This window comes from Lepidochelys kempii, chromosome 7 (assembly GCF_965140285.1).
Source record: "Lepidochelys kempii isolate rLepKem1 chromosome 7, rLepKem1.hap1, whole genome shotgun sequence".
NCBI classification, from domain to species: Eukaryota; Metazoa; Chordata; order Testudines; family Cheloniidae; genus Lepidochelys; species Lepidochelys kempii.
This window is the reverse complement of record NC_136386.1, coordinates 116,260,744-116,404,922: the sequence shown is the minus strand read 5'-3', so window position 1 is coordinate 116,404,922 and position 144,179 is coordinate 116,260,744. Positions and strand designations below refer to the sequence as shown.

At 41.8% G+C, this 144,179-nt stretch overlaps 1 protein-coding gene across 5 annotated transcripts; it reads left to right on the top strand.

Moving 5' to 3' along the window:
- Nucleotides 1-23,412: 23,412 nt before the first annotated feature.
- SHOC2 (SHOC2 leucine rich repeat scaffold protein) lies at nucleotides 23,413-130,415 on the top strand. 5 transcript variants are annotated; one of them, XM_073354386.2, is made up of 10 exons: nucleotides 23,413-23,517; nucleotides 73,356-74,298; nucleotides 89,304-89,441; nucleotides 103,546-103,676; nucleotides 109,394-109,582; nucleotides 111,773-111,895; nucleotides 116,872-117,009; nucleotides 123,200-123,317; nucleotides 124,481-124,502; nucleotides 125,349-125,409. In XM_073354386.2, exons 2-9 carry the CDS (start codon nucleotides 73,596-73,598, stop codon nucleotides 124,486-124,488), a joined length of 1,548 nt encoding a protein of 515 aa, XP_073210487.1. In that variant the 5' UTR covers nucleotides 23,413-23,517; nucleotides 73,356-73,595; the 3' UTR covers nucleotides 124,489-124,502; nucleotides 125,349-125,409. The 5 variants fall into 5 exon arrangements, with proteins under 5 accessions (XP_073210487.1, XP_073210483.1, XP_073210485.1 ...); XM_073354383.2 differs by lacking the exon at nucleotides 124,481-124,502 and adding an exon at nucleotides 24,392-24,573 and having other exon boundaries at nucleotides 23,419-23,517; nucleotides 125,349-130,415; XM_073354382.2 differs by lacking the exon at nucleotides 124,481-124,502 and having other exon boundaries at nucleotides 125,349-130,415.
- The last annotated feature ends 13,764 nt before the right edge of the window (nucleotides 130,416-144,179 follow it).

Genomic DNA, 144,179 nt, shown 5'->3' with positions numbered 1-144,179 from the left:
ATGGCAACCTTTCCCATTCGACATGTTTCTAGGATGTTCTGGAAAAACACTCGGGGACTGGAGGAGATGGAAAGCCCTTTGCCTTTAGATCTCTAGTTTCAGCCCAGCCTAGGTTGGAGGCTATAAGAAGTTATCACTTGGCAGCTTGCTTAATGACATCTACATGAAAGGAGGTGGTAAGCCCCTGCCCAATTTCTAAGGGACAGGGCTGTACAGTACAGAAGCTACCTACCGTGGTTATCCTGAATTGTCCCCTCGTTGTCAGCCTGAGAAACTAAATGAGCCAGAGAACTTGAACTTGACAGCCCAGCTGGTTTCTCCCTGTCAGCACTGACGGTCTTTGGTAGGGCAATGTAGAGAAGTCTATATTACCACTGCCCAATCCTGAGATGTGCTCAGCTTCTGCAACTCCTACTGACAACAACATGAGGTGAGGGTATTCAAGTATCTTGCAAGAGCAGGATTTCCTTCTCCAGGGCCATTAAACCAGCCCCTTTCACTGACATCAAGTTCACTCTATACTTGTTTGAAAATATCAACAGATAGTGCCCAGCAGTGGGGGTTTCCCCAGGATTTCAAATTCTGATCAAAGTTTTAATCTGATGTCCTAGAGCTTGTAGTAAGAGTGGTGGCACTGTTTAAAATGCAGTCGAAGGCTGGGGTACGTCTAAATGCTAAAAGCACAAGTGCGGCAAAACCAGATTTGCCAGTATTCCTCTCACCACTCGGATACATGCAGGGCCTGTCTGCCGCCTGAATCACCTGGATCGAATGGTCTTCAGCTGTCGCTAAGACTGACCCGATCACAACACGTCCGCCATGCTTCTCGCACGCGTACCTTTCTTCTCCACGTTCGTCCGAAACGTTTAACAATGTCATCTTCCCATCTTCTTGGAGGCTGACCGGGTTGCCTTTTCTGTTCTGTCTGTGTTTTGGAGAATTCTTTACCATTTATTAGCAACTTTCATTGAAGAGCACTTAGAAGTATATGTGCTAACACACAAGTCAGTAGATGCAATTTCAGCTTCCTGGCTCTGCATGTATATGGTATTCAGGTACTAATTAAATTCCAAGATGTACTGTAATTTTAGATTTTGCTAATGATATTGTTTGTATGGCCTGTCCACCCTGTCCTTAACTTCAGTAATTTGAAGAGGGAAAAGCTCACGTGTAGGAACAGTTAACATTTGTAAACCTGCTAACCACAATCTCAGCTGGTATTAGTGATCCTTATAGATGTAGTAAGAAACAGCAGATTCTGCTGACATTTTTCATGGTGATGTATATTAGCTATGGACAAAGGCTTGTGGAAATTATAAACAATGGCACTGTTCAGTGATCAAAAGAGAATGAGGAAAATAATTTTTTCTATAATAAGTTTTCTTTCTGGTTTTGATTTCACTTGGTCATGTTTCCCTCTGCTGACTTGGATGCTGTGCAGTTGGCCCATGGGATAATCCTTCGCTGCTATATCTAATGCATTTTTGGGGTTACAGTGAAACCTGTACTAAGAATCCAACTTTCAGTAAGCAACACCCAGTTAGAATTAACTAGAATATCTTTGTAATCAGATCCTTATACTATGTAAATATTAAATTGTAAAGTATAGCTCAGTTTTTCCAAGATGTCAATTATGAATGAAAATTCTGCCGTGCTGGAGCAATGAATATTTCTGTGCTAGCGAAAAAGAGCCTTAAAGTGACAGGAAATTTAATTAGATACAAGGCAGCATTAACTTGAATTCCTTGGCTAGGTCTTTCTAGCTGCTTGTTCATTGCAGATGGTTGTTTGGAGTCCAGCATTATCTAAGTATTGGTATTTTCAGCAACTAAACCTCATCTCAGTCATGTAGGGAGTTACTTTCCAAAATGACAGGTTTCAGAGTAGCAGCCGTGTTAGTCTGTATTCGCAAAAAGAAAAGGAGTACTTGTGGCACCTTAGAGACTAACCAATTTATTTGAGCATAAGCTTTCGTGACCTACTGGTCACTTCATCGGATGCATCCGATGAAGTGAGCTGTAGCTCACGAAAGCTTATGCTCAAATAAATTGGTTAGTCTCTAAGGTGCCACAAGTACTCCTTTTCTTTTTACTTTCCAAAATGGTTTTCTTGCCAGTGTTTTTCCTCGATGATATGAAACAATGGTCACCTCGATTTGTTACATGAGAGCATTTTACTGATTGAGATCTGGGATCTCGCAATGTGCTAAATCCATTTTCTCAGCTAGCCAAATGCCAACTTGGCATTCTTCTAAAAATGCTGATCCTTAGGGTTGTGGTAATGTATGGGTGGTTACTGGTGATTATTTTCAGAAGTTGCCAGTAGATTTATTTTTAAAACATCTTGTGACACTTGGAGAAAGATGGTATTAAACGATTAGGAATTGGAAGGGTAGAAAGTGAGCAAGAGGTACAGGTACAAACTAATATATTGATTGTTTGCACCTTCTGTCTGAAGATTTCAAAGTGCTTAACAAATGTTGGGTTTCAGAGTAGCAGCCGTGTTAGTCTGTATTCGCAAATAGAAAAGGAGAACTTGTGGCACCTTAGAGACTAACCAATTTATTTGAGCATAAGCTTCCGATGAAGTGAGCTGTAGCTTACGAAAGCTTATGCGCAAATAAATTTGTTAGTCTCTAAGGTGCCACAAGTCCTCCTTTTCTTTTAACAAATGTTAGTAGATTTAGTTTTGAACTTGGCAAGTATTATTTACCACATTTCACAGATGAGGAAAATGAGGCTTGGAGAACCTAATCCTGCTCATGCTGAAAGCAGCGATTAAATGACAGAAGTTGTGACATGTCAAATTATACATCAAGGACCCAACTCATTGGTTCTGCTAAGAAAAGGTGGCTTTATGATCCCTGCTTCTGGGGCTGGGTGAAGGCTTCTTTGACTTATGCTCAGTTGCACAAGTGGCCAATTAAGCTGCCAGAAATAGCCGGAGAGCAGAGGTACTTTGCTCACATCTTCTATTCCCTGCGAATGCCCCTTGTGCTGGGAATAGAATAAGCAGAGCCACTATGCTGTCTCTATTCCACCTTGGGATTACCCTTATGAAAGTGTAAGATGGCTGGTTAAATTGGAACAAAGTATCTGGAATGGAGGCCAGGATCTGGCCCCAGGTTTGTGGCAGATGCAGGAACAGAACTCCAGTATCCTGACACCAAGTCCTGTGCTCTAACCACATGTTTCTCAAAGGACATGAGACAGACCTTAACATAAAACCTAGTATTGTTCCTTAAAGTATCCAAGCATGAGGATAATATATTCTGGATGCAGAAGTGTTATGTCACAAATGAGTTATTCTTGTACTTTGCAGAAAGCCTCACAACCACAAAACCAGCAATAGCGTTATAAATGATAAGCTTGTTTTCCGCCTCTTCCCAGAGATAGTCTCAGCACACAAGACAGCACATAGACATGCATTGCTGGAATCCAGTGAGTTTCATAACATTGCAGCCATTTGCTGAAAGCCCCACAATACTGCAAATACAAAACGAACATTTATTTTAAGTCTTGAATGAAAAATATCTGCCTTCACCAAGGATAGGTCACATGTACCATAGGTGAAGGCTGGGCTCAGCAGTAGCAATGTTGCCAGTTCCAAGTGTTCAAAAATCACGGGGCAGGCCCCCAAAATCATGTAATAGTTGTTGGGTTCTTTCTATTTCTCTTCTGTTTTCTGAGCCGTTAGAGTTCATGCTTTCCAGCTTTTTCCTGCAACCAGAAGGGCGAGAAACATCACTGTATTTTAAAATGAAAGCTGAGGTTCTTGCATGATCACATAACCTGGGGTTTCAAAAAAAATGTTAAAGAGCCAATATCGCATGTATTGGCAATGCTCCGGGTGACCATCTGTCTTGGGTTTTAAGGGATATCTTTTGCTTGGTTGATAGTGTCCATCCCAGATTCAGTAAGGAGCTACTAATACAATCTGGTCAGATTTAAAAATGTCTGTTTCCCAAATGTCTATCTTTGGTTTTTATATAACTCTGACCTTTTAAGCACTGATGATAACCGTGTGAAGATGCATGACTCTGTGCCATTTATAAAACGTTGTGTGTGTCATCCCTCACAAGTAAGCTTTGGTCCCGTGTTTTTCATACATTTATTTGTCCTTTATTTCCTTGAAACATGGGCAGGCACTCTAGGGTACAGACCATCCTCACCCAGGAACAAAGCAAGAGATTTACTCATACAGGTATACAGGGTGAGACCACAAGGTAACTCTGAGGGCAGAAAGTCCAGTTTGGCTCTCAGAAAGAATACAATATGCTATAACAGCTGGAAGGTGATCAGACAGAGTGTGGTGGCTGCCTCTGTGAATGAGTTGGTAGGGGCATGGGTTTATTTCTCATTGATTTGATCATTATATTTGAGGTTTTTGATGGTTGCAACCTATGGACATGGAGGCCAGAATAAAAGCCTGGAGGAAAACCCCATGCTTGGTAGAAGGGCTTGTCTTTTGTTGCTGAATGAGGTGATCCGCTTCACAGCGAGAGAAACTGTTCCTTCCTTCGTTCGTTGTGAGCTACACTCATGCTAAACGTCTGAAAACATACGGTACAGGTGACCCAGAAGTAGCTTTCTGACTGGCTGCGCCTTCTATTCCATCTCAGTCGCTATTGTCCAGTAAATGCTGAGATCTCACTGCCTGCCTTATTGTTATATAGAATTCCATTCTGTGCTGTCACGCCAGATGCTCCAGACAGGAGTTTCTATGCAATCAGTGCATCACTTGTGTGGTTAAAATCATTTAAACTTTGGCCTGGGGCCTTACAGAGCTAGAAAAGTGCTAGAATTTCCCATAAATGCACTGTCACTTTATTGTTTATTATTCCACTTCTCCCCCAGCTGCTTAGTGTCTCTCTTGGAATATTTCTTTAATTGGTTGGGAAAAGTCTGAGACTCATCCTTTACTTACTGGGTAAAAATTAAGTGATGAGTCAGGGGACCCTATACAAAAGTACAACTTTCATACACAAAAGTCAATCATTGACATAACAGAGTAATGTCAATACCTAAACATGTCCTAGAAATTAAATGAATAGTTTAACATACAGACCATAAAACTCCCAATGCAGTCAAATAAGAAAGTTGTATTGTCCTGTGAAATATACCTCCAGATAAGCTGGAGAGGTTGAAGAGACCTATCAAATTATCCAGTCCATCTTCCTGGTGGTGCAGGATCATTCCTAAGGAATATTGCCTAGTGCTCAGTCTAGTCTGGTTTTAGAATTTCCTGGCGATGGGAGTTTGAACACATCCCTTTAGGAGACTATTGCACAGCTCGATAGATCTCCCTTTTCGGGCTGTTTTCCCAGATATTCAGCATAAACATCCCCTTTTTATTATTCCCCTCCCAAGTACCTCTCCCGCCAAAAGTCTTATTTTTAGGGCAAATTTCTATTGTCATGTTCTCTCTGAAGAGAAACTTAAGTGAGGTTTCTTTTGGGGCTATACGTGCAAGTGTTTTTCCTGTTAGATTCTCCCATGCTGACTGTGATAGATATAGCAACCTCATGTAATATCTCTGGGGACCATATTGTGTTCAGTATATGAATAGTCTATGTATCACTGTGGGTCTGAGCTTGTATGCAACTCCTCCACACTTCCCCCAGGAACTAAGAACAGTAGGGAGTGATTAAGGTGATTCACTCAGTTTGTAAACACCTCCAGAGAAATACCATCCCTTGGGAGGCTTGCATATACTGGTTCAAACTGGGTTTTCCAGAGACCAACAGACAAAGAAATGGCTTTTGCATAAAAAGCTGTATTTAAAGTGACTCGGGGTTATTAGAGGGCTTTCCCTTCACCCTCTTCTCTGGTTCTTGTCATGTAGACAGAAAGCAGAAGACCAGAAGTCCAAAGTGCAAACAACGCAATGTTTATTGGGGTTAATTTCCAAGCAAGCATATTCAAAGCCCTTCACACCAGTCGGGCTTATCTCTATATGCCAAGAGAGTCAGTTTCCCAGGGTTCCGTTCCCAGCTCTGACGCAGCAGAGCCTTGCCTGTGTCCCTGTTCCCTGTTCCCTGTTCCCATCCCCCCGCTTAACAAAAATGATTCCAGTTTCCCCTCCCACACACACTTCCTGCTTGACCCCAGTTTATATAGTAATATTCTCAACTATACCTTAACCAATCATTTTACTGAAATTTAACTAACCAATCTTAACATATTGTAACATACTTCTCTAACCAATTATGTCCCGCTACCCTAATTAACTTACACCTAGAAAAATTAATTATACAGCAGACAGAAACAATTAGAGAACCAGACAGATTAACAATAGAGAAGTGGGGCCATAAAGATAAAACAGTACCAAAATGACGGTTTCACAACCGCAACCACTGATAAGTGATTTCTTGCCAGACAGGATGCTATCAAACTAAGTTTTCTTTAACCATCTTAAGATCTGTTTCTTTATCTGGTGGTGATGGGCACTACCAGGACAGGACCGTCTTCCTAACAGCCCAATACCACTTTATTTCAATGTAACTGGTTTGGGATGTGAGGATGTGACCATATGCTTCCCAGCTTATGGCTGCCCCTTCTGCTTAGCCAAAGGCCTTAGCCTAAGAACAAGGCCTCAGACTATTTTAGTCAGAAAAGGCCATACACAGGCAGACTTGTGATTTTGATTCTTTGTTTTATACCTCTGTAACTAGCTAAATGATAAAAATACACCTAAGTTCTTAAAGTATAGGCCTTTACAGGCAGGCTTGAATATCTATATTCTAACAGGGGTCTTCTTTCTGCTCCAGCAAATGGACAGGATGTTCTGTCCAGGACAGTCCACTCCCAACCCTTGCGGAAGGGTTGGAAAGACTTAGCCTGCTAGGGCCCTATAAGACCGATGGGAGAGTCCTGGTATGTTTAGTGTAGGTTTAAATCTGTGTAGTGTTTTATGTATTTTCTCTTGAATGCTTTTACCTGAAGAATAAGTGTGCTTGCTTAGAGAGCGTTGCATGGGCATTCGTAACTGCTGGTGCTACACCGTTCAGAGCCCTTGGAGGGAAAGCAAAGTACCGCCACTGGCTTTAGGCAGACTGGCTTCAGGGAGGGTGTCACCATACTGCGCTGCTCACCGCTGAGTGGTGCCTCCTTCTGGTGATTAGCTCTGTCCAGTTCAGTGCCTCCTTTCTGGGCTTCTGACATGCAGTTCTTCTCCCTCTCATGGAGCCACAGTATGGCTACTTTGTGACTCAACCCTCAAGGCAGCTCACACTGTAATTTTCCCTTCTGGGGCAGTCTTTCAAAGTCCTACTGCACCAGCAGCATCAGGCAGTCCTCATGCCTGCTGCCCTGAACATGTCACTCCAGCTGGCTTCCTATTCGCTGCCCTTAGCGATGCCATGCAGAAGTGGATGGTAGGGGTACCCAGGTTCACCCTCTACTCCTGGTTCTAATCCAGGGCCCTACAATGAGCAGTTAAGGTATGTGGCTATTACCTTACTGCTCTCTTCCCTGGACTACTTCCTATCATGCTTCCCCACGCTTTTCATTCTCTAGTCTTTGTAATCAGACCCCTCTTAGGCCTGCTTGGTAAACTCTTTCTCAGGGAGTAATTTCCACCACTTCCTTACTTTTTCCTTACCTCAGGGAGCCACTCTGCTAGCTTCCTCCCTGTAGCCTCCCCTATATTTTTGCCAACCTCCAGACTTTATGTTCTCTCACACGTAAGCCTCCTTCTTATCAGTGCACTCCACACAGCCTAAATCTCCCCTGTTTGCAGCTTAATTGGCTGATTGGGCTCACCTGGCCTAATTCAATTCTCTCAGAACTGGTTGGGGAGTGCACCCTATCACAGGGGGGATATCACAGTGTAACACTGGGAACTGTGAAGCCTTAAAACCCCAGTCAGAAAGGAGTGGGAAAATGGTCCCTGCTGAGACAGGTGATGGCTAAAGACCTGAGACCTGACTGGGCATTCCTGGACTGGACCATGGAGGTGCAGTTACCCTGAAATGGTGACACGGCCAAACACACTTAGTTCCTGATCTGTACATATACCACAGCTCAGATGGTGGAGCTTCCGAAAGTGGTGATTTCTAGTCCTGGCACTGATACTGTTTCCATCTGTGGCCTTGAGTAAGTAATTTAACTCTCTCCATTCTGACTGCAGAGAAGTTGCTCTGAACCCCTCCTGCACCTGTTTGAAGATTGGAGGACCAGTAAGATCAGTATGATGTCCTGCTTTGTGGGAGTATGAGGGCCACACCCTACTTACTCCTGTATATGGCAGGGGGCAGAATTGAATCCTTTATTAATCTGGTTTATGAAGAGGAACATATGCTACTTTTATACCAGCACTGCCAAGTGTCATGCTATACCAGCATGCGTGGGGCTAATAAATCTTCAAAGACAAAAAACACCGCCTAGCAGAAGCAAATCTGAGCCACATCAGAAGAATTCAGGAATTAGTCCATAGTTTTGGCCCTGTCAGACATAAGGGATGAGCAAAATGGGCACTGTAGTAACAGATGCTGAATACTCCTTGTGCATGAAAAAAACAAAATAGAAAATGCACACGCAATGTCAGAGAGGACTGTGGCACATTGCATTGTAGTGTAGAAATGAAAGAGCTATAAAGCAAGAGTGTTGACGTAATGCACCTTGGCGCATGCAAGTACTGCAGTCCAGACCACTTTCTTTAGGATCCCAACCATCATTAAGCATGACTTGCAGTATAATTTAGCAGAGGAGTTACATAATCTTTGATATACGTGCAATACTGTGTTTTGTATTATGCATTTGAAAGAGAGAAGGAGGCACATTGAACAAACAAGATTCTCTTAAGACAATAGAAATGGACATCAGTGCCTAATTTGTATAGTGAAAGTGGACTGATGCCAGCAGTTGCACAGGACAGAAAAGCAGCTGCACCATTCCTTTCACACCCACCCCAGCACGTACGTCACACATTCTGGCTCCCACAACTTCTGATTTTCAACACTTTTGTTCCTGCACTTTTCCTTTTGACAGGTGATAGCCCTTCTCTGTGTCCCTGCATTCCTGGCCATCGCTGCACCTTGCAGGCACGTACAGTTTGGCACTTGGGAACATTTAGCCCAGAAATTTGCTGGCTTCTCTCCCATGCATTCAGATGCTGAGCAGAATTTCCTGTGTCTCACGCATCATTTTCCAGTGTCATCCAGATTCAAGATGGCAGCTTATTCTTTTAATTAATTATTTTCTCTATGTTATAATAGATATGTATAAAATATAGAGGTGTTTTTAGAGTGATTTACTCTTTTTTTGTAACAAGAGTAGTGAATAGATTATCTCTTATGTTGCAGTCTCCCTTTCAGGGAATAACATAATTCTTTTGTAAATAATGCACTAACTGTACTGAGCATTTCATGCATTGGTCTAAACAAATTAGATGTATAGGGCAATAATTTGTACAGTAATTGGCCCTCCTATTCATACAATTCATCTGGTGGCAAGACACAACTAAACTGAAAGATCAGGTCTAGCTTTGAACAGCTTGAAGCAAATTCTCCATTTCTAATACTACATCAAGCATAATTATCTAGTCTTGTTTCAGGTATTTAGAACTCTAAAGTCCTGAAAAAGATCAAATCAGCAGCTGTGTCCTCCTAAGTTTTTGTGGCTCCATTATACACCCTCAGTCCACTTTTGATTTAGAGGAAAGGAAAATTGCAAATTCAATAGGCTATCAAGCAAGTTAAACTTCTATCATGCAAGTTGAGAGTCAGCCAGTTCAAACAGTTTATATTTCCAAGTCAGCCTTACCAAACATGTAAATGAGCAAGCGATTACTTCGTCTCACCAACAGTACATCTTTTGCTGAAAATACTTTAGACAGGTTTATATGTTACTGAGGAAAATAGAATCATAAAGGAACATAACAGGGGGGATTTCTTTATTTCTATTTACTTCTATTTTTTTATTAAAAGTCTTCTTGTAAAACACTGAATGCTTTTTCATTGTTCTCAGATCCAAGGGTTTGGGTCTGTGGTCACCTATGCAAATTGGTGAGGCTTTTTATCCAACATTTCCCAGGAAATGGGGGGTGCAAGTGTTGGGAGGATTGTTCATTGTTCTTAAGATCCAAGGGTCTGGGTCTGTAGTCACCTAGGCAAATTGGTGAGGCTTTTTACCAAACCTTGTCCAGGAAGTGGGGTGCAAGGTTTTGGGAAGTATTTTGGGGGGAAGGACGCGTCCAAACAGCTCTTCCCCAGTAACCAGTATTAGTTTGGTGGTGGTAGCGGCCAGTCCAAGGATAACGGGTGTAATATTTTGTACCTTGGGGAAGTTTTGACCTAAGCTGGTAAAGATAAGCTTAGGAGGTTTTTCATGCAGGTCCCCACATCTGTACCCTAGAGTTCAGAGTGGGGGAGGAACCTTGACATGGTGGCAGCGGTGGGATTAACCTGAAATCATTTTGAGATCCAGTTGAGATTTTTTGAACTAGAAATACAGATTTTAAAAAGGAATTTTTAGGAAGTCCAGAAAGCAGCTTTGAAACTGAAAGCAGCTTGGTTTCTCTCTGCTTTGTGGCCAAGCAGAGACAAAAGGGGATTATCTTGTGAATTGCAGGTTTTCTTTGCCTGGAGGCAGGGTACTTAACTCCTGCAGGGAAATTCACAGTCTTCCAACCCAGAGGTTTTTTTTTTTCTTTTCTTCCTAAAAGTAAATAGGGGGTGTGTGCTCTACCCATTTGCCTGGAGACAAAAGTGGCAGGGTTTTTTTTAGGATTTTGATTTTTTTTTGTTTTACAAGGAGCACAGGTTTGAAAATAATTTTTTTTTTCTTTGGGCTGGGTAAGCAGGTTTCCAAGTAGTTGGAGGTTTTTTGCTTTAATTTGGGCCCAGAGCAGAGACAAGGGAATTGTCTTTTTCTGTAGGCTGACAATCACTATCAGAGAATAGGTATTCTATTCCAGCACAGCAAAATTTTACAGCCAAGTTTTGTTTGTTTATTTCTAAACCTCGGGTGTAAAGTTAGTTAAAAACAGAGAGGTTAGAATGGCCAAATCCTCGGCTCGACTACAGCTGGAATTAGCCAAATTTCAGGCTGAGGAAAAACAAAGGGAACATGAAAGACAGATAGAACTCAAGCGGCTGGAGAAGGAGGTACAGGAGGCTGCCCACAAGAGGGAAATGGAGGCAAGGAAGCATGTGGAGGAGATGGAGAGGATAAAGGCCCAGCAGAATATACCAACAAACCCTAGCAATCCTTCTCCAGGTACCACTTCCCATCCCAGAAAGTTCCCCACCTACAAGGCAGGTGATGATACTGAGGCCTTCTTAGAAAACTTCGAAAGGGCCTGCCTTGGGTACAACATCTCTACTGACCAATACATGGTAGAGCTGAGGCCGCAGCTCAGTGGACCCTTAGCTGAGGTGGCAGCTGAAATGCCTAAAGAACATATGAACAAGTATGAACTGTTTAAATCCAAGGCGAGAGTCAGAATGGGGATAACACCCGAGCAGTCTCGTCAGAGGTTCCGAGCCCTAAGGTGGAAACCAGACATGTCATTTACCCGACATGCCTACCACATTGTGAAACATTGGGATGCCTGGATATCAGGAGCAAGTGTTGAATCTCCAGTAAATTTGCCCTTCCTAATGCAAATGGAACAATTCTTAGAGGGCGTTCCTGAGGAAATAGAAAGATACATCCTAGATGGGAAACCCAAAACTGTAATCGAGGCAGGAGAGATTGGAGCCAGATGGGTGGAGGTGGCAGAGAAGAAGAAAACTGGTCGCAGTTGGAGCGGAGACCAGAAGGGACCACCCCAGACCACACCCTATTACCGGGGGCCGCCCAAAGCCCCACCTACCTCCCAAAGAACCCTCCAGACCCCTTATCGTCCCACCACCCCGTTCTCCAGCAACCCACCTCGCCCCGGTGACCCGTCAACTGGACGATGTTTTAAATGTAACGAGCTGGGGCATGTAAAGGCCAACTGCCCCAAGAACCCCAACAGATTACAGTTCATTGCACCGGAATCACACCAGAGGTCCACAGGCCCAGATACCTCCCAGATACCCTTGGAGCGGAGGGAAACTGTGAGTGTGGGCGGGAAGAAGGTCACCGCGTGGAGGGACACCGGAGCACAAGTGTCAGCTATCCATGCTTCCTTAGTGGACCCCAATTTAATCAACCCAGAGATCCAAGTGACGATTCAACCCTTCAAGTCCAACTCTTTCAATTTGCCTACAGCCAAGTTGCCTGTCCAGTACAAGGGCTGGTCAGGAATGTGGACTTTTGCAGTCTATGATGATTATCCCATCCCCATGCTGTTGGGGGAAGACTTGGCCAATCACGTGAAGCAGGCCAAGAGGGTGGGAATGGTCACCCGCAGCCAGGCTAAACAAGCCGTGAGGCCTAGCTCTGTTCCGGAAACTTCTATCAGGACCCGGTCAGAGGTGATGGACCTGGACCCCAGGCCAATGTCTGCAACAGCAGTAGTGGATCCAGTCCCAGAGACCCAGACGGAACCAGTCCCAGAACCGGAACCAGCCGAACAACCAACACCAGACCCCGTGTCAGCACTGAATCCAGTACTTGCAACCTCAACACCAGAGGGCCCCACCGAACCTGAACTGGCAGCAGCCGATAACCCTACACAAGAGGCTCAGCCGGAGCCAGAATCCCAACATAGTGCACCAGCGGAGAGCGGTTCACAGTCAACAGAAACAGCTCCATCCCCTATATCGCTTCCAGAGGGACCAAGCCTAGGTCCACAATCCCATGAGGAACTGATGTCTCCAGCATCAAGGGAACAGTTCCAGACCGAACAGGAAGCAGATGAAAGCCTCCAGAGAGCTTGGACGGCGGCACGGAGCAACCCACCGCCTCTCAGCTCTTCTAATCGATCCAGGTTTGTTGTAGAAAGAGGACTTTTATACAAGGAAACTCTTTCTGGTGGACACCAGGAAGACTGGCATCCTCAGAGACAGTTGGTAGTTCCAACTAAATACCGGGCCAAGCTCTTGAGCTTAGCCCATGATCACCCTAGTGGCCATGCTGGGGTGAACAGGACCAAAGACCGTTTGGGGGGATCATTCCACTGGGAGGGAATGGGCAAGGATGTTTCTACCTATGTCCAGTCTTGTGAGGTGTGCCAAAGAGTGGGAAAACCCCAAGACCAGGTCAAAGCCCCTCTCCAGCCACTCCCCATCATTGAAGTTCCATTTCAGCGAGTAGCTGTGGATATTCTGGGTCCTTTTCCGAAAAAGACACCCAGAGGAAAGCAGTACATACTGACTTTCATGGATTTTGCCACCCGATGGCCGGAAGCAGTAGCTCTAAGCAACACCAGGGCTAAAAGTGTGTGTCAGGCACTAGCAGACATTTTTGCCAGGGTAGGTTGGTCCTCCGACATCCTCACAGATGCAGGGACTAATTTCCTGGCAGGAACTATGAAAAACCTTTGGGAAGCTCATGGGGTAAATCACTTGGTTGCCACTCCTTACCATCATCAAACAAATGGCATGGTGGAGAAGTTTAATGGAACTTTGGGGGCCATGATACGTAAATTCGTAAATGAGCACTCCAATGATTGGGACCTAGTATTGCAGCAGTTGCTCTTTGCCTACAGAGCTGTACCACATCCCAGTTTAGGGTTTTCCCCATTTGAACTTGTATATGGCCGTGAGGTTAAGGGGCCATTGCAGTTGGTGAAGCAGCAATGGGAGGGATTTACACCTTCTCCAGGAACTAACATTCTGGACTTTGTAACCAACCTACAAAACACCCTCCGAACCTCTTTAGCCCTTGCTAGAGAAAACTTACAGGATGCTCAAAAAGAGCAAAAAGCCTGGTATGATAAACATGCCAGAGAGCATTCCTTCAAAGTAGGAGACCAGGTCATGGTCTTAAAGGCGCTCCAGGCCCATAAAATGGAAGCATCGTGGGAAGGGCCATTCGTGGTCCAGGAGCGCCTGGGAGCTGTTAATTATCTCATAGCATTCCCCACCTCCAACCGAAAGCCTAAGATGTATCATATTAATTCTCTAAAGCCCTTTTATTCCAGAGAATTAAAGGTTTGTCAGTTTACAGCCCAGGGAGGAGACGACGCTGAGTGGCCTGAAGGTGTCTATTACGAAGGGAAATGTGCTGGTGGTGTGGAAGAGGTGAACCTCTCCATGACCCTTGGGCGTATGCAGCGACAGCAGATCCAGGAGCTGTGCACTAGCTACGCGCCAACGTTCTCAGCCACCCCAGGACTGACTGAACGGGCATACCACTCCATTGACACAGGTAATGCTCACCCAATTAGGGTCCACCGGGTGTCTCCTCAAGCTAAAACTGCTATAGAACGGGAGATCCAGGATATGTTACAGATGGGTGTAATCCGCCCCTCTGAAAGTGCATGGGCATCTCCAGTGGTTCTAGTTCCCAAACCAGATGGGGAAATACGTTTTTGCGTGGACTACCGTAAGCTAAATGCTGTAACTCGCCCAGACAACTATCCAATGCCACGCACTGATGAACTATTAGAGAAACTGGGACGGGCCCAGTTCATCTCTACCTTGGACTTAACCAAGGGGTACTGGCAGGTACCGCTAGATGAATCTGCCAAGGAAAGGTCAGCCTTCATCACACATCTCGGGCTGTATGAATTTAATGTACTCCCTTTCGGGCTGCGAAATGCACCCGCCACTTTCCAAAGACTTGTAGATGGTCTCCTAGCGGGATTAGGAGAATATGCAGTCGCCTACCTTGACGATGTGGCCATATTTTCGGATTCCTGGGCAGACCACCTGGAACATCTACAAAAAGTCCTTGAGCGCATAAGGGAGGCAGGACTAACTGTTAAGGCTAAGAAGTGTCAAATAGGCCTAAACAGAGTGACTTACCTTGGACACCAGGTGGGTCAAGGAACTATCAGCCCCCTACAGGCCAAAGTGGATGCTATCCAAAAGTGGCCTGTCCCAAAGTCAAAGAAACAGGTTCAATCCTTCTTAGGCTTGGCCGGTTATTACAGACGATTTGTACCGCACTACAGCCAAATCGCTGCCCCACTGACAGACCTAACCAAAAAGAAACAGCCAAATGCTGTTCAGTGGACCGGAAAGTGTCAGAAGGCCTTTAACAAGCTTAAAGCGACACTCATGTCTGACCCTGTACTAAGGGCCCCAGACTTTGACAAACCGTTCCTAGTAACCACAGATGCATCCGAGCGTGGTGTGGGAGCAGTTTTAATGCAGAAAGGACCTGATCAAGAATTCCACCCTGTAGTGTTTCTCAGCAAAAAACTGTCTGAGAGGGAAAGCAACTGGTCAGTCACTGAAAAAGAATGTTATGCCATTGTCTACGCTCTGGAAAAGCTACGCCCATATGTTTGGGGACGGCGTTTCCACCTGCAAACCGACCATGCTGCACTAAAGTGGCTTCACACCGTCAAAGAAACTAACAAAAAACTTCTTCGGTGGAGTTTAGCTCTCCAAGATTTTGATTTCGACATCCAACACATCTCAGGAGCTTCTAACAAAGTGGCTGATGCACTCTCCCGTGAAAGTTTCCCAGAATCAACTGGTTAAAATCGTCCTTGAGATGTGGAAAATATTGTTGGTCTTTATGTACTTGGTAGTATATTTAGAGATGCATGTGTCTTATTAACTCTGTTTTCCTAGAGCTCCAGGAAGAAATCCCAGCCAGTGTTTCACCCTAGCTGAGATTTGGGGGGCGTGTCATAAAAATAAAGGGAAGGGTAAACCCCTTTGAAATCCCTCCTGGCCAGGGGAAAGCTCCTCTCACCTGTAAAGGGTTAAGAAGCTAAAGGTAACCTCGCTGGCACCTGACCAAAATGACCAATGAGGAGACAAGATACTTTCAAAAGCTGGGAGGAGGGAGAGAAACAAAGGGTCTGTGTCTGTCTGTAGTCGTCTTGGCCGGGGACAGAACAGGAATGGAGTCTTAGAACTTTTAGTAAGTAATCTAGCTAGGTATGTGTTAGATTATGATTTCTTTAAATGGCTGAGAAAAGAATTGTGCTGAATAGAATAACTATTTCTGTCTGTGTATCTTTTTTGTAACTTAAGGTTTTGCCTAGAGGGGTTCTCTATGTTTTTGAATCTAATTACCCTGTAAGATATCTACCATCCTGACTTTACAGGGGGGATTTCTTTATTTCTATTTACTTCTATTTTTTATTAAAAGTCTTCTTGTAAAACACTGAATGCTTTTTCATTGTTCTCAGATCCAAGGGTTTGGGTCTGTGGTCACCTATGCAAATTGGTGAGGCTTTTTATCCAACATTTCCCAGGAAAGGGGGGGTGCAAGTGTTGGGAGGATTGTTCATTGTTCTTAAGATCCAAGGGTCTGGGTCTGTAGTCACCTAGGCAAATTGGTGAGGCTTTTTACCAAACCTTGTCCAGGAAGTGGGGTGCAAGGTTTTGGGAAGTATTTTGGGGGGAAGGACGCGTCCAAACAGCTCTTCCCCAGTAACCAGTATTAGTTTGGTGGTGGTAGCGGCCAGTCCAAGGATAACGGGTGTAATATTTTGTACCTTGGGGAAGTTTTGACCTAAGCTGGTAAAGATAAGCTTAGGAGGTTTTTCATGCAGGTCCCCACATCTGTACCCTAGAGTTCAGAGTGGGGGAGGAACCTTGACAGTATTGATAACTGGAGGATAGCTAATGTATGATGATTTTTTTTTTTTAAAGAGATCAGAGGCGATCCTCATCCCACTGCGGGTTACCAAAAAAACCTACAACATCTGCTCAAGAAACTTCCTGAAAAAGCACAAGAACAAATCTGCACAGACACCCCTAGGACCCCAACCAGGGATATTCTATCTGGTACCCAAGATTCATAAACCTGGAAATCCTGGATGCCCCATCATCTCAGGCATTGGCACCCTGACAGCAGGATTGTCTGGCTATGTAGACTCCCTCCTCAGGCCCTACGCTACAAGCACTCCCAGCTATCTTCGAGACACCACTGACTTCCTGAGGGAACTACAATCCATCGGTGATCTTCCAAAAAACACCATCCTGGTCACTATGGATGTAGAAGCCCTCTACACCAACATTCCACACAAAGATGGACTACAAGCCGTCAAGAACACTATACCCGATAATGTCACGGCTAACCTGGTGGCTGAACTTTGTGACTTTGTCTTCACCCATAACTATTTTACATTTGGGGACAATGTATACCTTCAAGTCAGCGGCACTGCTGTGGGTACCCGCATGGCCCCACAGTATGCCAACATTTTTATGGCTAACTTAGAACAACACTTCCTCAGCTCTCGTCCCCTAACGCCCCTACTCGCACTACATTGTTGACAACTTCATCATCTGGACCCATGGAAAAGAAGCCCTTGAGGAATTCCACCATGATTTCAACAATTTCCATCCCACCATCAACCTCAGCCTGGACCAGTCCACACAAGAGATCCACTTCCTGGACACTACGGTGCTAATAAGCGACGGTCACATAAACACCACCCTATACCGGAAACCTACTGACCACTATTCCTACCTATATGCCTCCAGCTTTCATCCAGACCACACCACACCACATGATCCATTGTCTACAGCCAAGCTCTAAGATACAACTGCATTTGCTCCAACCCCTCAGACAGAGACAAACACCTACAAGATCTCTATCAAGCATTCTTACAACTACAATACCAACCTGCTGAAGTGAAGAAACAGATTGACAGAGCCAGAAGAGTACCCAGAAGTTACCTACTACAGGACAGGCCCAACAAAGAAAATAACAGAACGCCACTAGCCGTCACCTTCAGCCCCCAACTAAAACCTCTCCAACGCATCATCAAGGATCTATAACCTATCTTGAAGGATGACCCATCACTCTCACAGATCTTGGGAGACAGGCCAGTCCTTGTTTACAGACAGCCCCCCAACCTGAAGCAAATACTCACCAGCAACCACACACCGCACAACAAAACCACTAACCCAGGAACCTATCCTTACGACAAAGCCCATTGCCAACCGTGTCCACATATCTATTCAGGGGACACCATCATAGGGCCTAATCACTATCAGAGGCTCGTTCACCTGCACATCTACCAATGTGATATATGCCATCATGTGCCAGCAATGCCCCTCTGCCATGTACATTGGTCAAACTGGAGAGTCTCTACGTAAAAGAATAAATGGACACAAATCAGACATCAAGAATTATAACATTCATAAACCAGTCGGAGAGCGCTTCAATCTCTCTGGTCACTCGATTACAGACCTAAAGGTTGCAATATTACAACAAAAAGACTTCAAAAACAGACTTCAACGAGAGACTGCTGAATTGGAATTAATTTTCAAACTAGATACAATTAACTTAGGCTTGAATAGAGACTGGGAGTAGTTGTGTCATTACACAAAGTAAAACTATTTCCCCATGTTTATTTCCTCCCTCCACCCCGCACTGTTCCTCAGATGTTCTTGTCAACTGCTGGAAATGGCCCACCTTGATTATCACTACAAAAGGTTCCCTCTCCCTCCCTCCTCCCCCTCCTGCTGGTAATAGCTCACCTTAAGTGATCACTCTGGTTACAGTGTGTATGGTAACACCCATTGTTTCATGTTCTCTTTGTATATAAATCTCCCCATTGTATTTTCCACTGAATGCATCTGATGAAGTGAGCTGTAGCTCACGAAAGCTTATGCTCAAATAAATTGGTTAGTCTCTAAGGTGCCACAAGTACTCCTTTTCTTTTTGCCATAGACTTGTCATCCCCCCTTTAGACCACTGACATGGCGGTGGGTGAACCATAGTATCGGGCAGGCTAGTTCCCAGCCCAGCCCACCCCTTCCACCTGAGGCCCTGCCCCTCCTGTCCCCCTTCCCCCACGGAATCCTAGAGTGCCCCCCACAGACGCCAGCCCTGCCAAGCCCCGGGCAGCCTAAGCACCTCCAGCCCCAGAGTGCCCGGTGGGCAGCGCGTGTCTGCCCCAGCCCCAGAGCGCTGAATGGGGCGTAAACGCTCCCCTAGCCCCGGAGCATCTGCCATGCGGCACGCGGCCCCCCCCCCCACAAACCCGAAGCCCCAGCCACCCAGGTCGCAGCTGCCCTAGCCCCAGCAGGCTTCCCAGAAGATGCCAACTAGCGGGAAGCAGGAGGGGACCTAGGGGCAGAGCGTGGGACTGTTTGAGGAGGCACAGCCTTCCCCGCCTATGCTACCCACTGCCCATGACCACTGAGCCAGAATCCAAAGGCCAGAGTGAGTCTGGATGTTCAGTGACACAAAAGTCGTAGCTTCTGCTGGAGAGCAACCTAGATAGAGCCGCTACCTGCCTTTCGCTTCAGCGCTTTTTTCTCTTGGGGTGAGACCCCTTAGCCTTTCTTCAGCCAGGAAGTATTCACAAGGCAGTTTAACATCATGCCCAGGACGGCTACACGCTGAGGCTAAAGCCCTGCTCTTGGCAAAAATGCCACAGGCTGTGTCATAATGAGCGTCGGGAGCTTGCTTTTTCATGCCATGCAAAAGAAGATAGCTCCAGCAGCAGAGGAGAGTGCTCATCACCAGGCTGCAGAATATACATTCATTATTGACTCAGAAGGAAGGCTGTCATCCTGCTGCACAGCCAGAACCACTTCCTGCAGTACCCACATGTTCCTTTCAGTGGTAGCCTGACCCTGCATAGTTTGTAAGATCTGATGTAAGCATAATGCAAAGTACCTTGCTGTAAGGTCATAATGAATGGCAGCCAGGGACAGTGCCCATTCTGTAGCAAAATATTTAAAATTTTTCCACTCTGTTCCTGCAATATGTCAGAATGGTAGTTAACCGTGACCGGCAATGGGGAAAATTTGATTTGAGTCTTCTAATATGATGATATGTATAAGGACTGAAAGGGTTTGTTTTGTTTAATTACATTAGTATTTCAGGTCAGTATGGGGACAGTATGGGGACTGGAGTAGCAGATACATTATTGCAGCTGGTGCGAAAATGGGAGAAATGTTCCCATTTTTCATAATAGTGTAATAGCTTGTTATTAGGAGTCATTGATGCAATTATTGGATTTAGAGACTAATTATGGATTCTCCTAATCATGCAGGGAAACCTTAGTTAAGTTCCTTTTGTGTTGCAAAGCAGCTAAGCAAAAAGGAAGATTGGCACCCAGATGCATGACTTTCAGACTTTGTAGTCTTAGAGGTGGGGCTAGAGGCTAGATCAAGGGCCATGTGTTGAGCTACCAGTTGTTACAGAAAGCCTGTGTGTTCAACTGCAGTTGGTTTTGGCTATGAGTCTTTATGGGTCTGTGGAGTGAGGCAGAGGAAGAAAGCTGCTTCTTTGGGACAGAGCAGTGGTGCCTGTGTTCCTGAATGGGGTTTGTTACCACACCTGTTTCAGAAAACAGGACCTGTGTATATCTTGTACATAAACAAATAGAAGGATGTATTTGCTTACTGCAGTGTCACCAATTTTTGCTCCAAACAGGAAACTGGTTCACAAAGACCTGTTACCGCTTGGAGAGGCAACATTAACATTATTTTGACAGCAATTTTCTGAACAGGTCTAAAAATTGTGACATGCTAACTGAGAGACTGAAGTCTCAGCAACTGACGGGATTTGCATCAGACTGTTTAAAACTGTGCGAGTTCAAAAATCAAGAGTCAGGCCCCAAAGAAATCATGAGATTGGCTTAAAAATCATGAGATATTTTACCTGTGGAACTCATTGTCCAGGGACCAGAGACAGATTAAAATTTACTGGGGCCCTGGACGCATAGAACATTTGGGCCCCTATTAAAAACACGAATATATCAGAACGCATTAATACAAAGACTCCATTCACTGTTTACACACTGCATTAATAATGAAGCAAATCATATCCCAGTTCATAATACCTAAATTAACTGCTCAATGTTTCCTCATAGACAATGAATATGGTTAGATATTATCCATACCATAACACAAAGATGTTCACTGCTAATCTAGACAACACTGGTATTGTAAGAATCAGTAATTCAGAGGTCAACAAGTGGTTCTTGCATCTCCCCCAATTTTCTTAAACCTGACCCTTATGCAGGGGGAGACCCTCATCAGCAGCTGCGATTCTTGCTGGTAGCCGTTTTGACAGTTTTCGCTAAAATACTTAATTAACTTTTGGAAAAATAAATAAATATACACATATACATGTCCAAATCATTGCAATTTATTTAAGTACGGTTTTTCTTTTTGCAGACTCAGTAATAAAAATGTACAGTTGTCTCTATTCTTTACTATACCTAAACAGAATAGAAACACAATTAAGGTGCTTTGCATGTTTTTTTCTTTTTTGTTGTTACTACTTTTGCTTTTTTGGTTGTTGTTGTTTTTTTTTTTTTTAAGACTTCCTACCTGGTAAGTCAGCTGCTGTGAAAAGTGATACTTGTATGTTAATATCACTTTTCACAGCATCCCAGCTAGCTACTAAGTCTGCTGTGAAAAGTGACATTAACAAACATACAAATATCACTTTTCACAGCAGACTTACTAAGCCCTGGCAAGCCCAGGGACAAATTAAGCCCTGGATGGGGAGGTGGGCAGGGAGGCAGCAGGAGCCAGGCGTGATGCGGGTAGGGTAACCAGATGGCAAATGTGAAAAAGCGGGACAGTGGGTGGGGGGTAATTGGTGCCTATATAAGAAAAAGCCCCAAATATCGAGATTGTCCCTATAAAATCAGGACATCTGGTCTCCCTAGATGCAGCGAATGGATAGGGGCCAGAGGCCATGGGCAGGAGTGGGAGGAGACAGGGCGGCAGTGAGGGCCAGGGTCGATTGGGGGTTTGAGCCCAGGGCCAGCACCCACCGCCAAATGGCCGGGGGCTAGAGCTTGGGGCTGGAGCCGGAAGCACCGCGACCAGATCGTGGGGCCCAAGCCAAAGTCCTGCAGCGGGGGAAGGAGCATGCCGCCTAAGCTCAGTGTTGGAGGAGGCAGTAGGGGCCAGGGGTGATGGGGGTGGGGTGGGGAGGGGATGGGGGTGGCAGTTGGGGCCAGGAGCAGCGGGTGGGGGGTTGAACCCAGGGCCAGCACCCACTGCTGCATGGCTGGGTGTTGGAGCTGGAGAAGGCAGCGAGGGTCAGGGACAATGGGGGTAGTGGGGTACTGAGCCTGGCGCCAGACCCCACTGCCGCATGGACAGGAGCTGGAGAAGGCAGTGGGGACAAGGGGCGATGGGGGAGGGGTGATGAGCCTGGGGCTGGAACCCAGGCCCCTGTGGCTGGGGAACAGAGCCTGCCACTGCACAGCCAAAGCCTGGGGCAGGAAGGCAGAGGAAGGCAGAGGGAGCCAGAGGCGACGGCGGGAAGGTGGGGAGGTTAAAGCCCAGGGCCAGAGCCTGCTGCAATGTGGCCGGATCCCAAAGCCTGCAGTCGGGATCCCAGGATCCGAGCCTGAAGCCTCACTGCTGAAGTCTGGGCCCCACAGCCAGACCTGGGGGCCCCCAAACTGGCCAGGGCCCCTGGGCACGGGCCCCATGGGCCAGTGCGTTAATCCACTGCTGCAGGGGATGTTGGGAAGTCCAAAAGTATAAGCTGGGACTGGACAATGGGATGGATCACTCGATAATTGCTATGTTTTGTTAATTTGCTCTGAAGTATCTGGCACTGGCCACTGTTGGAAGACAGGATACTGGACTATTGGTCTGACCCAGTGTGGCCATTCTTATGTTATTAAAAATAACAAATTTTTGGTTCTTTTTTTTCCAGTTTCTGAGCCTTGAGGGGGCACTTGAGTCATGTTTTCTAGCTTTTCTATGCAACCACTTGCTATTTTTTAAAATGAAACCTGAGATTCACACTCAGTCTGCTGATTCCAGCAGATGGGGCTTCCAGCCAACACTGTGAAGCCCTGGGATAGAGTGGCGAGAGTTGGCGTTCGTTAACGTCTCTTTAACGAGGGAGTGCTTGCACGGAGGGATGGTTTTGTGGGATGAGCACCTGCCCCCTGCATGCTTAGGAAAGGGGAGAAAGCTCTGAATCCGCGCATTAGATTAGACCCCAGGGCAGGGTCAGGGAGGCTGGACTTGATTGTTCTGAGCTCCTTAAGGCGATAGACCAAGTACTGTCAGAACACTAGTAAAAGAAGGGGCTGTTCGCGGCCGAACATGCTGGGTGTTGGCCTCTACAGCTTCTGGTGATATTGGGAAGGGGTCAGTGGGTGTCACATCATGAGGCCCCTCATCAACCCAGGCCAGGGCACCTGAGTGTCTGTGGTGGGACCCCTCATGGTGGGGGAGTGGGTACATGGCTATTTTTGTCTTTTTCCCCCCACCCCCTTATTTTTTACTCGCTGTCTTGTAGAAGGTACCAGTTTCCTTTATTTTAACCCCCCTTTAAAAAAAAAAAATCACGGTCATTGCCCAACCGTTGCCCATGGCAACAAGGGCACTTCCGCCCTAATCCAAGATGGCGGCGCCGCGCGGCGCTCTACCTGCGGCGGTGGCGCTCTCGATGGTGTGGCGGAGGCCTGTGGGTGGGGAGTCCCGTGACGGGTCGGTGCGCGGTGACGGCGGCCGGCAGGGGGCCGGCAGGGCCGGGCTTGAGAGTGGCTGAGGAGGATGGCGGATCCCTCACGGTAAGTGGGGCTGGGGCGGTGAGCCGAGGGGCTGGGCAGTCGCGGGTGGGGGCAGGGCGGGAGGCAGGGGTCACCGAGGGAAGGTTGTGCGGAGAGGCGGGGGGCTGGGCTGGGGAGTAGGAGGGGGCTGGGCGGTTGGCACGGCGAAGCGAGCTGGGGTGTGAGATGGGAGCTTGGGGTGCGGAGAGGAACTCGGTGGGGTTGCAGCAGGGGGCGCGAATAGGGGGCTGCGGAGTGGAGGGATTCGGGAGTGGGGGTGGGGTTAGGGAAGAGGGGGTGGAGGGAGGTGGGGGTTAGGGAAGAGGGGGCGAGGGAAGAGGGGGCGGGGGATGGGGATGGGGTTAGGGAAGAGGGGGCGGGGGTGGAGGGGGCTGGGGGGGTTAGGAAGAGGGGGGCTGAGGAGGTGGAGGGAAGAGGGGGCGGGGTGGAGGGGGCTGGGGGGGTTAGGAAGAGGGGGGCTGAGGAGGTGGAGGGAAGAGGGGGTTGAGGGTGGAGGGGGCTGGGGGGGTTAGGAAGAGGGGGGCTGAGGAGGTGGAGGGAAGAGGGGGTTGAGGGTGGGAGGTGGAGGGAAGAGGGGGCTGAGGGTGGGGGGTGGAGGGAGTTGGGGGTTAGGAGGCTGGTGAATGGAGGGGATCGGATATGGGGGCTGGGGAATGGAGGGGTTTGAAGATGGGGAATAGGGGCTGGAGGGGGTGCGCTAGTAGGGCTGTGGGGGGACAGCTGAGGGATGGGGTGCGGGGGGCTGCGTTTGGAGGGGAAGTCAGTGGCAGTGGCGAGAGAAGGGACGGGAGAGGCTGCTGTGGTGGTGACAGGGTTGTGGAGTATGTTCTGTAGCACTAGCCACAGAAACTCTCACATCTCTTGCTGCTGCCAGGGAGAGCCTGTAGGTGGAGGAGTCTCGGCTCCGGGCTGTGCTGAGGCTGCCGTTGCTGACAGCAGGCAGGGGTTGGGCCTAAAAGGCAGCAAGACAGAAGAAGCAGGAACAACAGCCGAGATGGTAGAGAGCAGAAGCAGGAAGCCCCAAACACAAAGGCACTAAGGCCCCTTTATGAGCAGGTAAAACAGGCTTATTGGGAGAAGGGGGGTGTGTGGAGGTGGTGGATATTGGTTCTGAAATAAAATGCCATGGTGTCATGCTTTAAAAATATATCTTTTATTTGCTCCCTCCCCACCCCCGCTATAAACAAAGTGAGGGGTGTTGTCAGCTTTATAATTATTAGGGGAAACCCTTTCTAGAGACTGGTTATGGACAGGTTCAAACACTTGCAGGAGACAAACATAGCAGTCATCAGTAAAAAAATATATTGTGTGTTGCCCCCTGGTTTGCAGGGAACAATGTTAATAAATCTTTGCCTGGAATTTGTTTGCTAGCTATGGTACAGATCAGCTGTGTAGCCTCTAGGTTTATGAGCAGGTGGGATAAACTCAAATTACTGCATATTGTGTGCCCGGGTGTGAATTTTTTTAGTGTATAGTTAGCACTTAATTGGTGGTGTCTGCCCTCCCTGCATTTTGGGATACTATTTTATGATACATCTTCTTCATATAGTAAAATGGTGAAAAATATTAAAAAAAATAAGGAAGCACAGTTTTTACAATACTGTCTTTCCTCTAACCAAAACATTGTGAGCAGGCTGAAGAGAAATTAAAGATGCTTTATGTATGTGCTTAGTAACAACTGACATACAGAGTAATGATTACCTGACGTTAGGGTAATCATTACATCTACAGTACTATGTGGTTGTGCTAGCTATCCCTCTCCCCCCATCTTTTCATATAGGTGTGACATTTCCCTGTTTCACGGCATTTATTTTGTGGCAATTCTGTTGGAGCCATACAAACAGCCTCTCTTTAAAAACATGTATTCTGCAATCAAATAATTTTTGTATCTGAACTGTAGATGTGTTGTGAAGAACATTTAGTGACAGCTTCTTATACACATGTGGTTGTAAAAAGTGTGTTCATTGTCTATGTAAATTACACAAATATATCTTTAAGTCACTAGAGAGTTATAGTAATCATAATTGTATTGCATTGTTGCACATACTTGACTATGGTTGTGTTTGTATGTGGACTACGTAGCAGTTCAGCATGACAAGTTTAATGGAGAAATACTGCGTTCAGACTGCACATGGATTTATAAGAGTAGATATGGAAATTTTTAAAAAAGTCTTTATATATAAAATTAAAAAGTAGTAAAAGATTATGCTAATTGTAATTTTAGTTAATGTATTTGAAATTGATATAGACTGTGAAAGCATGCATTTTATGTAATTATGCATGCGTGTGCACAAAGACCTTTTCACGGCAGAATATTAACGATTGAGTTTTAATTGCATGTATTGTAATTGCTGCAGTAGTGACACAGTCTCAGCCTTCTGGAACCAAAAATTACTGAAACAAAAATTAGCCAATGATTTTTTGACAAATTACTTTGGTGTCTTTATATATAAACTATTTACTTGTTTCTAATAAAGAAAAAATCACACCCTTAAAAATCATACACTCTTCATGGAACTATTGATCTAACTATCTTCGGGTATTATTGGGTGCATCTATTTATAAAATTAAGGGCCTGAAGAAGGTGGTGGTCATATTAAGTAATACAACATGTACAGCCATATTTTAAGCATAGCTTGTATAATGATCTCAATATAACCCTAGGCTGATTTATGAAAAGGATTTCTGCATCTTGAAAGTTTAATATTGCATTGTAAATACATTCCAATTTTAAAAAATACCCTAATTGTCAATTCTTGTTAAAAAGATTTGAGCTTGAATATTTTGATTTCCTGTTTGGTTAATCTTGAGCTCTGAGCAAGTAAAATGAAAGATTTAGGAGGTTGCAGCTGGATCCTTTCAGTTCATGTTAAACATATATATATATATATATATATATACTTGTTTTGCTGAGGTGCTGGATTTCTGTAGATGTAACAAGTGAAATGATCAGGAAACAATCACCTCCGTATAATCTGATGATAAAGCAAGATGATTTTGAACAAAAAACATCATTGATGTGTCTTGGATTCCTCATTTGAAAAGGGAAAGCTTTTTCCATGTTTTGTCAGAATCAGAGCAACATAACATTCCCTATTCTACTTTTTATAGAAATGTAAAGCAGAATCCCCTACATCACATAACAGCAGAGGTAGGATTGGTAAATAGTACTGGTTGTGGCTAGCTGCTGATCCTGGTATAATTCTGTCTTCCCAACATGACTGATCAGTAAGGCAAGAGATATGGGGAGGGGCATTCCTTTGTTATCTTGACAATTAAATCACACTAATGGAAGTACTCTACTTTAAGAACACTAGATTATTGAAAGGCTTCCATCTGACCAGTGAATAATTTTTGTAGCTTTCTGCATGTGGTTTTCTTTTAACATTTTCATTGTGTGCGCTCCAATTAGGAAATTCTTGGATTTATTGTTACATGATCATGGCTTTCTATGAAATGAGCGTTTCTGCTGAAAGAATGTGTGATGGTCCTTATTTCAGTATTGTCATCATGAAGTAACTGTTCACTAGTGTGTGTGTGTGTGTGTAATATATGTACACCATGTCTAGGACTGTTTAGTAAAGAACGTTAGGTATGTACATGTACATATTTTAACGGGATTAAGAATGTAAAACTAGACAGGGATCAAATTTTACATTGGTATCAGGCTTGTCTAATAGATATCTAAAGATTGGGGGGGAAGATGTGCTCAGGGTCCAAGGATAGTATATTTTTGGAAAGATTGCATTTTACAATAAGGGAATAAAATTTTCACTGGGAGAGTATTTGAACATTTCAGATGTGGCTAAAATATCAGCCTTTATAATTTAAATTTGAATGATAATTAAATACAGAAAATTCTCCCTTGCTACTGGCTTTTCCGAACTTCTGAGGAATGATGAAGAATTGCTCTCCACGCTAATTGTGCTTGGTAGGTGAGGTGCTGGGGATTGTCTCTTTCCTCTTCCCTCCACCTAGCTCCAGCTGGGATGGTTCACTCAATTATTTCCTTCTCCCATCAGATTCTGATGGCTGTTTCTCTTTTCCCATCTTTAGGTAGGTGTTGGCTTTTTCAGTGTCTTTCAGAGGAGCTTGACGCTTGCTGTGTCTGGTACAGGTTACCTTGGTAGTGTGGGACCACTGTGAGGCTTCTTGCTACATCCCTGGTGTGTGTGTGTGTGTGTGTGTGGTGGTGGTGGGGGGTTTGTTAGGTAAACGTTATGTTGCACTAGCCCAGACGTTAATTTAACCCACTGTTGGGAAGTCCTGTTAACAAGCCCTGATGATTGATCAGCAGGTTTTCTGAAATTATTTGAAGTTCATTATGTGTACTTGTTTCCTGGGGTGGTGGTTTGTGGATGCTTTTTGGATTGAAGAAATCCTTGTATTTTTCCCTTTTTCTTTTTTATATCCATATATTTAATTTTGCTTACACATTGCGTTGTGCTTCATATTGGAGGAGATGACTGCATTTCTTTATGGAAATATTTTTGGTGGAGGAGGAAAAGAACTGATGATATGGAAGAATTAACAGCTTGTAAAGACTAAAATAATCCTTGTTTACATTACAATTACCCTGTCTGACAATACTGCATATTTTCTGTGTGTCTGAAATACAGTTTGGTATGTTACAAAATGTATTGAGATACAACTTGTAGCATTTGATGATAAAGTAATATTTAAGGTACTAACATTTTTATATTCACTGTGCCTGCACTATCAAGGTCTGATGTTTCTTAGGTAACATAGTACTAAACCTCTCTTTAAATAGGGGCATATTCTGAAATCAAACTCTGTTCAGCAAAGTAATTCTTTATAAAGAGATGGCTCTAATTACAAAGGAGTTGTACGGTTGTTAACCTCTAGGTAATATATGTGCTTCTCTTTAAAAATAAATAGATTGTGCTGTGTTTGTAATTTTTTTTTTTTTTAAAACCTCAGACTTCACATCAGAGAGTTAATTTCAGCCCCAGTAAAGATCAGTACAGAGTAAGAAGGATCTGTGGTATATTGTAAGGAAAATATTATAGTACATAATCTCGTAAAGTGATACATACTGCTCAGAGCTAAAACATGCTAGGATATCCTGAAGTAGTATAAATTGGTCCCACGGTGGACGCTCAAAGAGCTCTTTTAATGATTTTGGCATGACTGTATCCTTAGTTCTTTTAGCATTTTGTTGGTTTACTGTTAATTATTTAGACACATCACGGTCCTTTGAAAAGTAAGAAACAGGAAAAGCTTGAACAGTTTTAACTTTTCCTTCTGAGTTCCCTTCCTATGTGTGCCAAAGGATAGCTTGTAGTCTGTGTGCCTGTGATGTTAAAGTGCATCTTTGTTTTCTAAATATATATTGAATTTTAAGTTGCGTAAATATGTACCCCTTTTGTTGTGAACATTCTTGTGCCGAAGAGTACACTTCATCATATGAAAATCATGTAAATATATTTTGAAAAGTTTATATTTAAAACTTGACACTTGGCTGCAAGTGGCAATCATCTTGCTAAAAGAGATATTGTGACGCAAGCCATATGGGAGCCTAAATGTTCATCATGGGAAATGTGATGTTCAGAGCAAATTGGATGTAGTTTACTCTTACCTTTCTCATACCAGTTCTTTGTGTGCCTATGGCTGCCTCCTAAAGTGGCACACATCCAAAGTGTGGGCAGGGTATATGATGTGATCCATAAGACAATATGCTTGTAGAATCATGATGATTACACAGACATGGTCTGGTTCAGTGGACCTGTGTACCCCAGTACTCAGAGGCTTATCATTATGTATGGATTCTGATTGTTCGTTCTTTTGGCATTATATATAGACCACAGAAACTGTGCACCTTTATATAGGTTTCAGAGTAACAGCCATGTTAGTCTGTATTCACAAAAAGAAAAGGAGTACTTGTGGCACCTTAGAGACTAACCAATTTATTTGAGCATAAGCGAGCTGTAGCTCACGAAAGCTTATGCTCAAATAAATTGGTTAGTCTCTAAGGTGCCACAAGTACTCCTTTTCTTTTTGCACCATATATAGACTTTTTAATACCTTACACATTTACATTATAATGGCTGCCTAAATACTGCAGCACATCTTGGTTCACTCTCTCACTGCCTAGCCTGTTGATGTTTTAAAATAGACTCTTTATTTGAACATAGATCTTGTTCATGGCTGGCACTGTTTTAGAAGGAGGTTCTGAAGCACGTCATTAAGTGGTGAAGCCTGTTTGTGATGAGGTACAGTTTTCATTTGTCCGTGTTCCAGTCTCCCACCCTTTCTGCCCACATGTTGATATAGGCACTTGGAGATAAAACAACTTTTTTTTAAGCATAAGTGATTCTTTTCAGCAACTATTTCCGAAACTGTTTTATAGATGAGGTTGCAGAACTGTTGTTTACTTGGAACCTGCTTCTGCATTCCTTGCGTACCCCAAACTCCTGTAGATTTCACTGGGAATGCTGAGTGTGCAAAGAATGCAGAATCAGGCTCCCTTGTTGTTTAGGTAGTATGGTAATAAAGTCTACATCTTATGATTAACGTTGCTAAAGGCATTCTTCGTTTCTGTTGATTGTATCTATGCACTGATATGACTGAACCCAGGCACAATTTATGAGAACTGAAGGGGACAGGTGCTCTCTCTGTTATGAGGTTCCTTTTCAGAGCTGTTAAGTGGTGTTAACTAGCGTGCCATTTACCTGACTGTATTGGTGAGCAGATGTTCTGTGTTGTTTTGCTAGCATAAAATACCAATTTTTGCCAGTTTGAATTTAGTTATCATCATCATCAAGGCAAATCCCAAAGAGATGTGGCCTCCTTGCAGATCAAGCACTGCCTGGCTTGATCTCTGGTTAGGTTCTTACAGTGGTTTGGCTGAGTATTCACTTTGTCTGTCAATGGCAATCTTATTGCACCACTGAAGTTTTGGGGGCCCTCATGATTGCTAGTCATGTAGGGACAAAATGCAGTTAATTAAAAATTCAGTTTCCTTAGATAGTGCCTTATCGTGTGTGGCAACAATATATATAGGGAGACAGAATTACATAGCAAGTAGTTATCTATATTGTTTTGCTTAATCAACTCTAATTTTAGGGTTCACTCTTTTACATTGTCTTTGTAAGCTGATGTAAACAACACCCCAAAATGATAGGCATGTTTGATCCGTTGAGCTTTTCCCATTTCTAAATGTCTAATGTAAGTAAATTGGCATGTTTAAATATGTAAAAGCTCCTTGAATAATATGACAAGGGGATAGCTAAGAAATTTCGTGAAATAAGGACTGGTCCTGTTGTTGGAATTAAAGATGTCTAATTATTAACATCTGGGAGGGCCTCAACTTGCAAGTGTCAAATATTGCAAAACCATAAAATTTCTCTCAGCTCTCCTGCAGTCATGAACCTCTCAATAGTGTCCTGCAAAGTGCTGCCAAAAAGGTGTAATAGATATTACTTGAACATTTCATTTTTAACAGTGTTCGTGACAGTGAAATCTTGCAGTGTGAATACCAGGAGTTTAGATGAAGTAACTATGGTGACAGCAATCATTTCCATGAAGTATTAGATTCAAGAGTATTCAGTGAAGGACTAAAAATAATCTTGCAACCAAGAGACTGAGAAACTTTAGCCGATCTTCTGAATTTTCATGCGCATTTGGATTTTAATTATTTCTAGTGTAACACATGTAACCTTGCTGTGGTGTCTTGAGGAACATAGCACAACTGGTTACCAGTTCTGCCATGGGATTTTCAGATCATTAGATCTAGACTATCTGTACTCAAAATCACTGCTAGAAACTGAATAATCTCTTTAAATGAAAGCTTGAATTCTTAGAACCACCACCAGCCCCTACAGTTTATGTAGATTAACATGTTTTTAAAAGTTTCAGAGTAGCAGCCGTGTTAGTCTGTATTCGCAAAAAGAAAAGGAGGACTTGTGGCACCTTAGAGACTAAAGCTTATGCTCAAATAAATTGGTTAAAGTGAATTTTGTGCTGGAAAGCTACCTGATTGGCAGCCAGGGAGACTGAAGCCCACTGTTGATCATGAACTTCTTTCCTCCTCTCTCGTCCACCCTCCCAAATCACCCTAATCTTGATAAAATGGGAGTTCAGTCTCCATGTTTTAGTCAGGCTGTGGCTTCTCTGCTGGCATTTCCCGTAAATGCTGACTATAACAGTGATATCTGAGCTACCAGTCTCTTGTATTTAAGATTTTCACTGCCTTTTTATATTCTCTAAATTATATTGCTTTGTGCTATAACTCGTGAAATTACCAGCAGGAGAGTGGGGTGGGGGGAGGTATTTTTTCATGCTTTGTGTGTATAAAAAGATCTTCTACACTTTCCACAGTATGCATACACATTGTAAGGAGAGTGGTCACTTTAGATAAGCTATTACCAGCAGGAGAGTGGGGTGGGGGGAGGTATTTTTTCATTCTTTGTGTGTATAAAAAGATCTTCTACACTTTCCACAGTATGCGTCCGATGAAGTGAGCTGTAGCTCACGAAAGCTTATGCTCAAATAAATTGGTTAGTCTCTAAGGTGCCACAAGTACTCCTTTTCTTTTTGCGAAATTAACAGTGTTTACTAATAACAGTATGGAAGTAGAAACATTTACGTTATCTCCAAATGTTTTTGATTATTTTAACTTCCTGGGAAAAAAAAGCTTGCACAGGATAGTCTATTTTTTAACAAGAGGAACCAATTCAGTGTCACTGTAATTTAAAGCTTTGTATAACAGCACAGTAAGTCTAAGTTAATAGAATATTTCTGAATAATTGTCTAATGCTCCCTTTAGAAAGCAAATGTAGCATGTAGAATATGAAAGACTAATTCAAATCCTTAACCAAGCAACAAATCTGTTTCTCCTGTGTTATATGCGGTCAAGTAAAATATTGATATCTACTTCCTTTCCCTTTAACAAGTCCTGTAATCGAAAGGAAACTTACTTGATTGGCCAAGATAAAAATAAGTTACTTGACCCTTGCTACTTTTATTGTATGAATTCTAGTATTTGTGAAGTTGTAACTTTGTGGATTTTGTGCTGCCAAGACAATTCCTTAGTATTTTCCCTATGGCTTCAGTCAGCTGCATCTGAAAAGTAGAATCATGTATTAAGAATGTTTATTTAATCCTAAAGGATGAGTAGGCAGAGGCGATTCATTTTATATTTCCATAAATGTTAAGTTCTTTTTAGAATCCTTTTGTTCCAGGGAACTCACTGAATGTATTGGAGAGAACACGACTTCACTAGCAAACTATATGGCTCCTGTAAAAGCTGGAGGCATCAGGTGGTTTAATATGTAAACAAAAGCCCATAGCAGCCTAAAATAGGTCTTCATAAAAATAAACAGTGCAAAAAATTACCTCCTAAACAAGGAAGTAACGGGCTACCAGAGGAGCTGTGTATGTAGTAGTATGTGTTGTATAAAATGCTGGTCACAGAAGAATATGAGGGATTCACCTGGAAAACCCACACAGTCTGGTATTGCCTCTGATAGAGTATTTGTTTACATTTGTTTTACATCTGTATATTGTTGACAGATGAGTATGTAATCAAAGGGATTAAAAAAAAACCCATTTTATAGAAAATATGCAAGAGTAGCTGCTTCCCACAATTTATTTATTATGGGGAGGAGTGAAACCAAATAATGCACATAAAAAGTGGTTTGAGCTGCTGTTAAGCCTGTAACAATTTTTTTCTAATATATTCTAAAATTTAGTAGCTGTCTGTGTGTAACGTATAGGATTGGCAGAATTTGATTTTTTTTTTTAAATAATTTCAGTGGATAATGTTTGGTGGTTAAGAATTTTTAAATTATCTATTTTAAATTTTCACAGTTGCAGGAGATTATGCAGACAATTATTTAATGACTAGATGTTGAGATTCGAAAAGTTAAAGCTTTATAACTTAAAACACAAATTGTTAACATCACATGTCAAATTATACAAAGTAAATATTATTAAATCAAACTCTAGTTCTCGAGCTGCATTTTTCTTACTTTGCCTATCAGTAAACTTCAATTATCAGTGGAAATATTTTTTCATCAGTTTGTGTGTGTACAATGAAATGGATGTTTACTGACATTTATCAATAAAAACGTATCCTTCTGAGCTTATTAATATACAACATATATAAAATTTGAAAAGTAACTAAAAGGTTACTTTCAAGCCAAACAGAATTTTATACTACTGGCAAAGTGTTCCAACTGTATTGAATTTAATTTGGGATGATGATTTTTGTATTGAGTTTATCAGGGTTTTGTTAATCTAAACTTCTGCTCAGTCATAAGAGAAGAGAGATTTGTGCCAGCAAATTATTTGAATTACAACAGTGGGAACTTGTACTGAAGAGAGGCAAATTTTGTGCAGACTTGCACCTTGTGTAATTCCTTTGAAGTGCACGGTATAAGTGTATTGTACAAGGTGCAAATTAGGGCAGATTGTAGCCTGTTATATTTGTTTTTTACTGCTGGTTATGTATTTTCTGGCTGGTGTACTGGGAAAACTGATCAGTAGCTTGCTTGATGACATTTAATGTGTGGTGTGGTTTCTACTTGGAAGTATCAGGTCTGGTGGGGGAAGTAAAACTTTAATTAGTGCTGCCCTGAGTAGATCAAAATGGATTTTTTTTTTCATTGCTTTGCCCATAATTTTATTTTCCTTGTCTTGGGCAATCATTTAGCCACCACACTTACTTTTTCTTTCTGCAAAAAGAACGAGGAGTACTTGTGGCATCTTAGTTTCTAAGGTGCCACAAGTACTCCTCATTCTTTTTGCTGATACAGACTAACACGGCTACCACTATGAAAAACTTTTTTTTTTTTCCTGGTTAGGGCTGTGTGTGCAGAGAGGTGTTGGTTGACTTGTATTTCTTTCATATAAGACTTACAGACTAATGATTCTAAAATGGCTTTATGCAAATCTCATCATTCTAGAAGACTTCAGTTATACACAAACAGTCATTGATTAAGCTTCAGTTACAAACTTATCTGTGTTGTTGTTTTTCTTCTAAAGCAGGATTTTATTTATTGAACCAATTAGCTGTTGAGTGAAAATCAGAACTCTTTCAGAAATGCAGAATTTGTATAAACAAATTGCAGTATTGGCAACAGGAAGATCTTCATTCTCAAAGTTCAGTGACAGTTAATGTATAACAAGGATGTGGGTTCAAACTCTGCAACCCTCATTTGTATGTGTAATCCCATTGAAATCAGTGGGTCTATTTTTAAGAGGAAGGATTACATGATTGGACCATATATTCATTGTCTTGTGTATTCTGAAATGTTATTGAAACTGTTCCAGCCTTTCTGTAACAGACAGATGGGATGCACACTCCTCCTTTAACAAGCAGTTAGCTTCACTGGTATAACTAACTTTCCATCCCTCTCTGGGTCTCTGACTTTCCTCTCTCTTTGTTTCAGCCCATACTGTTTCCTCTACTCTTTTCATACAGATCAGAAGCAGCTTTACATACTGCTGCCCTCCGGTGGTAGTGAAAAACAAAACATTTTTCTCAGACATCAATTTATGTAAAATTGAGAGGGAAAAGGATGAAAGGAATTTAGATTTTAGATTTAGATTTTAGATTTAGATTTTAGCCTTCCAACACTTTTGTCAGTTAGGCACTATTTCCTCTTGTGTTACTGATGGAAAAGCTGGGCCAGGTAGACCACGGGAGATTTTCAAAACAAGCAATAGAAGTTAGGTGATCAGCTCCATTTGACTCTGTGGCCATGGGAGGTGAATGTCAAATTCCTATCTGTGCTTTGAAAATCAGCCTCTGTGTGACTGGGTCTAAGGTCACAATGAGTAAGTAGTGGAGCTGGATTATCACGTAGAACACCTGACTTCTAATTGTGTGTTCTGACCTCTAGACAGGTTCCCTTTTCAAACAAGTAAAAGCATAGCAAAGCAGCAGATATAAAGCTGTTTCTCTCTCTCTCTCTTTCTTTCTCTCTCTGTGTGTGAAATCTTTAAGTGGCATTATTTAATTTCAGCATGTAAAAATAAGCATGTTAGATACATAGGATGCCATAAAACAGAAAATTTCCTGAGGTGGGGAGGTACCACAGAAAATTTCTAGTTCTCAAACTTTAGGAAAAATTTATTTTACAGGTGGGTGTGTGGATTTTTTTTTCATGTTGAACAGTGTCTTTTAAACTATTGATGACATTGATTTAACCGTTTTTAATAGAAAATTAATTGGATTATTTTTGCTTATGTGTATTTTATTCTTTTTTTGCAGTTGGAAAACCATGATTTTCCCCATGTTTAGAAATGATGATCCAGGCATAATAAGCCAAAGAGGCAGAGTCTTGTGTGTATTATATGTGGGTCATGAAAGCAAACTGAAATTAAAATCAATCTTTCTCCCACTATTCATGTTAAAACACAGACAATGCTGCAAATAATGTTCATGTTAAGGCATTTAGATATAATCTATAACATGCAGTCTCACAACTTTTTATATTCCAACACAGATTTAGCTTTCCTCCCCCTCTCTAATTTGCCTTTCAAATGGTATTGTTTTAAGGATTTTTCCTTTTGATATTAGGGGAATTTTTTTAATGAGAGACTGCAAGTTACAGGGGAAAGGGCCAGGTTTGACAGAGTTTTGCCTTGGCTGTCTGTTTTATTAAGATTTTTCTTTAAATTATGCACTGTGTATATATAAGCTATTGTGTGTGTATATTAACAAAATTGTTTAAACAAGTTTATTTTTTTCAGGTAATACATTAGTTAACTGCTCTTCAGCGTACGCTGCAAGTTGCGGGGTGTGTGTGTGTGTGTGTATACACACACACATACACACACAAAATGTGTGAAGAAGTTATTCAGTGACTACAAATTTTGGACACTCTTGAAGGTGACTCTGTTCAGATGTGAAATTTGGTTTGGCCCACGGTAGAGATAGGAACCAACTGCAAAATTCAGAATTGGGGTTGGATTTTGATCTCCCTGCTTCCAAAACTCTAATTAGCAATCATTGGACAATAATCTTAATGTCCGGGGGATTTGGGTGTATAATCCTGTCCCCTCCACAGACAGTATCCTCAACCCCTTAAATATTAAAGAACTGGCTGCTTTTGACTGCTGTTGTGCTATAGGTCTTGCATCTGCATTATACCTATGGCCTAATATGAAGTTAGTAGTATAAAATAGCCAAACTTAACAAATGTTGACATTCAGGAATGAGTGTTTTATTTTAAGGCAGGAAAAACATGATTGTTTTCCAGAGAACAGACAATGGTCCAGTGGGGTGATTCAGCTTCTTTTTACAAATCAAGCTGCTTAATTTACTGAAAGGTCCACTCTTTGATATCTGGTGCTGGAAATGTTTGTGTAATGTACCGGTATTTATGTAAATGTGTCATTCAGTGATTAAATGTAGTCTTTTTAAATAGCTTAAGTTAAACTAGACTTGCAAAAGACTATTGTGAATTGTTCTCAGCTTTCTTTTGATATCTCTGATTGCCATTCTGTAGTTCTTAGTGAAATATGTACATTTTATTCAAACAAATCCATTAGCATTTGATACAATATAGAAATATAATAATTAATAAATTGAGAGCTCTTTGATTGCAAAATTGGAGAGGAAGAAACTTTAATTGCAACAGATGGTATTTTTCAACCCAGATCAGCATCACAGATTTGCTGGTTCTTTATCAATTTTTCTGTGGTCTTAATAGCATTTTTAAAAAAAACACACAAATTTCAAAGTCTCTGACTCACTGGGATAATTTCTCATCTCTTGAAATACCTAAGATCTGTTGCCTGAAATCAGACACCTTGTGCTATGGGCTTGTTAAATCTCCTAAACTAAGCAAGGATGGGCCGGTTCAGTATGTGGAAGGAAGTCTTAAATGGAAAATTCAGATAGTCCTGAAGTATTGGTACTGGGGACGCAAAGATCTGCCTACTTCTGGTCACTGAAGATCTTGAGACAATATCCTTAATAGCATATTCATGATTATGTCTTTAATAGTTAAATTCCAATTTCAGGCATTAAAATTGGTGTACCAAAAAATCTCTGTGTAGCTTCATTTGCCTTCAGGATTCTTCACTTATTGTTCTACTTTCTTCTCTGATAAGTGTGTAGACAGCTACTGTATTTCTCCCTCTACAGGTTGTGTAGCAGTGGTGAGTGGAGATTCCCATGTCCCCTACCTCCTGTATCTGCCTCAAAGAGATGCCATGAGGTTTAGCATTGTGAAGCCTTTTTGAAATCCTCTCATTAAAGTGTAAATAGTACCAAGTGTCACTCTATGGAATAGTGAAATGAAGTTTCATTTTAAAAGTTTATATTAGTGTTGCACTAAATGCACAGTGGCCAGCAGGACAGTGTTGCGGGAGGAGGTATTGTTTCATGGTCTCTGTGTGTATATAATGTCTTCTGCAGTTTCCACAGTATGCATCCGATGAAGTGAGCTGTAGCTCACGAAAGCTCATGCTCAAATAAATTGGTTAGTCTCTAAGGTGCCACAAGTACTCCTTTTCTTTTAGTGGCCAAACAGTTTAGTTAATAGTAAATCTGTTCCATTGATGTCTTGTCTGTATTTAGGATTAGCCTCCCCCACGCCTGACTCCCCCAGATTCAGTAAACAATGGCCAGCAGGAGATGTATTTGCACCATTGCATATCCAGAGCATGTATAAGGAACACTGAATTTGCAATGGTTGAGTTTACTCCTGGTTCAAGTGGGAAAAGCTCAATGGGGAAAAATTGTGGTTTTCCTTGCTTGCGCTTGGAGTTTGCACTAGTACTACTGGTAACTGGCTATTGATTGCTGAATTTCAAGTATAGACAAAAGTATATGCCTAATTAATCAGTGCTTTCCTCTCCTTTTCTATGTTCTATAATCATCTTTTTCTGCTATACTAATGTACGGGAGAAAATGAAACTCAAATGCATGTTTCCCTCTTACTTTTTCACTCTCTCCCAGCCAAAGTATTACATCATGACAATATCTTTAAGCATCCAGCTCAGCATTAGGGTCCTCCAAATTGTCAGATTTCTGAAAGTCAGGATAGAATGTAGTCTTTTAAGCTTGATTTTGGAACTGATGATTTTTCAGTCTCATTTCTGTTTAAGTTGCCCATGGATCTCTTATGTTTCTCCCACTCACCCTCATTCACTTTTGAAAATATCAGCAAAGGCATGGTAATCTGAGCAAGATTTGCTTAATTTTTTGGTATTTGTGTCGTTTCATTTAATGCGCAAATCTTTGGTTCCCACAGAGTTTCAGAAACCTAAGGGCTATATATATGTACATGTATAACATGGTCCAGTGGCTAGGGCACAGGACTGGGAGTCTGTTTCTGGTTTTGTCACTGACCTGCTAGATGACCTTGGGGCAAGTCACACCATTACTCTGTGCCTCTTTCCCTTTTGATGCTTGCCCATGCTCAGAAAATGGAAAACTAATGGCAGAGATTGCAGTAGAATGCGGGATTGCTGTTTTGCAGTCCTATGTTTTGTTCACGGTGACTAGGCAAACCCTTAGAGAATGTCTATTCCACAAGCTTAGAAACTTGGAATAAAAGTCTTGTCTCTTAAATTCACATAGCAAAAATCTGCTCAATACTATTCTGTTCTCACACCTGCACAGAGTTCTTGTGTTTTGGGGATTGTTTAAAAATAAGACACAATAAACACTTGTACTGATGATCTAGAATAGGAGGATAGATAATTCTATAATTTTACATTAGAAAGCCTTTTTTTAAAAAAAAGGAAAGTGGCAATCTCACAAAATAGATTTTCTGATTAGCTCTGTCTTCATAATGGAAGAGTAGTGATCCTTTTAAAAAACATTTATTTTTGTAGCTGCAGCCTTCTGTTTGGCCTCAGGTGTTGAGAGTTTTTCCATTTGGTTGCAAGAGGTCTTAAAAACTCGCACTGTTTTTGGAACTTAGTTCTTGAAATGGATAATTATAGCACCTTCAAAAAAAGTAGCACTTACTGCATGTAAACTACCATTAAACATGTAATATGTAGCACTGTTGTGATATCAAGTTAAATTCAAGAGATTGAGTTTGGTAATCTTTTGTTGGAACAGAAGTGCTGAATTTAGAATGTGGGATATCTTTGGGTATTGCATCAGACCCCGCTTGCAGAGAGTTGTGGAGCAATAAACAATTAACTTTTAAAGGAATGTAAAACATTTTTCAGAGATTCCAAGCGCATTCCAGTAAGAGATTCCATCATTACATGGAATTCAGGAAGCAAATATGTAGCATTTTCCTAAACTAAAAATGAAGTCATTGTATATGCTCTTAAAACATTTAAGGTGGTTTTTCCAAATGTTATTGCTAACATTTATCCCTGAGTATTTTCAGTCAGGCAAAGTTTTTGAAATCCAGTGGTTACGTAATTTGTGTTTGTATTGTTCCTAATGTTGCACAGTATCCTATGTAATTTAAGTGGTAAACAGTATTCCATTGAAAGGAAACCATGTAGAACAGTGAGTAAAATGTTCTGGGAGGGTGGATAGCCCATGAAACACTGAGTTATGTACTTGGAGCAATATTTTTCTTTGAGGAGGGACATCTGATTTATATCTATAAAGATACAATCTTCATCGTTAGCCACTCAAATTCCAGTTGAATCACTACATTCCAATTAGATCTGTAACTCTTAAAAGAAGTTCTTGGTTAAATTTGGCCCAAAATGAATTTTTTTTAAACAACTTTAACCAAACAAAAGACAAATAAAAATATTTCCATGACCTAACCCCCCCCCCCCCCCCCCGAAAATCCTCTAAGGGCGTGTCTATACAACATTCTTTGGTCAACATTAGTTATGTTGGCATAAAGCCGCCGCAGTTAGTATATTGCTTGTGTGCATGCATACTTGGCTTCTTGCTTCAGCGCTGTGTGTATTCACCAGGAGTGCTTGTGTCAATTCAGAGTTCAACCTGCCACCATAGGCGCCGACTCTGTGGGTGCTCTGGGGCTGGAGCACTGACGGGGAAAACAGCTGTTTTGCGCAGCAAGCCTGGGATGGTGGAGGAAGGAGGGGGAACAAGGTGCGCTTGGGGGAGGGGGTGGGGATGTGGGGAGGGATCCGATAGGAGCAGGGAGGGGCGGAGTTGGGGCTGGGCTGGGGAGGGCGTGAGCACCCATTGGTGCTGACAAAAGTTGGCGCCTCTGCCTGCCACCATACTGTCTTTTGGGAAGTTTTGGCAATGCATGATGGGGCAGAAATGGGTCACACAGGTGAGATTGGGAGCAAGGGGTCAACTTCCTAGCCTGCAACTGTTTCCATCCCATGTCTATACATTGACCATGGCTCAATGCTGCTCGGGGAGGTGGTTTTACTGTGTCCCTGTGATGGGACATTTATATCGGTATGAGACAGATTTAAGTGTAGACATGTGCATAGCTAGGTCAATGCAAAAGTGGCTTATGTCAACCACACTTTGTAGGCTAGAGCAGGTCAAACAAAGTTTTTAGATAAACTTCCCCTGCAGTATTTGCCACCCATACTAGCAGAATGCTGCAATGATTGAGCACCTGAAAGAAACTGAGCTGATTTTTTTTGCCCAAACTTAAAGAAATGTAAGAAGTAGATCAGCATAAAAAGTGAAAAATAATTGTTTAAAACAGATTCACAAACAGTGCTTGCTTAGTGGTTTGTAGAGAGCTGGCTTGTTGTATGGTGCCTGTATTTAGTTAAGACATCTAAAAACTCATTAAATATCTTCCTGCTATTACTTGTTCCATGTAGGCAATTGATGAAATTGCCACAGGTATGTTATCTGATTGTGAATGGGAGAGGGAAGTGCATTCACAAGCCTATCTCTGAGAGGTGGTGATCCCTTTCAAAGAAGAAATTTGAGAGCCCCTGTTTCAAAAACTAACTTTCAATTTTACAAATCTAAAATGTTAGCAAGATACGGGAAAAAAAAATTCTAAAATATATGTGAGGCTTAGCCAAATGTAGCCTGGAGTAAATGGCCCCAATTACTACTGTTGTCCTCTGGGCTTAATTTTGTGATAGGGTAAATGGTTCTGTAAATTGGTCATACGCTAGTTTACAATTATACCCGTTTTAACTTGCACAGATTTGGTATCAAAACAAATGTAAATTACATGCATAGAGGTAAAAGGGGGATTACAGGAAAAGCAACTAACAATGGACTATATGATAAAGGCCCTCATTTCTCCCACACGCATTTCAGTCTATATCATCCCCAACTGTCATAAAGCCAAATTCAGCCCTGGCATAAGTAGGACCCCAGTTAATTTCAGTGGAAATTTTCCTTTTTATGCCAGGGCTGAACTGGGTCCCCACAGAATACCACTCTGTAAGTTGATCTCATTTTGCACATCTTCAAATTTTTCTCTCTTCCAGTAACTGTAAGTTTACAGCATTCAGTGCTTTTAAATACTAAACAATAACCAATTACAAGGATGCTCAGGGCAGATACATTAAGCAGGACTCATTTGAGAATTATATTAACATTTTTTGGCTAGGAATTTGAGTGATGTAGACAAGGACCAACTTGATAAAAAGTGTTTTGTGCTTAACAAATAAAATGTGAACATCTATCTCTAGAACATGTTTTGTTACTTTTGTTTGAGGTTCAGTTTTATCTCCTGTGTTTTCTCCTCCTCTTCTGGTCTCAGGGCTCTTTTTTCCCCCTTCTTCTTAGCTCTTCCCTGCACACAAGAGTATTCTTGTAGAATTAAATATTGGCTCTAATTCTAGTGTCTTACCCTGGAAGTGCTACCACCCGTAGACATCTAAGGCCCTGTCTACTATAGAGAAAATTACCATGCTAAGAATTAATTGTTAGTACTCTGTGACAGGCTGTAAATCCACACACAAGTGATGTCAATGGTTTGTACGTGTGTTATGTGCTATTTTGGATTGGACTTGCTTTGACCTGTCTGAATCAGAACTGTTTAAGGCTTCACTGTACTTCTAGTGCGAACATTATGTAAGCAGTTTAAAATAGGCGTAATCATGACTAGTGTGGAAGCATTGAACCATTTGTTCTCAAACTGGTATAGTCTCACTGGTTCATTTATCTAATACAGACACTGTCTAATGCAAGGTTTCAGAGTAGCAGCCGTGTTAGTCTGTATCCACAAAAAGAAAAGGAGGACTTGTGGCACCTTTAGAGACTAACACATTTATTAAATTAATAAAATTTATAAAAATTAAAAATTAATTAATAAAATTAATAAAAATTATTAAATTAATAAATGTGTTAGTCTCTAAGGTGCCACAAGTCCTCCTTTTCTTTTTGTCTAATGCAAGTGTTCATACTAGCAATTTTCTGATGAGGCAGCATGCCATGTTGTCCTGAACGGAAAAATTGTGTGGTGTTGGAATGGATTTTGTACCAGTGGTGCAATCCCACAGACCAAAATACTTGTGCTGTTTGAATGGATAATATCAGTCAATCTTACCTCATCTTTTCCAGTTAATTACTGTTGAAAATGTGCTGAAATAGTAGAGAGGTTGCATTTTTCTTTGTCAGTTATTTCTTTGATAATAGTTTTTAAATGTTCACGAATAGATTGTATAAACATGAACAGATGAGATGACTTCTTGCCGAATTACTTGCTTTTGTCTAATGTGAAGGACAAAAAGAGCTAAGAATCAGTGAATTCGTTAAAAGCAGTATACAGTAGAATTTTCTTTTTGGTTTTTGTATGTCAACAATACCAATAGTATGAACTCCCATGTAGCGATGAGGTGCCCTGGAGCTTGAATAGTTTGATCCAAACTGTTTAATGTAGTTTTGTTCACTTCTGATTTTTTTTCTTGGTTAGGTTACAGGAAACTTTAAGATACAAAAGTTGCTCCTGTTGCCCTTTTTTAAAACAGTACAAAAATGATTAAAACATTTTAAAGAGTTTTTAGGGTCCAACAGGTTCATGGCAAGAAGAAATCGTGTTTTTCTTCTCTGTTAACAGTAGAAATGTCATTGAAGACATTTGTTTTGTGTAAAAAAATGTCTCATCCTAGCAGACTGAAGAATTTGCTTAGAAAGGATCAGATTTTTTTCTTATGAAGGAAGGCATCTTGTTCCTGAGAAGTTACTCAATTTATTGTGATAGCATTTTCAAAATTGTAAGCATGCACAAACTAATCGTATCAGGCTCATAGTTCAGAAAAAAACAGTGCCCACTACTTCATTAATCTAAGGTAATTTTTAATTTTTAATTTTCAGAGTATTTTGACTTGTGTTGCTAAACTTCAAATAAAAATGCTGCATTATGTTTAAACATTTTTTTGTGGTGATGTACTAGATTTCATATACAATCCCAAGTGCTAAAATGGCTCTATGCAACAACATTTTCTGTTCTTTTCCACATAGAAGAACACCTCAGTAGTTGGGGCCAAGTATCTCACCTGTTTTAGGTCCCTAGCCTCCAATGAGCTCTTAGTATTGACGAGCAGCATACTCCATATTCTAAATGTCTAGAATCAAATTCTGCCCTATTTTGGGAACATTCATGGAAGCATGAAACTGAGTCCCCAACTAAAGTTTCTAGGAGAGAAGGTAGGAACCCTTGTCCTCAGCTGTGTGAATGTCCAGGTCTGTGAAGAAATCTTCACAGGGGCTGACTGCCTCTTTGTGATGGTGACTTCTCTTTGTGATCAACATTAACTTTCAAGGTGAAAATTCTTGATAGTTTGCTAGGAAATAATTCCACAGAGGCTAGCTGTCCCCTGCAACACTCCACTTGGCTGTATTCTTGTGTCATTTCACAGAGAGGCTTTTAGGGGAAAGGAAGGCACTGCCAATCTGACTCTTCCTTCTGATGTGGTTTAGGTTTCTGGTGTGGATTTTCTGCTGCTTTCCTCTGTTCCAGATTTGGTAGGGATAGTGCTGTTTTGATGGCCCCAAGTATATAGTGCTGCATGCATATTTCTAAACCAGCCTTTCATTGCCAAGAAATTAACCTGTACTCTCTTGTTTCCTTCTTCCCAAAACAGGAGTGGACAAACTTTTTGGGCTGAGGGCCACATCTGGGTGGGGAAATTGTATGCAGGGCCGGGGCAGGGGGTTTGGGTGTGGGAGGGAGTGTGGAGTATGGGAGGGGTGCAGTGTGCAGGAACGGGCTCAGGGCAAGGGATTGGGGCAGAGGAGGGGTGCAGGGTGTGACAGGGGGCTCAGGGAAGGGGGTTGGGGTGCAAGAGGGGGCTCAGGGAAGGGGGTTGGGGTGCAGGAGGGAGCTCAGGGCAGGGGGTTGGGGTGCAGGAGGGGTGCAAGGTGCAGGCAGGGAGTTGGAGGGTGGGGTGCAGGAGGGGTTCGGGCTCTGGCCTGGTGCTCCTTACCTAAAGCGGCTCTGGGTGGCAGCAGTGCGCACCGGGGCCAGGGCAGGCTCCCTGCCTGCCCTGACCCCACGCCGCACCACTCCGGGAAGTGGCCGGAACTACGTCCCTGCGCAGCCTCTGGGGGAGGAGGGGCCACAGGGCTCCCGGCGCTGCCCTTGCCACACCTCCAGGTACCTCCCCCGAAGCTCCCATTGGCCACAGTTCCCCGCCAATGGGAACCTTGGTGGGCGGTGTCTGGAGGCAAGGGCAACACACGGAGCCCTCTGCCCCCTTGCCCCCCCGGGGCCCTAGGGATGTGGTGCTGGCCACTTCTGAGAGCAGGCAGGGCCTGCGGTACCGCGGGGGACAGTCCTGTGGACCAGATCCAAAGCCCTGAGGGGCCGGATCAGGCCTGGGGGCCGCAGTTTGCGCACCCCTGTCCCCTAAAGTCAACTGCAGCAGCATTACTGGATCCTATAAAAATGTTCTATCTCCACTAACAACTTTATAACTGTCACAACTAGTACAGTTTTTTCATGGACATGGGTACAATAATTGTTGATACTGGTTCACAAAGCTGATTTGATCTAAGTCCTAGTCTACACTTAAGTTCTGCTGGTATAACTATACTGGCCTCTTAATGTAGACATAGACCTGGTCTACGCTACTCAGTTAGGTCGACATAAGGCAGCTTTTGTCAACCTAATAATGTCAGTGTCTATGCTACAGCCTTGCTCCTGCCAGCGTAAGTGCCCTACTACACTGACATAACTCCACCTCCACGAGAGCCATAGGGCTTATGTTGGTGTAGTTAGGGTGACACTGTGACATTGACAAGAAAGCCAAGCAGCTAGAGCCCAGTTGCCCTCACTTCCCAAGAGAGCTGGGGTGGCTGGACCCCACTCCTGGCTGGGAGCCAGGGCAAGAAGCCTAGGCAGCTTCTTCCTACCCCCCACCACCCAGCTCCTAGCTGGGAATATTGGCTGTCTTGTCAATTTTTGACAAGGCTGCCCAGCACCTGGTGGGAGGTGGCGAAACAGGGCAGCTGGACCCTGCTCCCCGGGGGGCAAGAAGCCCTGGTCAGCTTCCCCCTGCTTCCGCTGTGGATTGGGGAGGCAAGAAGCCCCAGCCGGCTTCCCTCCCAGTGGTGTTATACGTTGGCATGATCTTAAAATGGTTTATGAAAATTTTACACGGTAAAGAGTATTGCTAGAGCAGTATTCTTCCATATGTTAGGAATGCTTGGGGTTCAGGTATATTGGGGTGAGATCTCTGCTCAAATGAAAAACAGCCTTTACTGGGTACAGTTGTATGGACCTGTTGGCATGGCTATTAAGAGTTATTAGTTAAGCAAATAAAAGCTCAGCTATATCTAAGCTGATATGCCATATTTTTGCTATCTGTAGTTACACATGCAATTTCTGGAAGAAAAAGGATTCTCCTGATGCACACATTCTATCTAATACAACCTTTGATGTAATGAAGAGAATCAGCCAGACTGGGAATTGGGTCCCTTTTATTGTTGCTTAATTTTTAATTAACTTTTTATTTAAACTGTACGTTATAAAATTCAATTATAAAATTAAAATAAGCATTAAACAACCTAATAATATAAAACAAAAGAGAAATAAGAGTACAAAGGAAGCGTAGGTGCAAGAGAACTTAAATGCAGATGCATTGGGACCAGGATGTTAGAGTTCAAGTCATTGGATGAATTGCCTGCAGTGACCCGAAAGAAAGGAGATCCAAGAGATTGCAGTAAACAAGTTTTGGAAGATCCTTCATAAAGCTGGATTGTCCATGCTGAAGGCAAGGTCTTCTGTTAAATATTATGGAATTTATTTAGGAGATAAAGAATCCAGAATGAAGAGCTAGTACCTGCTTCGTGTTCCTAAAAAGAGAGTCCTATTTCTCACATGCAAGGACCTGAGAGATTTTTGAAAGCAAGCTCTGACGATGAGCAGACAGTCTGTATGAAATTATATCAGGAGCTGTCGAGGCCATTGTATTTGAGGTTGATGGTTTCCATTATAAACACCTGTATTATTGTTTATTTTTTTTTTATGGAAACTCACTTATCTAGCTGAAATTTTCCAGGCTTGGGTTTTATCAAAAAATGTTTGTTTGTTTGTTTAGCTTAGTTTAGTTTAGTTTAAAGTTTAAGAAAACAGAGTTCATCTCTTGGAAAGCAGGAGGGAATGGGTGGGGAAGCCTTCCCAATTTTGTATTTATTAAAAAACACTCCATTTTTGATGAGATGTACAGCCTAGACACATGCTAATAATCATCAAGAGTGTCTTGAGCATTCTGGTGAATTTGGTTTTGATTTGATGTGACCTTCTGAAAATATTTTGTTCATAAGCATTACATTGTAAATCAGGGTTTGCATGCTGCGCTCATAAAATGTGGAGCTAAGGAAGGGTGCAGTGTGCATAGCTCATTCACCTGCATAGTGAAGAGTGAACTGAAGGTGCACATGCTCTTTGTAAAGAGCTTGAGGAAGGGCTTCTGCAGGCCTCTGAAGGTCTGTATGGGAGAATGATCTGTGCAGGCTTCATTAGGGGCAGGAAAAGAGCTAGGAGTGGTTTTGGGGGCCCAGAGTAGGGGGATTTTCAGGAGGGTGGTTCTGGAGACAGGGAAGCTGCTGACATTGAAAATGGATTCTCATCCTATTGTAAAGTTTTTTCTGCAAACTGAAAATGTAAGTGCAGTTCTCACAAAGTTGATAATGGTACAAGGCTCCCAATGATACATGTGGAAAACTTTATGCACCGGGTGGAATATTCCATACAGACCTGTTTATAATTTCAGTGGCTTCTGGCTCCCCTAGGCTCCCCCAGGGGTTGCCATAGCTAATGCCTGTTCCTAAAGTTAGCATACTCAGCATGCTACAGATTAAATATAACAAAATATATTAAATGAGGATATTGATACAATAGGCATCACAGAAATTTGGTGGAATGAGGATAATCAATGGGACATAGTAATACCTGAGAACTAAATATATTGGAAGGACAGAACAGGTTGTGTTGGTGGGGGGAGTGGCACTATATGTGAAAGAAAGCATAGAATCAAATTAAGTAAAAATCTTAAATGAATCAAACTGTACCATAGAGTCTCTACTGATAGTAATTCCATGCTCTAATAATAAGAATATAGGAGTAGGGATATATTACCGACCACCTGATCTGCAGCTGGCAGGGGGGTATCTGTGGCAGGGGAGTGAGGAGGCAAGCGGTGGGTGGGGGACTGAGGAGGGACTCAGGAAGTGAGGGGGTGAGTGGTGGGCTCATGGGCAGTGGGTGGAGGCCCCTTTTGAGGAGGCTAGCCCCTGACTCCCCCCTTCTGCCCATAACTCCCGCAGCCAGAGCCCCAGAATCCCCTGCCCCGCCCCGTGGCTGGAGCCACAAGCCCCTTCCTGGAGAAACCCCAAGCACCCCCTTCAACCGGAGGAGCCCCGAGCTGGCCGAAGCCTGGAGCACCCCCTCCCCCCACACGCTCTTGGCCAGAGGAGCTCCGGGTCGGCTGAAGCCCGGAGCCCCCGAACCTGCCCAGAGGAGCCCTGGGCCAGCCACAGCTATGCCTCCCTGCCCCTCCCCAGACCCAAGCTGCCCAGATGTGTTTTTCATTATTATTTGGACTTCTGTGATGTCAAAGCATTTTTAAATTTACTTCAGAATTGTTGTGCAGACAACCACTTTTACCAAAAGAGCAAAAGAAACCATGATAAAGACAAGAACATGAAAGCACCTTATTTGTGTTTCTATTCTGTTAGGTCCAGTAAAGAATAGAGATAATTGTACATTATTTTTATTATTGAGTCTGCAAAAATAAGCCCAAAGCCTTACATCAATAGATTACAATGGTTTAGCTGCATATATGTGCATATTACTTTATTAACTTACACTTTTTCCTAAAATTATTTATTTTTCCGTAAGTGCTGCCACCAGCAACAGTTGGTGGCCGCACTCTGAGGCCACCAAAAAATTTGTTTTGAAAATCCTGGTCCAAGCCGCAGTTTTAGAAGCACCCATGCTGGCCATCCTACCTACACTAGGTACCAGGAGCGGGCCCACTGGTGTCCCCACTCCCAGAGCCCTCGGCCACAGTCACTTCCGCCGCCATGCCTTGCCACCGGCAGAAGGCCCAATTTTGATGTGATGGTTAAGAGCTGCGAAACCCCCACGTCACTTCCTGTGGCCCCTTGTGCCATCTTTGGGGGCCACCACTGATAGATGACATTTGGAGATCGTGTGACACGCTACACAATAGAATTTCTCACCTTCCCACCTCACCAGGGCACACTCCCGGGCTTTCTCTGGGGAGCTCCGCCCATGACATCCTCCTTCAACATGAGGCAGACACCCTCCTGAGGAAGGGTGCTATCAAACACGTGCCCGCCCCCTTCATTATCAGTGCCTTCTATTCCCCGTACGTTTCTCATCCCGATGAAGGATGGGGGCCTCCACTCTATCCTCGATCTCTGCTTCCTCAATACTTTCATCAGAAAGACCAAGTTCTAGATGGTGATGCTCATTTCCATCATTCCCTCCCTCCCCTAGGGGGTATGGTTTGCAGCCCTCGACATGAAAGATGCATATTTCCATATCAAGGTCCAGCTGGCCCACCGCGAGTTTCTTCACTTCTCTGTGAGCGACAACCACTATCAATTATGGGTCCTTGCATTCAGCATTGCCATGGTCCCTGGGGTCTTCACCAAGGTCTTTGCAGGGTCTTAGTGGCCCACCTCCACCAAGGGGAGCACTTTGTATCCTCCTACCTGGATGACTGGCTGTTGATGGCTCTGTCCCTTGCCGAAGTGGCATCAGCAGTTGCAGCCCTCCGGTGTCTTCTCGCCTTGCTGGGCATCTTTGTCAACCTGGAGAAGTCTGTGCTCCTCCCAACACAGACGATCCACTTCATCGGAGTGCACCTAGGGTCGATCATAACGCAAGTCTTCCTCGCCGCAGACAGCTTCGCCACCCTCTCGGCCCTCGTCAGGACTCCGTGCCGCAACTGCTGCTGCCTCCTCGGCCACATGGCAGCCTGCACCTATGTGACGCCATGCGTGTGCCTACATATGCACTGCCTACAGCTGTGGCTCCTCTTGGTCTGTAAACCCCGTATCAACCACCCGGCCTCTGCCTTGGGTCCTCCCATCCACACATCATTCACTTGGTGGACTACCCCTATCAAGGTGCTCCGAGGCACGCCATTCACCACCCTTATCCCCAAGGCCACCCTCACCATGGAAGTCTCCCTAGCGGGGTGGGGCGCACTCTTGGTAAGGCAGGCCTCTCAGGGGAGGCAGACTCTCAGGGAAACGTGCATGCACATCAAGACACTGGAGCTGGGTGCAGTCCACTAGGCCGGCCATGCGTTCCTTCCTCTTCTCTGTGACTGACACGTTCAGATCCTCTCAGACAACACCACTGCCATGGCATGCATAAACAGACAGGGGCGGCACCAGATCCCAGTCGCTTGGCACAGAGGCCATCCATGTCTGGAATTGGTGTCTCCGCCACAACGTCATGCCCCTTGTGGTCACTCTCAGCAGAACTTGGTACCTCAACCACAAGTGGGAGCTCCATGACCCCACACTCCATGCCATCACTGGGCCTTCCCCCCCCCGATTTTTTTGCTACCCATGCAAACTGCAAGTTTTACTGCTCTACTGCTCTGGAGGGGCGAGGGGACAGGACAGAACTCCAAGGATGATACTCTCCTCCCTCCTCCTGGTCAAAAGACTGACACCTTCCCCTCCACGCTATCTCCATGCCGGTTGTTTTTGACTGCTTCCTGGAGCTCAAGAACTCGGGCCCAGCGCTCAACTTGATCCACGTCCACCTCAAGGCACTCAGCACCTCCCTCCCTCCTGTGGGCTGCTGATCGGTATTTACCCACCCTAACATCTCCCGTTTTCTGAGGTGCCTGACTAACTTCTTCCCATCAGTCTTTATCCCCACCCCTCCGGGACCTCAACCTTGTGCTGTCTGCCTTCACCCGGCCTCCAAACCCCTTACCACACACGCCGTAGCCCATCTATCCTTCCTGGTAGCCATCACCTCCGCCTGGCGGGTCAGGGAACTGGTGGCTATGATGGCTTGACCCCCTGTATACAGTTTTCTGTAGAGACAAGGTGTCCCTGTGTCTTCACCATAACTTCCTCCGAAATATTGTCTCCGAGTTTCATCTCAACCAGTCCATCTGTCTTGTATCCTAAACCCCACGCCACTCCCATGGACAGGACACTGCACTCCCTGGATGGTCTCAGGACACTGGCCTTGTGCTTGGACAGGACTTGCGCCTTTCGTGCCTCATCACACTTCTTCATAGCCATTGCGGAACGGTCGAGAGGGCAGGCCCTTTCCTCGCAGCGCATATCAAGTTGGATCTCTAAGTGCATTACAGAATGCTGTGCACGCTCCAATGTGACACCACCCGGCAGGATCACGGCACACTCCACATGAGCACACATGGTCACCTCTGCCTCCCTGGAAGACATTTCCTGGCATGAGATTTGCCATGTGGCAACATGGCGCTCTGTCCACACCTTCACAATGCATTATGTCATTGACCCGTGGGCAGTTGCAGACGCCACTGTAGGCCATATCATCCTGCAGGAGGCTTTACCCATCGCGTTCTTGCATCCACATGTGAGCTGATCGCTGCTCTGTACTCACCCACCTTTAGAATACATATAGGGACCACCACTCGAAGAAGCAGAGGAGGAGGTTACTTACCTGTAACTGGAGGTACTTCAAGATGTGTGGTCGCTATTTGTATTCCAATACCTGTACACTTTCCCTTCTGCTGTGAACTCTTTATGCTGTGGTAAGAGGGAGACTGAGTACACATCACCCTGCACCGCCTCTTATAACCTTGCATGGAGCACGGGTCAACGGACAGTCCTGCTGAAAAACTTGTGGCTCTGGTGCATGATGCACATATGCACCCACATGTGGAATTAAGGGGCCCAATCAAGGTTTCACTGGCATTCCTAACCGTTTAGTACTTGACTTTGCAACCTTATTTTTTTAATTTAGTTGTTTGGATATAATTTCCTAAGGTTTTGAAATGTTTAATTGAAAAAATTCCATCAAGGGGAACCCTCCCATATGGGTTCATCAGGAGATTAAGGTTAGACTCACAGAACATTTCTGTACCACTGGAACTAGTGAAGTAAATAACAGCAGTAGAAGGCAATTATCTTCTCTGTAGACCTACCACTACAGGGGGATGGAGTCGCACGTTTTGCCAGTGGGTTTCACAGCTAGTAGCTTAACAGTGAAAGAACGCTGAGACTTAGGAATCCTGGGTTGAAGTCCAAGTTCCATATGAGAACGTGCTGTCATGGTTACAGACCCTGCTCTTTTCCCTTGCCCTTCTGCCCTGCCTCTCTTCCCTGCCCCTTGTTGCTCAACCTTCTGCATTCCACTCAGGCTGCTTTCTCCATCCCCCCCCCCCCCGCACTTCCTGGTTGGTATCAGGGAAGTGTTGAGAGCCCAAGAGTCAGTCTCTCTGCTGTATGCCGATGCCTAGGGCCCTACCAAATTCCTGGCTGTGAAAAACGCGTCACGGACTGTGAAATCTGTACTTGTGTGTATTTTTACCCTGTGCTCAACCTGGGGGGGTCTAGACTTAAAAGGGGGTTGCAAGGTTGCGGGGGGGTCACAATATTGCCACCCTTGTTTCTGCACTAACTTCAGAGCTGGAGAGCAGCAGCACAGAAGTAAAGGTGGCACGTATGGTATTGCCACCCTTACTTCTGCACTGCTGGTGGTGGCACTGCCTTTAGAGCTGAGTGCCCGGCTAGCAGCAGCTGCTCTCCAGCTGTCCAGCTCTGAAGGCAGCGCAGAAGTAAGGGTGGCAATACTCAGTGCAGGGGATGGCTCATGCTCAGTGCAGATGAAATTTTCAGAGATTTTAGTTGCCAGACTTGCAACAAGTCTCTAAAAGTTTTATAACTTTGCCAAATTTTGGTGAATTTTCAGATGGATGGGAAAAGGCGCACATCCTTGACACCAGAAGACCCTTCTCACCCCCCCCACCCCCCTCCGGACAAATTTCAGGTGCCTGCTTCAAAGCTGGAAGGGCACTAGAGCTTCTCAATGAAACAGTTATAAGGATTTTTTAACATGGACAAAATGTATTTTTCTCAGGTCTAATTATCGGAAATGGCTGAACAATTTTAGCTGAAATACACCTCCCAATTCAGTCTTAGGCAAACACCAGACATGGAAAATTTCAGCCTATATAGTTTAAGTGTATCAAAGTTATAAGCAACTGAAAAGGGGGTCTTATAATGAAAAATGTTGGACAACTTTAAGGACATTGCTACTTCTGCCTATAATATGCATGTGTCTGGTTGAATAATCCTTAAACTGGGTTTCCCTGCATGTCAGTATTTTTAAATCTGCTTTGCTATTAGTGGCAAACATTTGGAGATTCTGAAAAAAATTGAGTATAATTTTATTCTGCACCTTCTTGTCACAGTGCATAACAAACCTACGTTTATATAGCACCTTTTTATCCACAAAGTTTCCAAAGCTCTCTATAAATTTGTCTATGGATTTGCAAGTTATATGTAAGAATCACTTCAACCACTGCAATACAGCTATCTTTTGGTTGAAAGGTGGCAACTGTTTAACAGAGCACAGTAACACTGCACAGCAAGCTAAGGACAGGAAGCAAACAATACAATATGCAATTGAAACCGCAATGAGATTCTAGGTAGGCAGAATGTAATTGACCTCAGTGTGTAACAATAAGTATTAAGATTTGGATAAAGGAGATGATTAAAAGAGAGAGAGGATTTCTATTGGCCGCAGGTGGTTAGGACCTTAGTTCTCTTTCATCCAAATGGAGGCACTGTCAGCAGAACAGTGCCCCTAGCATGCCATGCTGGGGAAGTGATAAAATACTAATTCCAAGGAAAGAATACAGTACTCCCTACTGAATTTCCAGAAACACTTCTTACAGCTCCCTGATTCCCTCGTCCTATCCAGGTGCTAACCAGGCTTGCATCAGTTTAGCTTGTGAGATCTGATGAAATCATTGTCTGAAGTGGTGAGGCTACATAAAAATAATGAGTTCAACAGCAGTGGGGAAAACTACTTTTTCCATTTTGAATATTCCAGGTTTACAGAGTTTTGATTGTTTGCAGTCTTAAATGTTTAAATTTTCAAGATAAATATCTGAAAAGGATGCAGTCCTTCAAAAAAAAAATTATACTAATAGTAAATGAGGGTTTGAGACACTCATGTATTAAACAGAATTAGAAATGAGCAATTATAGATGAAGTCATCCTATGAAGACAGAAGCTTTTAGCTTATTTTAATATTCATTTTTTCAGTTGGTTCTAATGCATATTAAATGTAATTAATATTGGACACAGCTGAAACTGGTAATGGTTATGTTGTCTTTCAGAGGATGATGGTCTGTTCAGTTAGATCTTCATTTCCTGGAAGCAATTTAGATGCAAAAAGTTTAGATGCAAAAAATATTTATTACTGGGGAAGGTGGGTGTAGTAGCGGTCTACTAAATAAATTTGGAATTTCTGGCCTTTACCTGGCAGTCGTGCTTCCTCCAAAACAACTAGATGGACTGACTGGAAAAGAAATCTGTAGGTGCCCATGTTTTATACATTTATTTTTAAGTCTGTCAGTATTTAAACCAGCGGTTCTCAAACTGTGGGTTGGGACCTCATTTTAATGGGGTCACCAGGGCTGGCATTAGACTTGCTGGAGCCCAAGCCCCAGTGTCCCAGGCCAAAGCCCTTAGGCTTTAGCCCCCACCTGGGGGGCAGGGCTCGGGCAGGCTCAGACTTCGGTCCCACCTCCTGGGGTTGTGTAGTAATTTTTGTTGTCAGAAGGGGGTCATGGTGCAATGAAGTTTGAGAACCCCAGGTTTAAGATATTGCCTCCTTTCTCTTTAATGTAATTTGGGACAGAGCAAAACTCAAAGAACAAGGGTAAAAAATAAATTTTGGTTTTAAAGCATTTAACGATATGCAGGTTTTGCGGTGTGTGCAGGTGTATTATGGTGTTAATGTAGCACAGTTTCTTTGTCATGTTATCTAGCAGATATCCTTAATTTTTCTTGTTTAATCTTGACCTAATAGGATTTCTTGCTTGCATCTTTAAACACTCTGGTTTTTTTAGAATCCTTACTTTCTGAGAAAAAGATCTTGTGACTTCCAGATACTTCCTAATTACGGACGGAAAACTCAAGCACTGAAAGTTTCATGCAGTTCTAAACTTTGTAGTACAGGCCAAAACTTTGGCATCTAAAAGTATTTTGGGTTGGAGCAAACAGGATGCTTGTTAGATCACACACTCAGATTGAGAAACCAAACATTTTAGAATAAATATGCTTTTAATTTTCTGGAGGAGAGATTTGTAATCAGTGTTGGTGGAAACCAAAGGAGGATGCTAAATGGACAGGTGGTAGAGGAGTCAGTTGGGTGAAAGATGCTGCAGCGTTCATCAAGCAATATCTGATCAGAAATTGTTTGTCTGCAGCATTGTTGTAGCCGTATCAGTCCCAGAATCTTAGAGAGACAAGGTGGGTGTGGTAATATTTTTTTTATTGGACCAACTTGTTTTGGTGAGAGAGACAAGCTTTTGAGCTCTGTGTAAGCTCAAAAGCTTCTCTCTCACCAACAGAAGTTGGTCCAATAAAAAAATATTATCTCACTCATCTTGTCTCAGAAATTGTTTAAGTACCTATGCTGTGAAGGCAGTTTTCAAATAAATTAAGTGTATAATAGAGAATATATTACATAATTATCACCTCCTCTCTTTCTCTTCTTTCCTCACTCACCTTCGGGTATATTGCTATGGTCTTGAGGGGAAATGAATGAGCAAAAGGAAAGGCTTTCTACTGCTTGCTTTAGCGTGGGTTCTCTTCCATGCTAAACAAAGTTCCCTCTGTATCCACATCCTTCCTCTAAGGAGACCAATGAAATACATCCGATGAAGTGAGAAGCTTGTGCTCAAATATATTTGTTAGTCTCTAAGGTGCCACAAGTACTCCTTTTCTTTATGTAAATAGCTCCCACTTGAGAAATTCATATTCAATAGTAGCAAAATAGTAAGTGCCTTTTTAAGAATAATTATTGCAGAATCTGGTAACAGGGCAACTTCTAGTGATTAAGTGATGGTAGTGAAGTTTGTTTTTTTTCCCCACAGAGGGAGGGAAGGAAAGCCTCGCTACAGCAATGTAGCCGTCTTTGAAAGAGAAATTAATAGATGTCTCCTTGAAAGATGTGAGTTTGTACCTTTTGCGATGGTAAAAGGTGACATAAAGCTTTGAATTCTTAAGTCTTGTATTTATAAAACAGGTATAGTACACGCAGTGACAGTACACTGTTTTGTTCTCCATGCTCCTAAATGTGCTTCGGCCGTAGCCTGAACAGACATAACTCATACCTCTTTAGATCTTGGGCCTTGTCTACACTACGAAATTAGGTTGAATTTATAGAAGTCTGTTTTGTAGAAAGCATTTTTTATACAGTCGATTGTGTGTGTCCCCACACAAATGCTCTAAGTGCATGAAGTTGGTGGAGTGTGTCCACAGTACCGAGGCAACCGTCGACTTCCGGAGCGTTGCACTATGGGTAGCTATCCCACAGTTCCCGCAATCTCCGCCGCCCATTTGAATTCTGGGTAGAGTTCCCAATGCCTGATGGGGCTAAAACATTGTCGCGGGTGGTTCTGGGTACATATCGTCAGGCCCCCCTTCCCGCCCTTCCTCCGTGAAAGCAACGTCAGACAATCATTTCGTGCCTTTTTTCCTGGGTTACCTGTGCAGGCGCCATACCACAGCGAGCATGGAGCCCGCTCAGCTAACTGTGACCGTATGTCTCCTGGGTGCTGGCAGATGCAGTACTGCATTGCAACACAGCAGCAGCTTATTGCCTTTTGGCAGCAGACAGTGCAGTATAACTGGTAGCTGTTGTCAGTGTAGTCCAGGGTGCTCTTTTAACCGACCTCGATGAGGTCAGGGGCGCCTGGGCAAACATGGGAGGGATTCAGCCAGGTTATTACCCTTTTAAGTTTCGTCTCATGGCGATTCAGGCCTACCAGCAGTCCTACCGCACCGTCTTTTAATGAGTAGCCAGCAGAAGACGATGGCCAGCAGTCATACTGCACCGTCTTCTGCCGAGCACCCAGGAGATGATGATGGCTAGTGGTCGTACTGCACAGTCTGCTGCCAGCAAGATGTATAAAGATAGATGAAATGGATCAAAACAAGAAATAGACCAGATTTGTTTTGTATTCATTTTCTTCTCCCTCCCTCCATGAAATCAACGGCCTGCTAAACCCAGTTTTGAGTTCTATCCTTGAGGTTTTGAGTTCTATCCTTGAGGGGGGCATTGTGTTTCTTTCAAAGCCACCCCCTTTGTTGATTTTAATTCCTTATAAGCCAAACCGGTAAGCCATGTTGTTGGTCGCTCCTCCCTCCATCAGAGCAACGGCAAACAATCGTTTTGCGCCCTTTCCCCTGGATTGCCCCAGCAGGAGCAGATGCCATAGCATAGCAAGCATGGAGCCCGTTCAGCTCACCGCAACAGTCATGACCATTGTAAACACCTCACGCATTATGGTGCAGTTTATGCAGAACCAGCACCTGAAAAACCAGGCGAGGAGGCGACGGAAGCATGGTGATGAGGACGTGAACACGCTTTTCTCTAAAACCGCGTTCCCCCACGATTTGGAGATCATGGTGTTAATGGGGCAGGCTCATGCTGTGGAATGCTGATTCTGGGCCCGGGAAACAAGCACAGTGTGGTGGGACCGCATAGTGTTGCAGGTCTGGGACGATTCCCAGTGGCTCCGAAACTTTCGCATGCGTAAGGGAACTTTCATGGAATTTTGTGATTTGCTTTCCCCTGCCTTGAAGCGCAAGAATACCAACATGAGAGCAGCCCTCACAGTTCACAAGCGAGTGGCAATAGCCCTGTGGAAGCTTGCAACGCCAGAAAGCTACCGGTCAGTCAGTAATCAATTTGGAGTGGGCAAATGTACTGTGGGGGATGCTGTGATGCAAGTAGCCAACGCAATCATTGAGCTGCTGCTATCAAAGGTAGTGACTCTGGAAAATGTACAGGTCATAGTGGATGGCTTTGCTGCAATGGGATTCCCTAACTGTGGTGGGGCTATAGACGGAACGCATATCCCTGTCTTGGGACCAGACCACCAGGGAAGCGAGGGGTACATAAACGGCAAGGGGTACTTTTCAATGGTGCTGCAAGCACTGGTGGATCACAAGGGATGTTTCACCAGCTGTTGGATCATATTAAAGAAGTTCTGTATTAAAATCACAAATGAGTTTGATTCCCCAGAGTTTAAATTCCAGGGTATTACTAATTAAGAGGTCTCTTGGTTTTTGGTACTGTTTCTCTCCCTCTATGTGTGAAACTTGCAAGCTGCTAATTGTGTTAGTACATTCTAAGACAGAGTCTGTTCTCAAAGCAATTCACAAGAGAGAGAGACTCAAAGCAATACTCTAACAACAGAAACAGCACCCAGAGACTCCCCACCCTTTTCTTGTATTAACCATTGTGATTAAAATAGAGATAGAGGATGTATGTGGATGGATGCTTGGTGTGGATAATAACTGAATGATCAGGGAGGTGCCAGCCTAAGAATCCAGTGTCCATCGGCTGAAGAAGGCGTCAAGTGGAAATAACCAGAGGACCCCACCCGGAGGGCAGACTGGAATCCACCCAACAGCCTCAAGAATGGGAGAACCAAAGAACAAGATAACATCTTGGAGCCGTCAGGAATGTGCTATCTGCTGATTGATTCAGCAACAGCATGATGAAGCAATTCCCATAGACTGGCATAGGAAGAAATTCCTATAAAAATAGACTCTAAAAAGTGAGAATTTTGGGGTCTGATTCTGCAAACCAACTTCCAGGAGCATCAGATGAGCATCTGACAAGGCCCTGCTCCCTCCTCATGTCCAGGCCACCTGGCCAGTGGCTTGGCATGAGCAACTCTAAGGCTGGTAACTATGATAACAACCTTGCAGAACCTGTGTGTGTGTGTGTGTTTGTATGAATGAATGAATATATATATATATAAAATTAAGTAAGGAATAAGTAACGATAGGACAGTGTGAGATTTATATTTCTTTATTATATTTACAATAAATGTGGCATTTTGCCTTTTTCCCTTTAATAAGATCCTGCTGGTTTTTATTTTATTGGTACAACACAGCATCAACGTGGGATGGCCGGGAAAGGTTCATGACGCTCGTGTCTTCATGAACTCTGGTCTGTTTAAACGGCTGCAGGAAGGGATATACTTCCCAGACCAGAAAATAACTGTTGGGGGTGTTGAAATGCCTATAGTTATCCTTTGGGACCCAGCCTACCCCTTAATGCCCCGGCTCATGAAGCCGTACACAGGCACCCTGGACAGTAGTAAGGAGCTGTTCAACTATAGGCTGAGCAAGTGCAGAATGGTGGTAGAGTGTGCATTTGGACGTTTACTGACTCGCTCAGACCTCGGCGAACCTATATTCCCATTGTTATTGCTGCTTGCTGTGTGCTCCACAATCTCTGTGAGAGTAAGGGGGAGATGTTTATGGCTGGGTGGGAGGTTGATGCAAATTGCCTGGCTGCTGAATATGCGCAGCCAGACACCAGGGCAGTTAGAAGAGCACAGCAGGAAGCGCTGTGCATCAGAGAAGCTTTTGAAAACCAGTTTCATGGCTGGCCAGGGTACTGTGTGACACTTCCGTTTGTTTCTCCTTGATGAAAACCCGCCTCCTTGGTTGCCTCTAAATTCTCTGTAAGCCACCCGCCCTCCCCCCTTCGATCACAGCTTGCTTGCAAAGGAAATAAAGTCACTATCATTTAAAAAACATGTATTCTTTATTAATTGATTATAAAAATAGGGAGATAACTCACAAGGTAGCCTGGGTGGGGTGTGGGAGGAGGGTAGGAGGGAAGGAAAAGGCCACTTTAAAACTTGTTGAATGCCAGCCTTCTGTTGCTTGGGCTGTCCACTGGGGTGGAGTGGTTGGGTGCCTGGAGCCTCCCACCCCACGTTCTTGGGTGTCTGGGTGGGGAGGCTATGGAACTTGGGAAGGAGGGAAGGCAGTTAAGCAGGGGCTGCAGCGGCAGTCTGTGATCCTGCTGCCGTTCATGAACCTCCACCAGACACTGGAGCATGTCCGTTTGATCCCGCAGTAGCCCCAGCGTTGCCTCATGCCTCCTCTGATCTTCCTGCCGTCACCTCTCCTCACGTTCATCGGCCACTGTCCTGTACTCTGCTATTGTGTCCCTCCATACAGCTCTGTCAGTGCTGAACGACTGCATGAGCTCAGAGAACATGTCATCGCGTGTGCATTTTTTTTGAAAAGGAGTGAAGTATTTAAAAAGATACAGTTTACAGAACAATGGCTATACTCTTTCACGGTGAACAACACTATTCACATTACATAGCACATGTGATTTTGGTACAAGGTCGCATTTTGCATCTTATATTGAGCGCCTATGGCTTTGGTGTTAGAGATCACACATGCAGTGCCGGGCAACAGAATTCGGCTTCCAGGCGGCCATGGTAAGCCTTAGTCTTTCGGCTTCTGCAAGTTCATAACAGCAGCGCCCTCCTTTCCCATACCAAGCAAAGCCCATTGAGTTGGCCATTTAGTGCTGCGGTTTTCCTGTTAACGTGCAGCAGCAGAAACCAAACTAACCCCCTCCCCCCATCCAATTCTCTGGGATGATCGCTTTTCCTCTCCCCCCCACCGCCTGGCTGGTATCAGGGAAAATCCCTGCTAGCCAAACGTGAACAGCTCAGCGCCAATGCCCTCCCCCCCCCCACACACTGCATGGCTAACTGCGGGGAGGATTTCTTTTCAGCCACAGGCAAACAGCCCACTAGGAACGGGTACCTCTGAATGTCCCCTTAATTAAATTCCCCTATTTCAACCAAGTTACCATGAATATCACTCTCCTGAGGATAACACAGAGAGATAAAGAATGGATGTTGCTTGAATGCCAGCAAACACCAGGACCATACGATGCCAGGCTTTGTCATGCAATGATACCAGATTACTTGCTACTAGCATGGCGTAGTAAAGTATCCTACCATGGAGGACGGAATAAGGCTGCTCTCCCCAGAAACCTCCTGCAAAGGCTTTTAGAGTATTTCCAGGAGAGCTTCATAGATTCATAGATACTAAGGTCGGAAGGGACCATTATGATCATCTAGTCCGACCTCCTGCACAACGCAGGCCACAGAATCTCACCCACCCACTCCTGCGAAAAACCTCTCACCTATGTCTGAGCTATTGAAGTCCTCAAATCATGGTTTAAAGACGTCAAGGAGCAGAGAATCCTCCAGCAAGTGACCCGTGCCCCATGCTACAGAGGAAGGCGAAAAACCGCCAGGGCCTCTTCCAGTCTGCCCTGGAGGAAAATTCCTTCCCGACCCCCAAATATGGCGATCAGCTAAATCCTGAGCATATGGGCAAGATTCACCAGCCAGATACTACAGAAAATTCTTTCCTGTGTAACTCAGATCCCACCCCATCTAACATCCCATCACATGCCATTAGGCCTATTTACCATGAATATTTAAAGATCAATTAATTGCCAAAATCATATTATGGCATCATACCATCTCCTCCATAAACTTATCGAGTTTAATCTTAAAGCCAGATAGATCTTTTGCCTCCACTGCTTCCCTTGGAAGGCTATTCCAAAACTTCACTCCTCTGATGGTTAGAAACCTTTGTCTAATTTCAAGTCTAAACTTCCCAATGACTAGTTTATATCCATTTGTTCGTGTCCACATTGGTACCTAGCTTCAATAATTCCTATCCCTTTCCGGTATTTATCTCTCTGATATATTTACAGAGAGCAATCATATCTCCCCTCAACCTTCTTTAAGTGAGGCTAAACAAGCCAAGCTTCTTGAGTCTTTCATAAGACAAGTTTTCCATTCCTCGGATCATCCTAGTAGCCCTTCTCTGTACCTGTTCCAGTTTGAATTCATCCTTCTTAAACATGGGAGACCAGAACTGCACACAGTATTCCAGGTGAGGAATCCCTGTTGAGGTTACAGGGACAAACCATCCTGATGAGTCAAAAGAATGGTAAATATGGCAGGCGACCAGCTTGGCTTAACGGTGAAATCCTAGCCGATCTTAAACATAAAAAAGAAGCTTACAAGAAGTGGAAGGTTGGACATATGACCAGGGAAGAGTACAAAAATATTGCTCGGGCATGTAGGAATGAAATCAGGAGGGCCAAATCGCACTTGGAGCTGTAGCTAGCAAGAGATGTCAAGAGTAACAAGAAGGGTTTCTTCAGGTATATTGGCAACAAGAAGAAAGCCAAGGAAAGTGTGGGCCCCTTACTGAATGAGGGAGGCAACCTAGTGACAGAGGATGTGGAAAAAGCTAATGTACTCAATGCTTTTTTTGCCTCTGTCTTCACTAAAAAGGTCAGCTCCCAGACTGCTGCGCTGGGCATCACAACATAGGGATTAGATGGCCTGCCCTCTGTGGAGAAAGAGGTGGTTAGGGACTATTTAGAAAAGCTGGACGTGCACAAGTCCGTGGGACTGGACGAATTGCATCTGAGAGTGCTAAAGGAATTGGCGGCTGTGATTGCAGAGCCATTGGCCATTATCTTTGAAAACTCGTGGCGAACCGGGGAAGTCCCAGATGACTGGAAAAAGGCTAATGTAGTGCCAATCTTTAAAAAAGGGAAGAAGGAGGATCCTGGGAACTACAGGCCAGTCAGCCTCACCTTAGTCCCTGGAAAAATTATGGAGCAGGTCCTCAAAGAATCAATTGTGAAGCACTTAGAGGAGAGGAAAGTGATCAGGAACAGTCAGCATGGATTCACCAAGGGAAGGTCATGCCTGACTAATCTAATCGCCTTCTATGATGAGATTACTGGTTCTGTGGATGAAGGGAAAGCAGTGGATGTATTGTTACTTGACTTTAGCAAAGCTTTTGACACGGTCTCCCACAGTATTCTTGTCAGCAAGTTAAAGAAGTATGGGCTGGATGAATGCACTATAAGGTGGGTAGAAAGTTGGCTAGATTGTCGGGCTCAACGGGTAGTGATCAATGGCTCCATGTCTAGTTGGCAGCCGGTGTCAAGTGGAGTGCCCCAGGGGTCGGTCCTGGGGCCGGTTTTGTTCAATATCTTCATAAATGATCTGGAAGATGGTGTGGATTGCACTCTCAGCAAATTTGCGGATGATACTAAACTGGGAGGAGTGGTAGATACGCTGGAGGGCAGGGATAAGATACAGAGGGACCTAGACAAATTGGAGGATTGGGCCAAAAGAAATCTGATGAGGTTCAATAAGGATAAGTGCAGGGTCCTGCACTTAGGACGGAAGAACCCAATGCACAGCTACAGACTAGGGACCGAATGGCTAGGCAGCAGTTCTGCGGAAAAGGACCTAGGGGTGACAGTGGATGAGAAGCTGGATATGAGTCAGCAGTGTGCCCTTGTTGCCAAGAAGGCCAATGGCATTTTGGGATGTATAAGTAGGGGCATAGCGAGCAGATCGAGGGACGTGATCGTTCCCCTCTATTCGACATTGGTGAGGCCTCATCTGGAGTACTGTGTCCAGTTTTGGGCCCCACACTACAAGAAGGATGTGGATAAATTGGAGAGAGTCCAGCGAAGGGCAACAAAAATGATTAGGGGTCTGGAACACATGACTTATGAGGAGAGGTTGAGGGAACTGGGATTGTTTAGTCTGCAGAAGAGAAGAATGAGGGGGGATTTGATAGCTGCTTTCAACTACCTGACAGGTGGTTCCAGAGAGGATGGTTCTAGACTATTCTCAGTGGTAGAAGAGGACAGAACAAGGAGTAATGGTCTCAAGTTGCAGTGGGGGAGGTTTAGGTTGGATATTAGGAAAAACTTTTTCACTAGAAGGGTGGTGAAACACTGGAATGCGTTACCTAGGGAGGTGGTAGAATCTCCTTCCTTTGAAGTTTTTAAGGTCAGGCTTGACAAAGCCCTGTCTGGGATGATTTAGTTGGGGATTGGTCCTGCTTTGAGCAGGGAGTTGGACTAGATGACCTCCTGAGGTCCCTGCCAACCCTGATATTCTATGATTCTATGATTCCTTTGTCTAAAAAATCTGTTACTTCCTCAAAGAAGGAGATCAGGTTGGTTTTGTTACAGGTGGATTTCCACTCCATCCCCAGACACGTTAACGGACTTTTCCAGTAGCAGTCCTGGCCACGAATGCATCCCAAGTCCTCAGGGCTACTTAATCATTAAAAAACGCTTGCTTTTATAACATGTATTATATTTTAAAAGGTACACTCACCAGAGGTCCCTTCTCTGGCTTCGTTGGTTTGGGAGTGTATTTCAGTCACGGTGATAAAAAGATCCTGGCTGTCGGGGAGAACAGTGTGCTGCGTGCTCTCCCAAGCTCGTCGTCCTCCTCCTCCTCATCTTCCCCATCTGCAAAATCCTCAGGCATGGTGGAGAGTACCCCATCATCGGAGTCCACGGACAGGGGTGGGGTAGTGGTGGCTGCCCCCCCTAGAATTGTGTGTAGCTCAGCATAGAAGCGGCGTGTCTGGGGCTCTGTCCCGGAGAGTCTGTTTGATTCTTTGGTTTTCTGGTACGCTTGTCTGAGCTCCTTAAGTTTCACGCGGCACTGTGTTGTGTCCCTGATGAAGTGAGTTGGGAGCCCCAAACTCACTTCACATGACAATTTGTAGTTTTCAGGTTTCATAATTTATGCAAGATTACACTGTCTGGTGGCACTACACATTACCATGGCGACAGTGAGAACACTCAAAATGTACATGTTGAGGAACCACATGTGCAGAAGCTACCAGTCTACGTATTAATACAAGCTGCTTTCAGGAGTTAGATGCTAAATACACAGAAAAGGGGTTCTGGTATTTTTTGCAAACCAATACAAAATGGTATTTTAAGACTGGAATATTGTATGTTGACCATGCAAGATGATGATCCAGAAAGGACAGAAGTGAAAATATAGAAACAAGTATTTAGTAGAAAGATGTGAATGTATAATATATGTTAATACACTGGTGCCTTTCTACTATTATTTTTTGTTTTCATTATAACTCTTCCTTCATTTTGGCTTTGCTTGTTAGGCTTTTAATATGGAATTGATGATATATAAAGGATCCTGTAGTGGGCTGAAATGTTTTGAAATTTGAGGCATTGTAATATACTTTCTGCCACCCATGCTCTGTGCGCACACACAGTAGAGCTCCCCGTCTGGCTGGACACTCACAGCCCGTTGGGCCTCTTGGGCTTTGTCTGAGAAGTGTGAACAGAGTCCAAGCACTGTCCCTGGCTTGGTGTCTCTCAGCATACTCTGGGTACAGCTCCTCTGTATATCACCTCCTCCTGAGAGCTAGGACCCCGCTTTCCATCTGCCTATCCCCTGGGAATAGAGCTGACCCATCAGGCTTCCCCGCAGCTTAAACACATCCTTTCCCTAGATCTCCAGCCGAAGGCACTCCAAGTTTACAATTTAACTCTTCAGAGAGACATAACCGTGAATGCTAACAGGCACACTTTGCACAGGATTCTAAAACACGACTTAATCTTTACCTAGCAGTGTGGGAAATGCACATATTGAGACAAAATAACACACACCTATACAGATTTTCCCTGTCTCAGTTTCCTCACGGCTCTAGAGAATTCTTGGGTTTAGGGTGTCTGGGATCCTTCTCCTGTAGCTCAGGATTTCTCTTCAGAATCAAGGAACCTTTCTAGGTCAGTCTCTGATCTTGGCCACTCCTGCACTTAAACCATACCTTCTCCCTTCCCATGAAAGCATGCCTGTCACTTCTTCTGTCCTACCCAAAGCTTTCTCAAAAAGAAAAGGAGTACTCCATCGGATGAAGTGAGCTGTAGCTCACGAAAGCTTATGCTCAAATAAATTTGTTAGCCTCTAAGGTGCGACAAGTACTCCTGTTCTTTTTGCGGATACAGACTAACACGGCTGCTACTCTGTAACGAAAGCTTCCTGTTTCTGAGTTAGTGAGTTTCTCAAATTAATATGTTCCACCAGCAACACTTGATTCCTTTGTTCTGCAGCTGGGAATTTTCCACTCCCCACTTTGAGTTCCCTGCAGAGAAATTTGGTTGAACTGGTTTTCCTAGCCAGTCCATTCAGCCAACCCATTGTCCCCTGACATGAGCCCACAGAGCTGGATGTGTGTTGACATAAGCTGCTGCTTGTGTGTGCCATGGAGCTCAGAGGTTTACATACTGAATTCAGACCAGGTTGATATAGTCTGAAAGTTACCATCTCACTGTTCATTGGCTTGAATGAAATGAGTTTAGCGGTCTCAGTGAACTATACCACATAAACAAGCATCACAGCTGGCACTAAGTTTATACCACTCCTGAACTGTGAAATAAAGGTAACTTAGATCCAATTAACATTTTTTTATTTAGCTTTTATACATATCAGATCATTACCTGTTAAGTTCGTGCCCTCTGGGGCACCTGGTATTGGCCACTGTCGGTAGACAGGATACTGGGCTGGATGGACCTTTGGTCTGACCCAGTATGGCCATTCTTATGTTCTTACCCATAAATCTTTAAAGTTTTTAGCAAATAACATGTATGATAGGTAGTTTCCAAATCTATAAAATGGGGATAATGAAACTGACCTCCATTTGTAAAGTGCATTGAGATCTATAGATGAAAAATTCTATATAAGAACTAAGTGGTATTAGTCCTTTTTCAGACCACTAAAGAAAGATGACTTAGTTTAGAAGAGTTTAATTGTGTCTCCTTCTGGACTTCCACAGTTAAACTAGATTAAAAAGTTCTGGGAAATATATTTTGGTCATATAAAACAAGAAAAACAATGTTCTGAGTTACGAATAACCAATATCAGTGTCTCACAATCTATTTTTTTTTAAAAGTAATATTCAGAACATACCATGAGAGAGATTTTTGTTTAACTCTTTTGAAACTCTTTTTTTGCTTGGTATCCCCACCTATGCAAGAGTAACCCTCTGTTTCCCCCTAGGCCCTTCATCACCTAATATTATTGTTTTTAAAAATATTCTATGTCAGTATATCAGGACCTGAAGAAGAACTCTGTGTAAGACTGAAGGCTTGTCTCGTTCATCAACAGAAGTTGGTCCAATGAAAGATATCACCTAACCTACTTTTTCTCTGTATATCAGGAACATAGTCTGAACAGCATTGAAAACTAGAAGTAGCTGGCAGAGCTGGCTAGTTCTGTTCAACTTTGCTTTGCTAAAAATAGGTCAAGTGTTAAAAGCTGAAAAAATCCTCTCCTTGAAATGTTATATGAATGTTTGTGTGCAGCTTAGAATTGGTGGTGACTCTGGTTCTTTAGCTACAGGGATCTGAAAAATGTGAATGAAACATGAATATATGTGTTGCCTCTGTAAAATTAGTAGTTCTGTCCCCCGTTCTAAAAGCACTTAGATAAATTTCTGAATTTATGCACGAGTATTCTCTTTGACTTGAATGATGCTTCATTGAAGTCAAGATTCTGTAGAACTACTCATGAATGTAAAGCACTTCACTTGCGTAAGTGTTTGGAAGATTGGGACCAACTTTACCAAAAAAAAAAAGAAAAAAGCCTGAAGTTACTGTATTCATTTTCATGGCTAAATTCAGTCTTTAAGTTGTGAAATAGCAGGACTAAAATCCTGCTAAATGCAAATTTTGTTGCAACCGTCAATATAGATTGTCAGCTATTTGTATTTCTACACACACAAACTATTTTAAAGAACATTGTTAAGGTGGCAAACTCAAGCATTCAAAAGTTAAGAAATTCCAGAATTAAATTATTATAAAGGTATAAATTAACCTTAATTTGGCTCCCTGTTGTGGGTGCTTTATGATTCAGTTTTTAATTATGATCACATTGTGACACCCTGTGCCTCCGGGGAACTCCCTACATCCCCCATGTTCATTCTTTTAAAATGATTGTGTGGTGTCCAATCCAAAGTTTGTCATGTCGGGTGTCTTCAGAAGCCTCATGATGCTCTGAGCATTGTTATACTAATGTTTGAGGTTATAATTTCATGTATATAGTTACGTGGCTGAAAATGTGTCCTCACGGATTAAAACAAGCCCAGGCAAAAACTCTGCAAGAACAGAGGGGCAGTTCACACCTCATCAGGGCATGTATGGGCAAACCCAGACCAACCTCACAGGAACAAAGGATACTGGCCTAGGCAGCAACCCTTTTTGAGGCTGGGACCCCCAGGGTTATAACACCCTGAAATTTCTGACTTCAATATCTAAAACCGGGAAATTGACTATTTTTAAAATCCTATGTCTGTGAAATTGACCAGAATGGAAAGTGAATTTGGTCGGGCCCTAGTTATAACCAACTGAAAACTGGGTCATATAAGGGGAAGTGTTAAGCAACCTTAACAATAGGGGATGCTACCAGCTCCACCTACAATTATAGAGCTAGATCCCAGAGGGCTCATCAGGATCCAAGGCCCTGTTACATTGGGCGCTCTACCAGTATGTAAGATACTAGGCAAAAGTGGCTGTGTAGTCAGCTTCAGTTCCTTATTCTTATCTTCTGTAGAACCATGTTTCCAGACTTAACAGTATTTCTGTGTTCTCTAGTCTGGTTTCAGAGGCATGTTCTGTCCAAAGAACTTCTCAGTAACTGCTTCCTCTCTGTTAATTTTAAGTTTGTCTAGAAAGAGCTAGTTGCAAATCTTTCTCGGAGTAGGAGAAACATTTAATTTGAAGAGACAGGGTCTGAAAAGACGCAGTATGTTTCTAGTACAGCCTCCATTCTCAAACTTAAAAAATAAAATAAAATAAGATAAATTTAACGTTTAGCTTTTTCCATTCTGTGCTTTTAATTTACTGTTTTGAATGTCTGTTTTGTGCTGCGAATCTGGCCGTTAGTCTTAAATTTCTGCATGTTGTTTGGTTGCAGAGCTGCCTGCCTGCAGACAGCATCAGCTTTGAGAAAAGCTATGAAAGATTGAATTCTCTGGTCGTAACCCTTTATCTTGTTCTGATCTTAGAAAGGAATACTGAACCCCCCCACCCCCCAAAAAAAGAAAGAGGTGTCAGATGTTAAAATGGGATAAAATGGGGGTGGGAGAGCCTTTGTAATGGTGGAAATGTGTATGTGTTCATTATAGTTTTATATTTGTAAAAAAACCTTAATCTGTTACTGAGCAAGTACAAATGATTTTATGGTACACTTGTGATTAATTGCTAATAGGTAATTGAAATGTATAAAAAATAATAATAATTTGGACTCTTCAGGTCAGGCCATCCCTTACACATAGAATGTCCTATCATAGAATATCAGGGTTGGAAGGGACCTCAGGAGGCCATCTAGTCCAACCCCCTGCTCAAAGCAGGACCAATCCCCACTAAACTCCCTGAACTATCCCCTCTTTCAGATACCTTTGAGAGCCACCTCTTTTGCGCTGCCTATAACGTATTAGGCAAAACACACTTGCCGTGTCTTAAATTTGATTAGATTGAAAGCTCTTTTGGGGAGCAGGAACTGTGTGGCTTTTACTGCATCTTGTGCAATGGGACCTAGATCCTGAGTGACCTTTATTAACAATAAATGTATATAGTTTCCCATATTTATCAAAACTTCAAAATAGTATTTGACAGTATTGTGACTTATGCCTCAAAATGTTTGTATTCTATTCTAACTGTACTGAAAACAAGTTAACTGCCATTTGAGACTTTACTCTTTAGTCAGCTGATAGTGAGGCATCTAAGCTCCACCTGGATTTGGGTGTATTGAGGATTCTGCCAATATTTTGCCTGTACTACCCACATAAAAGCACAAAAATTATACAGTGCTGAAAATTTGTTTAAAATGTAACATAGTGGGGTTGCAATGCTAGAAGACAATGCAGGTTATTGGGTATTTTAAAAGTCACGCAGGAGTCTTTATAATGGAAAATGTGTCTGATGTTCCTTGACCCCATTTGGCCCACATTCAGAGGAATCTACATTGGAGATACTTTCTATTATAAGAGTGTTCAAACTGAATTATCCTTTTTTTTTTAAAGGCAAAAAACTAGAACCCAGAAAGGGATTAAAAGAAAACAGGATCAATTGAGTACATTAAAGTGAGACTAATGTGGTATCACGTAGGCTGCTGTAAATTTAATCCACTTTACAGACTACAAAGTATTATTATTAGCACGTTTCAGCCAAGTTCTCCAAAGCATTGTAAACTAAGGCACAGAGATTACTTGACAGCATAATGCATAAGCATGATGCTATAGAAGTAACAAGTCAGAGCAGAGGACTGGATTTGTTTTTCATCTTTGATACTACTTCGGTGTGACTGAAAATGGTGGTTAGTGAGTGATCATACTTTGATATCAGAGGCTTCCTGGAAACAAAAAAACTGCACGCGCACATGCATGCCTATTCATAATAAGTAAGTGAATGAGTATTTTAAACATTAATAGAAGTTTGCGTTTAGCTGTAAGATTTCAGTGTCTTCAGTTCTTACTGATGAGTTACTTAAGGGTATAAAATTTAATTTTGCTATGACTGTAACTGTGGGCCATATGGACTAGTACAGAAGATAAGTGGGAGAAAGGGACCGCAGTTCCCAACGTGGTGTTGATAAGAATGAAAATGGTTTTTGTGGTTGAGGCAAACAAAACCCTTTTGTAGAATGCTAAGAAACTCCTCATTAACAAATACTGCAGAACACACACAAAACACACAGTTAACCTGTGGAACTCCTTGCCAGAGGATGTTGTGAAGTCCAAGACTATAACAGGGTTCAAAAAATAACTAGATAAATTCATGGAGGATCATTCTATCAATGGCTGTTAGCCAGGATGGGCAGGGATAGTGTCCCTAGCCTCTGTTTGCCTGAAGCTGGGAATGGGCGACAGAAGATGGATCACTTGGTCATTGCCTCTGGAGCACCTGGCATTGGCCACTTTCAGAAGACAGGATACTGGACTAGATGGACCTTTGATCTGACCCAGTATGGCCATTCTTATGTTCTTAAGGTATGTTGCTTTTGTAGGCAAAAGGGCAGGTTAATATTGAAGGTAAAAATGACATTTTATTGTCTTTTATAGACCTATATTTGAGGGGCAGCTTCAAATTGTGTTGGTGGTGAGTTTTGAAATGACCAGATGGTTCACAGGATTGATAACTGTCACAGGATTGAATCAAATTGGAACTATTAATAATTCTATTTATTTAGGAACATAGAAATTGCCGGACAGGATTCAGACCAGAGGTCATTCAAATCTTTTAGCCAATACCAGATGCTTTAGAGGAAGATGCAAAATATCCTGAAACGAGCAGTTATGGAATAAACCTGCCTGTAGGAGAGGTTTCTTCCTTACCACCTTAATTGCAGGTTTGCCTGTCTAGAAAGATCAGGGCTTATATCCCTTCAAAACTTTTTTGGTTAATTTATGTATTTGTTTGTTTGTTTTGGTAAGATTGTTTGAACTTCAAATCTAATTTCAACTGCTTGTTTGCATCTCAAAATCCACAAACCTGTTGGTAGTTTTGTTTAATGCATTGCAGAAATAGAGAGGATTGTGGTTCAGAATAGGTTAGAAGAGATTTCTTGATATGAAACATTAACTTGACGGCTCCAGCTTGGCTAACACCAGAGCTTAGACCGGGGTCTCTAGAGTTGAAAACAAGAGTCTCTACAGCTTGAACAAAAGAACAAGGCTCTTCGGATGAAAGTTGTAACATGGACCCTTATCCTCAGTGGATCAGGTACAGAGGGAGATATGCCATACACACTGATCAGTGGAATATACTAAAGTTGTGCATTAGCTTCTAGTGACAGGAACAAGTGACCCATAAACTTTAATGAAGGCAATATTACATATAAAAATGGAAGCTTACTCTTTTTCATCTTATATTTAATAGTCAGTTCTTCCACAGTCAAGTAGCATTACACAAGAACATAAGAATAGCCATACTGGGTCAAATCCCAATAATCTGTCTAGCCCAATAGCCTGTCTTCTGACAGGAGCTGATGCCAGATGCTTTAGAGAGAATGAACAGAACAGGGCAGTTATTGAGTGATCCATCCTCTGTCATCCAGTCCCAGTTTCTGGCCGTCACAGGTTTAGGAACACCCAGAGCATGGGGTTGTGTCCTCGACTATCTTGACTAATAGCCATTGATGAACCTATACTCCATGAACTTATCTAATACTTTTTGGCCTGCACAACATCCCTGAGTTCCACAGGTTGACTGTGCATCATGTGAAGAAGTATTTCCTTATGTTTGTTTTAAACCTGCTGCGTATTAATTTCATTGGGTGACCCTTGGTGGTTGTGTTATGTAAAAGGGTAATATCTCTTCTTTCTTCACTTTTTCCACACCATTCATGATTTTATAGACCTCAATCATATCTCCCCTTAGTCATCTCTTTTCTAAACTGAACAATCCTAGTCTTTTTAATCTCTGCTCCTATGGAACCTGTACATATTTGTTGCCCTTCTCTGTACTTTTTCCATTTCTAATCTCTCTCTTTTGAGATGGGTCAACCAGAAGTGCACTCAGTTTTCAAGGTGCGGAAATGTCATGGATTTTTGAGTGGCATTATATTTTCTATCCCTTTCCTAATGGTTCCTAACATTCTGTTAACTTTTTTGATTGCTGTTGTGCATTGAGCAGATGTTTTCAGAGACCTATCCCCGATCCCTCAAGATCTTCCTTGAGTGGGAACTGCTAATTTAGACCATCATTTTGTATGTATAGTTGGCATTATATTTTCCAATGTGGATTACTTTGCATTTATCAACATTGAATTTCATCTGCCATTTTGTTGACCAGTTATCCAGTTTTGTGAAATCTCTTTGTAACTCTTCACAGTCTGCTTTGGCATTAGCTATCTTGAGTAATTTTGTATCATCTGCAAATTTTGTCACTCGTTTACCACTTTTTCCAGATCATTTACTAGTGTGTTGAACAGCACTGGTCGCAATACTGATCCTTGAGAGACCCCACTGTTTACCTCTTTACACTGTGAAAACTAACCTTGTTTTGTTTTGCTTAAGAGCCTTTGATGAGGCACTTTATCGAAGGTTTTCCTCAAGTCCAAGTACAGTATATCCACTGGATCACCCTTGACCACATGCTTGTTGACATTAAGAGATGGTTGTTGATTCTAATGGATTGGTGAGGCATGATTTCCCTTTATGAAAGCTATGTTGTCTTCTCCCCAACGTATTGTGTTTATTTGTGTGTCTGATAATTCTGTTCTTTACTATAGTTTCAACCATTTTGTCTGGTGCTGAAGTCAGGTTTACCAGCCTGTTAAAATGAAAATCAGCATTACATTAGCTATTCTCCAGTCATCTGGTACAGAGGCTGATTTAAGTGTTAGGTTACATACCAATCATTCCTAAGCAGTGTTCTTATGATTTGAACGTTAGGATTGGGTTCTTCATATGAAATATATGGGGAAGTTATAGACCTGATTAAGTATCCACATGCTTGCTATCAAAATACTCAATATTTGAGCTAAAAGAAAGTTATATTTACATTAACATTGGTTTATTTTTTTCTCTTGTGTTGCAGAAATTCTAATAAGGAGCATTTGACCATCTGATCTCTTAAAGTTGAACCTTTCAGTATCAGGATTAGGAACAAGTGTCTTCAGAATCAATATGTAGCAAATGGGTATCACTCAACTGAAGTTGGTCCCTCAAGCCAACATATTTGTGTTTTAAGGATCCTTGCACTTTCAGCAGTGAATTGTTTTTTTTGTTAACTGAAAAAAGTGGATTTCATGTGGTGCTCGCTAAACATTGCATCACCATGAGTAGTAATCTAGGAAAAGAAAAAGACTGTAAAGAGAAGGATCCAAAAGTCCCATTGGCAAAGGAACGGGAGAAGGAGGCTAAGGCCTCTGGAGGATTTGGAAAAGAAAGCAAAGAAAAAGAGCCTAAGACCAAAGGGAAAGATGCCAAAGATGGAAAAAAGGACTCCAGTAGTGCACAGCCTGGGGTAGCTTTTTCAGTAGACAACACAATAAAACGACCTAATCCAGCCCCAGCCGCTCGCAAAAAATCCAGCAATGCTGAGGTGATCAAAGAGCTAAATAAATGCAGAGAAGAGAATTCAATGCGCTTGGACTTGTCCAAGAGGTCTATACACATGCTTCCATCATCTATCAAAGAGTTGACACAGTTAACGGAACTTTATTTATACAGTAACAAATTGCAGTCTCTACCTGCAGAGGTGGGCTGTCTTGTGAATCTGATGACACTGGCTTTAAGTGAGAACTCACTTACCAGTTTGCCTGACTCTCTTGATAACTTGAAGAAACTGCGCATGCTTGATCTACGGCATAACAAACTTAGAGAAATTCCTTCAGTGGTGTACAGGCTAAATTCTCTTGCCACTCTTTATCTACGCTTTAATCGTATAACTACTGTGGAAAAGGATATCAAAAGCTTGTCAAAACTCACCATGCTTAGCATACGAGAGAACAAAATCAAGCAACTACCTGCTGAAATTGGTAAGCATTTACACTGTGATTTAAAGTTTATGGTAAATCTTTTTTTTAGTTCACTTTGTAATGCAGGTAGGTACACACAGATCCCTGCTTTATGAAATTTTTTATAGATACTGGCCTCCTTTTAACGTCGTCGTCATCAAGAAGAATCTGAGATTAGTTTCTTTGGCTCTCATCCACATTACCACAATGTTAGATTATGCTGAGGTATAATCAATATATTGTATGTATATCTGTTAATTAAAAAAGATGTTGGGTCACATTTGATATTTAGGTTCCATTTATAAAGGGTAATAAATAATTGATAGGTGTTATAAGCATGTTACAGGCATGAATATGAAGTGTTATAGATGGTTACAAGCACGTCAATAAAATGCATTATGGATGGTTATAAGCAAAAGTTATAAGAAACATATTGGACAATGTAACAATCTATAACAATTGGTCAACCATATATGAAACATCAGCTGCTTATGAAACAGTTAATGAATTTATTTATAAATGGAATCTTTTAGTGTTGTGACCAGGTATTGCTTGCATCATTGCTAAAGTATACACATTTTTTGAATGAATGAAAAAGTATATAACTCACAAATAACTATTCTAAAGCTATTACACAGACTTATCTTTCAAACTTTAAAGTAAATGGGGTATCAGTTAATGTTGTTTAGTCATTTCGAGCAGTGATTGATGTAGTGATAGTCGGGAATTCTTGAACCACCTTCTAACAGGCCTTGATTCAGGAAAGCGTCTCTGTTCAGAAAACCATTTTAAGCAATACCTTATAGTACTTACGCACATGCATGAAGTGTGTGTGCATGTGAGTATATCACAAGATTTTTTTTGTGTATTTCCAGTTTTAAAAATTTAAGCTGAAGATATTTACTTAGTTTACTTATAACTTGAAGAATTAGAGATGAAAAATTATTTTTAGCTTTCAAAGTTAGGCTCTTACAAATTTTTGCTCACCTGATCTGTGCAAATCAGCTGTATGAGAATGCATATAACAGGTTACAGTTAATAAAAAATTGGTTTGTGTGTATAAATTAGGCATATGCACCTAAATTTGAGAACCTAGCACTGAAAAAAAGTCTTATGTTTTTCACTTATGTTCAGTTATAGCATTTCTCTCAGCATAAACAATGAGAAGACTAATCAGTTTCACTTTTGTAATCAGTTTCTAGTCAATTTCACGGAGGTATATTCTAGCACAAAGCTGTACTGTTGGGTAGTATGTAGTGTGCATATCTTTTGAATTGCAGAGAAATGTATTTGTTTCCTCTGGTTAGTTTTCAGAAATGTCATTGAAGCATTTCTTATTGGTTTTAAGCTTTTACAAATGTACTTATTTTTTCAAAATCTATATTTTTGGCCAAATTTGACATAAGTCCCTTTACATGCTTTTAAGTCTTTCCTTTCATATATAGAGATCTAGTACATGTATAATAAATGCAATGTAATATCAGTTTGTAAATAGTCCAAGATTTATGTTCCAAAGCCGGAGGCAGAATGAACCATTATCTTTTTATGAAACAGTATCACATGGTGCAAGTCAGATTCACTTTTTAAGTATAACATTGTTCTAAGGGTCAAGATTCTCATGTCTGGTGGTAAAAATATTAGCAAGCAGATTTACATAACATGCTGGCTAAGTATGTTTTGCTAGTGGCTGGTCCATGGAGAATAAGACCCTACTGCAGCTGCCAATTCATTTAGCTAAATTGGTAGAATCCTATGCCAAAGGTGCTGAGTTTCATCCCTGTGGTAATGAGTGTGTTTTACAGAGTGTTGGCCTGGACAGGGAATAGAATCCTAATCTGCTGCATAAAAGGCGGGAATATTGCTAATATGCTACAGTGAGAGGCGGTATTAAAAAAAACAAAGGTGGCTGGGTAGAATTATGTCATGAAACTGAAATTTCATTGTCTACTATCATGATGCATGGGGGATTGTGATAGCCTTCTCTTCAGTCAAGTAGAGAATATCCTTAAAGTTCATAACTGTGATGACTTCATGATGAAGACTTCAGGAGATTGTTGGTCTGTAAAGCAGGTTTCTAATAAATAAAACAAAACACCTAATTAAAAGTAAATATATCTTTTGAAAAAAGTGTTGTGTGCAAAACTGCATGGGTGATATGATTGTGTTATTGAAAGCCTTTTTAAAACTGTATTGATTTGCCACAGTGTGCATTATCTTGAAATCTAAGCCTTCTGAAAGAGGGGTACTACTTAGAATTAAACGTAGCAAAGATTTTAGCTGAATTGGTGAGGTTTGTTTTAAGAATAATATGAATTTAGAAAAGGGAAAATAGGACAGGACTACGTGAACTCTGACCTCTTTGTAGAAAAAATGCTAAACAGTAGTCATATTGCAACATCCTAATACTTAGAAAATAAAAAATGTAAAAACATTAAGATTGCATATTTATCAAAATGTACTTCAAATGTGCACACATTAGAAATCAGATTATTTTTTTCCAGTTGCTAGTTCTGCAGAATCAATCTGAAAATCAAACTGTTTCCCATTCCCCTTTTAAATTATCACCAGTAACAAAGGTTCTTCCATCAGTACCTAAGTGATTATTTAGTTCACTGTGTGCAAGGCAGAATAGAAACTATCTTGCTCTTCCAGAGCTTTATAGGCTCTATGCCCATAGGAGTGAAAATTTTGTAAGTAAAGTAAGCCGAACTGATTCAAACCCAGTGTGCAGAAATGTTGAATTGGTATGTGCCATTTTTACTGAGCTGCATTTGACTGCCATCCCACTTTGAAGTCCTCTCTATAAAGTAACAGCAAAACTTGACTATTTTACTGGATTTATTGGAATGTGTACCAAAGGATGCTAAAATGGGTTTTTCCTGCTCTGTTCGCCAGAAGCACTGTATGATTCTAATTATATATAGGTTTCAGTGCAAATTGTGATTTTTGTGGGTGTACTTCATAGCACATAATGATAGGTTTCAGAGTAACAGCCGTGTTAGTCTGTATTCGCAAAAAGAAAAGGAGTACTTGTGGCACCTTAGAGACTAACCAATTTATTTGAGCATGAGCTTTCGTGAGCTACAGCTCACTTCATCGGATGCCTACCGTGGAAACTGCAGAAGACATTATATACACACACAGAGACCATGAAACAATACCTCCTCCCGCCCCACTGTCCTGCTGGTAATAGCTTATCTAAAGTGATCATCAAGTTGGGCCATTTCCAGCACAAATCCAGGTTTTGTCACCCCCCCCACCCCCATACACACACAAGAGAGTGAGTTTGTGTGTGTATCGGGGTGCGGGGGTGAGAAAACCTGGATTTGTGCTGGAAATGGCCCACCTTGATTATCATGCACATTGTAGGGAGAGTGGTCACTTTGGATAAGCTATTACCAGCAGGAGAGTGAGTTTGTGTGTGGGAGGGCGGAGGGTGAGAAAACGTGGATTTGTGCTGGAAATGGCCCAACTTGATGATCACTTTAGATAGGCTATTACCAGCAGGACAGTGGGGTGGGAGGAGGTATTGTTTCATGGTCTCTGTGTGTGTGTATATAATGTCTTCTGCAGTTTCCACGGTATGCATCCGATGAAGTGAGCTGTAGCTCACGAAAGCTCATGCTCAAATAAATTGGTTAGTCTCTAAGGTGCCACAAGTACTCCTTTTCTTATAGCACATAATGTCTAACTACCTGATTGAACCCTCAAATCAAGTATCTAGCTGTTCACAATGCTATGAATGGTCAAAACCAGGAACCACTTCTCAGAATCAGGTGCTTTGTGTCATAATTTGATCACCTCTTTCATTTGTTACCATTATTCTCTTCCCCACCTCCCTCCACTTTTTACTTCTACAATACCATAAAATGTTCATAGTACCAAAGAAATATCATTCCTGGAATATTCTCAGATCACACGTTCAGAGGCAAAAGGACTTTGTAAATATAGTCAAATTAGTATTTACGCAGAACACAAAAGTATGCTAGGTGCCTCATAGACAGAATGAGACAGGTCCTTGGTGGCCTGCCTACAGTACCGCATCAAAAATGAATTATTTACATTTTCATTTGTGTACTCATCACTAACTATTTCACCCGTTTTTTACTCCACCCTCATCTTTCTTCTTCCCTAATAATGATGATGGTTCATTTGTGTCTGGTAGAGCTGTTCTCCCCAGGCCCTGAAGCAGAACTTTTGTTATGCTCCCTGTAGGGTGAGAGAATTTCTCCATTGCAAAATTATAACCTGCCTACAACACTCTCTCTCTCTCTCTCTCCCAAATGCTCTCCACAATCCCATCCTAAATGCAAATGCACAATTTTCTTACCCCAAAAGAAAGTTTTCCCAAACTAATTCTTGCGACCCTTCTTTATCCCTTCTCCCCCAAAGGAGTCTTGTTAGGGTATTTGTCGAAGTCTTTTTAAAAGTCTTAAACAAATCACAACGTGGCTACAGCTACATACACTGCATACAAATAAATCATGTCAATTGGTTTGAGATTTTCTTTAACAGCTTTCTTTCTTTAACAAATGCTGATTTGTCGCTGTCATATCACATGTACAGTAGAATCTCAGAATTACAAACACCAGAGTTATGAACTGACCGGTCAACCACACACCTCATTTGGAACCAGAAGTATGCAATCAGGCAGCAGCAGACCCCCCCCCTCCCCCCCCCCACAAAAAAAAAAGGCAAATACAGTATAGTACTGTGTCAAACGTAGACTACTAGGAAAAGCAGCATTTTTCTTCTGCATAGTAAAGGTTCAAAGCTGTTAAGTCATTATTCAATTGTAAACTTTTGGAAGAACAACCATAACATTTTGTTCAGCGTTACGAACAACCTCCGTTCCCAAGGTGTTCGTAACTCTGAGGTTCTACTGTATGTAAGCAGTTGAATAGTTCTATTATAATGGCCATTTTAGTTAATTTAACTATTGCTGTATTACTATTTTGCTGCTCTGTACTTCCCAGGATCATCTAATACCTTTTAAGTAACTTAAGTTCATTTGCTACCCTGTAGTTCAGTCAGAAGTGCTGGGTGTATACCATCTGGTCCTGGTGACCTGTTGCCTTTAAAACTTGTTCCAGAACCATCTTCTCTTGACACTTTAGTTTCTGGCAGTACTTTTTCTTTATTACCTGAAAAAGTAGATTCTGAATAGTTATTTCCCCAACATCTTGTATTTGAGGACTGATGTAAAGAAATAACTTTAGTTTCTCTGCAATATTCTTGTTTTTCTTAATTGCTTCCTATGCTCCAGTAGACTCAGCAGTGTTTTTGCTTCTAAATAGGCTTAAAGATTGCTTTGTTTATTTTTATGAAGGACATAAAATTAGGAGGCTTTTGGTTACTTGCTCTTCAAAATTACTCTTAACTTCAAATTTCCACCTTACATTTTACTTGCTATAATTTATATTCCTTTCTGTATCCCTCACTAGTGTTGCATTTCCATTTTTTGGTAGGATACAGGGGTAGGTCTACATTGCAATTAAAGATCCATGGGGCAGCTGCCATAGGCCCTTCTGCTGACTCAGATTCATGGGGCTCGGGTTGCAGGCCTAAAAATTGCAGTGTAAACATCCAGGCTCAGGCTGGAGTCTGGGCTCTGAAACCTCATGATGGGAGTGGGTTTCAGACCCATGCTCCATTTGAGCCCAAATGTCTGTATTTAGTCCAGCAGCCTTACCTGCCCAAGTCAGTTGCTCTGAGCGCTGAGGCTCAGTGCACCGGATTTTTTATTGCAGTATAGACGTACCCTGGTTTAGTGCAAATCTTGAAATCTTGCCTTTAGTTATGTTCTGCTCTAGCCTCAGAAACAAAAGAAATGAAGGTCAGTAAAATGGCTGTGGAGGATGACACCAAGGAGAGCTTTTTTTTCTTTTCACCTAGCTGTTGAATCGTTAGTTCTTCCCCATGGGAAAGATACCAAATGAAAAAATATTTCTGCCAGTAGCTAATGCTGAGCTCCGTAAACTGCCTAACGATAACTGTGGAAATCTGCCTCCAAGGTGGCCTCCAGCTTAGTCTCCATTTCTAGCAAATCTCTATTCCATTGAGGTCACAATGATGAAGATTGGGACAGAAAAATGCAAAAGCAACAGTGAGTCAGATTGTGTGCACATGATGTATGAAGAACCAGAGGAAAAGTCTTGGATGGTAAAGTCAAGAAAGCATTTCAGGTTGCAAGCCTGTTACTTAGGCTAACCTTGTGCATTCCTTTGATCTCATTTTTTATTACATTTTTTCATGGTGGTGGTATAGAAATGTCTTGCATAAAAATGTTGATATTAATCTTTACAGAGATAAAATGTTGCATTTTATAAAATGTCTACTTTTTGGTTTAGCACACAGATCAATAATAAATTTTCAACACAATTTAAATTGCTGTTACCTATCTTCTCTCCTTAAGGGGACCAAATACTGTTTTCTTTGTGAATGCAGTCTTTATGCTAGGCTGAAGCTGGTCTGGTCTGTGCTGCAAGGGAAATATTTTTGGATTGGAGTTCTGGGAATCATAGGGTCTGCTTACTCTAGACCTGGAATGTGTCTTCTGCTCATACACAAAATTCACCAAGATGTTGGGACCATCCTACGGTTTTTACACCACTTTGCATTTAGTTTACATACAGTCTCTGCTTGCACCTGTTCAGTCTCCACTAGTATAGACAGTTGGTGTAGCAGCTGCACTGGTATAGCCAGTCCTCCTCCTAGCTCCATCTCATAATACTGTGTCCTACTATTCAATGACACTTCAGTTCAAGGGCTGCCCAGTACTATCGTCCATTTAATTTCCCCCTTTCATTTTTTTCAGTGGATCTGACAATACAGGGGAATTTATTTATTTTGTATTAACTGTGGACAGGAACCCCCTTCTCCATTTCAGGAATTCTAACTGCAACCAAGGTGTGGTGTTGCTTGGGAAATTGGTGCGAGGACATTAACTGAAAATTTCCTAACTTTCCTGAATTTTTCAACCTTCACTTGAAAGTAATCGATTTCTTTTGTTACATGGCGCACTCGTACAAGCACCCTTTACCTCAGGTTTCAGGTGGGGAAACAATTTTGGGGTTTTAGTGTACCCTCCTTCCTTCCTGTTGAGTGCTGTAATTAATTCATGTTATAAGTTAAGAAGATACTAAATTAAACTCAAAGAAAATATTATTCGAGTTCTCTTAAAATATGCATGAACTCCATTTATACAAATGCTATAACCATTGTACAGAAAAATGATAAAACAATTATAACTGTGACCATTCACCTCCAAAAGGCTAAATTCTTTCTATTCGGTACATTTTTCACATAAATGACATTTATTAATCAAAACCATTAGCTTGTAGTTCTCATCTGTTCCTTAGCACGGTCAGAAATAAACAGTAAAAGGCTTATTCTAACCACTATAATGATGCACTCAAATCCAATGGGGGGGAAGGAGGGAGAGGGAAGTATTTTGTGCTGAAGTTATACGATTACTTTGTAATACTTCCTAGGGTCAGGACATTTTTTTTATCTTTAATGTATCTCATATAGGTTTCTGGGTAGACTAGATTATTTTGCTTTATTCTGCAGTCAGAGAACCTAGTGAAAAGAAAAGGAGTACTTGTGGCACCTTAGAGACTAACCAATTTATTTGAGCATAAGCTTTCGTGAGCTACAGCTCACTTCATCGGATGCATACTGTGGAAAGTGTAGAAGATCTTTTTATACACACAAAGCATGAAAAAATACCTCCCCCCACCTCACTCTCCTGCTGGTAATAGCTTATCTAAAGTGACCACTCTCCTTACAATGCGTATGATAATCAAGGTGGGCCATTTCCAGCACAAATCCAGGGTTTAACAAGAACGTCGGGGGGGGGGGGCAGGAAAAAACTAGGGGAAATAGGTTACCTTGCATAATGACTTAGCCACTCCCAGTCTCTATTCAAGCCTAAGTTAATTGTATCCAATTTGCAAATGAATTCCAATTCAGCAGTCTCTCGCTGGAGTCTGGATTTGAAGTTTTTCTGTTGTAATACCGCAACTTTCATGTCTGTAATCGCGTGACCAGAGAGATTGAAGTGTTCTCCAACTGGTTTATGAATGTTATAATTCTTGACATCTGATTTGTGTCCATTTATTCTTTTACGTAGAGGCTGTCCAGTTTGACCAATGTACATGGCAGAGGGGCATTGCTGGCACATGATGGCATATATCACATTGGTGGATGTGCAGGTGAACGAGCCTCTGATAGTGTGGCTGATGTTACTAGGCCCTGTGATGGTGTCCCCTGAATAGATATGTGGGCACAGTTGGCAACGGGCTTTGTTGCAAGGATAGGTTTCTGGGTTAGTGGTTCTGTTGTGTGGTATGTGATTGCTGGTGAGTATTTGCTTCAGGATGGGGGGCTGTCTGTAGGTAAGGACTGGCCTATCTCCCAAGATTTGTGAGAGTGCTTCAGGATAGGTTGTAGATCCTTAATAATGCGTTGGAGGGGTTTTAGTTGGGGGCTGAAGGTGACGGCTAGTGGCGTTCTGTTATTTTCTTTGTTAGGCCTGTCCTGTAGTAGGTGACTTCTGGGAACTCTTCTGGCTCTATCAATCTGTTTCTTCACTTCCACAGATGGGTATTGTAAGAATGCTTGATAGAGATCTTGTAGGTGTTTGTCTCTGTCTGAGGGGTTGGAGCAAATGCGGTTGTATCGCAGAGCTTGGCTGTAGACGATGGATCGTGTGATGTGGTCAGGGTGAAAGCTGGAGGCATGTAGGTAGGAATAGCGGTCAGTAGGTTTCCGGTATAGGGTGGTGTTTATGTGACCATAGTTTATTAGCACTGTAGTGTCCAGGAAGTGGATCTCTTGTGTGGACTGGACCAGGCTGAGGTTGATGGTGGGATGGAAATTGTTGAAATCATGGTGGAATTCCTCAAGTGCTTCTTTTCCATGAGTCCAGATGATGAAGATGGCATCAATATAGCGCAAGTAGAGTAGAGGCGTTAGGGGACGAGAGCTGAGGAAGCGTTGTTCTAAGTCAGCCATAAAAATGTTGGCATAGTGTGGGGCCATGCGGGTACCCATAGCAGTGCCGCTGATTTGAAGGTATACATTGTCCGCAAATGTAAAATAGTTATGGGTAAGGACAAAGTCACAAAGTTCAGCCACCAGGTTAGCTGTGACATTATCGGGTATAGTGTTCTTGACGGCTTGTAGTCCATCTTTGTGTGGAATGTTGGTGTAGAGGGCTTCTACATCCATAGTGGCCAGGATGGTGTTATCAGGAAGATCACCGATGGATTGTAGTTTCCTCAGGAAGTCAGTGGTGTCTCGAAGGTAGCTGGGAGTGCTTGTAGCGTAGGGCCTGAGGAGGGAGTCTACATAGCCGGACAATCCTGCTATCAGGGTGCCAATGCCTGAGATGATAGGGCGCCCAGGATTTCCAGGTTTATGGATCTTGGGTAACAGAATATTCCAGGTTGGGGTTTCAGGGGTGTGTCTGTGCGGATTTGATCTTGTGCTTTTTCAGGGAGTTTCTTGAGCAAATGCTGTAGTTGCTTTTGGTAACTCTCAGTGGGATCAGAGGGTAATGGCTTGTAGAAAGTGGTGTTGGAGAGCTGCCGAGCAGCCTCTTGTTCATATTCTGACCTATTCATGATGAAACAGCACCTCCTTTGTCAGCTTTTTTGATTATGATGTCAGAGTTGTTTCTGAGGCTGTGGATGGCATTGTGTTCCACACGGCTGAGGTTATGGGGCAAGTGATGCTGCTTTTCCACAATTTCAGCCCTTGCACGTTGGCGGAAGCACTCTATGTAGAAGTCCAGTGTGCTGTCTTGACCTTCAGTAGGAGACCACCTAGAATCCTTCTTTTTGTAGTGTTGGTAGGGAGGTCTCTGTGGATTAGTATGTTGTTCAGAGGTATGTTGGAAATATTCCTTGAGTCGGAGACGTCGAAAATAGGATTCTAGGTCACCACAGAACTGTATCATGTTCGTGGGGGTGGAGGGATTAATAAATACCACAGCTATGGAAAATATTTGTAATCTGTTGCTGGCGCTAGTGAACGTAGATTAATTTTAAAAAAAATATAAACTTGAAAGCAATACAACTTGATATACTACTTAATAAAACATTAATTGATACTAAAATGAAAAGATGTCACTAATACTAGCACTGTCCTCTTCCTTGTACTGTCCAACAAGAGCTCTTTATTCTGTTGCTATGTCATTGGGTCCTGGATTTACCATGTAGTAAAGGATTTCAGAATTTCAGTCGTCTTAAATATGGGAAGAGAGAGAATGGACAGTCACAAGATTTAATCCAGTGGAAAAGGGGCTATATTGCAAATTGCATATACAGCCCAAGGTTATTTTCCCCGAAGTGAATTTTGGCAGGAGGTACTGAACCCTGTTTGATATTGACATAACTGCTCCCCCTAATTTAATATTAATCTGTAGATGTGTGTATATAATACATATGTACATACTAACATAAAAATAATATAACAAAGCTGCATTCTGTTTTTTGTGTAACTCAAGCATTTTAAAAATTCTGGATGTAGGACATGTTAGTTGGTCTCATTGTCATGACAAGTATTCAAAATCAGCCTTATGTGGGTCCCAGGTTTCAGCCTTAATTATGGAGACATTATTGTTCTTTTCATAATAACAATATGATTGTCAATCAGCATTTATGTGTGATTGTGTCATGCTGCTTGCATAACTTATACTGTGCGTGAGAAGATGATGGTGAGGTGTTTGCTGGTCTTTACACTTTACGGACGTGTTTAAAAAGAAGGCACTTGGGCATCTTTCAAAGTAACTACTTTATTTCTCTGCACATTTGTATGAACAATCTACTAAGTTTACCTTCTAAGAGTTTGCAGAAAGTGGGCATTTTTAAAATTTTTGAAGCTATTGTGGAATTGAAAATTAACCTTATAAGAGAGATTTTAATTATGGAGAAATTTTCGTCTCTCCATAATGCATTTTATATGAAAATTGCTCCCATATAGTGGTTTTCTCTGTCAAGAGGGCTGATGCACACAATTTTGTCTGCTTTGGTGACAAATATTATTGTACTTCATGGCTTCTTTTGTCAGCTACAGTGAGGGAGAATATCCCCTCCAGCCCCAAATAATGGCACTTGCTCAATTATTTTACTAATCTTGCCCTTCTTTGTGAGATGACCTTTCCATGAGACCAGCCAGAACTTGTCTAGCAGGTCACTTTATACTCTATTTAATTTGTTGTTTGTGTTTTATTTTAGCCGCTAGATGTAGCTGAAAGAGTAAGTTTACTTCAATTTGGATTATTCGTATATGAGTAGGTTTTCTTCCTAAAACAATCATTTTCATCTCTTGATAACGTCTAGTGTCCAAAATATTCTTCAGGTGTGGAGGTGATTCTGGATCTTCCTCAAAAAGTAATGGGAACATTACAATTTTCCATGCATTAAAATATTGTCTCCATAAGGCTCATTTCATTCTCTAATCATCAGATCTGGAACGTTTGTAACTCCCATGTTTGTGTTTGATTCAGATACCAACATTTCAAAAAGTAATCCAATTTAGCACACCAGAAATCATGAGAGCCAAAAAAGTTGATTCTTCTAGTCTGAATATCATTGAGTTCTTAGCTCACTAATGTTTCTTCTTGTAGTTCCTACAGGAATCTTTCTTTGAGAGAGAGCCATCTTCTGTATGCTTTAATGCTCTGCTCACAGTTATCTCGTTGACAAGGCAAAGATCCAAGAATTCAGTTATATTCTGATGAAGTTTATCATCTTCACAACTTAGTTCACTGGGCACAGTTGAGACTATGAGAAATTCTTTGTGAAGAATGCAGTGAGATATTGTTACTGTGATAGATTTTTCACTAATGACACAAATCCCTTTACGTTTTCTGTTATCAGAACTACTCTGGGCAGATGGCAACATATTTGGGCCAGAGAAATGTTTGTTCTTACAGATAGCTATTTGTCATAACAATGGTTGACTCCATTTGTTCATTCTGGCTCTCCTTTCTAGAGAACTGCTGTTGGAGAGCATCTGTGTCCACAAAGCAAATGATTCAAATAGACTCATAGAATTTAAGGTCAGAAGGGACCATCATGATCATCTAGTGGAACATGCCCACTTATGGTTGTTGACTTACTCAGTTGATTTCTTATAGCATCTCGGTGTTCTCTGTTGTCGTCAGTAGATGTGTATTCAATCCACCCAGTTTATTGATCTTGGACAGTGGAACTCTACCAATATCTTTGGTTATATTAGCTGCCAGAATCACTTTAAGTGTTTTTTTTTTCATATCGGTAAGGAAAGCATCTCCAATGTGAGAATTTTTCCCTTTGCAATGAAGTGGGCAAGAAGGGAAACTTGGTTTTGATGCTTCATCAGGCTCTTTCTGCTGAGTTGTATGTCCGTGTGGACCGATGAGTACAAATGAAACAAAGATTAAAAATATTTCACGTCTCTGCAACCCCTTCCCCCCAAAAAAAGATTATAAAACGTTGCACTTTATTTTGGACCATCACATGGTTTGACAGCTTCTCACCACATGGTCTATATGCTATGTGGAAATGAAGGCCTAACAGTGGTCATTATACTGTGTTTACTATACTGTGTCTCTTGAAATTCTTTTCTTCAAGTCACTAGACGTCATGAAGTCATCCACTTCCTTTTCTAAAATCTAATTTATATAGGGCAACAGCCTTCACTCGGTTTTAGGATTCAGTTTACTTACTTGAAATAAAGATCTGTTGCACATGTCATTTTTTGTACCAACAGTTTGTCTAAAATAAAACCTGTCTTTAATCCCACACAAGCAAAAGCAGCATGATCTTCATCTATAACTATCTGGAATAGAGTCAGAATGCTAGATAGGTACTGATACTTAATTTTCTCCCAAGACTCAAAATCCAAATATTCCTAGCATCCAAGGCAGCTGTGTCCAAACAAAATGAACTGTCTGTGTTGTTGCAACCATGTGTGTCTGTTGCCAAAATTCTCTCTGTAGGTGCAAGGAATGAAGTGGAGAGAATGTTGCTCCCCAAGTCAAAGTGCTCCGCCAACTTCAGCAGATATACTGACCCTTCCCTCCCACAAATGGCCATGGAGGATGAGAATTAAATATGATGAAATGGAATTGTGCCACAGCATAAACTTGACTTTTTCATTGGTTATAACTTTACTGTTCTGTCTCACAGAACTTGAATGTTGTTCCGAACCTAAGCTTTGCTGATCATAAATTGAGAACTAGTGCCCTAAAATGCTGCCAAGATTCTCAAGATTACCTTTAATAACCCATGCAATATGGTATAAAAACAGGTTAAAGTGTTCTCTCCCTCCCCTTTATATTTCATCATAAAAAGAGGAATTGTATGTCCCAATAGTCTAGTGGGGCACAGACTCCCAAAATCTTGGGGCACTGTAGGACATTATTGTTGCCTACCCTCTTTGCTCTTTCATTCTCTTCTGTGTATTGTGGGATTGCTGCTCATTGCTCATGTATTGTTGGGTTCACTCCTCTCTTGATTGCTTCCATTGCAATGCTCATTGCTTATAATACATGCATAAATGGATATCCAGTGGGATATCATAAGCAATACTTTTATACTTGATGTGAGAGTATTTTGGGGAAGTGGAGTGAACCTAGACAGTATAGTGTGGGATTTGGTGACAAAATACTATTTGTACTATGTACCACTGAGCTGTGTAGATCTTTCCAGAGCATAAGAGTGATATAAGCTGAGAAAATTAGAATAATAAAACTGAATAGACCACCTGTGTTTAACTTTGCAAGCCTTTTGGTAAATGGGTGTAAATTTTTTTTTACCTCAGAAAAGTACCAGACTATCATCTGAAGAGGTTAAGTAAACAAAATTCATAAGTATTTAGAATTTGTAATGAAATTTACCATTCATTCTTACAATGTAATCCATGGCCTACTAGTCTGTGTAGCATAATTCATGGCATCAAAGCTTACCCCAAGCTAGTCCTTGAGGTCTGCAAGAAGGCCCTAGAGGGATGGAGGTGAATAAAATAGCACTGGAGGGTATATTTCTAAAATAGGCTTTCTTTCTGCAATATCGATTCACTGCTGTTCCAAAAATTGTCACTTATCCAGTGAATAGAAGTTAAAGCTATTAAAATCTGCAGTGTTAATTTCAGCTCCACTGAAATCAAAACATACAAAAAAAACCTATTATATTTGCTCTTGTGTTGCTGACACTGAAGTCAATGAAACTTTATCCTTGCAGAGATTTGTGCCTGGTTCTTACCTCCCATACATCAGGGTAAATCCGGTGTGAAGTTTTGCTGGTGTAAAACAGATATAAATCAGAAGAGAATCCAGGCCCTTTTTCTTTAAGACTTAATAAGATTTTATTTCAACCTTCCTTACATGTTTGGCTATTATTGAGTATTTAAAATACATTATTCTGTAGGAATAGGTTTACTGTTTACCTTAACAAACTGGCCATTTTTAAGTCTCAATCAGCAGTAGTTTTCTTGGTTTTCCAGCTTGTCAGCAAAATAACTGGTTCTGTTTTGATGTTTCACAAGCTGTTCGTTCTTTGCAGCCTGAAAGTAATTCTAGGTGGTGGTTTCCCTATATGTAATTTACTGTAATGAATTTTTCAAAATTCAGTGCAAACTGCTTACCTCCATGATGTTCCTAGCTTCGATTAAGCCGAGAAGGATGAATAATGAGAAGAATAACCAAGCTGTTATACTTCTCATGTCATTCCTGAGCTTACAGTACAAAACAGCGATAGCTAACATGGTCTTTTTTAATACACTGGGGTTCATTCGGATATCTGGAATCTACACTTTATGCTTTCAAAGAATGCTGATGAGGTTTTGAATCTGACTGTACTAGATTGTGATCCTGGTACATCAGAAATATTTTGCAGCCATAATTTTAAGGTACACACTACTTTGTTTTAAAACCATAGATGTGTATGTCTGACCATTTATTTTTACTTCCATGTTGTAGTTTTATTTGGTGGAACTAGACATTAAAAAGTCTGTGTTTTTTGGTGTGTTCACAGGCGAGTTGTGTAACCTCATAACTCTGGATGTAGCGCACAATCAGCTTGAACATCTTCCAAAGGAGATTGGAAATTGCACACAAATCACCAACCTTGACTTGCAGCACAATGAGCTCTTGGACCTACCAGAAACCATAGGTATGTGAAGGTGGGGTTGGGGAGAGAAATCACAGCTTTTCAAATGTTCAACTCACTGAACAATAAGAATATAAAATCTAAGAATAAAACATGGCCCATAACTATAGAAGGGATAGGAATTTTGTTGTGGGCATTTTCACTATCAAGATCCCAAAGGGATATACGCTTTCTAAAAATGTAAACTCTCTCAAACCCAGGCGCTGTTAATCCTAACTACTATAAGGGGTGGGCTACACTTGAAAATTAGGTCAACCCAGCTAAGTTGCTCAGGGGTGTGAAAAATCCACACCCCTGAGTGACAGATTTAAGCCAAACTAAGTCCCCTTCTTGACCTTGCTAGGTCAACAAAAGAATTCTTCCATTGACCTAGCTACCACCTCTTGAGGTTCTCACATTGGTGTAAGTAGTGTCTACACTACAGCTGTGTTGCTATAGCATTTTAAGTGGGAACGTACCCTGAGAAGTGTGGCCTAAACATGAGGCTGAGAACAAGCAACTCCTGGGTTCTAAACCTGGCTCTGACACCACCATTTTCTGTGGTCTGGGGCAAGTCACTTAACCTCTGTCTTAGATTTCCCATTTATAAAATAGGAATACTGTTTGCTTATCCACCACATAGTGAAGTTGAGTAGTGGGTAGTTCATGTTAATAAATCTATTTGTAGATGAATGGTGCTACATAAGTGCTAAAAATTATTAGTTTAAGGATAAAGAGCTGGGGGTTGTATTTCAGTGTTTGCTTTGAATAGAGAAAAATAGGAAAGACTTACAGAATCAGTTTCAAGTACTAATTTATTCTTTGTATTTTCTACTTTTTAAAAATATAATTTGAAAATCCACTTCAAGTTCCCAAACTTACTATCACTCTCAGTAAAATACAGGTTTTCATGTTGGGATTGGGAATAAGAGTACCGCAATAAACTGGTTCTTCCCTAGTTGGCTTCAGAAGCTCATATAGGACTGCATAGGTGAGGACTTTTCTTATTTAATTAAATCTGTGTTGAACAGATGGTGGAATAAAACAAATTGTTTAAAAAACACAGCCCATCATGGTTGTAAGCTCTTTCAGCTTAAATAAAAGACAAAACTGCACCACTTAGGGCAACATCTAATGTTAATAGAACATTTCATTATTATTTTTATATATATGATGGGGAAATAAATGGATGAGGGGGCAGAAGACTGAAGAACCATTTAGATAGACACCAACTATTTTTTAGCAGCAGATTGTTAACCGTGAAGATATTGGGCCTTTTTACCCAGAGAGCTCTACCTGAATTGAGTTTATATGGATGAAATACCCACTGTTGCTGAATTTCATCTTCTCCAGTTAATTTTATGTTTAGAAACTGGGAGACCTCTTTCCAGCTGGAATTTGCATCCGATTGCACAATTTGTACGCATAGCTCTAACTTTAACTCCTTTGTCAAGATTGGCAGCGTCACTACCAAAATAGAATTGTCCTAACTTCAGTCTACAGGTGTACTGCACTATCTTTGTTCATGTCCATCAGATTTTGTAAAGCGTCAGTCTACATTAAGGAGGTAATTAGGATTTTGGAAAGGTCAAACCTTGAGTCTTCAAAATGGATAAGGGCTAGAGTTTTACAAAAAAAAGTGCTGTCAAAGTGATTTAGAATTGGAGGGCATTTAGAGAGAGGCAGAAAAACGTTTCAGGGGCTGCAAGGATTGATTTATTTCAAAGATTAAAAATAGCAAATACAGGTAGCCTAGTTAACTAAAGAAACTAAGGGTACACACATTTACAAATATCTGAAGGTTATAAACACCAAGAAAACGACAGGAACTAGGATGGTACAAGAGTTAGAACTAGAGAGTCACATACTTTGTGGCTTCTGTAGGCTGAGCTCATTTGGCAAACCAGGGGGTCCTTATATTCCTTCATCTCCACCCACACACCAAGCTCCCTGTGTATCACCATCCCATTCTCCTCTGTTTCAGAGATTCCTTGCAACTTTCCCCACCCCCTCATGCCTGGGGCTCTGTATCCGACACCCTCCCTCCCCCATCATGATGGGGCTGCATGTGCACCCCTTGCCCCCTGGCAGGAGTTCTGTCTTCCACTTCCCCCCCATGCTAAGGGTTCTGTGTAGTCCCTCCATTCCAGCCTCCCTTCCCCTCAATGCCAGGGACTGTGTGCACTCCCTCCGGATCTGTTGTTTGTTTTCTTTCTTGCTGGGAGAGAAGTCACTTAGGCTGTGTCTATGCTGTGTACCTTACAACGATGCTGCTATAAGGTACGCCGTGTAGCCACTCTTTGCTAGCAGGAGCGCGCTCTCTTGCTGGCAAAATAAAACCATCCCTGACCGACAAAAGTTAACACCACAACTGCAGTGTAGACAGTCTTGGGCTGTCAACATGTTAAACTCTATTGGGAATCTGGGCAGAGCTCAGGGCTTAGCTACACTTGCAAGTTAGAGCGCATTAAACCAGCCCCGGGCGCCCTAGCTCGCTACCCGTCCAAGCTGGCAAGGCACATACAGTGCTCTGACTCCACAGCTAGAACGCTCCTGGTACTCCACCTCAGCGAGAAGATTAACGCTTGCTGCGCCTTGGTTTAAACGCCTGGGTGTCGGTGTGAACGAGGTGTTGCATTACTGTGCTCTGATCAGCCTCCGGAAATGTCCCATAATCCCCTTAAGTCAAGTGGCCACTCTTGTCATTGTTTTTGAATCGCTGCAGGAATGCGGATATGCCCTTTGAAAGCTCCGTTTCAGACAGCTGGCTACTTATCTGCTCTGAGACAAAACAACCATTAGTGTGGAATGCTGTGTGTGAGAGGGGCGGGGAGCGGCAGGAGGGTCTGCTGAACTTACAAGACAACATGCTGACATGCTTTCAGCCCCCCAAAAACCCACCCTCTTCCCCCCACATACACACAACACGCTCCTTGTCACACTCCACCCCACTCCCCCATTTGAAAGGCACGTTTCAGTCACTTGCATGCTGGGAAAGCTGCCCATAATGCACCACTCCCAATGCTGCTGCAAGTGCTGCAAATGTGGCCACGCCAGTGCGCTTGAAGCTGTCAGTGTGGACAGACTGCAGTGCTTTCCCTACTGCGCTCTCCGAAGCCTGGTTTAATTCAAAGTGCTCTGCGAGTGTAGCCATGCCCTAAGATAGGAGTATTGTTATGCTGGAAGGCATTAATGTGTTCTATCCACCAATTGTTTGATCTGTAGGCCATTGCAGAGGTGCTTGAGGCTGTGGCAGTACTAAACAGATGGCCACATGGCCAATGGGTCAATGGGTCTCCATTTTTCCCTTTTCAGTTTCTGAGTTTTCCCAAAATCAGTAGGGTTCTGGTCATTGATACCTAGAATGTTCCCTGAAATTTTGGAATTCGTCAGATGCAGTATTAAAAAGTTATCGAGTTACAAACAGAGAAATGCCTTGAGTATATGGCCTTGCAATCTCAGCTAAATTAGAGCATCAGATTAAATTAAGGCCTCAATCCACCAAAGACATAGGCAGGTATTTAAATTTAAACACATTAGTAATCCTATTTAAATCAGTCTGTAAAGTTAAGCAAATGCCTAAATGCTTTGGAGGATCAGGGTCTCAGACAGGAAAATTAGGAAAAGTTCCTGACCAGTGAGAATTATAGGCATAATCTCCAAGCGAGAGGGTAGAAACCTCATATCCTAAAACATGTGAAGCTAGGCTAGACAGAGCACTAGAAAATGTACTGCATGAAACAATTCTGCATTACCAGAGGATGGTTAAGATGACCTAGGCCTTGTCTACATGAGAAAGGTGCACTTGTTCATCATAAGTTGTTTTTTAAAACAGTGCAAATCCCTATATAAACACTTGTTTCAGAATAAGAGCAGTTCTTCAGTTTATTAAATTGATTTGAAATTGATTTAAGATAAACCAAAGTAAGTGTACATGAAGACTTTTGAAGTAGTTTAACTAAATTGCTTTAAAATCACACCTTAAGTTAAACTGGTTCAACTTTTTTGTGTAGATAAGCACTTAATATGCTCTCTAACTTATGGTTTCTGTGAATTCCTAGTATTTTTCCCATAGACCTGCTCTTTTGTAGTGGAAACACATAGGAATCAGGAAACCTGGATTTTGTTCCTGGCTCTGCTACTGACTGGATGTGACCTTGGGAAAGTCACATAAGTGCTCTGTGCCTAACTTTTCCCCCTTTGTAAAAGGAAAAAAATATATATTTGCCTATGTAAAACACTTTAAGATAATGAAACATGTTCTGTAAGCCTAAGTATTATTTCTCCACTACTACGGGTTATGTCTTTTTACCAGCAATGTTTTCTGGTGTTTCTCAAAGCTATTATATTTATCATTTTCCTGTTTGGTGGACTTTTTTGTGGGAGAGGGCTCTGTCCGTTTCTTTTTAAAAAATATATGAATGTTTCAGGAAAAATAGTGGGTTTTTTTTCCCCCTTTCCGTTGCTCTTCTTTGTAGCTACACCTCTGTTCCTTAAGTATGTGGCCAGTAAACAGTTGCTACTGTCAGGTTTCAGAGTAACAGCCATGTTAGTCTGTATTCGCAAAAAGAAAAGGAGTACTTGTGGCACCTTAGAGACTAACCAATTTATTTGAGCATAAGCTTTCGTGAGCTACAGCTCACTTCATCAGATGCATCCAATGAAGTGAGCTACATCCGATGAAGTGAGCTGTAGCTCACGAAAGCTTATGCTCAAATAAATTGGTTAGTCTCTAAGGTGCCACAAGTACTCCTTTTCTAGTTGCTACTGTTTGATTTTAACTTTTTTTTTATGTGTGCGCGCCTAATATAGTACCTTTATCTTGTTGTTTTATTTTTGCACTTTCTACCAATAAATGCTCTTCTAATTGACATCAAATATGCTTCAAAGATTTCTACACAAAATTTCTAGAAATTTTAACTGACATATAAATTCCAGAAAATGAGCTTGGATATCTTAAAGTTCCTTTCTTCATATCACCCTAATAGAATCTTGTCATTTAGTACTTCTAATGTATTTGTGATTCTCTAGCCTTAAGTATGTGGTTCATTCTTTAGAAAGAATTAAAGTAAAATAATGTATTCATTCTTTTTTTTAGCCTTTGATTTAGTCAGTATAAAGACTGTTAAAAGGTTTCTGAGTCAAGTTATATTTAAGATAAATTTCTTTCTACCTTAGCAGCTTGATGGAAACTATTTGTAAGGGTTAGTAGCAGCTTACCACCTAGAGAACTATGGAAAGAATTGTCTCCAATTAAATGGGCTAATACCTATGTGTTATACCTGAACACCTTCCCTTGCCACGTAGCTGTTCTAGGCCATTAGTGTTAATTTCTATGCAAAATATTGATTACACTATATTGAAAGATCTGTTGAAAGGCAATCATTACTTACTTTAGAATAGGCTACATGGAAAGACCATGCTTACAGAAGATAGTCTTAAGAGGATATGAAAGAGTCACACAACTTTTAGATAATCAGTTTATAAGTTAACAGGAGTGGGAAAGTACTGGCAATGCAGTTGAAGTAGCTCGGGCCTCTTGTAGGCGTGAGGTTTACTGAAAAAGTGATAGTCATCTTTAGTATGTTGCTGTCAATGAATCAACTCCTCATCTGCCAAAGATAGCTTTTCTGTACATTTTCTTGATAGTTTAACTTTCCCAGTGGCATATTTTTGGCTTTTAAAGGCATTTTTATAGCCTTTTAAAGTTACTTGTGGTCTTTCTCTAAATGTATAGCTGTACCTGCATGGTGCTTATCTCTACAGAACATCAGTGCTTTGCAGCTCTACAGTCTGCCAAGTCAGATGCTGACTAGTGGAAGATAGCATTGCACTGTGCTAACTGTCGTTGATTTTAGTCTGATTATATTTTTCCACCAATGGAAAAAAAAAATCTCTATCAGCCATTATCAGAAAGTCATATATAAGTATTACTGATCGAGGATGAATCTATCATTCAGAATGCATTATTTGTTGCTGTATAAAATAAAGTTCAGAATAAGTCGATTAAGTCCTGGTGGTAGTGGGGGGGGGGGGAACGAAACTCCACTGATTGATAATGATCGGCCTACATTTATGCATAGTACAAAAAAGGCAGTCTTAGCCAGTTCAGCAACAGTGGCTTTATTTCTTAGTCATGACGGTTTTGGTACAACATTAAAGCAAGTTGTGGCTTGATTTTTAGATTATAGCTTGTTTTGTGGTTAGAATAGTTCAGTGAGAGAGTTTTAGCATGGAGATAGATGCGGTGAATCGCCTATGGCCTTGGAATCCAAAGTCTGGCTTGCTTTATTTCAGATGTTTGTGTTTTTCTAGGCTGGAGAATTTTCTTTCCAACTTTTGAATCTCTCCTCTTTTTCTTAGTCCCCCCCCCCCCCCTTTATTTTTCCGCTGTGACACTTACCTGGTGGCTGGGTGTGGTGAGTGTTTCTTGCAACATCTACACACTGCCAGGTTCCAGCATGTTTGATGTCTAAGCACTGTTTCACTGATTTAGTCAGTGCAAAAAACTTAGCCAAAGACATCTGTTAATCATAAATATCTAATTTAAAATCAATCTGTTGTTGTAACAATTTATTTTGCCTTTCTAGTTTGCTCAGCCTCTCTCTCTTTCCCCCGACTCCCCCCGGAAACATCTTTTAATGGAATCCTATTTTGTTTATAAGAGGGAAGATTTGTCAAGTTTTCTGTTCACTTGCTGGGTGTTTCTTGGGTAAGAAGCATTTACTGCTTGGTTAGCTAGCTGAGCCTTGTCTTACCGCAGACAGCTTTCTGGGTGTGCTGTAAGATTTCTAATAAAAACAGAAAACTCTAAAGGAATGTTTCCTCACAAATTAATAGTACTGTACGAAGAGTTGCTAGCAAAAGGGCATAATTGTAATGGAGAGTGAAGGGAATGGTAGGGAAGGAACTACGCAACATCCAAGATTAAAAAGGGCAGCAAAGCCAGTTTAGTCACTGTGTATAAGTGTATCATTTTTGTTTCAAGTAACGCTTTCTTCCAAGTGCACTTTTGTACTGTAACAAATGGCAATTTAGATATTAGTTACCAGGAAGTGACCTAATGTCTTGTTCTACAGATATTGGCTTAATGCAGTCATATCAGTATTTTCTGTTGATTGAAAATAGTAAATTACTTTACATGTAGATCACTTCCTGTAAGAAAAATATGCTTTGTGCAATAGCCTAGCATTTTCCGAGTACCATAAAGCAAAAGAGAGAGACAGTCTAGAGTCAAAATGAAAACAATTATGATACAATGTGATTTTTTTTTAACGAGCCAATGTTTTGTGCTGAAGACATATTTGGGAAATATACAGTTTATCTGCTTTTAGTTATGAAGTGCCTTATGCCAACTTGAAGTACAGGTAATGTTAACTTGGGGGAAGCATCCAAAAGAGACATAAAATGAGGTAAAGAACAATTTAGTAGACCTTTGAGGCAGAGGGAAGTAAAGTGTTTAAATTAATTGGCCATCGGACTACAAGTTTTTTTTAAATTGTTCACTCAATACCACATTACAATTATAATTTCTCTTCAGCAAACTTAAATAGTTTCATCCCTAAATGTAAATTTAATAGTTTTCTTATTTTTAAAAAAGGTAAAAAAGTTATCTGAGGGAGAAATTCAACAGGTAACATTAGAATTCAGGTAAGAAATCATTTTAAATTCTTTTTCTATATCTACAAGCTTTCTTACCTACTTCCATCATTCTGCAGTTTTGTACATGTTCTTCTAAAATTTGTTTAGCTTGATCATAGTCAGATATGTCTTATATTTATGAATATTTAGAGCAACAGGCATTTTACTAGGAAAAGAATAGTGAGTTGTAAGTGGAGTAGTGGTAGCTCCAAAATGATTCTTTAATTAATGGCATTAAAAGGTACATTGCTGGACACATTTTCCATTTTCTGATACTGGTGTGATTTCTGAACGATGGTCCAGGAGTAAAAAGAGAGCGAGGTTCTGAAATTAGACTCCATGCCCAACTCCACTGTATTTGAGCCCAATGCTAAAATGGCAACTCACATGGGACCAAATGTTTTGGGAAGAGGCATTGGCATGCGAGACAGTTGAAATTCTGCTGGAAGCTACTTTAGGGTGTTAAAGTTTTAACTTCAGATTTTACCTCTAACACTCGCCATTGCACCTTGATTAAATAAGAGGGATGGGTGAATACCAAGTAAAAATACAGAGAAACAAAATTGAAATACTTAGTTTTACTAAACTTTAATGATTATTAATTCATTTAAAATACTAAGAGGAAGAAGTCCTGGCTTGTGTTTTACAGTTTGCTGCAGAATACCGTAATATATATTCTAAAGCATTTTGTTGTTGGATCCATCACCCACGACTCTGAAATGGAAAAATTAAACTTTCCATATTTTATCTAAAAGGAATCCCCCAATGCAAACAAATTAAATAGAGTGAATACTTACATACTGTTGTTTTGTATAAATCAGATTGATTCTGATGTCTTAACTGTGGTTTACTAACTCTGGATTTCATTTGCTTTGTGTGTATATGTTTTTAACGTTCTTTATTTCCCATATTATTCGTGTTGGTCACTCATTCATCATGGTAGGTTGGGGATAGGATTTTTTTAGTCAGTGGTAGGTACCATCAGATGATATTTATGGATATAGGAATATAAGCTGTGACTCAGCATTTTAAAAAGTATTTTTTTATGGTATGAAGAAACAAAACTAATAATAGATGATTTTATTCATGCAAGGAGGAGGCATCAGGCAAAGTAAGAAAGATCTGAAGGAACAAGACAGAATGAAGAAAAGCAAGTCTGATATGACTGCATACGTGCTGATGCCTTGCAGCAAGGGAGGTTTAGGTTGGCATTAGGAAAAACTTCATAACTTTCGGGGTGGTTAAGCACGGGAATAAATTTCCCAGGGAGGTTGTGGAATCTCCATCACTGGAGATTTTTAAGACCAGGTTAGACAAACACCTGTCAGGGATGGTCTAGTTAATACTTAGTCCTACCATGAGTGCAGGGGACTGCACTCGTTTGACGTCTCCAGTCCCTTCCAGACCTATGATTCTGTGTTCAAAGCCTGAGTGATTGAACCACAAATCAAGTCTAGTTTTCGTAGCTGAGAAAACGTTCCAGAAGTGTGAGCCAATGTTTTATGGTTGCCAATATTGTAAAAATGAAACATAAAATGTGAAGTCCGGTTTTGGGGTGCTTAATTATTTGTGAGCAACTTGTTAATATCCACTGCGTGTGCACACACTTTGAAGGTAACAGTCATTAATGAAAGTTATAAACTGGTGACCAGTTCATTTGTTTGCCCTCTTCCTTCCTTATTTCAAAATTAAGATTATGTGGTCTGTATCATTGTCTTAAAAATATGGGGAAGAGTATTCTTTTGCTGTATTCCTTGAAGTAACATTTAGTGATTGTGGATGGTGCTTGAATTGACATCTGCAAAGACTAAAGTCTGATATCTACAGAGTAAGTAAGCTTTAGGCAGCTTCTGTACCACACTGTGTGCCTAACCTTGACTAGGAACATCTTAACCATGTTTAAACACAGTACTATAGCCTGCATATGTGTTAGACTACCTCTAGACTATTTATCAGACACTTGACTAAACCCTTTACACTTCACCATGATCCAGTGGATTGATGGTTGCCTATAAGACTACCCAACCTCTGCTAGAAGGTGACTAAACACCATTTCTCAACTTTTTAGAAACACTTAGGTCTTGTCTGCTTTAGGTCTTGTATTCAGTTGTAGCATCTTATATTTGACTGAACCTGTGTTCCTATTCTGCCATGCTGCAACCTCACATTTTGTTCCCTGAATTAAGTCTACACCTCATATTAAGCATACTACATTCTTTTTGTCATCTGAAAAATGCCTTGCAGTTTGACTTAACCTGTTCCCACAAGTTCCCTGTTATGTTAAAGATGGCATCAGTTGCCCTTTCATACATGTGATAGCAATAAACAGTCAGTAGAAAATGATCTATGAGTGAACCAGGACAATGTAACGATACATAATAATGCAAATATACATTCTAACACGACTACTTAGAGAGAGTGTGATATCAAAATTTGCTGCAAAATGTCTATAAAATTGCAGAATTTGAAATGTGCCCCCTTAACAATTCTGTTTAATAGATTTCAGTGTTCTCTGTGATGTATTGTCGCAATTATCTATTGCAGACTGCAATTATCTATTGCAGACAATTTATTGGTTATCAAAATCCTTTGATAACCAATAAATCTTAAAAGGGGAGAGAACTATAATGGAAAGACTTTTTAATGCACAGGTTTTATAAACGTAAAAAGCTTTGTATTTTAATGTAATTATATGAAAGTCACTTGTTCCAGTGAACATATTTTATTTTGTTGGTCTGAGTGCTTCCATTACATTAAAAAAAAAATTCCAGATGGATTGCAAACTAACCTATAACGAATTAAGTTACATAGTGCAGAGTAATCGTTACTCACTTTGTTGTGATGCTTTACACTTCTGTAGTGCTCTTCACTGAAGAGTCTGGAGGGGCTTAAAATAACTGAAGGTAGGGGAGAGGGAAGTATGGTGAAGCTGCAGTAAAGAGGGACCTTGCTCAGTCCCTTAGAGTCAGTAGCAGAGCTGGAAGTAAATTCAGGAGTTCCTAGTTCTGTGTTGAGACTGCTAGACAATGTTTCTTCAAATTTTGAAAGAGTAGAAGAGGGATTGTTCCTCCTCTCTCAAACAGAAACTGATCATGTAGGAGAAACTGAAAAACCACCTTAAATGGTCTTTCTGCAGATCAGTAATCTTTCTGCATGTGTGCATTTCTTCGTTCTTTTCGGACCTTCCCTCTTAGCAACTGGCGGACAGCAGCAATCAATCTTTTGTTCCCCCCAGGCATCTGAAAATGTCCTTAACAGAGAATTTATTTTATAATAACCTATTTAGATTTCTGCTTATAGTAACATACATTGAATTTAAATAATTTGTGGAATTTTTTCTGTGTTCTCCCAAGCAGTTTTTAAATTCAGTTTTGTATAAATGAAATAGCCACATCTTTGTGAAGCATGTAGTACCTGGTTTTCTAGCCACCCTAATGAAGCGATTGGGAATTCTGTGCTTCAGCTGCTGCAAAACTAGGACCCCATGAAAGGTATGTCCTCCTGAAAAGGAGCGGAGCCTGCTAAGAGCAACGAAAGGCTCTAATATTGACCAAATTTGCATTTAGTAAAAGAGAACTGAAATAACTGGTACAAAGGTGGATGTCTAAAATCTGATTTCTTCAAGGCAATCTGGATTTTGCATGAAGAAAGTTACAAAAAATAATTTTGCAGAGGTTTTGTTAGGATCGGCGTCTTCCATTAGAAGAACAATAAGTTGAGGCTTAATATTGCTTGCAAGACATGCTTAACAAAAGTTGTATCAAAGAATCACAAAATTGGGAGTATAAATATTTTTGAAAGACATTTGCCGTAGAGAGGAGTTGGAGGTATCTTTACTTGTTTATTGATAGCTTGCTGCTTTTCCTCTCTAATACTTCTCTTCAGTTTGATGCCAAACTGACAGGCTCATAAATACCTAATGCTGCTCTCCTTTGAGACATTCTGCCTGCACATCTGCAGGGTTATGCCTAGAAGAATTGTTGAAGTATGGATCTAATGACAAAAATACAACTGAACGTGAACCTAGTCATTCTGTAGTTGCTGTTCGTTTTACATACTCATGCCAAATAAATCAAGTGGACACATGCTGTTTTTGGTTTACCTATTGTTAGTGATAACGTCAGATGGTTAGCCTGTCTGCAGTCTTATTCCCCATTTTTATCTTTAGAAGGGATATAAACCCTCATGTTCCCAAAACAAAACTCCCTAACACTAATTGAGGGGAGTTAGGAAGAAATTTCTCTTGTGGACAAGTTGCTCCATAATTGGGATTTGAACCTTCTTCTGAACCATGTGGTACTTGTCACAGATAGACAGGATACTGGAATAGCAGGATCACTAGTCTTATCCAGTAATGCAATTTCTGTGGACCTTAATATTCATTCTGATGACCATTATGCTTCTCCACCCACAATCCCACTTCAATTCTAGTATGAGTTTAGTGACTGTCTCGATGAGCATGATAAAAATGCTAAAATAGGTGTGCAAAGCATTAGGACCTTATTTTCAGAGGTTCTGAGCACCCACAACTGCAGTTTTAGTTAATGGGAGCTCTGCATGCTCAACATCTCTGAAAGTCAAGTCCCATAACTCCAGCCATTCATGCGATCTGCTGCTGAATTAATTTTTGGAATGGAAATGAAAGGGGGGAGAGGGGAAGATAGTAATAAAAATGTGATGTTTAAGGTCTCTTATCAACCTGCTTGGATTAAAGAAAAGCTTTAGCAGACTGGTGCAAGTGCTATGAGAACCACTTAAGGTCTGACACTTAACTGCTCCTGGACTAGCAACCAAATTGTTGGGCTCGGGAGAGCTGTGTGTGCTGATGCAGTAGGCATATTGCACACTGCAGGGTCAGTACTAGTGTATGATGTATTGAAGCCACTAGTAAGTGTCTTTCATTAGGAGGAGAAGAATTAACGGAAAGGGGTAGAAACAAAGATCAGATTTGGAGATGGTTTGAAAGGTGGTATTTATACTTTTGATAATTTAAAAATGATTTTCCAATGTACCTTATTTTCTGGAAAATACTGTATAATTCTGACCCTCTGACAGCAGCTGCTTTGAGGTTCCCTTTTTCCCAAATTGCTGGTGTGATTAGACATAGTACACTTTGTGTTTTCAATTTTGTCATTGGCATAGCCCACGTTTGTATTGCTAAACAGCAGTCGGCAATGTATATCCTTTACTCTACTTCATATTGCATTCTCCTCCATAGTGCCTGATGACACCACTCAGAATTCAAAATCTATCTCCAGAAGCGTGTTGGAGAGCAAAAAACAAGTGATGGATTTTGTGTGATGTTTGCCTGTTGTTCATTTATAGAATAGATTGTTAAGTTATTTCATTTCTGAGAAATGCTGTTAGAATGTTTTGACTCATCCCTAGACTGTTTCACCCTGAAGATCTTTGTGAATATGGGCAAAATGAAATGAGATGTTTCCTATGTTATAAATGAAGTTAGGACATACAAACTTTGTATGTAGTTAACAATTTTAGTTATAATAGTAGTAATTATAAACACATGCCACCAGCTCAGCCACTGTTCCTTTCATTTCCCTAATTTTTGCTTTGTCTTCATCTGCAATTAATTAAACACTTTCCCGTGCTCTTGGGCAAAATGCCACAGATATCCAGTACAGATGTGCCTTCTGGTTCTTTGGGGTTTCAGCCCAATATCTGCAGGGCAGATATTTCTACTGCTCTCAGTGTCTCCTGCCTTATTAAGAGACTCATCAGAAAGTCTCTATAGAAACTGGGCTGAATCAGAGATTACAGATGGGAAAGACCTATTAGATCATTCAGTCTATCCACTTGACGATTTCTTATAATACACTTTGTCCAGTCTGGTTTCAAAAGTTCAAGGCAATGGGGCTTTCACCATGTTCCTTGGGGAAGCTATTCCCCAGCTAACAGATCTCTCTGTTGGTTATACTTTCCCTAATATTCAGCCTCCTTTTCCTTTGACTTAACTTCATCTAATTTCATCTAATCATGTTTTGTGTACCACTGTAATAGTTTGTAATAATAATGTAGTAAAATGACTACAACAACAACACTGCATATAGGAAAAATACTGTAACTTTTGATGAGTTATTTTGGGAAAAACTGGAAAATTTCAGGTAAAAGCTGAACTTCCTGGTGAAAAGACCAGAATGGTGGAACATCTACAAAATTGACTTATTGATTGCTCACTGTATCTCTCTGTTGTGAAACTTTTAGAAAACCACATGCATTATTATGCTTTTATTGCATATTTCATCTAAGGAAATACAGTAATTTGTGAACATCAGCTAATACTTTCAGTGTCCCTGTGAAGGGAGCGGTAATTCCATTTTACAGATGGGAAACTTGAGCCTCAGAGAGGTTGTTTCTTGACTAAGCACACACAGTGGAAGAATCAGAAATAGAACAAGACTCCTTATTCTGTCCTGTGCCCTAACCCCTAACTGACATATATTAACAACACTTTGTTTTGCATTTGTAGGAAATTTGTCCAGTCTAAGTCGTCTTGGCCTAAGGTACAATAGACTGTCAGCAATCCCCAAGTCTTTAGCAAAATGTAGTGAACTTGATGAACTGAATTTGGAGAACAACAACATTTCCACTTTACCAGAGGTGAGAGGCACAAGATGTTCACTTTGGGGGAAATGTAATAGATTTTTTGTTTTGTTTTGTGAGCACATCAAAATATTGCAGATTGATTTTTACATCAAAAGCTTTAAAGAATGAGCCTCACTTTAACGTGTGTGTGTGTATATGTGTATATATATATATATATATATATATATATATATATAAAACATTGGAGATCTATAAATCCACCAGTGTTGCCACATTGACATGTATATCTAACCAGTTAGACAGTAATTCAATTGATGAATCATCAGGCAACAAGACCCTAACTCATTTTATCCATTTTCTAAATGTTTTTATGACACAATTAAACAAGGAAGCCAGGGGCCTATCATTTTAGATGGACGTGAGATTCCTGTTGCAGTTGCTCAGGGGGAAAGGAGACCGAAAACTAAGAGGGATCTCTGTCCACTTCCAACTGAAGCAGGACTGTTCTATTTTGATAGACAGGTGGACAAAAAGCCCCTATGTTTGTCATTGCTGCTTAATGTTAACATTTCCATCATAATGTAATGTAGGACTTTGCAATTTACAGCAATGTTTCGCTCCCAGTGCAGTGCATCCCTCACTTGGGTGGCTCACTACCCACTAGCTACAAAAGGTCTGCAGTCTGCAGTATCCTGGGGTGGTTAGGATTGTGCAGGGACCAGCTCTCTTGCTCCCTGCCTCTGCTGTTGCACCTGCTAGTCCTGTGCTGTTCCCTCCTGCCTCAGCCAAGTCACAGGACGTTCCACCCTCCTCAACCCTGTAGAACTGGTGAGTTTTAGGCTTCATGATAAAACGCACAGAGTTTATTCTGCTCTATTTCAGTTAGTGATCCAAACATTAATACTATTTTGTTCAGTCTACCTAACCTGTTCTACGAAGAATGACATCTAAAATTATATTGCAAATATCATATCGTTAAAATCTACCTAATGAGAAAAGAGAGAACATGTATACAGGGGAAAAAGATGTGAACATAAATTAGAGGACCATTGAAAGCACCCAAGTACAATAATTGCTTTTCTGTGTATGAATTATTAAATTCAGCAACAACTGACTGGAAACAAAAGAGAATTAAATATTGTGGTAGGCTTGTGCTTTAAGAAAATGCTGTTGAGAGAAAGTTGCTCAGCTGCTTTTAAGAACAAAGATGAACCAACCCCCCCAAGCATGTTATGAAAGTAACTGCAATGTTATTACACATACAGAAGCAATTGACTGGAGAACTGATTGCTTATCCTAAAGTAAGTTGACTCCTAATCAAAAACTCTCCCTTAACAAATAGTGCTATTTTACCTAAATGTGTTAGTCTAACAGTGAGTTATATGTTGTGACAAAGGAGCAGCTCAAATATTAATGCAGTAGTGTAATCCATTGAAAATTAAGCATTCTTGGCTGCAATAGAAAGAAAATCCATTTGCAAAGAAATTGCTGAAATACAAAATGAGCCAGAGCTCGTGATGCAATGCCTAATAAATATTGTATCTTAAAAGGATATGTTGGGAAAGGCAGCAGTCCCACAGCTTTCATAAATGTTGAGTGCATTGTTTTTCTTTAGATTGTGTATAACTAAGCTCTACATCTTCCCCTCCAAGACATTTTAATTGTTAGTTACTTGTGAGCTGTTAGAAAAATTATATGCACTAGATAATATACATATTATCAACAACATTTATGTATAGTCCCAGACTTGAAAAACAGCCTTTGCGAATTCCAAGGTCAGTTTGAAACCATAAGGTGTTAGGAACCCCAAAGTACTGTAGCAAAATACAGAGCCAAAAATGCCAACTAAATAATAAAATCACTAAAGGCAGGATTTCCTCTTGAAAGATTGTGCTAAATAACAATGAGATTTTAATACGACTAATATCTCTACAACTTAAAGTTCTGTTGTTTACGGTTAGGAAAAAAATTGCTGCACTGACTTTTCTGAGATAAGACTTTTTTCTTGTGTTCAAATACCTGCAAATTTGTTGAGCCATGACATGAAGCAAAGCAAGTTGTAATTTGATGGTTTATTTATATAATGAATGTGAAGTGACCCTTAATTTAAAAACCAAAAAACTTTCATTCCTGAAACAACAATGCTATAAAAATGTTATTGTAATTGTAATATTAAAACTGCAACCCAGAAAAAGTAAAGATATTTGAAGTTGATTGAAATTTTTGAGAGGTTGCTGCTATTCTGTCTGTGATTGTAGATAGAATCATAGAATATCAGGGTTGGAAGGGACCTCAGGAGGTCATCTAGTCCAACCCCCTGCTCAAAAGCAGGACCCATACCCAATTAAATCATCCCAGCCAGGGCTTTGTCAAGCCTGACCTTAAAAACTTCTAAGGAAGGAGATTCCACCACCTCCCTAGGCAACGCATTCCAGTGTTTCACCACCCTCCTAGTGAAAAAGTTTTTCCTAATATCCAACCTAAACCTCCCCCTCTGCAACTTGAGACCATTACTCCTTGTCCTGTCCTCTTCCACCACTGAGAATAGTCTAGAACCATCCTCTCTGGAACTACCTCTCAGGTAGTTGAAAGCAGCTATCAAATCCCCCCTCATTCTTCTCTTCTGCAGACTAAACAATCCCAGTTCCCTCAGCCTCTCCTCATAAGTCATGTGTTCCAGACCCCTAATCATTTTTGTTGCCCTTCGCTGGACTCTCTCCAATTTATCCACATCCTTCTTGTAGTGTGGGGCCCAAAACTGGACACAGTACTCCAGATGAGGCCTCACCAATGTCGAATAGAGGGGGATGATCACGTCCCTCGATCTGCTCGCTATGCCCCTACTTATACATCCCAAAATGCCATTGGCCTTTTTGGCAACAAGGGCACACTGCTGACTCATATCCAGCTTCTCGTCCACTGTCACCCCTAGGTCCTTTTCCGCAGAACTGCTGCCTAGCCATTCGGTCCCTAGTCTGTAGCTGTGCATTGGGTTCTTCCATCCTAAGTGCAGGACCCTGCACTTATCCTTATTGAACCTCATCAGATTTCTTTTGGCCCAATCCTCCAAAGATATTGTAATATTTCTGGTATGTAACATCATGCGTGAATCTTTAATCCCTGCAATACCTAAACAAATAGGGCTGAATTAAGCTTGGCATAGTAATGAGCGAAAGATGATATTTCAGCATTAATATGACATTCATTATTTATTTCTGCGGTGCCAATAGTGTGTCTGGGTGCTTTACTGACAGATACAAACCTGAGATTCCTGCTGTCAAAGTTCGTTCCTCACTCTGAACTCTAGGATACAGATGTGGGGACCTGCATGAAAGGCCCCCTAATCTTATTCTTACCAGCTTAGTTTAAAAGCTGCCACCACCAAAGTGTTACACAAAGAACAGGGGAAGTGCCCACTTGGAAACATCTCCCCCCGCCTCCCCCCCCAAAAAAAATCCCCCTAAGCACTACACCCCCTTTCCTGGGGAAGGCTTGATAAAAATCCTCACCAATTTGCATAGGTGAACACAGACCCAAACCCTTGGATCTTAAGAACAATGAAGCAGCAATCAGATTCTTAAAAGAGAATTTTAATTAAAGAAAAAGTAAAAGAATCACATTGGTAAAATCAGGATGGTAAATACCTTACAGGGTAATCAGATTCAAAACATGAGAGAATCCCTCTATGCAAAACCTTAAGTTACAAAAAGATACAAAAACAGGAATATACATTCCATTCAGCACAACTTATTTTATCAGCCGTTTAAACAAAACAAAAAGAAAAGGAGTACTTGTGGCATCTTAGAGACAAACCAATTTATCTGAGCATAAGCTTTTGTGAGCTACAGCTCACTCCATCGGATGCTTTTCCACTGAATGCATTCGATGAAGTGAGCTGTAGCTCACGAAAGCTTATGCTCAGATAAATTTGTTAGTATCTAAGATGCCACAAGTACTCCTTTTCTTTTTGCAAATACAGACTAACACTGCTACTCTGAAACCTGTCATTAAACAAAACAGAATCTAACGAATATCTAACTAGACTGCTTACTGACTTTTTACAGGAGTTCTGACCTGCATTCCTGCTCTGGTCCCGCAAAAGCATCACACAGACAGAGAGAACCCTTTGTTCCGCCCCCCTCCAGCTTTGAAAGTATCTTGTCTCCTCATTGGTCATTTTGGTCAGGTGCCAGCGAGGTTATCTTAGCTTCTTAACCCTTTACAGGTGAAAGGGTTTTTCCTCTGGCCAGGAGGGATTTAAAGGTGTTTACCTTTCCCCTTATATTTATGACACCTGCCTAAAGGATGTTACAATCTAATTAGTCACACACACAAAACTCTCAAGAAGCAAGACTAAAAGCAGTTGGTTTGAATAACAAAACTTAGCACCCAGTTGGTTAATTCTAATGGTTTTATTTTGGATCTGTTTGATTTTTTTTCTTCTTCTTGGTTTGTCACAAAAAGACACACACAAGTAACTTAGATTATTTTATGGTAGGATTAAGATCAGAAAAAATTTAGGGTTTCTGAAAAATGTTTTTTCAAGTGTGCCTAAACATGGGGGGTGGGTGGGGGCTATTTCTGTTAGTATGTACATTATCTGAATTTCAAGATGCTTTTAAAATAAGGACCTGCCAGACATCAGTGGCTGAAGCTTTAGTAGTAATTGTAGGAACCTGTAAAGCAAATTCATTCTTGATGTCAAGTCAATTCATAGTATAGACTTTTATTAAGTTAATACAGATTTGTATTTTTTTTTTTTTAAAAAAAACCTCATTGAAATGCAGTATATTGGGTTCACACCTATTTCCATCCATTTTCAACTGGGGTGGCATCAAAGTGAGGATGAGTTTGGTCTCTGATTCTCTAAAGGGCAGTTGCTATATTCATAGATTCCACAGCCGGGAGGGACCATTGTAGTCATCTAGTCTGACCACCTGTATAACACAGGCTGTAGAACGTCCCCAGAATCATGCCTAGAGGATATCTTTGAGAGAGAAAAACAATGAGGAGTCCAGTGGCACCTTAAAGACCAACACATTTATTTGGGCATAAGCTTTCGTGGGTAAAAAACCCACTTCTTCAGGTGCATAGAGTGAAAAGCCAGTCTTGATTTTAAAATTGCCAGGGATGGAAACTCCACCACGACGCTTGCTAAATTGTTCCAATGGTTGGTTACGCTCACTGTTAAAAAAAATTATATCTGATTTCCAGTTTGAGCATGACTTACGACAATTCAGCACCATTAGCTGCATCTCCTCCTCTACACAATAGCTATTCTATTTGTCACATCAGCACTGGTTGCATTTCCTCCAGTATTGGAAATGCTGGTGAGGACTGATGTGATTTTTTTCCCACTGAGCTTTCCAGACAACCTCTGTCTGCACTCTGGGTGGCTCTAGCCAGTGCTATCAGTGTTGCTCAAAACCACTATTTTATTTTTTTTACAAGTAGAAAAAGGTTACAAAAAAAGCAGTAGCTGTGTTTTTAAATGTTGGTACTTTTTATATACTAGCACCATAAATGTGTGGGAGGAGAGGAATACAGTCCTCTCCTAGTGATTGTGGATGAGACTGTATGGATGGGAGAACTTTTTCTGAAGTTGATTGCAACACTTATCTTGTTGCGTGGGCTGGGGGAAGCTATTTTTAAGAGACCCAATACAGTGAAAGAATACATGTTAAAATAAATCTAAACGCAAAGCTCAAGTGAAACTAGATCCTGAATGTTTGTGTGTGTGTGGTTCTCCCCTACCCTCTCGCCCTTTCCAGGGTCTTTTATCGAGTCTTGTGAACCTGACTAGCTTAACATTGGCCAGGAACTGCTTCCAGTCATATCCAGTGGGTGGCCCATCACAGTTCTCCACAATCTACTCTCTCAACATGGAACACAACCGCATCAGCAAAATCCCGTTTGGAATTTTCTCTAGAGCTAAAGTGTTAAGTAAGCTGAACATGAAGGTGAGCCACAGCAATGCTCCACTGCTTGTAACATCCATAGCAGATTCTTTGAGCTGTAACAAATTTAATGATACAAAGAATAAACTTGTAGCATATGAAAGGGACCCTTTGTCACCTTACTCAGATATCATAGACACACGTCCTTTACCTGTGTAACTGATCCATTTCATTTTTCACTATTTATTCTATTAGCTCTTTCACATTGCCTTCACATTTGGACAATGAAAATCAGTGAAGCTGGTTGTACTTTGTATGTTCAGGAACCTGAATGGTTGAATTGCAAACGTTGCAGAAGAATATTTTGTTTTAAAGCAATTTCATTTCAATTAAAAACAGAATCCTGGAAAGAAATATCTATTGCCTTTTTTTAGCTTATATTTACAAAATCTAAAATTAAGACCTTGTTATTACTATTATTTTTGCGTTGAGGTAGCCTAGAGACCACAGTAAAAACTCATGTCCCATTGTGTTAGATACTGTATATTTTTAAAGAGACTGTTTACATCCTCTAAAGATCACAATATAAGCATATGATGACAGATTAAAGGTGGAGAAAATAGCCACGAGGGATGATAGTGTAACAGTGAAGTGACTTTAGTTTAATATGTAACAGAATACACATTCAGAGATTTTCAATATATCTTTGAAACTCGACAAATCGCCCCTCCCATGTCTTGATATAATTAAATTTTAGAAAATGTATTTATCAATAAATGATAGCAATTATTATTTTTATATATATTTAAATATATATATTTATATAATTGTGACAGCACCTACAATGTGCAAGGCACTTTCAAGCTATGTAAGATAGTCTCTTCCCTGAAGAGCTTGCCTTCTGAAATACAAAAATAGATTCATAGATACTGAGGCCAGAAGGGACCATTGTGATTATCTAGTCTGAGCTCATGTTTAACACAGGATATAGAACTTCCCCAAAATAATTTATAGAGCAGATCTTTTAGAAAAACACCCAATCTTGGTTTAAAAATTGTCACTCATGGAGAATCCTCCACAACCCTTGGTAAATTATTTTAATGGTTAATTACTTACACTGTTAAAAATTTATGCTTTATTTTCAGTCTAAACCAGATGAAGAGGGCACAACATAAAAGTAAAGTGGCTGGTGCACATTTTAGTCATTTCAAGGGGGTTAAAATTTTTATTGTATTGTAAAAACTTATGTTTAACTCTCCTCCAATACCTCTATTATTAGATGACTGAATTTTTGTTGACCTCACAACAGAAATTAGTCTTGGGGAAAGATTTGAATGGTGAGAGGATAGTGCCTGGCACATTATTTGGAAAGAGTTGTTTTTTTCAGGTGTAAGGGCAATGTGGAAAAGTCAGACAAAAGAGGCAACATCTTCCTTTTTGTAATCTAGATGGGTCCTTAAGTTGGAAAAACATTTCTTTAAAAGTACCAATCTGTCTTTAATGTCACACATGTACCAGTTGTTCGAACAGCCTGATTTCTTAGAATTTACAGTGTCCACTCTAGACCAAATTATATCACTAGCACTCTAAATAGTGAGAGTGTCTAACTTCATTCCAGTTTTTTTTTCTACATAAGCAATTTGGATGTATTTGCTATTTTAAAAACTACCCCGGTGTTAGCAAACATGGAGCCTGTGAGCACTGCTGGTATCTGTTCCAACTGCCTGCCCTAGGCCAGATCCTGAAATAATGTCTGACGTTTAAGTTGTTTTGTAACGGTACTTGACCTTTTATTATTAAGGTTTTTTTGTTTACCTTATACCCTCCATATCCTTAGGATTGCAGAATTGTTGCTAGCTTCTTTACATGATGTGGTGGTGTTTTTTTTTATTCATATCTTAAGTGTTCACATCCTAGCTAACAGTACATAATGTTGAAAAGAGTAAGAAGTCAAAATTAACTACTGAGACCTTTGAAATTTCATGAGTTATTGCCTCTGTAATATGTTGTTTCCATTTCAGTCTATCACATTGGTAATACAAATGCAGCTCCACATGTCTAGATTGGGTAGTGTTCATTACATTTTGGGAATGCATTTTAGAGATTCAGCCATTTAGCTACGTTTTTGCTATTGGTTTATATAAGAACCAATCAAATTTTTGATTTATCCAAATGCTTCATCTTATTTAATCTCCAGGCTACCTTGCTGTTTTTTCATGCCAAAACCTACATCTTTTATTTGTTAAATTGCAGGACAATCAGCTAACCTCACTCCCCTTGGACTTTGGGACTTGGACCAGCATGGTGGAACTGAATTTAGCCACTAATCAGCTCACAAAAATTCCTGAGGATGTGTCTGGGCTAGTTTCCCTTGAGGTGAGAGGAATACAGTGAATATCTGACTAAGCAAATCCTCAGAAATGAACTTTTCCTATTTAAAATTTAAGTAATATTATTTTGCATAATCAGTTTAAAAAGAAAAGTATATGTCCCAATAATAAGTGTGCTAACCGAACATATGAGTGTTTCATGAGCTATTACCAGCAGGAGAGTGAGTTTGTGTGTGTATGGGGGTGGGGGGGATGTGAGAAAACCTGGATTTGTGCAGGAAATGGCCCAACTTGATTGTCATGCACATTGTGTAAAGAGTTGTCACTTTGGATGGGCTATCACCAGCAGGAGAGTGAATTTGTGTGGGGGGGTGGAGGGTGAGAAAACCTGGATTTGTGCTGGAAATGGCCCACCTGATGATCACTTTAGATAAGCTATTACCAGCAGGACAGTGGGGTGGGAGGAGGTATTGTTTCATATTCTCTGTGTATATATAAAGTCTGCTGCAGTTTCCACGATATGCATCTGAGGAAGTGAGCTGTAGCTCACGAAAGCTTATGCTCTAATAAATTGGTTAGTCTCTAAGGTGCCACAAGTACTCCTTTTCTTTTTGCGAATACAGACTAACACGGCTGTTACTCTGAAACCTGTCATGAGTTTATGGCTTTCATGAATAGCTTTTTAAATGTTTTGTTCCTTAAGCCTGTGTGCCTATTTAATTTATTAACCTATAGACAACGTCACACCACAAAATGTACAGTGCAGAAAATAAAATGAAATCTGAGCTGAACACCCAGAGAGACCAGCATACAAACAAAGTGGGCCAAAATATTCCAACAAAAGGATGACAAAGTGGACTGAGTTCAGTTAGAAAGCATTGGACTGGGCCTTGAAACCAACCACCAAGAGATTAAAGAGAGAGTTCTGTAGATGGAATCCATGAACCAAATTGGCCCATTAAACAGATTTTGTTGTTAGAGTGCAATAGCTAAGGGCATATTTAGGTTGTAAAATTAGGTAAAAACACTAGGGAATTAAACAGAACTGCTTATGCAATGTTTATGCAAAAGTGAAAGTTCGTACAGCAATTTTAATTCAGCCACATTGCACATTGGTAATTGTGGACTGGGATCACAGGGGAATCATGCTGAGATTGCTCAATTAGGGCAAACTGCGAAGAATGGGGCAGACAATCACCAAAACTGGTGGTTATTCTAATACTTAGATTCACCAAGCCAGCAACAAAACAGCTTCCACAATACCTTACTGGTTACCCAGAAGCCAAAAACACAGTTCCCTTAAAGCAACCCAGCCTTGGACTTCCTCCTAGAGATCCAAGTCAAATATGAAGAGGATTACTGAAAATCTTGTTCATCATATAAAAATTGGACACATTACCCTCAGGTCACTGAATATTTTTGATCTTACCGAAATACATGCTTACAGCCAATTCTTATTAATTAATCTAAAATTTATTTAAAAAGAAGAGAGTATTGGTTGAAAGATCATTCTAAAAACTCTATTCAGTCTGTATGTATATCAGTTTCATAGTAGATATGGTGAACTTCAGAGTTGCAAAGAGTTCTTTCAGAATTAGTCCATAGTTTTAGTCTAATGTCCAATATCAGGGTGATCCAGATGGGACTGGAGATCTCCGTTTTGGGACTCAAACTTCCCCCGATGAAGCTTAAGCACATCTGAGATGAAAGGATCAGGTCCCAAAAGCCCTTTGTATGGTTCCCAGGCAGCCTCTTGACAGCATGCAGTCCTTGGGTGAACAGTAGGCAGTTATCCTAGCTTTGAAGTAGACCTCCTATTTCCTAAGCATCACTGATAATTAGCTACATGGATTAACATAAGGCAACTGCCTATCTCCCGTTATTTACAGGTAGTTTGCTACATACTTCAAAGAGAGATTGACAGTGATATCACTACATTCACAGTTCATTTAAATGTTAACATTTTCTTTTGATCTCTGAATTAACAGAATTCAGCAGTAGACAGGAACTGTTCGGTTACATGGTTAACACCTAACAAGATATAAGAAAAAACACTTACAGTTAGCATTACCTCTAATTCTCTAAACAGACAGGTTTGCATTTCTAATTCTAGTCTATCTAACGTGAAATGGCCCTAATTACCATTTACATATCCTTTAATATGTCTCTAAAGGTTGAATCTGGATCAGTTAACCTACTAGTTGTGTAACTCCACGCCCTGTATCACAGTAATATTTTCTGTTCTGTTTTTCTTTTAGATTCGTAGTTTAGTACGTTACTATTCATATTGTTTAGTATGTACCTTTAAATACACAGGATATGCAACCAGACCACATTATTATTGACATGCTAACCTTAACTTTGGCATTTCCTGACTTTAACTGTGCAATCCTAACCTGATTAAGCTTCTCAGACCTGAAGAAGAGCTCTGTGTAAGCATGAAAGCTTTCTCTCTGACAAACAGAAGTTGGTCCGATAAAAGATATTACCTCCCTCACCTTGTCTCTCTAATATCCAGGACCGACACAGCTCCAACAATACTGCAGACAACCCTAATGATGCATTGTTGTAGAATTTTGCATTAACTGTTAAGCTACTCACTTTTGTGTTTGTGTGTGTGTTAATATCGTAAAATAATAACATGGTAGGATTGGAAAGGAGAAGTATCAAGCAATTCTAGCACAGTGCTGGGATCAATTCCCAGACCCTATTGGGTTTAGCTGGGAGATCTTAACTATCCAAAGACAGCCGGACACCCCTCCAGAGCTGTCTGGCCTTGGTGATGTCACTAAGGGTAAGTCTTCACTGCAGCAAGGAGCGAGCCTCCCAATCTAGTTAGACAGACTTGTGCTAGCTGGTCTTGAGCTAGCACGTTAAAAGTAGCAGTGTGGAAGTTGTGGCTTGGGTGTCAGCTTGGGCTCTTGAGCCTGCCCAATCCTCCAGGTCTGAGCTTGGGTGACTTGCCTGAGTCTCCACGGGAGCTGCAACATCCACACTGCTCTTTTTAATGTGCTGGAGCCCCATTAGCACAAATCTGTCAGTCTGTCTACCTGGGCTGGGAGGTTTGCTGCCAGCTGCAATGTAGAAATAGCCTTTAGAGCAGGGGTGGGCAAACCTTTGGGCCCAAGGGCCCCATCTGGGTATAGAAATTGTATGGCGAGCCATGAATGCTCATGAAATTGGGGTTAGGGTGTGGGAGGGGTGAGGGCTCTGGCTGGGTGTGTGGGCTCTGGGGTGGCACTGAGGATGAGTGGTTTGGGGTGTAGGAGGGTGCTCCGGACTGGGACTGGGTTTCGGTGGGCAGGAGGGGGATCAGGGCTGGGGCACGGGGAGGGTATGGGGGGCAATGAGGGCTCCGGCTGGGGGTGCAGGCTCTGGGATGGGGTGGGGGGGGGATGAGGGGGTTGAGGTGTAGCAGGGTGCTCCGGGCTGGGACTGAGGGCTTTGAAGGGCGGGAGGGGGATCAGGGCTGGGACAGATGGTTGGGGTGCGGGGGTGGGGGTGTGTGGTTCAGGGGTGCAGGCTCTGAGCGGCGCTTACCTCAAGGAACTCCTGGAAGCAGCAGCATGTCCCTTCTCCGGCTCCCATTGGCCGTGGTTCCTGGCCAATGGAAGCTGTGTGGGAGGCACTTGGGGGCGGGGGCAGTGTGCGGAGAAGCTGGAGGGGGCCGCGCGGCGCAGCCCCTTACCCTGCTCCCCCACTGGAGTGCCAGAATGGGACAAGCCCCAGACCCCACTCCCCAGCGGGAGCTCAAGGGTCGGATTAAAACAGCTGGGGGGCCGGATGCAGCCCGCGGGCCATAGTTTGCCCACCCCTGCTTTTAGAGCATGGATTATCAGGATCTAAGCACCTGCAGCTCTGTTGATTTAACAGGGATTTGTGGGTGCTCAGCACCACTAAAAATGCAGCCCTTCACTCTGTGCCTAACTACCTACCTCACTGAGGAGTTGAGTTGCCTGTAAGCAACCTTAAGCTGCTCTGGAGAAAGGTGCTATATTACTGCAAACTATTCTTGAATGAATTATGTGGCTTCGTAGATGAGCATAAGAACATAACATAAGAACATAAGCATGCGACTTTACAGCATAGAAAAGACAAATTTTCTACCTGAAGGAGTTTACAATCTGAGGTCTTGTCTAGATGGAGACCCTCAAGAAAATTAATCCAAAATAATTTTTAAAGTGGATTAGTTAAAGCTGAGAAAATGCTGTGTGGACACTCTTATTCAGAATTAAAGTGGGCTTAATTTGATGTATTTTGGAAGTGAATTAATCTAAATTGAGTCGATGACACTTGAATTCTCAATAAGAATGCTCACACAGGGATTTAATGCAGTTTGACTAATCCTCTTTACATTCAGACCTTAAGTTAATTTTCCTGCATGTCCCCCGGTAAGCAAGTCCTAATTTAAAATGAGAGCAAACAGTAACTGAGAGCACCAGAGGAATTAAAAAAGGGGACTGATGAGGGAGGTCATTATAGGAGACCAATGCATGTGTGTAGAGTGGCCAAGTATTTTGTTATTAGTCCCTTCCCAAAACCAGCTTCTTGAAGGTGGCATAAAAAGTAAGAGGAGGTGGGGAGGTTTGTTGAGCATAAGGGATAGCACTGAGGCGGGCATGTGAAAGAATATAAATGATAGGGGAATTATGTAGTAGTCTGTCTTGATTCATTTGGTTAAAATGGGCGCTTAGCTCTTTGTTTCTCCACTGTTTATTTTAAAAATATGTACATTTTTTAAATAGTCCTGTTAATCTGAAATCTGTTGTTCTGAATTTAAACTTCACTTCCGTTAAACTCAATTTTGTAACCTGTTAACTTTGATTACTGATTTAAGTTTAACTTTGTCCTTTAGTTCAGTTTCACAGGAGTTTTACAAAACTTGTTAAACAGTGTGTTAATTTTGCATTCTATTGAATGCTACTTAAGCAATACTTAACACTTAATTCTGAAGTCTAAAGGGATTCTCTTTTAGTTGGCACTTGCTGCATTACTTAAAATTTTCCCTGTTTTTTTCTTCAGGTTCTTATCTTGTCAAATAATCTTCTGAAGAAACTTCCCCATGGTATTGGAAACCTACGGAAAATAAGAGAGTTGGATCTAGAGGAGAACAAACTGGAATCCTTGCCAAATGAAATTGCTTACCTTAAGGATCTGCAGGTGAAACAATGAGAGGAGATAAACATACTAAGCCTTTTACTTACAACAGGCTAATTTGTACCTTTCCCACTTAAATTGATGGTATCTAGCTCTTTAAGGAAAGTTAACGGAAGGAGTTTACTGTTAGCGAAGAGTATAGAGAATCAGGACTCTTGAGTTTTATTCCTGGTTCTGCCATTGAGTCTCTGGTTGACCTTGGGAAAACAACATTTAATTCTTCAAGTGCTGGTCCTTATGTGTATTCCACATGTGGGTATGCATGTGTGCCGTGCCCGAATCCAGCAATTTTTCCAAGCAGTGTCCATTGACCCACATGTGCGTAGTATCTCCCTTCGTGCTCCTGACTGAGAGTTTAAGGGGTGTTGCGGGTCGATGCCACGTGGCCTGAGTTGAAATCCTGCCCTTCACTCTAAGTCTCTAAAAGAGTGTGTGTATATCTTCTCTTTCCTCCTCACCCCCACCCCAAGTCGGGGGGGGAACTCTCTTTGTCCCGGGGACTATGCCCAGGGTCCTGGACTTCAAGAACTGCGTTTCCTGTCCTTGCTCCTTTTCCATCCTCAACACGGATCAGTGGTGTCTCTATTGTCTGGGTGAGGCCCTTATCTCGGTGAAGTGCAGCATCTGTAAGTCCTTCCCATCCCAGAACCAGAGAGGCTCAAGAACTCAGGCTGAGGAAGCATCTGATGGAAGAGGCCTTGATCTGAGCTTGGCCTGGGAGACCCCCCTGTACATCAGCCTCAGCTGGCCAGCAATACAGTTCTGAGCATGAACAATGGAGCGGAGCCACTGGCACTGAAGCCCAACAGCACAGGGCTGCCCGTGACAGTAAGAAACACTCTCATGGGCGTAACGGCATATCCACACAGCGGACTGCCTATAAGAAGCATATTTGCTCCACAAGCCATGCCAGGTTGGGTGAGATGTCATGTACAGATCCCACAGAACTGTCACTCGGGGCCCCTCGGCTGGAGGGTAAGGCGAGGAAGAGGGATCCGATAGGGACAAAGATAGGCCAATTGTGTCCACGAGCGCCAGTCCGGATGTACCATTGGTTCTGCCTCAGCAATATGGAGACTGGCCAGCTCCGGCAGTGAAACCAGGTCCCTCCGATGTCTTGATGGGAACCCTGTGGACTCCAGGCCATATGGACGCTTTTCTGACACTGGATGAGGTCTTCCTCCACTATCTGCAGTCTCTACTTCTGTTGGGTCTGACACTTCTCAGGGAGGTTCCTACCGTGGAGCATGAACCTCTGCTACTGCCACAGGAGAGACCCCTTCCCTTTCCATCATACAGGGGCCTCCCAGTACCAACAATACCACTGTTTCCGATGGCACTGTGCTGAGACTCGGAGGAGCCAGTCCCACTGATATCTCCGACACAGTGCAGCTCAGACAGCTGCAGCAGCCCTATCCTCCTGGCTATGACCCCCCTTCCCCAGGGATGCCTGATATCATTTCCTGTGGGCCCACTGTGACCAATAGATCCCTCCTTCTGTCCATACTGGGCACCCTTATAGCAGACACTGGCACCGGTGCAGGAATCTTGCCACTCGTCGCCCTCTTGTCAGCTGCTTCCGTTGGTGTATGAGGAGGAAGACACTGAGCCAGTACCACCAGTTCCGACCGGAGCCGCCTCATCACTGGGTGACTTGTTCATCCCTTTTGCCACCCTCTCTGCCAGATGACCATTGGCAATATCAAGATCTTCTCCAAAGGGTGCCTACTGACTTGTAAATCCCATTGGAGGAGGTCCAGGACCCTCAGCACCATCTCCTGGACATCTTATAACCCCAGGGGCCATCCAGGGTGGCCCTTTTCATAAACGAGGCCGTACTACAACTGGCCAGAATGGTTTGGCCCATAGCTGCACAGTGTGCCCCCATCCAGAAGCAAGCTTGCCAAAGGGGCTGATTTCCTTTTTACACACCCTTCTCCTAATTCACTAGTGGTGCAAGTGGCTGTGGAAGGGGCTCAGCAGCACCCTCAGAAATCCACCCTGCCAGAGAAAGGGTCAAAGAGGCTGGATCTCCTGGGCAGTAAGGTCTTGTCCTCCGCAGGCCTTCAGTTTCATATAGCCAATTACCATGCATCGTTGGCTAAATACAACTTTAATACCTACGCCAGGCTGACGGAGTTCAAAGACAAGGCCCCTGAGGAAGATCAGGCTCAGTTGCACTCCTTGATGAAGGAGGGGAGGCTGGTGGCAAAGGTGGCTTTCCAGGTCATGGTGGATGCTACAGGGTCCTTGGCTACAGGGTTGGTCATACATAGAAACTCTTGGCGCCAATCATCGGGCTTCCCAAGGGCGGTCCAAAATACTATTCAGGACCTCCCTTTTGCTGAGGCCAATCTTTTCAGTGAAAAGGCAGACGAGACTTTGCATTCCCTGAATGACTCGAGATCCACCCTCAGGTCTCTGATATCTGTGCTTCAGCCCCCACAAGAATACATCAGAAACAGCCCTTCAGACCATGGCCACCTTCCTATCTCTCTTACTACCATCATCCACCTGAACCCCCTTGCAAGTGACCTGAGATCCCAGAGAGGCTGTTTCCCGGCTCCAACCACTACCACGCCGTCCATGTACTCCCAACTGCAAGCCAAAGGCCACTTTTGATATCCAGATCAAGACCTGCATACCACCACTGATTATGCCTACTTCACCACCCATCATCTTTGGAGGCTGCCTTACCTCCTTCACCCACGTTTGGAGTGAGGTCACCATGGACAGTTGAGTTCTGGAGATTATCCATCATGGATACTCCAAGATTTCCTTTCCTTTTCTCCGCACAAACCTCCTACCTGACCACCCCTGGGGGACCCCTCCCACCAATTGATTAATCAACAAGAGACAGACTTCGTACTCCACCAGTGAGTGATAGCGAGCATCCTGCCTCAATAGCGAGGAAGAAGGTTCTGCTCCCCATATTTTCTCATCCCCGTGGAAGGTGGAGATCCATCCTGGACTTTCGACAGCTCAATATTTTCATCAGGAAGCTGAAATTCACAATGATTACACTGGCATCAGTAATCATCTTCCTCCAGGAAGGCGGGGGTGGGGTAGTTCACACCTCTTGACATGAAGGATGCATATTTCCTTGTGGACATTCACCCATCACATAGGAAATTCCTACAAATCAGGATTACACAGCAACAATACCAGTTGCACATCCTCTCTTTGGTCTTGCGATAGCATCACGGGGCTTTGTGAAAGAAAGCGTTCACGGTAGTAGTAGCCTAGATGCAATGCCAGGGAAATACGGTATTCCCATACCTGCACAGCTAGCTTCTGGTGAGACATTCCCGACAAGAAGTTGTCTTCACGATAGATTCCCTTCAATGTCTCCTTGCCTCCTTAGGTGTCTGCATAAACGAAGACAGGTCCATTTTGTCACCTACACAGACAATAAATTTAATAGGAACAAGGCTGGACTCTGTCTCAGTGTGAGCTTTCCTTCCAGCGGACAGATTTTACACGATGAGCAGCCTGATCACGCACATCACCTGCAAACCCCATATTATGCTGTGTTGGTGCCTCTCCTTCATGGGCCACATGGCTGCATGCAAGTATGTGACACCTTTTGCCCAGCTCCACTCTACCTACAGGCCAACCAAGGACCACATTAACTACAGAGCTACTGTTCCCTCAGGAGTTCTTGCTTCTCTTGCTTGGTAGTCCAACCCGACGCAGACCGTGGTTGAAACACCCTGCAGCCCTCCCATATTGAGGGGCCACCATTGTGACGGATGCCTCCCTTACAGGATGGGACGCTCACCTGGCCTACCATGCGGCCCAGAGTACATGGACACCATGGGAAGCCAGGTGGCCTAAAAACCTGCTGGAACTGAGAGCAGTCCGCATAGCCTGCAAGGCATTCTTTCCCATCATATGCTCCCTCCACGTGCAAATCCTATTGGACAATATCACCATGGTTTTGTATATATATAAACAAACAAACAGGGAGGAGTGTGATCTTGTCTCCTCTGCTTGGAGGCAGTCAGACTGTGGATCTGGTATGTCAGAAATCAGGTTTCCTTACAGGCTGCGTATCTCCCATTCACTCAGAACTCTGTAGTGGACAGACTAAGCAGAAGTGTCCATGTAGACCATGACTGGGAAAGACACAACACAGTTTTGACCAACATCTTTGCACAGTTGGGTACTCTTCTATGGGACCTCTTTGCATCCCAGATTAACAGAAAGCTTCTCATGTTCTGCTCCGGGAGGGCCATCGGCAGCAACTCAGAGTGACACTCTTCTGCTCCCTTGGGTGACCTCCAATACATTTTTCCCCCTATTCCCCTTGTACCACAAGTTCCTCAGAAGATTCGCTGAGACACAGCCACCATCATCCTTCTAGCACCCTGTTGGCCCAGACAGTTCTGATTCATGGATCTCCTAAGGCTGTCCATACATCCACCCGTCAGGATCTGTCCATCTGCAGAACAGGCTCAGGCGCCACAACCCAAGCTCACTCCACCTCATGGCCCAGTGTTTGGATGGGCGTCAGACATGGAACGTTCATGCTCTGCCTTGGTCCAGGAGATCCTTAACCAAAGCAGGAAAGAATCTACCAGAATGTGCTACTGGGCTAAATGGCGCCACTTTGCTGATTGGGCATGCTGCTGTCACCATTCCCTCGCCATGGTGGGCATTCAGATTATCCTCAACTATCTCCTCGCCCTGAAAACATCAGGTTTTAGTCCTTAGCTTGCTGCGTGCACACCTAGCAGCGATTATCGTTTTCCTTCCTCCAGTAGAGTGCTGCTATATCTTCGCACACCTGACAACAGTGCGGTTTATGAAGGGCTTGATCAGAACCTTCTCACCAGTCATCAAACCCACGCCCTTGTGGAACCTTAACCTTGTCCTGTCAGCTCTCACAGGGCTGTCCTTCGAACCTATGGCAACCTGTGCCATGACCCACCTGCCCATGGAAGTGGCATTCTTGATAGCCATCACTTCGGCCAGAAGGGTCAGTGAGCTAGTGGCCATGATGGCAGACCCTCCCTACACAGTATTCCAGGAAGAAGGTCTCCCTCCAGCTACACCCCAAATTCCTCCCCAAGACTGTGTCCGAATTCCATATCAGCCAATCAACTCACTTACCTATATTTTTCCAAAACCTCATGCCTCTCCTGAGGACAAACTATACTCCATAGATGTCAGATGTACCCAGGCATTCTACCTGCAAAGAACCAAGCCCGTTAGAAAGTTTTCGAGACTCTGTCACCATAGTAGAAAGATTAAGGGGCAAGCCATATCCTCACAGAGGATTTCTAAGGAGGGGGATGCATGCTAAAATGCTATAAGGTAGCAAAACTTCCCCCTCTCGGGAGTGTTACAGTTCGCTCCACATGACCACAAGCAGCCTCCACAGCATTATCTGACATCCCATTTACAAAGCTGTGACTTGGCAATCTGTCCACACATTTACAGCACACTATGTCCTGACTCGAGACAGCCATGGATGTGGCAGTAGGAAGGACTGTCTTACAAACAGCTCTGCTGCCAGCCTCCTTGCACCCAACTCCACGTTGATTGCTGCTTGCAAGTCACCCACATGTGGAATACACATAGGGAGCTGCACAAGAAAGAAAGGTTACTTACTATAACTGGAGGTTCTTCAAGATGTGTGGTCCCTATCTATATTCCACTACCCGCCCTCCTTCCCCTCTGCTTTGGACTTGGTTACATTGCGGTAACAGGTGGAAATGGAGTGGCATTGACCCGCACCACCCTTTAAACCCTGGGTCAGGAGCACGAGGGGCGATACTGTGCATGTACAGATGAACAGACTCTGCTTGGAAAAACTTCCAGACTCAGGTGCATGTGTGCCTATGTGTGGAATACAGATAGGGACCACACATCTCGAAGAACCTCCCGTTACACTTAGTAACTTCTCTTCTCTGCCCCAGTTTGACCAGGTATAAAATGAATAAAATAATGACTTCACAGAATTGTCCTGAGGTTTCAGTAAAGCTTATGAAGTGCCTTCATATCCTTGGATAAAAGTGCATGTTATTTATTAAGTTTAATAATAGTTAACAGAGAATTTGAATGCCATAGAGAACTAGAGATTCTTATGCTGGAGATACAATCTGTCAATTCAATAACTACATTTTCTGATGTTACTCGGCTGTTTGAAGGCACTGTTAGTAATTTTAAGAACTTATTTCTCCACCAGAAATTGGTCTTGACTAATAATCAGTTGACCACCCTTCCAAGAGGAATTGGTCACCTCATCAATCTGACACATCTTGGGCTAGGAGAGAATCTTCTCACACACCTTCCTGAAGAAATTGGTAAGGTGCTATTTCTGATAAATATAAATATACAGGATGGTTAAGCAATAACCTCCAAATACCTCTGGGAGACACACAATGATAGAAATTTATTGTGTTCATAAACAAAGACCATAAAATTCAAGGAGAAACTTTTATTGTGAGGAGGTATGCACCCCTACTTGAAATTTCTGCCAGCACTACAATATTACATGCGTTCTCTATTTTCATGAGAGAAATGACTTAGCTTTTTCTGATTAATTAACCTGTGTGTGAAGAACTTGTAGCGGGAAACTGACTTGGATTAAGTAGTTCCCTTCTCTATCAAGCTCTTCACACACTGTGCTAAAGATAAATTTATAGGATTGTGTAGTGCCAGTCAGTTTCGACAACTTTCCTTTCCAACCATTTCCCTGTAAGGACTCATTAGGAAAGGAATCAGACTAATCCTATGACTTTTCTTTCTGGCCATGCTGCAGAAGTAAAATTTTATGTGAGGAAAGGGGCTGCAGAGGGAATCTAGGAGAGGCACTTTCCTTCTACAAATCTTTCCATTTGCATATCATCACACTGCTGCTCGCCTTGCTGAGACAAGAGAAGAGGAGAAGGAAATACAGGGAAAGGAGAGGAAAGAGAATAAAAGAGACCTAAACGCCATGAAAACGAGTGAGAAATACAGCGCCACATGGCTAGAGAAGAGGGAAACAGAGATACTTCAGCAGTGTCAGCACCTCCAGTGAAACACCATCACAGCCAGTGCAAATCTTGCACATGTGTTGGAGTGAGAAGGGCCAAATCTCAGCTAAACCTGGCCCTATGCATTCTAGATCATAAATTAGTTGAGCTCAGGTGCCTTATACTCTAATCTATAGAGTTAAAATAAATGACTATGTTTAAAACACTCTAGTGAGTGGTAGAGACTGGTTATTAAAGTTTTCAAATTTGATTGTCTCATGTAGAATTATCGGATAGCGCTCAGAGTTCTGCTCAACTCTGCCCTTTCTGCTTTGCAGTCTCTCACCCTGGCTCCCCAATCTTCCTCAGATTCTACATGTGGTTCCCCTGCTTGTACTCTGAACCTTTCGCACGCTCTCCCAGTCCACCAGTGGTCCTGAAACCTTTCCTTCCCCAACATGCTCTTTAACCCTCTAACACGCCTGTCACCCTCTCTGCTTCTCCTCTAGGTCTTTGATGTTTCACCAAGAGGTGAGTGTTGTAAGGCAGCAGGAGTATTCAGTAGAGATTTACATATTCTCATTACTGACTCTGCGACTGTGAACTGTTACATGATAGAAAAAATTCTGCTAATTGTAACTACAGTAATACAAATAATAGTAAAACAATTCTAACAATACCTACTTCCAGTTAGCATTGAAACTCTTATTGGTATTTTGCGGTATGTGTCCAAGCACATCATTTTCCACATGCCACTCACTCCCTTAAAGAATTACTCTGTGTAAACCTGTCTTTGCTCAGTTAATGCTCCTGCCAGTGTCCCCAATGCAACATCACTGGGAAGCTTTGACAAACCAATGGTGCAATACTATACTGCCATGAACAAGTGTTGTATTTTTTTTTTTTTTTTACCATTTTTATTAATCTAAAGTGGAGCTGGTCCTCAGAACAGGAGCAGTGCTTATAGTATTTGTATACGTGATCTGTAGGGACTGCAATGAAAGGATCTATATACAGGGATGTAGTTTGGATTTTGGCCTCCAAGATAGGTAAGCATGGGCAAGAAAGAGAATGTTACTCTGCTCTCTAGCACATCATATTGGTTGATTTGTGTAGAAATCACACTTTGAATGGAAACCTTTCAGTGACCATCACTACAGAGAATTAAGCTGAATGTGACTCTTACTTAGACCCCTGTGGGCAAGGAGGTTGCTATGCTTGAAAATAGAAGTGGACATGGGTTGTTTCCATGGTAGAGAATTTCCAACTGAATTTCCCTTGTGAGTTTAAAAGCTTCTACGTATATGTTATAAGCTTACCATGTGAAACAAAAGGGATATTTTACTTTTATATTTATGAATGTTTTATTTTAACCAGGTACACTGGAGAATCTGGAAGAACTGTATTTGAATGACAATCCCAATCTGCACAGCCTTCCCTTTGAGCTGGCGCTCTGCAGCAAACTGTCAATAATGAGTATTGAGAACTGCCCACTCAGCCACCTTCCACCTCAGATCGTTGCTGGGGGACCCTCCTTCATCATTCAGTTCCTAAAAATGCAGGGACCATATCGTGCCATGGTCTGATGTAAATTGGATTGTCCCATACACTGTACAAAATACAAACTGCATTAATGTTGTCATTATATATAATATAATATACATATAATATTATATTATATATAAAAATATATAAATAATATAAAAAGGCAAATTTAAGACTGCATTATGTGTTTCTGCTAATAGAGGAATCATAGCCATTTAGATTTTTTTTATTCTGTAAAAATGCTTGTCTAAGTTTTCTTTGCTGAATTTGGTGGATGTTTGTCTGAGTAATCTGGAAATGCCAGTTTACTTTAAGCAATTGCCAACAAATTCAAAAGTTGTTAAATTTAAGGGAAAAGAGTAGTTTTTACTTAGATCTACTTTCAGTTAGCAAAAAATGCGCAATCTTTTATGGTGAACTTTTCTTTTCTGTTTTCCTCCCTCTCCTATGTGTCAAAACCTGGTAGGGTCACACATCCTGAAGTTGGTGGGATTTTCTTTAATTTATTTTGAGATTTGAAACAAGCGGTGTTTTTATATTGTTTACAGTCAGAGTAAATCACTGGATTTTGTTTTGTTTTGATTTGCTCTGTTTTAATCAATCTAGAATTTATATGCTTCTGTTGAAGAATTTTTATCAGCTGGTTTGTATACTAAAAATATTTACTCATCAAAACAACTGGTAGGTGGAAAAGATGCAGTCAAAAAAGCTTGAATTCTTGTAAGTCTTGCTTCCCTGAGTTATCAGTTGTGGGCATAACATATCTGAACTGAGCCTTTTGTGGTTGGTCTTTTCTAGCACAAGTAACCTTTTCAGATTGGTCTCAGTGAAGAGCAGTTTTTGTTTTGTGAAGTTACAGATTCATAAGGTCTAACAGTACAGTTGAATGGCAAGGAAATAATATATATTATCTTTTTGTTGTTATAATGTTGGGTCATAAACGACAACAGGCAATTTTAAGGATTCCTCATAGACCTTGTACAATAAATGAATGTCTTACTTTTAAACACTGCAATATATGTAAGTTTTAAGGTTGGTTAACAACGTACTATGGTTTTATATCTTGACTTGCCTTGTACCTCCTTCCATTATGGAACTTCTGTGTCCAAGCACAATAGCTCCACACTGTGCTGTTTTGCTGCTGAACTAAATGCACTTTTCCCCACAGCTGGGGCACTTGCTTCAAAATATTCAGTTCAGTACCACGTCTGTTTTTTTAACCTCATCCTGTCAATTTCAGTATTAAAGAACGTTCTGTTAAAAAGAGGCACCTTTTCATTTGTGCACAGATGCTGATCACTCAGAAGAAACACTGTACGTGGTTCACATGCGATTTTATTTGAATTTGCTTGACTGCTTAGAAAGCTAAAGATGCTGCAGTGAAATAGATGCTATCACTCCACTTGCAAGATCAGTTTAAGATGATCTTTTCTTTAAGAAGATGGAAACTCTAAAGGCAGTTACATTTCAGATGTTGATTAAACTGTCCAATTTATACTCATTATAATGGAATTGCTGCTGGACTATTGTGACTTAGAGATGACTATCTTTTGAATGAAATTAAATCAAATGATGTCAGAAAAAATCTATATCCCGTGCAGAAGTTTGGGGAGTATAATTTTTGGCTTTTAGACATGCTTAATTTTATGTATTGCCTTTGGTCTGGTTTTTTCCAGCATTAACAGTAACTTTGCATTCTGTTTTGTCTGATGTTTTTTTATTAACGAGGAACAGCTTTTAAATGGAAGGCAGGTGGAGATATAAAACCGTAGAGGGCTCAAACGTGCTGTAAAACTATTGTAGATGTCACTGGATTTTACCAAGTAATGTCCGTTCCCCTCCCTTGTTTTTTACATCTACTGTAGCTTTTCAGTTTAGATTTTAGATTATAAAAGAAACTAGTTTATTACAGCTCTGCCTGGAGTTAATCTTTCTCAGCAGTAATATGTTAAAATATGAAGATGTTGAAATGTGTAGCTTTGAAGACTGTAATCTAACTTCTGAATTTACTGCTGAAACCTACTTCTTGCTCCCTCAGTTCACTTGGGAAAACAGTTTCTGATTAATATGATTCCTTAAAACAAAGGTGGCTGCCCCTGTGTCTTAAGCATATCAGTTGTGTTCCCCGTTTGCACCCCTAATCTCCCATTTTTGATGAGACAATTTTGCCCTTTAATTTATGAGATAACTTGTGTCTCGATCTGTTACAATAGAGCAAGATTTTAGGTGTGTAATACAGTAGGAAACTAGCCCAAGAGGAGTCATTTTAGGTGCTTCTTAAAAGTTCCAAGTAATAGTGCATCTAATAGCAGGTTGCCTCTTCCTGAAGCGTTTCCATTGCCACTGCTAGACAGTCAGGTATAGATGCTGTTGGGCTGCATTTATGGAATTAAGATTGTTTAGTATGTAAATATTTTGATCTGTTTTATTCATCTTGTTAAGGTACATGGTTAATGACTGTACAATTGGAGCTGACCCCCTCTTCCAAAAACTTGGTTGGATGAGAAGTTGGCTTACCAAAAATACTTTTTACACTCTTAAAAAAAAAACAAAAAAAAACAACCCATCTCCATTACACTTGTAGGAATAAAGTAATGAATTAAAACATAGCTATGTTAAAAACAGGATATTTTTCAATGTATCCTTGTGCTAAAATAGTAGCTTCAAAGCCAAATACTCCTGAGTCCTGTTTGGGAGTTCAATTTTGTACTTTTGAAGTAAATACTTCTTGCAATGTCTAGAGGGAGTGTGAGTAAAACAGCATGAGATATTAAGTTCTGGTGCAAAGAATTAACTCAAAGAATTCAAGAAGTTTCCTTATAAAATGAGTTATTTAATTTTGGTGTTAAATGGGTGAGTATCATTGCTTGGAATAAGCTTTAATGTATAAATGTTATTAGTCCCTCAGCTATTTATCTGACACCTTGATCATTTAAAACAATTCTATAACCTGACATAACTTTTTTTAATTTTCCAGGATGTTGCATTGTGCATCTGTTAACTAAGTACAGTTTTTAGGTTGTCTTTAATGCCAAATGCCATTGAGTGGGGTTTGTATATATGTTTAAGAATTTTGGATCATGCTGATTAAATTAAAAATGAGAAGAAAGAACTCAGTCCTGAAAAATATATGGTATTGAAGCATGAGCAAGATGGAGTAATAAGGTTCTAAGGGGTACTTTTTAAGACTAGGATGGTCAAAGCGGTGAGCCAGATTTCTGTTAAAACTTTTGTCCCTTGTAATACTGTTCTGGGTAGTGCTATCTCTGAAATAAATAAGAAGAGATTATAAAAAGTGTGCCAATCTTTAGAAATCTGGGTGCAAATCAAATCATGACCTCTATTGCCTGCCTGTGGAAGTATCAGCACTTGTATTTATAGGACACTCATGAACTATGCCTTTACTAACAAAAGCAAAATACCATGCTACAGAGTATAGTATTATGGTACTCTGATAAGTATAAAACTGATTATAAGGGTTGTCTTTTTAAAAACATTGATTAAATGTAAAGGAAGAATAATTGGCAATATGACTTTTAGTTTTGAAACAAGTTATATTGTGTTTAAAGTGACTAAATAGAAATTTGGCTGCTAATTCTTGGCTTTGAAAATGCTTGGTTTTCATAAATAATAATGTTCCCTCTCTGGCTGCCTCACATTTAATTTCCTAAACAAAAACATCTAGCTGAACACAACCTGTGCAGTTTGGTCATATGGTTGTATACCTGGCCTTTTTTTAACTTGCCCTATGCTATTGGAAACTCTTAAATTCATGTTACTTTATTTTAAAACAACTTAGTGTTGTAGAATATTTGATGCTTCAGTGCCTCTTTTGGTTTTAGGGTTTTTGTGCAGTTTTGTTAATGTTGTGTAAGAAATCATGTGTTCAAACTTCTTGAAAGAACAATAAAGTTTGTTCACTTAAGTGGTTTTAAAAAACAGGACGTAGAAACATTGTCCAGCTGGTTAGCACTTGAACCCATTGCAGCACCTGAAAAACAAAAACTTCAAGTACCATCTTTAATCCTGGACGTATGCAGAATACCTTTTTTAATGGAAAAACTTTTATCAGATGTTTCTTCCTTTCCTTGTTTCTCTCTTAAGGATCAATACAAAATCATAACATATCAAGGGAGTGTTACAATATCTTTTGTATTAGTAAGGAATCTGAATGCAGCAGAGTATTTTTGTATAGTCAATATTGCACCTCAATTGTATCTTTAATCGGCATGCCAGAACTTGCTTTTAATTAGACGTACAGTTGGCAGTAATTTGCACAACACACAAACTTAAAAGGCACAGTTAGGACAATTACAAACAAACGATAGTATCTACAAACAGTATCTAACGGTTTTTGTTTTTATTCTCGTGATCAGAAGATTTATGTTTATTATTCTGATGTTTCGGTCTTAAACAGGTCTGCACAGGATTTTTGCTGTGGAAAAATACCAGATCACATTAATTTGTGATCAAAAGCTAAACAAAAGTGTAAACAGTCTACAAAAAATGTACTTTTAATCTGAATTATTGTAATGTTGATTGTTATGTCTATAATATAAAAGATTGCCTTGCTTTTTTATAAATGTCATTCTGTATCAATGCATTCATTATAAATAGTATATTTGTAAATGAGCTGCCACTGAGTCTTTTGAAAGTTTTCTAGTGTTAAAATCTAACTTAACCTGGATGTAAATCATACTTTCGCAGTGTCACAAATGATTGAGAACTGCATTTTCATTATATACCTCTTCACTCTTTTGAAGATGTTTTTCCAAGTAAAATATGAAGTTTAATGTATACCGATTTCAGGAAACTTATACTTCAAAAATTGCATGACAGTAACTGCTCTAAACATAAAAATGTAAATTGCACACCTTTATAAAGCAAATGTTGGTAAAACTTTTTACTTTCATGTTATTATATTATTATACAGTAAGACTCAAAGAAAACAATATAGGATCATTCTGTTTAGAAGGAAAAAGAAACCGTGACTATAGATTTTAGTGCAAAATGAGTTCCAAATAACCACATACATGAAAATAGATGTGAAACTACAGTTCTTAAGAGACAAGAAATCACCTGGATTTAATATTTGGTTTAATAAAAGAAAACATTTTCAAAGTGCTATTATGTAGCTTTGAAAGTTATCTTGCAAGTATGTGTAGCTCGTATGATACATCTTCAGTGTTTCAAGTAGTAAATATTTACATCATGTTCTGCAAACCAAAAAGAGAGTTCTTAATACTTGTTTGAAATGAGAACATCTTAAGGGTTCAACTTCGATGCATCCCCCGCCGCTCCCCTCCAACCCGTCAGCCCCTATCAAAATGCTAATCATAGTTGAGTATCTTTAAAATAGTGAGCCAGATTCTCAACTAGCATACAGGCATCACTGCTACTTATCACTATAGTATTTGAGCCCTGCTGCACTGAAGTCAATGGCGCTATGCCAATTTACACCAGCTGAGGACCTGGCCAGAGTGTCTGATAATTATAGTATGACATCTTTGACTTGTATGTCAATCTGCATACTATGAGTGATCTAGCAACCTGAGCAGAGAACTAGGAGCCAGGGACTCCTGTGTTCTAAATCCTAGCTCTGATCCTCTTTCCCATGGTCGCCTTTGGCATGTCACTTCACCTCTTAGTGTGTCAATTTCCCCATCTGTAAAATAGGGATAATACACGTATTTCATGAAAATTAATTAGTTAAAGCTCTGAAGATAAATGCCAAGTATTCTATTAGTGGAAAATGATCCCATTACAAAATGATCAATTTGGGGTTAAATCTGTTCTATAGAAACTACTGCAGCAGTTGCTATGCTTTATTGAATTAACCATAATTGCAAGAATTACACTATCTCCTGCAGTTAATTTTGAGACAAATAGAAATTGCCCTCGTTTTAAATGACTTCAACTTATTAAAATAGTTTATTGATTAAAACACAGTGAGAGGAAATATCTATACGAGTCGTAGAAGCACTTTTTCATGCTATTGGAGAGTCCATGGTGCTGGAAGATATGGCTTTAACATTGCTTGACAGGAGAGCTATTAATATTTTAATGGGCCTTTCTTAAGCTTTTAATGTTCAGAATTTTCTGAAACCATTTATAAATCTCCATTGTTGCTGTGTTTTTTCTTCAGTTGCTCTTCCTTTCCTTTTCTGTGGTGGTGATTTGTCACAGGGCATCACTTAGTTTTACATTTTCCTTATTTACTGGATCCCTCTCAGAAAAATTCTGTATTTAAGACATGCCCACTTGAAAACAACCACCACCAAAATTAGTAACGGACTGCTGATAATTGGCATCAGCTAGACTATCCTCAGTAACCACTGAGACTTAACGGAACTCAGAAACAACATCCCCAACCAATCGTGATCTGCTGCTTCTTCCGATTAGTTTTTGGGTAAAGTGAACTGATAAGCATTGGACCAGGTCCTGAATTTCAAGAAACTGCCTTTGGTGGTGTGAAAAATGAATAAAGTTCCAGTTTCTGGCATCCTCCCTCATAAACACTATATCATTGGCCAACAAGTCTGAAGTCTGGATCTCTTAAATTAGTTCCTTTTGGTGATTCCAAATGCTAGGAAGGAATGTGGGGTGAGGATTATCTAGGACTCTGGACTCATACAGGGTTCATTACCCAATCGGGGCCTTAAGTGCCCCAGAGCTAGATATTTAAATGTATTTAGGCACCTAAAAATGTCAATAGGTGCCTAATGGGATTTTGAAAAAAATTGTCTTGTACAAGACAAGGCATGTTGGTGCATAGACAATAAAATAAAAGGGTCAACAGAATGGAAAATTGCACACCAACACCCGAGAGAGAGCTTGGTGAGCATGAGAAATACACCACTGCTACTCTTTGGAACACATCAAGTAGGAAAGAGCAGAACCACTGAATAGTAGTCTCTTCCACTGCACCATAGTCGGGCAGGACATGATCACCAGTATCAAAGATTGCAGATCAAGAAATAAAACCATGGACAGCTGACCATTGTCTGTCACCAGGAGTAGAGAGCATCAATGAAAAAAAAACCAGTCTCCTAACCATAGCTAGACTTATATCTATGGGTCAAGCAAATCAGATGGCACCAAAGCTAATTTACCAGTCATCTTAGTCAACTTCTGCAGGAAGAGAAAATCTTGAGAGCAGGAGGTAATTAGATTGGCAGTGTGATGGTTTGGAGTAAGGGTATAACAATAGTTTGTGAGACCAGCCTGCGTCCTGCACCATGATGTTAATTATCCTCCTAAGCTCCTCTTCTGCTCACCTGGCAGGTTGCCATGAAGCCAGGGTCTGTTGTGATAAATGGGCCTACAAATGTACCTTAATTGTGAGCTCAACTGTGAAAAATGGGTGAAAGTTCATAAAATGTCACAATAACCTATAACAAAAAATGTTGAGGGGAAAAGGTGCAAAAAAGTGACAGATTGAATAAGCGCAAACAAAAAGACTAATGATATAATTCAAGGTCACCTCCACCAGCTCCAGTTAAATTCTCACCATCATCTGAGATCTGACACTTTGTCCTCACCTACTTTGTGTGTCCTTTTTCTCTCCCCCTCCGCCCCCATTTCTTCTCCTTTTCTATCCTCCTTTTGTCTTTGGTTCAATTAGTCTGGCTCAGTTTGCCAAGACTGTATAATTTGCAACACTGCTGTGACTAGAAAGAGGCAGCTAAAAGCAATACTCTCCCGAAGCAGCCTGATGCTGGTACAAGTTTGGCAGGCGTCAGAGTGGCTGATAACCCTGAGTGCTGTGTCTTTGTTTTTTCAGCAGTGAGGTTGCAAGTGAGCATCAACACCAGAGCTAGAAAATGCAGTTTCTATCTTTGCTTTCACCTTTTGTGTGTATTTGGCTTGTTTTGTCGTCTAGGAAATGGAATCAGACTTTAACAACCACAGCAACGCTGACAACACCAGTCCATCTCACCCAACTTCTTTTTTTCGCAAAAGAACAGCTATTCCCATCGTTAATAGCATCCAAGAGATGGTAAGGGGAGGGTTCCATCTGAAAACCCTCTCCAGGGAAAGGGAACACGGGGTGATGTTAAAATGAAAGCCTTTCATAATACTTTACATTTCAAATGCTTTAACCCTTCCCTCCCTTTTTTCCTCTGCCTTTAATAAAACACTAAAGATGTTTTAGGCTGCATTTGCCCTGGTACTAAACAGTCTGAGGTCTTTGTATGCCAAACCCATAACCTTCTTTAATCCTGTTTATTCAACAGTTTCAGGGTCATGTTAATGCCTTTGACTCTTGGGGCCCATGTAAGCCATCAAAATGAATATAATAGCTCCCCTAGAAGCTGTAGCTCTCAAGTGCTGAGACTTGGCTTCCTGCGTGCGGAGCTGTAGGGCAACCCTCCAAGTGGACTGCCTTGGAGACAAGACCCCATGGTTTTCTGAGTCTGTGGCTCTGGGGTAGCCTGCCAGGTGGGCTGAGGGTCTGTTCCCTTTCATGAAGAATTCTGAAATGCTGGGGTTTCATTCCAAATTGGAATGGAACCAAAAATCAACATATCAAAATCTTCCACAAAATGGAATTACCTGCTCTGCACAGCTCTAGTTGAAAGCTCTTTCCATATGGTTTCTGGTCCTGTTCTTTGCCTCCATTTTCTCCTCCTTCAGATCACAATTCTTCAAGGCCTGTTTTCCCATCCCTTTCCTCTCCATGCAGTGATAATTAGATGGACTGGGAGAGAGAACCAAAAATATGGAACCAACAATCTGTGTCCTGACTGTCCCCGTGTCCTATCCCTCTCCTACTTTTTGCCTCTTTAAATTCTAGACTCCTTGGATTTTCTCCAGTTATATCAGTGGAGGAAGGAAACGTCAGGTGAGGAACGAGATCTGTGTGTTGGAATGGATGGAGAGGTGACAGGAGTGGAGGTACAAGCATCCTGGAATCAATGGAGGGAATTATGGGACTGAGAGCTGTAGAGTAATCATGGATATGGATGAGTTGGAAGTCAGTGCAAGGCTGAATGAAGGACATGGCAATGAGCAATATTAAAGACCACAGCGGGAGGGAACTGGAAAGTTTTGAGCAGAGCGAGAACAAGGCTTGATGAGTTCAGGGCAAGGCCTTGAGTAAAAGAGATGGTTCAGAACTGGAGATTGAATAAGGAAGTTAAGGAAACCCAGTGAAGATGGGATGAGCCATCAACATGGAAGCCAAAGTTAGTGTGCCTGAGGGTAGGGGCTAAATGAGAGAGAAGGTGTGAGCAGAGCAGTCCAGAACCAGGAGGATGGGAGAGAGCAGATGCAATGGGAGGTAGTGGGGTGGGGCAGGAGTTTGACGTGGACTTTGGAGAGGTGCGGAGGCAATGAACGTGAAGGAGAAGGGGAAATGAGATGAGGGAGAAGGAAAGGGGATAAAGCGGGAAATTGGGGAGGACAGTGAGAGCATAGGGCAGCTGGAGTGCAAGCTACTGAAAATAAGGCCTGTTGAAGATGGAGAGGCATGAGGCAGACAGTACCTGGTCCCCACATGCCCTTTGTTTCCCAGGAGAGGGTGGAGCTCTGTCTTCGAGGCAGCTCTGCTGCCACTATGTCAATATAATAGACTTGGGTTTCTCCAAGGCATTTGAGTTAGCCCCATACAACGTTTTGATTACAAACTTGCACTGTGGGGCACTGACAGGTCAGGATTAAAAAGTGGCTCACTGATCTCAAAATGTAGTATTAATGGGGAGATACCAATGAGTGGGGCTGTTTCTAGAGGGCTCTCCCAGGGGTCTGTTTTTGAATTCTATATAATATTTTTATCAGCGGTCTAGATGACCCTATAAAATCTTTGCTGGTAATGTTTGCCGATGACACACAGATGGGTGGGCTAGTAAACAATGAGGAGGGCAGGGTTACTGCCACTGAGTGATCTGAACATCCTGGTTAACGGGAAGGACTTGGGGCTGATCATGGATAATTGCATCAACAGGAGCGCTCAGTAGGATGCTGTGGCAGAAAGGGCGAATGTGATTCTTGGCTGTATAAACAGAGGAATATACTATCAAGTAGAAGTAAGGAAACAATCTTTCTGTTAACAACATTGATAAGACTGCTACTAGAATACGGTGGCCAGTTCTGGTGTCCACACTTCAAGAAGGATTTGGAAATGCTGGAGAGAGTTGAAAGCAGGGCCACAAAATATTATCCCGGAGCTGGAAAACAAGCCTCATGATGTGCTCAATTTATCGAGAGGTGTTTTGATTGCCGTGTCTAGATTCTTACACACAGAAAAGAGCTCTGATCGTGGGGGGCTTTTCAGTATTTTTGACAAAGGCATCACAAGATCCAATGGCTAGAAGTTCAACTTCGAAATAAGACCGTTTCCTAGCTGTGAGGCTAATTGAACATTAAACAGTTCATTAGGGGAGGTGGAGGACTCATCCTTGTGTGGAGTCTCGAAAACAATGATAGATATCTTTCTAAAGAATATGGCTTAATCCAGCTTCTGGGAGAAATTCTATGGCCTGTGTTTGAGGGTTTTGGCTGGATGATTGGTGTGGTTCCTTCTGGTCTTGGAATCTGTAAATCTATGAACCCCTCCTTTTCATTCCCTTTCTTCACGGGCCATGGGGAGAACAAGATTGCTTGCCTTACCCTCAATAGGCTCATAACTCTTGCAGCTCTGAGTTAAGACACTGACTATAAGCAAATCTCATGCTTCAGGCCTTCAGCCAGTCATCTGCAGGAGTCAGGAGGGAATCCCCCTTCCCCCCCCTGCCGATGCACAATTGGCAAGATATATTCTGATGTGGGTTTTGTTTTGTTTTTTCCTTTCTCTGAAGAATCAAAGATTGGCCATAGGTGGAGACAGGACACTAGTCCGGTTCTCTGAGGTGGTACAGAGAATTCTTTTTCTAGACATCTGGCTGGTATACCTTGGCTCACATGCTCAGGGTCAAACTGGTCACTAGATTTGGTGTTAGGAATGAATTTTTCCCCTGGTGAGACTGCCAGGGACCTTGGGTTTGTTTGTTTTTTTGCCTCCTACAGACTGTGGATCGCCGGCCGGGATCATCTGGGCATATCTGACCTATACAATTCCTTGTCACTTCAGGGGCCTTAGACTATGGTAGCACCTCAGTCTCTTTTGTTCTCTGCCTGTGGCAAATAACAATTTACTCTCATGAGGACTCAGCTGCTTTAGTTTAATATGGAGTCAATATAGGGGTATCTGGATGAAATGTAATGGCCTGTGAAATATAGAAGATCAGACTAGATGATCTAATCATACCTTCCAGTCATTATGAAAGCTATGAAATCCAGCTGGAGGTAAGTGGAGGCAGGCAGGACGCAGCGCCTGGTCCTCTTTGTTCTTTGAGCTGTTAATCAGTGTTTCCAGTAGTCAGGACATACCTAACAAAATGCGATATAGATGCAAGCATTTTATACCCATTTAACATCTATTCCAAAGCCACTATGCTTTTTAAATGCACTGTAGTAAATAACAGCTAAGAAGGGTCAGACATTTTATGAGTTTTCCCATGGCTTCCTGTTAATCACATACCATAGTCTCGCCTATTTTCTAGAGCCAGCAGTCTTAACAAACAGCCTGGTGTCCACCCGCCTACTCTTGAGCAGAACAGTTGAGAAACTAGCTCTGAGTCTCCTGCACCACACCTATAGGATGGGTGGCAGTGATGGGCATCATGACAAAAACCTTGCTGGATAGATGAACAGAAGATTTGCTTCTTATTTCATACCTTTGCTGTTAATTCATTGGATACTTGATTATCATACCTTTAAAAATAGCGTGCAACCACGCTGATCTGGACTTTCAGGGATGTCACAGACATTTAGCTAAACAGGAGGGGTTGGATTATCACGGGGCTTTCTGAATAAGTGATTCAGTGTGGGGTAGATAACTAAGGGCATGTCTACACTACAATCTTAAGTCAGCCTAGTAATTACTGAGGTGGCTGATGTCCACACTTCTATTGACGGTGCACATCCTCACCAGGAGTGCTTCCAGCGAATGAAGAGGGGCAGTGTGTGTGTGTGGGGTGGGAGGGGGCTGAGAGCTCTCAGGGTCTCTCAGCTCCGCACATTCCCCCCTGGGAACCCAGCTGACCCCTGGGCTTCTGCGGCCCGGAGATCTGCACCTGGAGTTTAGTCGACTGCCATGCTCCCGGTGGGGAGCCTGGGGGGCAGCCCAAGCCAGGAGCCTGGATGGCAATCCAGTTTGGAGCACAGACCCAGCAGCAGCCCAGCTGAGGAGCCAGGCTTTCTTGTCAGTTTCACTGCTCCACTGCAACCACAGCTGATGTAAGGAAGGCAGGGTCTGCATTGACACTGCGTCACCTCAACTACCGACATAAGCCCCACGCCTCCTGGAGGGAGGTGGAGTTATGATGTTGGTGTAGTGGGGCACTTACATCAGTGGAAGCAAGGCTGTAGTGTGTACATAGTTAGGTTGACATAAACTGCCTTATGTTGACCTAACTGTAGTGTAGACCAGGGCCAAGATTTGGGTAAGGAGGAGTTTTAGTTAAATAGCAATTATTTCTATGGTCAGTCTTTTCCTCCTACCACTTAGCAATCAGAACAAACATTAGTTTTAGTACCTTAAATACAGAGCATTTTCCGTTCCTTACAGAGTTCTGAAATAGTTTGATAATTATAATTAATTTTATTGAAGCACATTCCCCATAATCCCACTAAAGTGTTGTCATTTATTAGAAAAATATTAACAAAGCTTATAACCTAGTCAATTCACGCATACATTTCACTCTCCCCTCCCAATCCCTGAGGCTCTTCATTGAAAGACGTAGCTTTTTCTCCAGTAGGATGTTGTTAAATTTTCCACAATTACTTGTTGCTGTCGTCTCACACCGACCTGACTGCAAACCCAGAACAGATTTTGGTGAGGGATTTACTACAATTTTCAGCAGTGAATTTAATTCAATCAGATTTTATTTGCCCAACAAGCTATACTGGTGGTAGGAGCCCTAGCCTAGGATATCTGTCAGGATTATGCACGGAAATCTGCTTAGGGTAGGGTTACATACTTGGCTGGGTTGTTCACTGTGTCGGTCTGTCATTACTGTCCACTCCTGGTCTGGTGGCAGGTTGCTTTGTAGTACAGTAAGTAATGCCTAATTAAAACAGACTTGTTTTGAATAAATTAAAACTCCGACCAGAACCGCCATTCTGTATGGTGGTGAGTTTTCGATCTGTTAGGCCACTGTGCCAGATTTAGGGTGTTCTCTTTTTCTCAATGCATTCAGCTGCATTTACTCCTTTCTCTTGGTTTTCAGTAACACTTGGACACCATATGGCAATTGCCACTTCATTACTGTTGTAACCCAGCAAATCATTCAGGCTCAATAAATGGAAAGCCGAGTTCAGGAAAAGTTCAGCTGCAACCAGCTGTAGGAGGTTGTAAGCATTTCTCCAAAATTTATTTTCCCTTTTAATCCTACTGCCATTCGATTTAAGTCACACTGACATACAGTAAATAGCAGAATAACAAGTGAAGGAACAATATGTCTCTTCAGCCCTAAATGGCATTGCTCCCAGGATGACTTGGGGAGCAGAGGCAATGTGATTTGTGATGTTGATAGTGAAATCATTGACGGGGATATGCACTCAAGGTGGTGTTCACTCAAGTTCAAAGGCTGAAGTGGAGCAGGAGGGTTTTGCATTGTTCTTCTATGCTGGGGTAGAAACGTACACCCCAGGAATAACGAAAAAGAGTTAATCCAGAGCAGCAAAGACCTGTGTGTGCTGGATGTACATACTGGGGCTGTGTGACATTTTTTGCACTAAAGGGTTTTTTTTTTTAAAAGGGGTGGGAAATGCAGATTTAGCAATATGAAAACAGTCGGTGAATCTCTGTTGATTTTGCCAAATTGTTTCAGTTTAAAAAAAAAAAAAGAAACACCCTAAAAAAAATTCTGAAAAATTGAAATGTTTAGTTTTTCAACACTTTTGAAATGAAACGTGTTGATTATTTGGTTTGAAATGAGTTTTCATTTCAAAGTTTCCTTTTATTTATTTTTTTTAAATCAAAAGCATTTTAAAGAGGACGAAATCTAAACAAAACATTTAGTTTAACATGAAATTACTTTGTTTCTTGATTTATTTTTATTTTTTCAGAATGGCCAGCCAACCAAAACATCCATTTTTTCACTTAGCTCTAATACACACCGACTTGAGTTTTAATAATGGATCTGTGACATTTAAAGACCTGAGGTGAAATCCTGGCCCCCTTGAAGTCCATGGAAGTTTTACTATTGATTTCAATGGGGCCAGAATTTCATCCAGGGATTCTAGGATTTCTTTGGGGAGCGGAAATCAGAACCAACAAAAATGTGTGCAAATTACAAAGCAAGACAGTGCTCTTTCTTTGTTGTAACCCTTCTCCCAGCCGCCTCCCAATCTCTTTGTCTTCACTTGCTGTATTATGTCTATATCATTACACACAAAGAACCTGTACCTGTAGAATCTCAGACTGTCACCTCTTTGGGGCAGGGAGCTATTTTAGATAGTTGGAAAGCAACTAGTAATGCTGAATTAGTGATAAAGCTGAAAGTCAGCATTAAACTTCTCCAGCGCATCTTATGAAAACAAATACCCCTCAGATCTGTGTAGTAAGAAATTAAACACTAGACAAATAAAATTGCAGATAATAAAAAGAATATTTTTTCTCTGAAACACGTCTGTGGAGTCTACAAACCAATACCAGGACAGAAGATGCTGGCTTGAGAAAGGAGGTTTCTCCCTCCCCCCATTAGATCTGGTGTTTTTAGCTGTAGCTTGGACACTGGCAGGCAGGCACACGCAAGCCGTATGGCAACATCTGCCATTCAGAGTTCAAACATGGACCCCTGGCCTGTTCCTGCAGAGATGTGGCCCAGGCATAGCTGCTTGGCTTCCTCTTTCTGAGTGTGTCACCCAGCAGTATTTATTATAGCTCCTCAGAGGATTTCCCTCCCAGGTGTGACAGCCCATCCTCTTCCATGGAGTGGGGGCAATTACTTTCCATAGGGCTTAAGTGATAAGGCAGAAACCTATGGATACCGCTTCCTTCCGGCATCCCCTGCTGCTGACAATGGGAATGACAAGAAGTGTTAGGGTAATATGCACGTCAAGGGTATGATACATGTCCCTCCAGCAGTTAGCTCACGCAGAGGAGAATAGCCTACCACTGGTGCAAAGTAATGGAGTTATTCCTTTAGTTCACACAGTAGAGGGCTGTCCTTTTTGAGGGATACAGGTTCCAAATTAATGTGTGTGGGGGGATGGGAGGTCAGTGGGAAGAAGGAAGTGTATTACATGCCATAGTAAAATTGCCTTTGTAAAATCCACAGAACAAGCCCAGAAAGCAGAATAATTCCTGCTGCTTTGTCAGGTCTTTGTGTGGCTCCAGCTTAGGGGGCACATATGTAACCCACATGCTTGTACTCCAGCAACTGATTTGTTGTTAAGTCTAAAGAGGAGAGAGAGGCAGGGGGCAGGAGTTGTGGACTTGAGCTGAATTCTCTGTCTTTGCACCCGTGCGCAGGGCAATGGGCAGGGGCCCAGGTATCTAGATCAGTGGCTCTCAACCTTCCCAGACCACTGTACCCCTTTCAGGAGTCTGATTTGTCTGGCGTACCCTGAAGTTTCACCTCATTTAAAAACGACTTGCTTACAAAATCAGACACAAAAATACACAAGTGTCACAGCCACGAGTACTGAAAAATTGCTGACTTTCTCATTTTTACCAGATAGTTAGAAAATAAATCAATTGGAATATAAATATTGTACTTACAGTTCAGTGTGTGGTACATACAGCAGGATAAACAAGTCATTGTATGAAATTTTAGTCTGTACAGACTTGGCCAGTGCTTTCTATGTAGCCTGTTGTAAAACTAGGCAAATCCAGAGCTGTACTCACTGGATGACCTCTGCATACCCCAGGAGCATGCGTACCCCTGGCTGAGAACCGCTGCTCTGCAGGAGAGGGTGTGGTCGTTACGGCGTATGCTTAGTAGCTGTCTGGGAAGCTGTGCAGAGGGTTTCCTGTACCGTGGTTAAGCAGATTAGCAGACTCCATGCGGCCACCGGCTGTGAGCTGAGCCCACCAGAGGTCAGTGTGGAAAGGTGATAAATAGAGGAGTTAGAGCCAGCCCTGTGAAGTCAGACGCTGAACAAGATAAGGCCAAGATGTGTCTGCTGGGAGAACTGTGTCCCAGAACCTGAGCCACTTTGGATCCAGACTCCAGCCTCCCTCTTTTGCTGGAAGCTGAGGGCACCCTGTTGACTCCAGGCCTGGAATTGATGCTGGCCATGAGGCTCTTAGGGCTCCTTTTGCTGAGGCAATGCTGTGGCCTTTAGAGGGAGCCATGGGGCTGCCTTTCTCCTCTGGCTCTGAGGAATCCATCCAGGTGATGCACTGCAAACACTGAGAAGTCATCTCTATGTATGTCTCCGTGCATGCTGGGGGCGCCTTCTGTGATGGTTTTGGGGACCTGGTTCTACAGCTTATGAATTGTGGCTAATGTGATGGAGCTGCTGTTCTGAAAACTGCTGCATCACAAATACCCTTCTGTACATGTGCCCACCATGCCCGACCAACCCAAAAGAATGTCTTCCCCCGACTGAGGACAATGGAGAGCAACTCTTAACAACTGCTCAGAGAGCTGTGAAGGGAATGTGTTGGAAGAAGATGCTTCCTCCTCTTATGTGGGGTGGGGAGGGAAGAGCAGTGGAAAAGCCTGAAACGGAACAAAGGAAGCCCGGTGAGGGCAGGACCACTGTGTAAACAGACCCACACAGTCACAAAGGGGGGGAGGGGTGAAATAAGTTGCAAGTTGGGGCAGGAGGAGGGAAGGGAATGGCTGGACCAAGGACACAAGAAGTGAGCTGGCTCCATGTTGCAGGAACCCAAGCCATGCTCTGCGGCAGAGGGAAGTGGATGGCTCTGACTCCAGCCCAAAGGATGCTGTGGAATGGCAAGGAAACTGAGGCAGGGTTTGTTGTTTTGTATGGATCTCTGTGTCTCTCCTATTAGGAAGTATAAGAGCGAATCATATGTTAAACTCTGGGCACAGTGTCTTGTGTGTAATGTGCTTCACAGTAGCATGTGCCTCCTGAGAGAGTTAAATGGCAGACCAGAAGTGGAGTTCTGGGAGAGGGTGTGTTTAAGCTACAGGGGGGTCAGCAGAGGCTAGGCAGTTGAACTACAGCATCCAAGCTCTCAGGAAGGGGTGACAGGATCTGCACCCTAAGAGGTGTGCCTGGTGACCCCAGGAGTGGGGCAGCGTATGGTTGAGACTCTGGGAGGCATAAAACACCCAGGATCCTGAGGCTTGGATTCCCCTCACAGCAATCTGGAGGGTGGCCAAGAGGAGGAGCTCAGCTGGCTCTGTGGAACCCTGCACTGCAATTTACATAGCAGCAGCAGAGTGGGGCAGATGTCTGTGTAGAGGAACACCACAAAATAACTCTAGGAAGTGTTCACAGGTATACCAACTGCTGGTTGCAGGTGTTTACTTACACACTGTTATTCCTTAAGGAGCTTCAGTAGAGAGGTGGGCTGAGGGGGGTTTACCAGCTATACATAATATAGCGTCCTCATAACTCACCATATGTGCGCTTCACATGAGTGTCAGATCCATGCTGGCAAAATACCTAGAAGAGCCACAGTTACTGTAAGGTCTTTAAAGACATCACCTTTAAGGATGTCGATTTTGATTGTGAAAGGACATGAGCTCACTGGCCTGGTGCAGTTCCTGTTGGCAATCATGTCACCCTCTGAACTCCCAGTTGTAGCTTCTACTGGGCCGTTCACTCTTCACTTGCTGTTCTTCTGGGGAGCGTTGCTAAGAGGGGTTGACAGTTTCGTGTCATCTGCTGGAGAGATGGCTGAATTTCAGCTGTGGTTCAAGTGAGCCTCATCGTCATCAGTCTATGGACTGCTGTGTTGATGTCTGAGTTTTCCAAGCTACCTAAGAGGGGGATATTGTTATATCTATGGCATACATGTGGAGAAGATAGATAAAAACAAAAAAATACTCTTTCGGGAAGGTGGCAGCATAACATTACTGAGAATCCAGAATTCTACCACACAAGAACCAAAACCAGAGAGAGACAAAGTAGGCTGCTCCCTCAGAGAGCGAGACACAGCTCACCCCACCTCGCTTTAGGCTGTCGCTGCAGCCTGACTGCTCAAGGCTCAGAGTGAACGTTTCCCTCCAGAGCTCCCTTGCCTGCAAGCAGGACCAGGAAACCCCTTACCACTTAAAGTGGTTCCTTGTCATTTAACACAGTTTTCAGTACACCACAGATGGGTTTTCATCCAGCCTAGCCTTTCTGAAGTATCACAGGCCACTGTAAAGGGGGAACATTATCATTATTATTCATATTACCATAGCTCCTAGGAGCCCTACTCATGGACCAGGACCCTTTGTGCCAGGTGCTGTACAAACGCAACAAAAAACTGGTTCCTGCTCCAAAGAGCTTCTAGTCATAAAGTGAAGCTGAGACCAACTTGAAACTGGCCTATGTCTGTAACAGATAGCTGTTTACACACACAAACAAAGCAATGGCATTTAAAAGTAGTTCCGTTAGTTGAAATATCTTTGGGCTGAAACCCCCCGCCCCTTTGCAGCCTACCTGGGGAGGTATGTAGGGTCTGAGCATAGGTCAGTACTGTCCCAAAAA

Bases quoted from the DNA above. Each gene is read 5' to 3' on its own strand.
- SHOC2 (XM_073354382.2), top strand. From the start codon at position 73,596: ATGAGTAGTAATCTAGGAAAAGAAAAAGACTGTAAAGAGAAGGATCCA. The intron at 109,583-111,772 runs GTGAGCCACAGC...GTTAAATTGCAG, and splicing joins TAAGTAAGCTGAACATGAAG to GACAATCAGCTAACCTCACT. The intron at 117,010-123,199 runs GTGAAACAATGA...TTTCTCCACCAG, and splicing joins CTTACCTTAAGGATCTGCAG to AAATTGGTCTTGACTAATAA.